Below are 144,179 nucleotides of genomic sequence, written 5' to 3' on the forward strand. Positions count from 1 at the left end.
ACTCTGCAACAGCCATGTAACAAGCAGGATTTTCTACAGAGGCACCAGAGGATGAACTGGGGCATTTTAATGGTAATTAAAACCAAATAAAAATAAAAAAACAAAAGGAGGAAAAAAACCAACTATACAATGAAAGCAGAACTAATCACAGCCCATACAAGAAGAGCTGCAGTAAAGAAAAAACAGACTGTCACTATATTTAGGAAGAATTATGTACAAATAAGGAAATACAGTGAAGTATAAACAAGTGTGGCCAAGCAGTAGATTTCCAATTTCAAAGCAAAATGTTGCTGCACCAAAAGTTTTTACTGCAAATTACAGAAGTGCAAACCAAATCCGGTTCTCCCTGTGATCTGTGGCTGGAATGGATTTGGAAAAGAAAGATGCCTGCCACAGGACTTCCATGCAATTTTTTCCTTCTTTTGTAGAATGAAGCATCAGAAAAGCTACTGAGTTAAGTCCATGTAAGCTTGTCAAATAACTGCAACAGAGGAAGACAAGGGGGCTGCTGCTCCAAGTAAAGCTGTTGCCATAAGGGTGAGTAGCCTTAAAGGATTTCTCTACGAAGCATGGTGGTGGCTTGGTCTAGTTCAGAGGAGGGGCTTCCAGGAGAGCTTTGACTATCAAGCTGGGATGGAGGAGTACCAGAAAGCTCTAGATTGCATATAGAAGGACAGCATAGGAGGCAAATATCAGGGTCCCCACGCGCAGCAGGATTGCTTCCTAGGCATTTGTTCAGGGCAGGAGAGCAGCAGCGATACTGGAGTGCCCCGAAGAGCCCAGTCCCTCGCTCCAGCACGGCTGGCCAGGCTGACCGGGGAGGGGGGCAGAAACTCTTGTTCTTCCCCTTTTCCCACAGTGACTGACCACGAGACATCAAGGTCTTCTATAAAAACCAATAGATCCCCAGGCTTCCAGCATCAGGTTCACCAGATGGGCAAGTTGAAAGGAATACTTTCATTCTGTATTGGTAACAGCTGGTATTTGCTAAGACTTAAGACATGGCAGGGGAAGAAAGTATGCAAAAATATTGCACTTGGCAGGACAAAAAGAGAAAGACGTTGGCAAAAAAGAGGCTGGATACTTGTGTAGTAGGGCTCTCTGGAGCAGATCCCCATTTCAGAGTCTCTCTTGCTAACTACCTGCTAGCTTCTCAGTTACTTCATCAGTTCTATTGGCCTTTGCAGGACACAAAGGGGTAGTCAGGAAAAAGATGGAAGTAATAACAGAGGTGGAGACAATGTTAATAAATGGCGGGGGGCAGGCAGGGCTCAGTGCATTAGTGCATTGACTGCGTGGAAGGGAGCTCAACAGCCGGCTCCAGAACTGAGCCATCATTTCCACTTTTGATCAAAATCCATGAGCAACTTGTAAAACACTTTGGGGGGGGGGTGGGGGTGAGGAACTAAAAATCATGCTGCTTTCTAGTTGCAAAGCCAAAAAGAAAGTTCTACTTGAAGAAAGGCTCTAATGTAGAAGCTGCAACAGGTCTCTTAGTTTAGAAAATTAAATGCCATAATAGAAAACTGGATTCTTTCTTCTATCTCTGCTTGGAAATGCTGAACAAATCACATAACCAAGATTTTCTAAGGTGATCAGAATCTGTTTCATCCTTATTTCCTAGGCTTTTACCTCCGGGCCTGATTTGCTGAACAGCTGGATCCTTATATCCCAAATTGTGAAGGGCTAAATAATAATTGAAAAAAATATCTCAGGTTCCCAGCTCATCAGACTGGATCCACAGCAGTGATGGAGAGACCCTTTTTGTGCTTCTGTCTCCCCACTGTCAGAGCAGCGGAACACCACTGCCCTGCCTCCCTGCAGCACCACAAAGCAGTGCTCTGCGCTTGCGGATCATTCCGGATACACCAGTGGGTAATGCTGCCGAGCCCATGAGAACACCAATCTACAGAGCACAGGTGGAACAGCTTGCAGTCAGTAAGGGCAGGGTTTATACCACAAACAAGAAGGAAAATGTAAAACCCTCAAGAATGGAGCAGAGCTCAGGGCACGAGGCAGGAGCCCCATCACAAGCACGCAACAGCAAAGACTGTCTCAAAGCCAGCTTCAGAGGAACAAGAATTGCGCATGGACAACCTTAATTCTGGTATTTCCTAGTTCCGTGAGTGCCTGACAGCAAATTTAACAATGATTTAAAAAAAAAAAAGCAACAAGAACAGTACAAAGGAAACCACCAAAGTTTAATCTAGCAGTTTATTTACAGGGAAAGCCATGCCTGTGAGAAAGTTACGGGATGATGGAGAGAGGAAGGCTGGCCTGCTGCTAGAGCACGGGGTAGTGAGTCGGAGAGAAAACCCTGGCTTAGGCACAAGTTTCTGCGTCGCCTCAGATGGTTCATTTCCTACGCTGCAAAGTAGGAATAATGATATTTCATAGGTATTTGTGACAAGGATTAATTGTTTACTTCCTGGCACATGAGATCTGGCAAGGAAGCGTGCCACTAAAAAAAAAAACACCAAAAAAACCACCAGCCAAAATGTAAATAAATATTAATCATCACGTCACAAACAACACTACAATTTGTCCTACACTTCCCATTTTCCCCATCTTCCTAGTGCTTAATGGAAATTCTATGACCATTAAAATGCAACACAGTACATTAAATATGAAGCTGAAACAAGTACCTCAAGGAAGACATCTGCCCAGCGCTAATGTTAATAACCAGGTAGAATTTACTATGCTACCAAAATAATTATTAAGATTTCATCTGTGCTTTTACCTTAACATCAGCTGCTCATGTGAAAATTGGATCATTACATTAAACTCCTCTTGGGAAAAGGCTGTTTCCCAAACACCAGCTTGTCTTTTCTAATGATTTTGTTAAGCACACCCAGGTGAGAGCAGGGTTCGGTGCTGCTGGGAGGCAGGAGAGAAGCAGCCCTTTCCTGCTTGAGCCATATATGCCTCCTACTGGCTAAACCATTTGACTTCTCATTTGTGTTGACAAAGCAAATTCAGTTGAATAACATGTCAATTTATGTCATCTGGAGGGAAAAAAAATGAAAAAGAAAACAAGACAAAGTGGTTTTTCCACTTTGTAAACCAAATCTTTTTCATTTGAAGTAATAGGTGGTTCCTTTACTTTCAGGGAAAACCTCATTTTAAATGGAAATATGACATTTTGGTTCAGGTTGGAAAGGTGCAAATCGAATTTGGCTGGAGTTTTTTTACTGCTTTTGTATTTGACCAAGCTGATAATACTTCATTTTGGTTTGACCCCCCAAATGTCTTTTTTTGTCTCCCAGAGTGTACCTTTGAACCAAAAGATCAGTAATTCTGAGCTCCAGTTTTACCAAGATTTCAGTCTCTTTTCCAGTCTGTTCTCAGCCCAGGGACTGAGGTTTTTCCACAGTATTTTTCTAGCCTTGTGTACTTTCACACCTAATGCTTGATCAAACCCCCTTGTTTAAAGTCTAATCCAAACATAGTATCCCTTGATCCTATCCACTCTTATTTTCCTTTCCTAAAGGAAACAAAACAAAAAAACCAAACAAAAAACCTCACCACCAAAAAAAAAACCAACCCAAACCAACAACAAAAAAACCACACACAAACCCCAACAACTTATTTTATAGCAGAGTTTGCCTCTCTGGAAATCTAATCCTGGTACCTCTCGAGATATAATAGAACTTTTATTACAATGAAAATAAAACAGTAAGACTTTGGTCATTAAAATACTCAAAACCAAAGTGAGTATTTCTGCCCTCTAAATGGACCAGAGATGCCGGAGGTGGCCCCCCAACACTGTAGCAGAAGAGACCCCACATCTACCTGCTCTGCACTGTTTCCCACGTGAAGCTGGTGCTGCAGCATCCTAACACCTACCCTTCCCAGCCAACAGCACGTTCAAACCCTTGCCTAGCCGATGGACACTGGCGCATCCAAGCCGATGGCTTAACAGGCTGACATTTCAGATGAGGGTTTCTGACCTTCTGCACCCCAGATAGAAGTCGATTGCGACACGAGCTATTAATGATCGCATTAATGGACATGAAAACCTCCTCCAAATGGCCTGCAGGTTCTCTCTACAAGCCTGCTTTCCTTTCCAAGGCTGGCAGGGCTGTTAAACAAAACTCTTCTGGGTCTGTAAGCACCTGCAGGCCCCCCTTTAATTCTTTGCACAAACCAACTAAATAACTAACTAATACCAGCACATGCAGAGAAGAGAAAAACTTAAATTTCCTCTTATTGAGCTACATTTTTGGACATATACACCATATTTCTTTGAAACTTTTTTTCAGCACCCAAACACATCCCCTCTGTCATGGCCTGGATGCTAAATAGGAATTTACTATACACATTAATAACAGATTAACCTGTCCAAACCAGCAAGCAGAGATCCACACAGTGGTTGAGATGGTCCCAGCTTAAACTAAACAGCCTCAGGATCGCAGCCCACCATATTTATAGAAAGTACCTCTATTTTCCTGGCCTTCACAGCTTCCCCTTACACATAAAAATCCAGACATCAGCAGTTACCTTGCAGAGAGCAGACGTGAAACATAGAGTAGGTGAGCCCCTTCCAGGGCTTGTAATGAGGATCAGGAGTAGGAAGCCCAGGGAAGGTTGCACAGCTGATGATGGGCAAGAACAACTGCCAAGCAGAGCCTGAACTGGGTTTGCTGTTGCATTAAATAGGCTTGTTTGGGAAGTGCCAAATAAGAGCTAATGAGCTCAGATTGCTCCTGCAGGATGGCAGGTGGGCATGGCTAATTGATTAGTGCTTAGCCCGGCTGAGGGAGGTCCAGCCTGGAGGGGCAACCACCTATTTTAACAGGGCAGAGCAGGCTGAGCTAGGCAGGAAACTTATGTGATAGAACGCAGAAATGAAATTATTCATTAAAAGTTCTTGTTAAGCTGTGAAAGATAAAATAATTTTCTGCTAAAAAGAAATTCATGTTGGCAGGGTGAGATAATAAAAATTTTATTTTCTCGTTTATTTTAAGACAAGCCCAGGCTTCAGGTGGATTCCTCCTCTTTTCCTTCCCATGACAAATGCAGTCACTCACACACCTTCCCTCAAACAGCAAGTCTGTGCTCTTTGTTATCAACCATGCTCGGCAAGCAGCTGTGCAGAAGGGATTCGAGGGGAAAAGGTGACAACTGCAGCCTGCAAGGGGTTTTTTTTGTTGTTATTGTTGGGGGGGGGGCGGTTAACCTGAACAACTTAGTCAACTACGCTTATCAAATTGAGCTAAATCAGAATGAGAAATGGAAATAAAACACTATAATTGCCTTCCCACCCCAGTGTACGTCCCCCTGAAGCTGGACCTGCCCTAGGAAAGAACCTGGGCTGAGCAGTGGGGTAGGCTGCTGTCTTTGAGACACCACCCCCCCCCAGTTGGAGGATTAAACAGTTTAGTGTAAATCTGACAGCACAACTTGTATCTTTCTGCACCCTAAGGCTCACTGGAAATCTTGTTGCTACCCAGACAGTGCTTATTTATTTCCCTTGTAACAAAACACGCAGTCATTGTTGGTGCTTAATCTCCCCAAAGCCTGCTGCTGTACGGGCACCGCGGTGGAGCATCGCTTAGCCTGCCTTCAGCCTCACAGTGCACTTGAACAGATGTGGCAATGACTGCTGGAGCTCCCGGTTTTCTTGCTGCAACGTCTTGAAGTCATCCTCAGGTCTGGAATGAGACATCGTAAAAATTACCTCGTGAGGTTCCTGTCTGTCTTTAATGACTCTGTGCAAAACAGCCTCCATTTACCTGCTGGTTTGTTTCTTCTTCCGCCCTTGCATCCCCAGCTTGTGCTCTGGAACATGCTGGGTACTTTCTTTCCCACAAACCCTCATAGGAAGAGGAGATTTGCAGACCAAACTCTTTCCTTTGTGGAATTTTCTGTGTCTTTTTCTGCCCAGATTTTTGGGTAAGGGGAAGCAATTAACTGGCAATTGTTAGGTCTGTACACAGAGTATGCAAGGGGTTAACAGCCAGCTGACTTTCTCCTTGCTGGGTTAGCTCTAAAAGGTTAACAAGAACAAAATGCAGTGCACATATCTTTATTTTCACTAATGCCACCTGCAAAAGCACAAAATGCACAGAAGTCCAGATATATTCAGTGAGACAGTGGCTTAGGAAAAAGGTTTTGGTCTGGGGTTTTGTTTGGGGGTTTTTGTTGGTGTGTGTTGTCGTCGTCCCGCCCCCCCCCCCCCCCCCCCCCCCCGAAATTACAATTTTAATGTTTTTTCTGCTTTTGGCTGAACATGAAAAAGCCAATGGTTCACCTCAAGAAATAGTCAGATTTCTGCTAAGAAGTAGGACTGTGATGCTCATTTTACACTCTTGTTTTCAGAAGTTATTCTTGTGGTTCTAAGTGAGAGAGAGGGACGGCAGTTTTAGACCCCCACCAATGAACCTGCAGGCACACTGTGGTTCGGTTTGATAGAGTGGCTATCATAAACAAGTTCTTCATGTGCACAACCAAGACTTATAATCCCAACATGCTCTGGAACATGCTCAACCTTATTTTACTGCTTTATTCTTCCTAGCTACATAATAATACTTAGAAGGAAATAGTGGCACCATTTAGCTAAATGCTTCAAGTGCCAGCCGACGGTGTCCATCCATCCTGCTGAAATTGAGTTCCGTAATGACAAAAGAGAGCAGGAGGCTCTGCCCAAAAAAATGGCACCAGCAGGAAAAACATCAGCACTTTGTGCCAGAAGGGAAGGAAGGGATGACCCAGAGGCAGTCTCCTATAGCAGGGAAAGTCTCCAGCATCCTCTGTGGAAATGATCTAAAGCTTTGCCAGAAAGCAGCTTGACACTTGCCAACCCAAGAAACGTGCTGTGAAATCTGCGTGGGATCCTCCTTCCCGCCCTGTTCAGATTTAGTAGGTTAGTTCCAGATTTATTACTTTTTAGTGCAACTTTAACATTTTTTCTACCATGTAACAATTTGTTTCAAAAATAGTTGGTGTTATGCAAAACAGATGACTGTTCTGAGAAAAACATGTTTCGGCAAGAATCTTAGTGCAGCCCCTAGTATCCTGCTTACAGATTTTGGAGTGGAAAAAAATATTTTGCAATTTGTCACATGTATCCACCTTCTGGCCTTTTTTTTCTTTTTTTGTTGTCTTTCTCAATCACCTCAATCACTAGGAAGGATTCCTTGGGTCAGCTGGCTGGAGGACTTTAAAAGCAAAGCAGCCTTCTGTCCATCCCAGGCAACAGGTCACAACATCAGAGTAAAGGGCTGCAGCGCGGTGAGGTTATGCCCAGGAAACGGAAATCAACTGAACAAGCAGAATGAGAATGTGCGTAAACTAGAAAATGCAACAACGGTTTTTGCAGGAAAAAAAACCAAAACCAAGACCTCAAGCAGTTCTGCTTGGGAGACACATGCTTATAGGGGAAGTGAGATAATCTGGAAATACGGAGCGGGCTTTGGAGAAGTATGTCTTGACTTACCCAAGTTGCAAGTATGGACTGTGTAACATAAAGAACTTCAAAGTAGCACAACAGGGGAGACTGTTTTGCTTAGTCCAGAGACTTCCCCACCCCCACCCCCCCCCCCCCAAAGTCAAGGGAAGGTTCAGCCTTGAGGGGTCTCTATAGAGACGTATCAACGGTGCTTGCAGGAAATTTTTGTCCCCCTCATTTGCTGACAAAGGACCTGTAGTTCAAGAGGTTGCACCTCCTGTGAGTGCACTGTGACTGGCCTGTATCGCAGTTTCCCAAGTTGACAGAAAAATGACGAGGCAGGAGAGGAAACTGAGGCCTCACATAGAAGGTAGTCAACATGAAGACAACAAAAAAGCTGCAGAACTCCAAAGAATTCACATTAAAAGACAACTGCGACCTTCCTGTTCTTCCCGAGGTCAAAAAAAGCTTCAACTCCACCCTCCTCTCTGCATTAGTGACTTCTTCCAGACATCCTGGCAAATAATTTTTTGTGGAGAAAGACTAAGAAAGAGAGAGAGAGCCTCCTCCAAGCTCTGCTTCTTGCTCCCCTACCGACTGGTCACCAGGCACAGGAGCGTGGCTCAATGCTGGTAAAGGTATGGCTGGAAGTTTGTGCCTCTCTTGAAACCAGCCCAGCAGCACTTCCCAGATCTTCCCAAAGCAGAGCCCCAGGAGACACCGCAGCCCAGATTGTCAACAAAAGGGAAAAGGGAAGAGGGGCAAAAATAAGCACAAAGATCCAGCCACGGTGAGACTGCCAGCAATGCACCGTGTTCCACAGGGATACACAAAAGAGAAGATTAATCACACCTCCTCCTGCCCTTGCTGGATGATACAACAGAGAGAGAGAGAAAAAACAACAGGAAAAGTGTTTTCGTCACCCAGAAGGTCTTTGTTGAATTTTTTTTCCATCTTTGTAAAACGTTACATCATAAAATAAAGACAATAGCAGCAAAACTGATCAAGATGGTACAAGCACATTCTGCTCTGTACCCTGGTAATGACATTTATGAAATTGTCCCTTTTCTGAAAATGCCTTTCTAAAGCACCATAAAATCTTACAGAGAGAGAGAAAGAGGGACAGAGACAAGAGAGTAGATAGAACATCCTTGCAAGTGGATTTACTGATTGCTTATACTACAATTTGAAGTTTATAGGAAAAACAGTAGATCAGCATCACACCAAAATGCTTCCCCAAATTTTAAGAAAGTTCTTTTTCAAACACAAGGCTGAAAATTACTAACAGTGGTTTTTTTCAGCCCCATCCACAAAGTCCAGATCAAACGCTATTAGAACTTGGAAAAACTTCAGTCTAAAACTCCATTGAAACACTGGCCTGGATAAATTGAAATTGCTGGGAAGCTGTGATATGGATACAAATCCTGCCTTTTTCTAATTATAACTCCTACATGGCTCCAGGATCTGAGAAGCTGCTAAATGGCAGGCTGAAAGCTGGTACGTTTGGCTCACATCTCACAACAGGCACCGTAAGTTTTCCTTTTTAAGCACCCAGCTCTCACAAGGGGGAAAAAAAAAAAAAGCGTGTGGGTGGAATGGATTTGGGAGACTGAAGTATTCTCGCTCACATGCCAGATATCACTTGCCTGTGATTTGCTATCAAGGCAAGGAAAGCACATCCCATTTGCCTCTGAAGACCACCTGCTAGAGAAAAGCCCTCCGCCAGCAGCAGCCCTGGCATTCCCTGGCCAGCAGCCTCAGCCCAGAGGCGATACCCAGAAATAAGGGAGCGCGGAACCCCCCTCTACCTGCACGGAGGAGGGGGACATCGCCACTGACTCCGTCTGCAAGACCCGATGGCATGTACCACGGGAAGGCTGGGCTCATGCCCCTGTTTGCACGGGGTGCCTTTTTCCAACTGGTTCCTGAGAACTTCCCAGTTCTGTGGCTAAGAGCTGCCTCCAGAGTGACCTTCCCATCCCAGCATGGTGCAACTCACAGCGTACGTGCTGGCTGCGGCAGGACACCCCCTAATTAGCTTTCCCAACTGCTTCCTCAATGTTTTATTTCAACAGCATGTGTCAACAGAGTCTCACATCATGTTGCACCGGTAGGACGAAAAAACGTATGGTCCAGCTCAGCAATCGTATTAAGGACAGAAACTGCTGCTGGTGGTAGAAGAGGTGGGGACTGGGGACCTCAGGAAGAATTAGGAAACCTAATGGAATTTTTAGATCTGGATGTTTCTGCTGACATATTTTGGGCAACTAGTTTCATACGTTAATCTACAAGCCTTTAGTTGAGTTTCATAGATTTGTGTTGATTTGCTTTGTGTTTTCATTGATATTTAATTGTCCAGGGAACTGTTTCTGAAGCTGGGCTTATTTGTATTAAGTATTGATATACTGCCATCCCGTGAAGTATAAATAGTGCTGAAGAGATGAGTTAAACCAGCAGGTCTTTGCTCTAAAAATAACAGGCTAGCTCCACTTTACTGCACCGACATGATGGGGACAAGGTTTGGCCTTAGATTAGATAAAATACAGTTCAGAACAAATAAATGTACAGGAGGAACCAAAGCGGTTTCCAGTCACCTTCCAAATTCACATCTGGTTAAGTAGAGGACTTCTAGGTTAGTATGTGACATAACATAAAACTTGGTCTTTGCCTGTTATTTCTTTTTAGTGGATGATGGGAAAAGCGAGGCTAGCGAACATCATGCAACCTGACAACACAAATAAGCCCCTGAGAAGACTAAAGCTGGCAAACAAACAGCCCATGTACAGCATAAACACAAATTCTTCAGAAAAATGCAGGGGGTTTAAGGACAGGGGCTTTAAACCCTGAACTCACAGGCATACTTTCCTTTATTTTGGGTTAGAGAATTTTGCAGAAAGTCTCTGGCATAGCCCATTAATGGCTTTGGAAGAAGCAGGCTTATACTAGAGACATCATAAAGCCAGCCAGCAGAAGCTTAGATGATTATAATTTCACAGCAACAACCAAAATCAGATTTCATGAATATAAATCACTGGGTTTCTTTATTTATTATTATTTCTAATAACATTTATTAGAAATAATGTTCCCTATTAAAGAATAATGAAATTCACAGACTGCTACATGGATGAAGTTGCAAATCTTTTTAAAACCACTCATGCAAAATCTGCACAAGTTCAGTGATGGTTAATGGGTCAGGAGGATCCCCCAAGGAGCACACCAGAATTCTCCTGCACAAGACAGCAGAAAGTGGGACTGCAGAGCTGAAAGCTGTAGGAAAACAGAAGCTGAGTCTTCCTCATTGTGTGAGGGCTACGGCTACAGAAAATCCACGTTTCCTTTGTTGTTTCAGGTCCCAATTCCCACGTCAAGTCATGTTGTGCTCAGGGCAGGATCTGAGAGTTAAAGGCAGTAAGGCTCTCTTTTGTCTGACTTTATTTTCAGGCTGCTGTGAAGGCGTAATTTAGAGCCAGGGGTTTGGGATATGGTTCCGACTAACTTTTGCTAAAACTTTTGATAACGGTGGAACAGTCTCACTAGAAATAGCATCACAAGTTTTTTGTAAGTATTATTGAATGCCAAAGGATAAGAACTTTAGCCATAAACTTGATGTTTGAAATTAGATTCTTCCCCAAGCTGTTGCACACAGCTAAAACCAAGGGATGACCTTTACAAGGGGAGAAGAAATTTAGGACATTAAAATGCCATTTTAGCTGTCAGACATTTCTGTCTGGCCCCCTATGCAATACATTTGTGCTTCCCATTTATAATAAAACCTAGGTATATTGAGATATTTAATAGGCAATCACGTAGGAGAAGATATTTACTCCAGCAGCAGACTGGCAGCTTTCTCAGCAAGCTTCACAGACACAGAAATGGAGAGGAATGAAAGAGAGCATTTTGCATTCATGTAAAAGGTCATCAAATGCTCTGCTCAATATCTCGCTGGGAGTTTATTCAGCATCACCCTTTGTCCCTGAAACTGTCATATCCCAAACCAGGTGCTGCTGAAGACACAGCTGATAAAATGTCAGCCAGGGGCTTCTGCATGGCGTGGCAAGGCAGAACCTAGAGAGACATGCACGCCCTCAGCTAGAATCTGGGCAGGGGACAGACAGAACCCAGAAAGTGTAGAGATTTAAAATACGCCAAGATTTCATCCTCATTCTACTCCATCAGAGCAAACAGTTCTGAATTTGACCACCAAATTTTGCACCCTCAGTCATTTTGTCCATGTTGACCTGTTTTCTGTCATTTGCCCACTGTCCAGCTCCCTGCTTACCCAGACAAGCCCTTCATCAGCAGAAACTCTCTGTCTGAGCCTTAAATTTCTTATGTCTAAGCCTTATATTTCACATCCAGGAAACACATCTCCCGTATCCTTACAGCTGCCTGTGCGGGACCTTCCCATTAGAGGCAAGCATTTCTCATGGGAAGAACTCAGCGTGAGACGCCTTCATGTGCCTGATCCTCTGCACAAGCAAGGCGCAGGACAGTGGATCCAGGCAGTACCTTAATTCCCAGGACACAAATTGCATGCCTGAGCACTTCTGAACCCTTTGGGGAATGCAAATGAGAATCTAAATTGTAGCTTTTGCTCCTGTCTTCCCCCCAGGCCAGAGTAAAACCCCAGATCTGAACAGCACAAACCCTTAGTACACCCAGTTATGCTCCCTCAATCCCGGCACCACAGAATTAGCGTGACATGATCCACTGTATTTCTGAGGCTTCAGAAGATTTGCTTCCATGTGGCACTCGAGCCTGAACTTCACCCCAGGCCTGCCCAAAGCCAAGAGCAATGGCAGGGCTGGCGGCCCGAGGCATGAACAGAGCTGCTGGTGCCTGCCTGTGGCCCGAGGAGGGGATCTGAGGGTGGCCACAAGCTGCCACCTGCGCCACCGCCGAGCCGAGCACAGGACTGTGTGGCACAAAGGCTCCAGGAGCCACGGCAGCTCTCAGGGCAGCTGAAGGGTGCCTGGGGACTGGGCTGGCTACCCTGCCTCCAGTGAGCCAGCCCGCAGTCCTGCACATTCAGGAGGTCGTTGGCGAACTAAGCAGAATTCAATTTCTGTTGGAACTTATTGAGTTAAAGCAATTCCAAATGACCTGTAATTTTTCAAACATTGTTTTTTCCATCCTTAATTTTCAGACAGATAACGAAATTAGGAAGAAGATACGATATTTCAAGTGAAGTGAACCAGCAGACAGAGCACACTAAGAACTTCTTTCCTTCTCTGTGCTGGTGGAATTTGGCTCACTCCTGCAAATCCTGCAGAGTCAGTTAGATATGCAAAATGCACACACTCAAAATTTGCACCTGCATTGCCATGCACAGCCATGGCAATCACATATTCTAGTGGCCAGTTAGATTTTGAGTTGGCTCATTGTGCATAAATCTCAGCAACTAGCGCAGAAGATGAAGCATGTGGGTTTGCCTATGCAGACATGGGCATGCAATTCCCAGAGCCTGTATAACCTGCACGTGTCTCTACGGCAGACTAGCTTGTAAGACTCTGTGTGTTTCTGCCATCTACATCCATGCTTACTTTACCTATAAAGCCTACAGTTTGAATTACTGGAATATTTAGGATTTTGTGAAAGCGCAGGGAAAGCATCGCTGGTGCAATGATGTGTATCTCATTTCCAGCATGCAAAACCTTCTATCTGCAATGGCAACCACAGTAGCCTACAGGCTGAGGCTACAAAGACTTAGTGTGTTTTGCAATTCCCGTTAATTATTTTGCAGCCTTTTCTTTGAATATTTACTGTGATGTCTAGGGACACTTGTATTTCTTATATCCACATGCCCAGACACCACAAAAGCTTTTTAAAAAATGCCCACAGTTTGGTTACGTTTCACTTTAGAAATGCAGAGAGCTCATGTTTAGATTTTATCAAGAAACGAGATAGCAAATGTCAAACAAAGATAGTACCTGAAAGGAAATAAAACAAATAATTCAAAATACTTGTTTAAAAAGTTACAAAATATGACAGCATTAATGGCACTTAAAGCTATAAGCACTTAAAAGATTACCACCATATTTTTCTCAACTTCTTTTCCTAAATTTTTCTCTTTGTTTTTCTGACATTATGACTGCAGCTTATGTCTAAATCCAAACCCAGCAAAAGGGGCAGAGAGCCCTGAGATTCTATGGTTGCCCTGGCGCTCATTTGAATAGCGTATATGCTCTTCTGTCTATTTTTAAAAATTCAGATTAGCTACAGAGAACAGCAGTTTGCTGACATGCAAAAGCTATAGCTTTCCTTCTGTCTTCATAGTCTTACAGCATTAAAATTGAAGGGGTTTTTTTCAGTGGTAGAAAGTGTGAATGACAAATTCTTATTAAAAAAAACAGATGGCCCACTGTTGTATACAGCTAGCCAAATAGTTTTAGAAATTAACGTTTCTCTTCTTTTAAACAACATAGCACGAGATGTTGCATTTTCTTCATATGCACCTTCTTGCTGTGACTTTACATTGAACATTTCCTACATGAGAAAAAATTCCATGGTTTTCCTCTTTTTCTTTGTGTGTGTGTGTGTCAGTCACTGGTTAAGATAAATACCCACAGAGGTTTTTTTCTTTTTTTTTTTTCTTTTTTTTTTTTAATGAAAAGAGCAATCCGACCCTTAAATATGTCTCTGTTGATTTTTCAAACCAGCATCCAGCTGCTGGCTGTGTCCATGGACATTCTTTTGGAGTTTAGAAAGGTAATGCATCTGGATTCAAAAATGGAAAAACAAAAAACCCAAACCAAAACAAAAAAAGAAACCCTAGCTTGGATCACGTGCCAAAACGTAAACTAAGCCTTAATGAAAGTTTCTAGTTCACTCCAATCGTTTCTCCTCTTTTTAATCACCAGGGGAAGGCTTTCTGGGTGCATACTCCATTACAAAGATACACTCTTTTTCATCCCTTTCAACAGCTCTTCTTACATAGCTGCCCTTTGTCTGATATGCCATGGTAGGAGCGCTCGGGTGATATTGTCGTGGTTCAATCTCCTCCTTTCGGTCTTGCCCTGGTAATCTTATACAGGCTGAAATTTCCATGTGCGTCGCTGTCTGTTGCCATTCTGCAGTGCTGTGTTCCTGATTTGTTTTGGCAGAGCAAGCTGGAGTCTGTATGGCACAGTGAAATATTCTTCGATGCTATATAATTCAGACTGAATAAGGAGTCTGTATAAGGCACGTGTCTCAATATATATATGTATATAAAAACACTAACATTGTTAATTCAAGTCAAGCATCTTTTACATTTAATTTCTGTCTTCAAGTAACGCTTTGTTTTCATGTTCCCTTTCTTTGGTTTCGTTGGGGATCCCTCCGTTCTCCAGGTCTGAATGCTGCTGGATGCAGTTGGTCAGGACCGCGGTGCTAGAAGAGTTCTCGGAATTACACATCTTCTCTGTCTCCTCTTCCTTTTTCTCTTCATCCAAGGAGTAGTTTCGGAAGGTCTCGTAAATTTTCCGCACATCCTCAGGGATGGTTTTTTTGAGGTCTTTGTTTTTCCTTTTGGTCATCTTGGCAGACGATCCAAACTTGTTGATGATGTTGTCCTCGGACGCCCCCTGCCCGTGCTTGTTGAGCTGATCTGACCCTTTAAGGCGCAAGTTGTTGGGCCTGTTGTTGATGCTTTCCTGAGATGAGGCCTTGAAGCGCCCCGTTTCCAAGGCAGTGAAGACAGAGCGCTTCTCTGGGGAGAGCATGTCCAAGGAGTGGGCTCGCTGGTCCAGGCCCAGGCGCCTGCGCTCCATGCTCCGGATGGTGGCTGCCCGCTGAAGCTTGTCATGGATCTCCACGCTCAGCCGCCTCCGTGTCTCCCTGAACTCTGCCGTCACGTTCGCTTTCCACTCAGCCGCGTGGGCTTTTATTTCACCAACCTTTGTGACAGCAAGAAAGAGAAATTAATTCAAAAGGCAAAAAGAAAAAGCAAAATGAAGCAACAAGTCTTTCCCACAGAACAGCAGGGCAAGCACGTTCTCCTCTGGCACAAGAGACTGATCCCAGCTCCAGTGCATCCATTTGGACCCAAACTTCAGTAGCCAAGTGGGCAAGCTCTAAACACACCAGCTAGTGACCAGCTAATGGCTTATAAGGCATATAACTTGTCTGCCCATCTCACATTTTGCCACCCCACACATTTTCTAGCTGTGTTATATGATGGGAGGTGTTCATGCTAATCCCTCTTTGGTTAAGAACAAAATCCTGACTTAAAACGTCAGCGGTAGGTGGTCAAGAGTGGGCAAAATTAATCACAGGTAGTTATACCAATATGCTTCAGAACAGGACAACAACGAGTGTATCAATGGAGTATTTTCGCATATTGCTGATGGATGGAGCTGTTCAGTCCCACTGAAGGTTCTGGTCAGTGCCGCAAAGCAATTAACACTGGAAATACCTGTTAGATAAATTCAGGTGGACTTCTGACTGGTCCGGTCTAGGGTTCATTCTCAGGGACAAATGGAGCTGCCTTTAATGGAGGTTCCCACTGCATAACTGTCCAAACACCACCCTCTTACTAAGAGTTTTCAACACATAATCTGTGTGGGCACCATGAGCATGTCATTAAATGTCTCCCTGCTTTGCTCTGGTTTACTCCTTTGCACCTGAGAGCAGAATAATGGCTGAGAACAAAGCACCTGCATGGCTGCTGCATTTTTGAACTGAGAAAAGAGAAGACAAATGATCAAGCAACATCTCAGTCAACACAGACCTTTTCCCAAGTTCAGCTAAAGGAGAACAGGTTCAGGAGTAGGAGGTCTGCAGGAGCCCAGCAAGGTCAACTGTTTACTTGGGCTGCTGCAGCCAGAATGCAAGTTCCTGCAACCAGAGATCCATAAGTCATCTTCTGTTTCTCAGGCCAGATGGGCAGGTGTCCCTTTAGCACTGTATTACCTGTGGCAGCAGGCATCTCACATCCACCGTGAGAGCTCAGATTCCCACCGGTAGGTGCCTGCTGATGCTCACCCTGACAGCCAAGCTCCCTGTGAAGCCCCCTGTTATTAATGGAGATGCCCAGGGGACGCGCCAGACCTCAGGGACCACAGGTGCCTTCACGAAGGAGAAACAGCACTATTCCTCTGCCAGACTTTGCCTATGCCTGCTTTTTGGCTAACCCTGCCAGGCTGCCTTTGCTAGCAATGCAGGAGGAGATTGCCTTAAAAATGGAAATTATATCATTAACTACCTCCACAATAGGCTTCAGCTCTACAGTCATGGCAATTGCCTTCTATTTTCCACCCTTATTTGAGTGAGGCATTAGCAACAGTGTCTTTGAATCACAGAAAGCATGGTCTGAGTGAATTTAATTATGCTCTTCCTGATACTGACTACTCAGTTTCTTCAGTTTTTAATAATATGGTACTCAGTAAGGGGCCTGAATCTAAACCTTTGCTCAGAACCATATTCCCTGGCACAGGGAAAGGTGGGAAAACTCAATATAAAACCCTGGTTTAAAGGCAGATTCTTGTTTCATGATGAAGAGTGCCAACTAATGTCTTCAAAACCCACGCATTTCTAATTTTTAAGGAGAGAACACTGACATTTTTATCACAATTTTGTAGCTAGTTTCAGAGTGAAGCCTGGCCTCTCTTATTCTGTAATTGCAATCCTACTGATGTGTGCTGTGTATTTGGCAGTACTGGTAGAGGTGTAGCAACCTAGGTTGCTTCAGTTGCTCTTTTTCCTCGCTTTGTGAAGGAGTTAAAGATCAGAACTACCTAGATACTGAAGGCAGCCAGCGGAGTCAGCCATGGGGAATACTGAGCATTGGTCATGCAAAGAAGCATCCTTCTTTAGACGAGCAGGAATCAGGCACTTAGAGCTCCCTTATAAAATCAGAAACCACTGAGACATTACTAGTCATACCTCTTCTTTTGTCTTCTTGGACAGGACTCTTAACCAGTCTCCAATCATGCTCAGGACAGCCGCAAAATAGGCGAGGCCAACAAGGATCCAGAACCACACCAAGGGTTTGTACCACTCCCGGTAATGGATGTCAGCATTTCCTCCTGAAATAAGCAGATGCTTATGCTTAGGAATCATGAGATGCCACAATTATGAGAAAATATCTGCAATTCTGAGGAATTCCTGAAATTATTTCTCAACTCTTGCCAACACCACTGTATTTCTAATAATAGATGAGAGGCCAGTCAGATGGGAGGAACACAAGCTGTTCTTAATTTAAGACTCTTCAAAATTACCTATTATCCTGCTGCTATGTGACCTGCCAAAGCAGCTAGTAAACACTTTTCTTTATATTGCTCACACTCTGAAGAAAGTCTGAAATTTCTGTTTTGATAGTACTTGCAACAGCATGAACACTCTTCCAAGAAAATGGTTTAATACAACTGGTCTTCCTTATCCCAAACTGCCTGCAGCTTGGTAGTTGAGAAACTTTACAGTTTAACACTCTCAGATTATATAGTTTCCAGATTTTTTTTTTCTTTTCTGGCATTTAGCTACAGGATTGAGAGTCCTACACACAGGACAAAGAAAAGTGGCTTTGTCTTCCCCTCCAGACCAGGATATCTGACAGGATCCAGCCATGCATCAGCCCTGATAATAAGGATATACTGTCTGCTTGTGTATCAGTTATAGGGATGCATTCTCTGGCCAGTAAGTTGAGAGGAGATATGTATCAAATGAAGCAATAAATATCCTATATGGTCTTCATACAAGTCTCAGGGTGACCTGGTAAAACAATTGTGCAAGACATTTGGCAAAGCTCATGGGCTATGAAGAGCCTAAAATAAGCGCAGTGGCAGCCAGGCTGCTGCCTACCACGTAGTAGAATAAACTTTCCCAAAAGAAAGCAACCACAACATCACTTTTGAGACTCCCAGTCCCATCACAAGGCAAGAAGGAGAGCCAGTGTGAGGCAAGCAGAACTCTGAGCTGCAGGGAGTGAGTGGCAAAGGGTCTGCACAGCCCCATAGCCCCAGCCCGCAGTGCAGGTGACCACCACCTCGGTGGTACCGGTGTGACCCGCTGCCCAAAGAGCCAGCCCGCCAGGGGACTCAGGCAGAGGACTGCCTATGTCCCACTCTTCAGCCTTGGTTAGGCAAGAGCTAGACACCAACTTGTACCTCTGCATGACTGCAGAGAGAGTTTAGGATTTTTCCCCCGGTGACATCACCAGACAACACAGTTCGGCATTTCCCCCTGAGCTTTTTGAAACCTGAGACATTCCTACGACTCTAATTTTACCCAGACTCAGTCTGAGTGTATGTACACTGTTTGAAATTCCCCCTGGAAGGTCAGACATGGAGAACTGGCAGGGACCCAAATATCAGTTTTGATGTTACTCCCTCCCCACAGACCACATGAATCACTCTCTTTTTTCCAGTCTTTAAGGGTGTGAAACAATGGGAGGTGGGGGCTGCTGTTGCTATGGTACAACGAGGCTCTTCTGATCATACGTGTCCCTGAGGATGCTCGCTATGAAACAGATTGTCTAGGTCTATCTTACGGAGTAATCAGGCGACTGAGAAAGCATGAGACCACTTTTTTCCAGCCTATCAGATATTCTGTTTTTTTCAGGCTCCATCCACAATTGTATCTCCAACAGCAGTACAGAAACTTGCCCGGTTTGCCAGGAGCTGGGACACGTTCTAGGTGGAATAAATCAGCATAGCTCCATTGATGCTGTTTTACCCAATACGATGTAGTATTTCTGATTTGATATTGAAGGGACGGAGCTATTGAGAGATTGAAGTGACAAAAAAACTGTTTCAAAACCGGCAATAAAACCCAAATCTCCTGGTGATCACCTGCCTTAAACTCTTATCATGAGATAGCCTCTGAAGTTTTCCCATTCAGGGTCTTCCATTTGATTTTTGAAAAATCCTGGTTGTTAGTAGCCACCCAGCTGTGGATTATATTCTCCTAATCATGTTGAATATAGAACAATTTAACTTACTATTCAGAGCATTCTTATTATTATATTACTGAAGAAAACAATACCAAGTGTGATATGCTTAAGAAAAATATTGTGAATTATTTTTATTTCACATTGTGATACCACAAAGTCAGTGTATCAGCGAGCTTCTCTTCACATTTAAGTGGTTAAAATGGACCAAGCTCATACAAGCACTTCTGTACCTGAATGCTGATAAAACACTTCTTTTTCTTACCTGCGGCTTTCTTTGTTCACTGCCTTTTTTTCTCAATAATTCATGTCGTCTATACCACCATATCATAAAAAGGGAGGATGAGATTCCTCTCTACAAAAAGATGTGTCTGCAGCTCTTCAGCAAAGAAAACTTTATATATCCTGTAGCTTCATTTGATGCTTTTAACTCATTCGTATTTCACTGATTTATAGTAAGTAACAAAACAGTAGCAAAGCATGGCTGTTTGTAACACAGGCATCTTAATGCCTTTAATTGGGAACACTAACAGGAGTGAGGAGTAGAGGTCATGTACTAATGGGGAAAAAATCCACTTATTTTAACCACCTTTTCGTTAGCAAAGCAGTTGGGGGAGGGGGAGAGGGGGGGAATAAAATCTCATCTTGCCAGCCAACAATCTTGACTCCCTCTTTGGAAATTGATAATGATGGATATTTATAGTTCCTGCTAGTACTGTATTAATCTTGGAGAGTATCCTCCTAGCACTGAGATGCGCACCCCAAGCAGCCCTTCTTTTCCTTCCTACATGAGTTTTCGTTAACAGGGCAACTGCAACGTCAACATTTCTGCTGAGGTTAGAGAATAAAATGCAGTTTCTGAAATGCTGCAGCTGCTGTAGTAGCAGCCCATTGCTGCATCCCAGCAGAGATTTCTCCAGCCCCATGGCTCAGCCCTACTTTGTAAAAGCCTCATCTATTCATCATTTTGGCTACATGCTTCTGCAGGCAGCCTCAGACCGAGCCCTAATGGACTAATACATATGTCAAGTTCAATGGGAAAGTCGTTTGACTTGTGCATAATTCATTGCACGATAAAGGATAATCAGGACTTCCCAGGCTCCCGGTAGCCACGCTGCTGAAAGCCGGCAATCTGCAGGTGGCAAGGCACCCGGTTCTTAAATCACCCTGGTGTCCCACTGCCCAGTAACCCCAACCAAAACACCTGGCATCATGTTACAGGGATACAATCCGTTGTGAAAAGCCTCCTCTCTACACCAGCAAACAAGCTGTAAGAGCCAAAGCCCTGGCGCACAGCACGCAGGCTCCAAGCTGCTCACCTGCTACAAAGTCACCGAAGCCAACAGTAGTCAGAGTGACAACCACAAAGTAGATGGACTCCAAGGCTGTCCAGCCCTCGATGTGCTTGAAGATAACTGCAGGAATGGTCACAAAGACAATGCAGCCTGCCAGGATGAAGAGGATGGTAGAGATCACCCGGATCTTTGTTTGACTCACTTGCTTTTTCTAGAAAAAGAAAATAACAAAAGAAAAAAAATAATTTTTGAGTGGATTGCTGGGACTGTATACCTTGTGAACGGTAGGCTGATGGTGCTGGCATCACCTGGTGTGTCTCTTTCTGCCTTTTGTGAGTTTATTAGGTGGAACGCAACCAACCCTCCCTGTCAGTGAGAGCCCTTCCCGGCTCACAGGGAACATCTATGTCTGGCCCCACAAAATTGTGATTCCCATTGTCCATCCACTAGGCAGCTACTAACCTTCCAGAAACACAGCCTGGAAAAGCAGTCCTGAGCTTCAGAAAGGCTCCAGTACACTCCAGCTCAGGTTCAACATGTAAGAAAAAGTGCACACCCCCATACATGTACACATACACCCACATCGCCTCACCAGCTCCAAGCGTTCAACAAGTAAGACCAAGACTAAAATCAAAATAAACTCTTTTTTCCTCTAAAAATACCCCTGAGATTTTATGTAGAAATAATTCATGCTGCGGGTTTTCTAGACTCAGGTTTTCCAGCTTGCATTCACAAATATGAAGATTAAATGTCCTTTACAAAAATAGATAGCTGTATTATCAGTTTGCTCCAGAAATAAAAGATTTATGTCAAATACCAAACAACCTGAGATAAAATTACCTACGTAAATCCACACTGGAGGGCTCCTGAACAAAGAGGATGCGTATTACTGGCTGCTATAAACTGAACACAAATATAAGCAGTGTAATTGCAACATTTTACACTCCTAGCTCATATAAAACCTCAATCTATTTAATATAAACTTAGATTTATCCAGTAGTATTGATGTCAGCCTGGATTAATACAACGGACTCTGGCAGATTTATTTCAGGTTTTCTCTGACATAAATAAACTCCAGATTCAATAGAGTTTCACAAGAAACCTGGAAGAAGAAATTTCCAGTCCTTATGCAGGAAAAGGAGTGCGGAGGTCACTGTCAGTCACGTATTTTCAAATTTAGTTTTCCAAATCAAGCATCTCTGTTGACCCAGAAATGAGATCTCATTTCAGATTGGGATGTTGCCTGGGAAGGAAATCAGGTCTCAGGAGCCGTCTTTGCACCATACAGAAGGGATATTGCCTGAGCTGGGGTTATCCACCAGCCTGCGAGCAGTACTGCTGCTGCAGCTGCTGCAGGAGCATTTCTTTCAGAGGTGCCATGCCAGACCCTCATTAGACACCCATCCGAGCTGGGGTGCTCTGCAATTAGAACCCAGGCAGCAGCATAAATATGCCATGTTTCCTGAATACTTCTAGTTCTGAAACTGTTTGAGATGATCCCTACACTTGATATTTTGTTTGTTTGTTTGTTTTGCGTGCACTTATTATTTTCTGTGTCTGGCTGAAAAGAAATAGTTAAATAGTAATATAATGCCATTAATCAAACTGAAGGCACAGGAAACACTAAGTACCAAGGAGAAAAACAACACAAGAATATAAAACCTGACTTCTTGTTTCTCGAGATTCATTCTGAGCGATTTGCTAAAACACTAAAGGATGATGTAGTTTCTTCAAGAGGCACGGTCACCCTTCACAACAGCAGGGTTTCAGACTTACTCTGTGTGTGGTGAAGGGAAAGCAACGGACCTCGTGGACGTTACGTGGTGTCCGAGATTGGCACACTTGCTTTTTGTCATGGAGGATGAGGCTCTAACCACGATGTCATTTAGTTAATAGTTTGGCCAAGGTGACTTGTTCACTCCTACCCAATGCTTCAGTTTCCTGATATGTAAAACGGAACGGCAGGCACCTTGCTACAGGGGAAGGTGCCATATAGTACTGGGAATCCTTGGGCAAAAAAATACTTCAAAGCTGCCAAGCACTAAGCACTACTAGTAAAGCAAAGTTATGCAGAGTCATCCTTCCTACAGTCCCCATACAGCAATATTAAAATGCATTTCTATATGTGTCAGGATTGTCTTGTCTCGTGGCAGAAACAAGAGTGGAAAGCATGGCCTGCAGATCCGTACCAAATGGTCAGGGCATCCGCTTATTTAGGAGCGATACATTCGGGTTGTTGGTTTTTTTGGAGATGACAGGATCTGCAGAAAAGCCTGACTCATGGTTACTGTGCACCTCGGTCACTCGCACTAAAGCAGAGCAGCTGAGGGTCTGTTTTCTTCTCGCTCTTCCAGCGGTACAAAGGAAGGCAGCAAGCTACGGTGAGTCAGGGACAGCATTTTCAGGGCTACTGAAAAGAGCACAAAAGGAAGACTCAGAAGCAAAATTACTTAATGGACAATAGCACATGGAATTCAGGGTACCAGTGACAAGGAGGGTCTTTTCACAGTTAGATGTGCCTTCAGAGAATGTTCACAGTACAGGATAATTGCCATAGATCCAAAAAATGCCAAGGCATAAACGTCATTAGTCATGGAATATGTACACTGTAGTAATTACGCATCACAAAAAGGTTGGTTTGCGTTAGGTTTTTTTGCAGATGGAGTTGGCCTTGCTATTTAACTACAAAGAACATTATTTTCTGCTGCCCAGGTTCTCAGGAATAAGGAAATGCAGGCTTTACATTCCAGTTTTGGCACAGTTGTATCAAGATGAGAGTAAATTAACCTGACCCACTGCAGTATTACACTGTACCAAGTCATTATTAAAAGAAAAGAGAGAGAGAGAGAGATAGCACTATATATATACATATATATATAAACTCCTAAAGGTTGAGAAATCTGAAAAAGTTCATACAAACTCCTCTTTTAAATAGTATTTGCACTCTGGAGCCAAACACTGGCAAACAGCTGAGCAACTCCAGCTAGGCTAGCACATTCCCTGAGCCCATGTGAGTTTGTGACATAAATATAGGATTTTCTATAGGCGTCAAAATGAAACAGTAAGAAAGGCCTTTCTCCAGGAAAAGTAGTTAATCTCATAGCAGTTTAAGTAAAATGAAAACACTTGTAAGAGAGATGTTTTCTACTCTTTTCTTTTTTTAGTTTGTTTTGTGTTTCTTTTTTAGTTTTGTTTTAACAACAAGTTCTCTCCACATTGATGAAGCAGGTAACTTCTAAGACATTCATCAAATATAAATAAATCAGTGCTTTCTAATGAGAGAGACTTCAATTTAAATCAGCCTACAGCTGATCTGGAAAAGATTAAAGAAGGACTCTTAAGAAGAAACGAACAGAGCTTTCTGTGATATAACCACCTATGAGGGGTCATTCCCAGCTACTAATGAAGGTGCTGGTTTTACTCTTAAGGTGGCCAGGTGCTACAAAGGCAACATCACTGACATCATCTTAACCATATTTATTCAAACAACCCACTGCCAACCTGGGCTAGTGCTGAGAGGAGTGAGGACAGACGTTCCCATGAAAACACCCTTATCAGTGGAATTTTGTTCTTCTGCATCTTTTCCTTGCTTTTTCCTTATTTTCTGTTACATACACGGGGGTCTTCTTGGTTTTGGTCTTATCCAATAATTTCCGGAGTTAAAAGAAATCCTGTATTTTTTTCTTCCCTCCCCCTGGTCCTACAGATCAAAGCTGATGAACCAGATTATTTTACAGCTCTTGCCCTGTTCAGGTGAATTAACTCAGGTGCAATTTTTCTGACCTGACTGTTGACAGCGAAAGGACCAAACAAGGTTCTTAAGTTCCCAAGCTGAGATCACAGGGATGACACATATTCCTTCAAAAAGGGAGTAGGAGACATTAAGCATGGGATCAAAAGATGCTACAGCCATTTATCAGATTAGACTAAATGCTAAATATGTGAAACATACATATTCCCATGAATACCATATTTCAAATATGCTTATTCCACAGTTTTATAGTGGCACCTCCCGTTTCACTGAAACTCCCCCAATATACAGTACTACTCAACCACAAATAGCACTGGAACATTAGCTGCTTCACAGTGAGCTCAGATGGTTCTTCCACCTTCCAAACATTTTCTGTTCTGAATTCCTGACAAATATCCCCAAGAATCACACAAGTTATTTACCTTTTTGGCTAGATGACCAGTGCCATATTTTTAGTACTAGTGTAATGTGCCTGCATGGAACATGCTGTCCTCATCCTTCTACAAGGCTCTGCAGTTTGGAGCACTCCTCCAAAGAAAACACGTTTTTTCAACATTTCTTTTGTCCCCTTAACCTACTCTTAACTTTATGCCCTCTCCCATGCTGCCAACTATTCTTGGAACAGATTGTCTTTGCCCATGTGCTCATTAAACAGCTTGTTGTCTAAATCACTTTCTCCAGATCAAAATATTTTAACAAGGGGAAAGCCAGTCTCAAAGCATAAAACAGAGTATCACACACATAGGTTGTTGCGGTTTTTTTTTCCCTCAGCCACAAACATTAGGTATGTTGTTAGTCAAAACATTTTTGCTAGACTAGTGTAGACAGTGCAGATATTCACAGGTTCACAGTGCTTGCCTTCCAGCTCAGTCAGATGCAGGGCAGCCCTGGTCCAGAGGCTGGCACGTACCTCAGCGAAGCGCGATGCCCATCTCAGCAGGCTGTATGGAAAGGCTGGCACAGCCCTGGGCTCACAGAGCTCCTTGGCGGTTGCATCGACCTCACTGCTGCCTATACCTGTCACTATGGGTTTCTTTCTAGCTTGTCCTAGCTCCTTCACATTCAAAATGAGGCTGAAAGTAAATGTATTTTAAATATCACTGACTTAGAGATAATATCTAAGAATAATATAATAATCTTTTGTTCTTCTGTGTTCTCTGAACACAGCCAATTCCAGCTGGCTCCAATGGACCCACTGCAGGACACTGCTGAACTCCTCAGACAAGGTGGTAGCACCTCTGGGAAAGTGTATTTGAGAAAAGGCAGAAATGCTGGACAGGCAGAGGAGGAGGACGAGGACAAGGAGGGAATAGAGGAGGGAATAAGGAAACAACAAGGACAAGGCAGTGGGAGGTGCTCCATGGCAGAGCAGGTACTGCCCTGGAGGGCCCACAGCCCATGGAGGACCAGTGAAGGACCAGAGGAAAAGGGCTGAGAGACAGAGAGCAGCAGAGAGAAATCCCATAGGAAAAGGGCTGAGAGACAGAGAGCAGCAGAGAGAAACCCATGTGTCCTGAGCCCAGCCCCTCGCTGCTGGCTGCTGACTGAGGGACTGGGTGCCACCTGCGGTGATAAGTGGGGGGAGGAGAGGTGTCTGGCGCGAAGTGAGCCTGGAAAAGGGGGAGAGGAAGGCATTTGGAATGTTTGTCTTTTTACTTCCAAACACCCAACCAATTAAATATTTATCCTAGTTGAAAATAAATAAATTAATTCCACACAGTCAACTCTGTTTTGCCCATGACAGTATTCGCCAAGTGATCTCACTGTCTTTATTTTGAACCGTGAGTTTTCACTTTTGTTCTTCTATTTCCCCCCTCACCCCACCATGGGAGGGGAGCAAGCAAGCAGCTCTGTGGTGTTTGCCAGCCCAGGCCTAGGCACCCATCAATGGAGAAGGCAACACCCCTTGAAAGCATAGCCGCAGAATTCTACACAATATATTTTAAAATATATACATTTCAGACCCCTCCATGGGTTAAGGACAGTGGTTTGAACCATTCCACTAGAGATGGGCTTCCCCTACTGTCTAACCAGCTGTCTTGGCACCTCAGTGCTATTTTAATTCTCATGTTTTATAAAGAACCCTGCTACTGCTGCACAAAAAAATGCAAAATCCATCCCCTATTTCTTACCAGTAATAAGTACTGTAGGGGAGACAGATATAAAAAGCTGTAAGTGCTCACACTTGTTACTAAGCTTGGGAGAGACAATCCTGAATACACACACGGCACAGGTCAGAGGAAAGCGGATATTTTTTTACATTGCTATTTTTCCCTATAAAACCACACTTCTGCGGGGTGTTTGTCTAGACCCAGATGGAATATGCAGCAAGATTCTCACAGAGGAGCAGCTTTCTCTAATGTTATTTTTTTAAAATCTCTAGGCACGGATCTTGCTGCAGTCATAATGTGAATACTGAGACTGTGTTATAAAAATACAGAAACACTGGCTCGGATATATTCCAGGCTTCACATACCCCTTTCCAATCTTCTTCTCTCTAGGAAGCACATGTAGGGCTTTCTGATATGCACCAACTAATTTTTCAATTTGATTATTATGCTACTGAAGAAACACAAATAACAATAATGAGCCCCAACCTCTGTTCTAGCTGAGCTGTAGCCAGCCCAAGAAAAACTAAATGTTGAATAAGAAGGATCCCTATAGATAGATACATAGAGAGGTAGATACATAGATGCTTTTCTCAGACATCGGAGCAGACAAAGGGCAACAGAGGTTCGTGGCATAGACTGAAGCAGTTTCAAAGGATGCTCACAGAGGCTGAATTTGGAATGTATCGCTCCTTCCTTCCTTCTAGTCCCTTCTGAGTTACACCTATATTCGCCTCTCTCAGGGAGTGCAAGAATGGCTTAATAATCATTGTTCCACCTCATTTCCCTGTACCTGAATGGGTTTTACCTTGCCATTGCTGGTAACACTGATTTTGGTCAGTGTTGAGTCAATGCTTTCATCCTGTTCCTCAGCGCAGTTCAGGGGGAAAAAATAAAATGGGATTATGATAGTGCAAAGAAGAGTGCCACACAGCAGCAAGGCTAGATTTATGAGTATATGCTCAGCACCTAATTAAGAAAGGTACTGAGACAGAGAAAGACAATCAGTGTAGCTACATAAATGGGAGATTTAGCTATCCATTGCATGACATGGCCACTTTCAAAGACTTAGCAAGGAAAAGAAAACTGAAATTCATGTTAGAAATATCTCCTCTTAAAAGCCCCAAAAGAGCCAAAAAAAAGAATGTTGAATTTCTCTACTCTTCTATTTTTTGTACTGTTATTGTTTTGTTCCTCTACAGCAGAATAAAGCATCCCAATTCCTTCATACTACTGAGTTTTCACAACAATTCCCTAGTGATTAGGAATTTAACATCATCAGCATCCGTAGGCTAGAGCGGATATTTTGTTGGACTAACTGAAAGGTTAAGCACCAACCTTTTGAAACAGGGATCTTCAGGCTGGACTGGTTGTACCTGTTTCTAGACTGCAGGTCTCAGTTTCTGCTTAGTTTGGAATAATGGCCAAGCAGCCTTCCCTTGCCCTTCTTGGATACAAGAGCATAAATCATTCTCTGCAAGAAATTCTTGCAGAAGCCTCCAAAGCATATTTTGTATTTACCATGAGATTTCTTACAGGTATTAACAGTAAAAAGATGACAATATTGCAGTCTTTCTAGAGGAAAACGCTATTTGTGAATAGCCAAGAAACCAGTGTTCTCTGGGTAACTAGACCACAGCGAGTGGGTTTTACTCTAGGTGGGATACAAATCCCAGAAGAGTAGATGGAAAGTAAAAGGAGGAAGGTAGAGCATCTTCCCCTGGGCAAAAGCATGGGAAGAGTGGAAAATGTCTCACCACCTAGAAGCATCTCTCCATGCCCAACTCTCCCACTGCTCCCGCCCAGCCTTCTCCAACATTTTGCAGGAGCTGCCACTTCTTTTTTGCAAAGGGAAAAGGGGGCCAAGGATCCCCTCAAAGGGAAGGTCTGGCACAGGGTGAAGGGTGCATCAAATACTTCGTCTCATGGCTCAGCTCTTATTGCCACAATGACACCTGTACGTGCCGAGGGAAAACATGAACATGTAAATCTGTTAGAGTGGTTAAACACAATAGCTTAACGTCCTAAAAGATGAGGTTAAATGCATAAAGCAACATAACATGTTCAGGACTAATTCTCCACCTCCATCCACCCACCACCACTAAATTTGTCACCTCCATCCCACCTGTTCATAACCTTGAAGCAGCATCTCTGAAGTGCGAAAACAGCACATCCTTATGCCTGGAATGAGGCAGCACGTTCAGGTATCCTCATTAATAATTCCTATCTGTTGCCCTTTCACGCTCCATCACCCCCATCACACTAAGTCTCTGATGCTTCCTCCAAGTTGCCACAGGAGTTTGGAGGATATTCTGAAGGACACGACTAGAATGGCTCTATGTATTTGTTGAGGGGGGTGGGAATCAACAATCACTGTATTATTAGCGGCTAGATATTACATAGTGAACTGTTGCAGTTGCATCTGTCTTGCGTTTCCTTTACTCCTATGTTGCAATCTTGGGGTTAGGGTTTTCTTTAGGCTATAAATCACACTTTCCAGAGGTGGCAACACCTGCTCAAGACCCTGGCACATAGGATTTGGTATTTAAACACTGCACTGTCAGGAACACAGAGAAGTTTCCCCAGCAATATGACCAAAACTTAAAGCAATAACAAAAGGAGGCTATTCACCATTCGTGCTTAGGAAGGAGTTTAACTTTCAGGCTGATGGTTGAAAAGTTGACGGTGTTTTGCCATTAATCAGCAGCTTCCATTGAAGTATCTTATCTTTTAAGCTTCATACAGAGTATCCAAGACACCCTAGCTTGCTCAGTAAATCTTAGTCATGCTTTTAGCTTCTGTTGTCTTGTGTTGCATGAGAAATAATTGCTTGAGACTCACGGTGGGTTATTTCCAGTGCACTTTGCTGCAATTAAAAGTTATCTGACTATACTAATTTCAGCAGGAAGCGGGCAGGTATAGTTTAACACTTTAGAATAGTGGCTCCCAACATTTCAAACCATAAAGATGGACTGTTTTAGCTCAGTTCCTTAACAAGAAATTGGGGTTACAAGCCGTGCATGGAAATGTAACTCTTTGCCATTGCTATACTGAGATCATTCTGAATACTAACCTGGTTTCCCAGCTAAACGAGAAGTGGCAAGATTGGGCTTTGATGTCAAGAAAGAAAGCGCTCGTCTTTTCACCATAGAAAACACAAAAGAAATGGATAGCTGAAACAATAGCTGGCAAACAGACAGAGATCATATTCTAGAGATAATCCCTGAGTACATAAAAATAGCCTGAGTACATAAAAAGTAAACAGTGGAAGAAAACTCCTTCTGAAAACTTACTTCATCTTACTCTATTGCTTTCATGTTCTTCAAGGATGATAATCATCATCCGTAGATCGATCTCATCACAGAAGGGTTGAAACACTTCTACTCAGGGTCAGTTGCCAAATACTCTCTTACCTTGCACTTAAATCAGTTTTTAGGCCACTAATTGCCTACTACCCTGTCTTGATTTATTAATTAATTCTGTGTAACATTCAATCAGGTGCTAAAATATTAGGCACGCTACAAGAAAGCTAAAGCAGATGAAGAAAACGCTTCTGTTTTGGTTTTTTTTTTAAGATACAGAGGATATTGGGTTAATAATACCACAGTAGCTGCAGTATATTCACAATCAGAAAGAAATGTAATGAAAATCATTTCCCAATGAAAAATACGATAACATTTTACTGTAATACAGACAGATAACTGAAGAGTGGTGGCTTAGCCCCAGCTGCTGGCTCCCTCCCCTCCCTGTGGTGGGATGGGGAGGAGAAGTGAATATACGTAAAACTGTCAGTTGAGATAAGAACAGTTTAATAACTGAAATAAATAACCAAATAACAATAATAATAACAAAAACCCAATAATAGTAATGACAACGATAACATGATAGTTGTAACGAAGAGGAGAGGGAGAGAGGAATAAATCCAAGGGGAGAAAAAAACACACAACAAAAAACCCCAAGTGATGCTCAGTGCAGTTGCTCATCCCCAGCTGACTGATGCCCAGCCAGTCCCCTAGCAGCGATCAGCCCCCTCCAGCCAACTGCCCCCAGTTTCTATACTGGGCATGATGCTCTATGGTATGGAGTGTCCCCCTGGCCAGTTGGGGTCAGCTGCCCTGGCCATGCTCCCACCCGGCTCCTTGTGCCCCCCTCACAGAGCAGGGGGAACTGAAAGCCCTTGACTGAGGGTGAGCCCGCTCAGCAACAGCTAAACCATCAGGTGCTGTCAGCATCGTTCTCATACCAAACCCAAAACACAGCCCTGTACCAGCTACTAGCAAGAAAATTAACTCTATCCCAGCTGAAACCAGGGCAACAGTGATAAATAGCATCTTTGTATCAATCATGGATTCCCAACTAGTTTTTATACAATGTTCTGGTTTTAAGAGCCGTAAAATCTCATGAGCGTTGCAGTTCAGTGACAAGAGTATGACCCCAGTAAGAAGAATTATTGAAGGTTTGGACCTCTAATAATTTTAACATGAAGAAAAAAGTAATGAAAAGATATTAAAAGGCTTCACACAAGCAGGCAACACAGTACAAGTTTCCTCTGAAGAATCCTGTGGCCACCAGGTCCACTGCGCAGTGCCTGACAGCCCTGGACAGAGGTGTCCAGTACTACCAGCGTAAATTATTTTGGGGGATGACTTCAGTGTGTATTGGGTTTCAGGTTTGGTGCACTGGATCTGACTTGAGATTTCCAGATAACACTATACTCTAGATTTAAGCTAGTTTTAAAACCTGGTTTTAGGATAGACTTTCCTTCTCCATCTATACTATCACCTTTTTAGCGAGACTGATTTGATTCTAAAATTGGAGCAATTATTATCTCTTCCTGGTGTTGAAATGTTTTCCCTTCTTAGAGCTGCTTCCTTCTCTTTCTAGCAGTCCCAGGAATGCCCTTTCAACTACCGCCATGCTCAGCCACCACCTGGGGCTCTCTTTGGAGGTAGATTCACTTCAAACCCTTCACGATCCTCTCTCTGAAGGATGCTCAGGCTGCTGCTATGCTTCTCGCCAGCCCTTACAGGCCTAACAGACATTGTTGATAAAACATGCTTAAAAGACCTTTCAGAAACATCGAGATCTGAACTTAAACTGTTCAGGTTAATATTAACCCTTAAATTATATGCCCATTTGCAAGAGGCTGTTGACTTGCAGGATTAGAGAAAGATATGCTCCATAGCCAGCCCACGTAAGCTTTAGACTATAAACTTGGCAACAAAAAACAGTGGATAAGAACAAATCAGCAAAAGGTTTGCTGCACTTAGGTCACTTCCCCTGAAGCCCATTAGCTGTAAGCATTGCTAACTGAATTAAATACCCAGTTAGAGGAAATAAAATGCCAAAAGCTGGGATCCATAGATTTTGGGATGAATATTTTAATAGTAGCTTACTATCTCAGCACTGTGCAGAAAAGATGCTTTCCTGCAGCTCAGTATAATGGAGGGAAAAGTGATCCAGAGAGTAAAACCAACATCAAGACCATACCACAAGGCAGTGGTTGAACCTAAATACAATTCTGAGACAAGTTTGCCTCAGGTGGATGAAGAGTCACTGCATTTAGCAAAGTCATAGCCTGCACCATTAGTTGTTTAGGTCACCCATAGGATTATCATTTGCCTATTGGCACGGAGCATGAGGACTACTACAGGTGATCATCAAAAGCAAAAAAAACTTCCTGCTATCTTCCCATCACCGTAATTAAAGCACCGATTAGAAACATAAAAAGAGATGTGGCCTGCAGTATCTCAAGGAGAAAAGTATTTCAGAGACAGGCATTGTAAATTTACCACTCCTGCCTTTCATCCTCCAGCTGAACTTTGTAAGAGCCTACAGTCGCACTTGTGCCATTGCTGGCCATGCTACAGGGCAGCGTCCAGATGGCCCTGGGTCTGGACTGCTTTACATCCAAGAAAAACAATTAGAACAACTCTTGTTAAGAAGAGCATTGAAGGAGTCTAGCCAGGAAGGAGCAGAGAGAGGAATACGTTCGTAGAGTACAGAGAGACTAGGAATCCTCTTTGTAACAGACGTCACTGATGAACTAGAGGAAAATGCATCCAGAGTTTTCCAACCTGGAGCACACATCTTGTACAACCAAGTCCTCGATTTCAGGAGTGCTCAGCATTTTGACTTAAACAGTTGTCAGGCAGTAGTTTTTGAAAGGTTTGAAATGTGCTTCCTCACCACACCCCATCATGTTCTGCATAGTAAAACTCCTTTTCAAGAGGATGGAGGGAGGACTGCACCCCTCAGAAGTGGTTCACAGCCCACTCCAGCGTGGTGGGACATACCCTCCCTGAACTCCCATATGCTTAACAAGTCATTGTGCTGAAGTCTTACATCCCTGAGGAGAGCACATCAGCCTGACATTGCTAGAGACAAATTGTTCCAAAGAATCCAACATCTCAGCACTAACTGTGTTTTTAGACAGTTACTTATGCTCTAAATAAAGTTTAATGAGGAAGGCAAACTGAAATAAAAAGAGGCAGAACATTTGCTGACTGGTGTGTCTGTGCTCAGCTCCTGGACACGGCTCTCCCAAGCTGCTCGTTCTGCCACACTTTTTGTATAGAGCCTACACAGCTCCTGCAATTTTGCTTTCTTACAGTACCTGCATTTCTTAATTTCACTTTTATCATCAGCTAATTTACAAAAGCATGTCTTCGGATTTAAAGAGAGGAAATGAAAATGGTATTAAACTACTCCCCAGATTCATAAGGCACTGTGGACATATTGCTGGCAAGCACTAGAGTGTATCTAGGTTTTTTATTATTCTTATGTTGTAAAGTCCATTTTTAGCCAAATATGCTTTATGAGTATTATGAAGGATAACATTGCCTGCAGATCTCTTCTGCTAGTATTTGGCTATGCATGTATCCATAACCTTAGTGTTAACTAACGGCAAAATTCAGATCTGGATCTAGGTTTTGGTTAAATTGCCCATAAATTTCAGGACACTCAGGTTTGAAATGTACTTTCAGGTGCATACCCACCTGAAATAGTCACAGAAGTACCTACACATGTAAAGAAATCCTTTGCTCAGGAAAACCTTGCTCATGAAACCATGACTTTCAGATGGACCTTTAAGGCGTTACAGGCAAAAGAGCAGATAGTGAGCTGGGACAGTTTACACCCATTTGTTCTGGGTTGGTAAGTCAGTGCTCTAAAACACCTCTTTTTATCTGTACAAGCTCTCACCACACAGGTTATTTTTATCCTGAGCAAGTTATTCTGCTGCATGGGGAGCAAAACAGAAGCTGCTTCAAAGAGCCAAATTCCCAACTAGTGAGAGAGGCACAGAATCGAGGGAATCAAATGAAAAATGTTTCAAGTCAGCATATTGTGTGCTCTGCATGCTGCTTTCCTAGGCTACATCGCCTGTGGTCTTTCTGTAACAAGGTGATCTTGTCTAGGAGGAAAGCATTTCCATCATTTCTTCCTCAACGTGTTCCTGCAGGTAACTTCCCAAGTTTATAAGAAATGTTACTTTTGCTAGTGAAGGGGAATTCTGGGAATTATGAGGGAATTTCCTCTGCCATAGAATCATTTAGGCTGGAAAAGATCTTTAGGATCATCGAGTCCAACTGTAAACCCAGCACTGCTAAGCCCAACACTAAGCCATGTCTTCTTAGCCCTCCTTTTGTTGCTAATGTATTATAAAAACATCTTGTCTTTTATGGCAGCAGCCAGATTAAGTTCTAGCTGGGCTTTGGCTTATCTAATTTTCTTCCTGCATAGCCTTACGGCATCCTTGTAGTCCTCCTGAATGAATGGCTGTTTGCCCCTACTTTCCCATTCTTCTAGCAGCATCTTCACATCAGCTCCACTTAATTTCCATCACCCCTAACCATTTCTTCCAAATTCATACAGCCGTATTTTGTCTTCAGTTTCTACCTGGCTTCTCCCCTCCAAAACTTTCTGCTTCACCATCAACCTGCCATTTGCTACTGTTGCATCCTTTTCTCTCCCTATATATTTTCCTGTTCATTTAAAAACACTGTTTACAAATCAGCCTTTTTACAGAGTCTCAGTACACCAAGGCCCTGGCTGGCTTCTATGGTATCCAAATGCTAATAACAAATAACAGAATGTAATTAGATCTACTGTCCTGCTACAACAATAAGAAATTCTTACTAGATCATGGAAATGTACGATTCCTTTCTGGTGACTGATTTTTATATTTCTCAGCCATTTTGTTTGGGTGGAAATGACCCAGAAAATCATCAGGCTAAGCTGTGAACACTGAAATTTCAGCTCATAAAACTCATATCATTTTGGAATAATACCATGGATGTGCCCCAGCAAGTTGAATTTCACACTCCATCCTGACAGCTCTGCCCAGGGACAGGATGCCAGCAGATAGGAGATCGATCATTGCACTGGACCGTCCCACTGTGGAAGTTCTTGAATAGATTAAAAAAAAAAATCCTTATAGAAAATCACAATGAATAACACTATATTAAAAAGAAAAGATTGGGTGTTAATATCCTCAGCGGGGATAAAATGCAGCTGATGTAATAACACACTGATGCAGGCTAGTAATGAAATGCAATAAAATGAAATAAAAAGATTGTTTGATTTTGGGTATATTTTGATTAGATGTCAGGAGGTGGAGAGGAAGCTTTTCCATCAAATTAATCTGCTCAGAAATGCAGGCATCAGGCCATATATTCAGAACTACGAGTAGGATCTTACTAGCCAACGTATCACTTAGGTTATAATACATTTATCTATTTATTAACCATGTCCCACATTTTGAATTCAGTAACAACATTGCAAATCCTGAATTATTTCACTGGTTTGCCTAAGCAGTGATCTGGATTCATATTTCTGGTTTGGGGAACTCTCTCATCTGAAGGTTTGATCCAGCTGCCAAAGAATGAGCAGCATCAATGCCAATTTGGGGCTGGCAGAGAGCGCAGGGTGGGTGCTGCCTGGCAGTAAGCAGAGGGGGTCCCTGGCCTATGGCATTGCTCTAGGAGAAGGAGAAGTAAAGGTGGGACTTCAAGGAAACCTCAAACAACTTCTCTGAACAGCAAACCTTGCTGAGAACTCGCTCACCAGTCCTGCACTGGTGTCGGGTATAATGCTACAGGTTGGATGGGAGCCAAGGGAGGGAAGCGGGGGAAAGGGAGCAAGGGGAGAGGTAACAGAGCAAATGGACGGACAGAGGGGAGACCAAGACAGACAACTGTATTTTTAAGTGTTCTCCTTTGCACAGCTACTCTCTTGTACAAAGTTGTTTTCCCAGGACATGTTTCCCTCCTTTTCAGATCAGAATTTGTAAAGACCATTCCTGTCACTTGCACAGTAACAAAAGAGATCTGAGAAGCCAAAATTCTCAAAAAAGAAGTTGAATTTTGAAAAGAAAATGTAGCTAGGGTAGATCTGATGTATTCAGAAAGACAAACAACGAAGTTTAGAAAAGGTAAAGCTTTGGCAGTTTCTAAAAGAAAGCTTTCCAGCAGCTCAGCGGGACTTCGCTTACTGCTGCCCCAGCCCCATCTTCCAGCTAAGAACTACTTTTCTAGGACTGTTCCAAGGTTAAGGCAGTGCCTACTGCTGTCTTTCAGAAAAAGAAAAAACGATGTATATCATTTTCATAATACTTGTATGTCCCTTACATCTAAAACACACCATTTCCAATGGGCAAACAGGTTCTTCAAGTTGAAAACCCAAAAGCGAGGTAGCAGATGTGCCTGTGCAGAGAAGCCCCTGGTTTGGTGAGGTGTGAGCTGTGCAGAGGCGCCGTGTTTCTGCACATCGCGTATTTGCTTGAGCCACGAGCGTCGGGGGTGCAGCCTCGCCACCATCCACGTCTCCGGCTGCTCACTCACATCCCTGTATTGCAATTCACACCCTACCAGCTGTGCTGCCAGACCTGGCCCCCGCCTCACGCTGCAAGCCAGAGGAGTGAGAGCAGTAACCAAGCCCAGGATCCACTTGTAGTGGCTTCACTTCAGAAGCCAGAAAATCCTGGAGCGCTCCCAGAAGCACGTTGTGCCTAGGCTGAATGCCCACATGCATCTGTACTGACCAGCAAGATGAGGGAAGATCTGTCAGGTTATGCTCATCCCATCTCCTTCTAGTGAGAATCTAAACCCTCGTTACAAGGTTTGAAAAAAAGACTATCTGAATTTAGCCTATATTTAACTCACAATAATGACAGCTGCTGCATTCTGTAGCCGTGTACGCCGCCTGTGAAGTGCTTTCCTTTCTATCTTTAGGCGCTTGCAGCCTCTGTGTGTGCAGAGCAAACCAGAACAGGGTTTGTTCTGCCATTTATTACAGAAACATTCCCATAAGATCCCTCACACATGTAAGGTAACAATACTTTTATGGGTTTAGGTCACCTTCAAATGCATATTTCATTTCTGCAATGTCTGGAAAGCTTTTCCAGATGAAAATTATTTATAAGAATTACTAACTTTTTAAATTAGATTTTGAGTCTGTACATGGTTGTCTCACATGAGCTGGGAAAATGGGTCCATCACTGAGCCCAGATACTGAATGACCAGTGCATATAGTGGATCTGGTGACCGTGTACGTACCCATTCTCTGGGAACCACCCCTGCACGCACGTGAGAACAGACTAGTAACCAGGTTCTGTTCCCGGATATTGAAGATGGGACATATGGGAAGAATCGGTAGCTGAGTAGGTAGGGTTTGCACGGGGATGCTTTGGTTTACATCTTGACCTGATTGATGTTTATTTACTTGTACTAAACACAATTACTCCAGTAGGACAGATGGCATAGCCCAGCCAACACGTGGTGATGGGGATACCTTCCCGTATCCTAGGCAGCATCGCTCTGCCAGCGCCTCCCTTTCCTAAAATGAAAAGTTCCTGGGCTTGCAAAGCATTATTTTGCAATGAAATACTTCCAGCCTTACTAGTCACAAATGAAGAGTTGTTTTCCTGGTTATCTACACAGCAAAACAGCAGCAACATTTTGGATTACAAAATAAGCAGTGGCGTGTGTCCCGCCTTTCTGCTGAAATATTCTGTCAATACTGTGGGGGTAGTGTGTATTTGCTAAGAGCAGATCTCTTTGCCCCTTCATGGAGTCCAAATTGTTCTTAAATTTCCCACAGAGTGCGTGGGCTGATCGCTGCAATAGCTAAACGTGGCATTCTTAAGCTCTAATTTGTGCTGTTAATTAATGTAAGTTTGGTGGGGCTCCGCACAGGTCATGTCAGCGGCAGCAGAAGGGCACTAGCACAACTCCTGTGGGAGGAATCTTCCTTTCATCTTTCCAGCTATGCTGGGGGACGCCAGGGGCAAGCGATCCCTCGTGTGGCATGGGGTCCATGTGCACAGTCACACTGTTGGACAGAGCAAGAGACCTGTTAGGGAAACGCGTTGGGTGAAAAGATTGCTGTGCCGACAGAGAAACCTGCCTCTCCTTGCCACCTGCCAGCGTATGCGTACTACCTCTTGCCTGGCCTCAAAAAGCACCCTAACCACAACGCCAGGTCAAGCTGCCTTCAAATTCCATCCACCCGTACACATGACCATAACTGCAAGGATGTCAGGAACCCTCGGCTGCCCTGACACCAGCCCCGTAACATCCCTACGGGTGAAGGGGATGAACAGAAGCAGCGTGTTGAGGCACATGCACGTGGAAGGCGGATATATTATAAAGCCCAGGGTACACGCAAAGTTTCTTCCCATTCCCTTCCCCAAGGTACAAGCTGGACTGTCCCAAAGTGCCCGTGAGGACCCGCTAGAAGGCAAATAATACAGGTAGCTAGTGAATACCATCTTAGAGACACAGCTAGAAGGCTGGGGGGGTGGGAGCAGACCTAGAACTGATTTTAATTTCTGTTAATTTCTTTTCAAAACAGGATAATTAGAACTGCACGTGATATTCATGGTGCAAGCACACCATGGGTTTGTTCGGTTTCGATTCCTTTGCTGACACTCTTTTTCTCCCTTTTTAACTGCTCCTAAGTTTCATGGTGTTATTTTCAGATAACCATCAATAGCAATCCCAGGTCCCTTTTGGAGTAGTGAAATTTGATGCTATCTCTGTATATTAGGATTTCTTTCCTCAAACTTAAGAAATACACATTATTTTGTATCACCAACACCAGATTCCATTTATCATCTTATCATCCTTTTGCAGCTTTCATTTTAGCTACCCTGAAACACCTGGAGACATAATTTGCAGACAATGCCACCTGCATATCCATCTTCTTGTCTGAACCATTCCAGGCCGTCTCTGTTAAAATAGTAAAATCCCACTGAGAACTCCAGTAGAATCACACCAACAATGCTACTATCTATTCCTAATCTCCATTTACCCTTTAAATACATACTGGCATGTGAAACCTGCTCTCTTACCACATCACAGCTTCATCTCCGTATAGCCTTTGATGAGAAAACTTGTCAAAAGCTTTCTGAAAATCCGTTCTATCCCTAGATCATTGATACACACTCAGTGACCCCCCAGCCAGCACCAAAACATTTGAGAGTCACACTACGCAACATGGTATTACACTTCTCAGTATCTTTTTAGCCTGTTTGCTCTTCTGAGTTTCCTCCTAACCTAAACCTAATTTTTATGTCCTCTCTTTAAAGGCTGTAGCAGATTGCTTTACACCCACAAACATGTTGAATTTGAGTTTGTTACGGAGACAGTTATAAAGCAAGAAATAAGAGTTACACATCAAACCAGATTTAGTTCACTGCTCAGGATTACATCAAGAGCTGTTACTCCACTTGTAGGTTCATCAGATTAGGCTCCAGAAATATTTCTGGAGCCTAACAATGTAAACACAATGTGGTAATAAATTACATCATTACTAAAATTATAATGATTATTATATTCTGCATTAGCTAACAATATGAAGTATATATGTATAATTACTAATGATCATATATAATACATCAAATGTTATGTAATAATCATTTAAAGTGAAACCACTGATATTAAGACTACTTACTAAGATGCACATAAATTGCAAACTGTATCAGGAATATTTCAAATAGCTGAACCTCACTACTAGGAACATTGAAGGAAATTATGTGTAAACCCCCTCCACCAAATCACAAAAGAACTGATATAATGTATTTATGAGAATCAAAAAGCATACATCTTGGCTAAACAAGGGGACCACAGATGTCTAAATTGCTTTGGAAGCTGACAAGATACCAAGAAGGAAAAGAAATAGTTCAGATGGTTATAAACAACAAGCAAGTGCTTTAACTCAAGAAAAGGAGGAGCACTCCGAGTGTACCAAAAGAACTCCCATTACGGTGCCGAAGGGCTATATTCAGTACGAAACCTTAGTATCAGCATTCATTGGTGGAATCATAAAATACTTCAAATAGAGCATGCATTATTTTATTCATAAATTATCATGCTGACGGTTTAACAGTCTTGTCTACATCACCTAAAAAAACAATACTACCGCTGACAATCAAGAATTTCTGACTCTCAATTCATATCATGACTTCAGGACTGTAGTTTTTCTTGGGGCAAGAAGTAGGTTGGAAGGTGAAGCAGGTATAAAAGCTAACTGAAAAGAAACGAGGATCTTATCTACTTCTGGTTTTGCAAGCCCAACATGAGCCCCCTTTCAATAACATTTCATTTCATGAAGAGTGTGGGCCATTTTCAAGTGCTCCCAGTCAGGCACATACACGCTTACTCTCCATAATCACCAGTCACCTTTTTCCACATTTATCCTGAGAGATACTCTTATGGCTAGTCTGGGGACACTTCACAGTAATTTAATCAAAAGGGAAATTGCTCATATGCCAGTCTAATACTTAATTACTTCCTTTCAAAACAGTTACAAGTAATTCGCTCTCATCTGTCGGAATGTTTTAGAAAAAGATGCCTATTAAAACTAAAGAGCTTGGACAGCTTTTCACCCACTCCGTCCCTGGAAAGACTTACCTCCAGTTATGCCGCCTCCAAGGGAAGCATCACACAGGTCACTTCTAGAAGTTCTGCTTCAAAGAGAGAATCCCTGAAGTGAACCATTGGCAAATTAGCAAAACAGCATTTGCCAGGTCTGCAGCACTGCTTGCAGAAGAACTGCTTACAGTGATACGGACTCAAAAATAGAGGGTACTGGCAACATGGAGGGAAATTACATATGAGAAAGTCTATACAGAAACCTAGTGTAGGGTGTATCCACAGGAGACAGGGCAAGCAAATACCATGAAGACGATCCCAGGCAGTGGCATTATGCCAGTTCTTTCAGTTGCAGATTTACTCCAGCACATCTGCCCTCTCGCAGCGAAAGCCTATCGCTCGTCCGTCTCTCTTCCCGAGTTCACATTCACTCCAGTAACCCTGCTGTCCAAGTCTTTCAGGTTTTGTCAGTAATACTGGACAAATACAGGACCTACTCTGCATCCCTGTTCCTCCAGAAGTCACACTCCTTCCCTCTGTTTTCAATGAGTGGACATACATGTCCAAACAACCTGTGAGTTTTTTGAAGACTGTTTTACAACCAGTCCTTGTAAAGAACCTAGCTCAGGAGACACGCTCCCCAGAGACAGCCTCAGGAAGGAAATTCAAAGCCTGATTGATAACCCCTGCAACACCATTTAGAGAAATCTATTCCTTTGCGCTGACTACAGAGGCCTCTAAGGACATTCAGCATCATCTCAACTAGACATGTAAATATTTCATGGTGCCCAACATGTAAAAAGGACTGCAAGCAATAGCAACAGAATTAAAAGCATGTTATACAACACAAGCAAAAAAACTGACAGTGAACTTACTCGGAAAACCTTTTCCACCCTTGCGATACCCTTCCCGAAGATGGTTCCAAGTTGGTCTCCAATCCCAGCCAGCAAGAAGCCAAACAGTGGAATCCCAAAAATGGCATACAAGATGCAGAAAACCTTGCCTCCAACAGTGCTTGGGGCAATGTTCCCGTACCCTGAGGAGAAAAACCATTGTCAGGCTCTCAGAACTTACACATGGCTTTTCAGGAAAACTAATGGGTTTAGAAAAACTACTGTTCCTGCCACATGCAATTCCTGTTCACAGGCTTTCCATGGCACAACGTCATTTCCCACATAAACTATCCCCTGTGATTCAGTTCTTCTTGTACCCTCCATTACCCACAGTTTCTATAGATTCAGGTCCTGTCTAAAGTTGCTTGGTTAATTAATTTAGCTTGACTTACAAAGGCACAAGAACCCCTCTTTGCCAGCCTAGCGCCTGCATGCTGCTGCTCCTCTTGGGCCGTGCCAATGACCTCTTGATGGGATTCACCTGACCAGGCTCGTTTGCAGTGGTAAGCTCAGAATTTCCTCACCCCCTCATCACACTGACTCATTACACTGCAGCCTCCAAACCGTACCCACACCACGCAATTCCGCTCCTGAACTCTTTATTTAGTTTCCCTTTCAGGCTGGCAATAAAAAGCCTAACATTTGTCTTCTGTGAGGTTTATAAATAGCTTTTATCAGGGAAGTTTTTTAAGCCTTCCCTCTGAAGATCCTACTCCATTTATATTTACAAATCTTTATTGATGCTGTAATAAAGCTGCATGCATGCCTGCCTGTCATCCTCTGCTAAGGTAACCTGGGGCTGTTGAAAAGATGACAGATCCTGATCAAGACATAATTATCCAGCTGCATATCCTGAGCAAAAACTCTCATGGCCCAAGCACATTTGGGTTTGATTCCCAGCCTTGTGACTCCAGGTAAAATACTGGAAACATCTGATACTGGGAGAAAGACAGCTCTCCACCTGTCCTATGCAGTAAAGTACATGTAGTCACCACAGTTTGTTCAGGCACTTTCCTTCCCTCCACCACCCGTGTGAGTTTAACCTTAGGAATGTACATAGAGCATTCTGACCCCAGTAGCCACGGTATTTCTGTTAAAATGTTAATGTTAAAGAGAAATAATAGCAATTGTGGCAGTCATATTTGCACCCTTTTCTTTAGGATCAGGTACCTTTATTGAAATGTTATAGACATTTGTATTCTGGCTATACATAATTGTTTGAATATTAAAAATGACCACACAATCACAAGTCACTGACGAAATAAAGTGGAAACGCAGATCATCCAGAGGGATGGAGATCTAAGAGAGTGTCTGCTTCACCTACAGCAATTCCTCCTGGTCCTTGGGAATTAAGGCTGGGCTCCCAGGTCCTGATCCTGTTAGGTATGTGACACTGGCACTGGATATACCTCCTGCCATGGGATGGTGAAAGGACTAGGCTGACACACAGTGCTGCCTCCCCCACAACCCACAGTCCTTTCCATGGCCGCATCCATCATCCCAGAGCTCTCCAAGAAAATCCAGGCTCCACAGGACTGCGGACTGAGGTTGACCAGGTAGCCTGCTGAGTGTCTGCCTAAGAGGAGCCCTAACAGGGCTCTGGTGGATAAAATAAAATCATTTTCATGCCCAGACAAAATACGTAGACTTTACGCAGCCTATAAAAATCTCACTCATGGAGAATTTAAAGCAAATATGGGCAAAAATCCAAGCTCTTTTCAAAAAGTTATTTAAATAGCAGATGTCAATGAATATGCCTACATAAACCATGCCTACATAGTGGCATTTATTTTAATGAGTAGTTTAAAAGCTTGTCACTTGGGCCTATTGAGTAAACAAATATTAAGGGAGGGTTTTTCTTACATTTGATTCAGAAATGTTTTCTTTCTCGCCACCCACTGGTTTTATGCTACCGTTAAAAATACGTGGTAATGTAGCTTAGTACGTAGGGGAGCACAGGGAGGAGCATGCCCTATGCAACTGCTTTTTCACCCTCACCAGCAACAAAGAGGCACAGCCAAAGGCACAGCCTCTGCTCTTCGAGATGATCGCCACAGCAAGTCTTGTAACTGCCACAGGCTTTGTGGTGTGGTGTTACCTGCACCTAGAACTTGCAGAATTCAGTCAGATCCTCACACTTTAAGGAAGGTTATGTGACTGTCAGACTATTTGTCTATACAGCCACCAGTGTGTGCATCACAGCTGTGATACGGAGAAGCACTTCATCCAATATTTAAAGCAGAAGAATACTTAAAGGCAACACAAATAAAAAGCAATGCTTCCCCAGTGATTTCCAAATAATCAGAGCTCTTGACCTCTAACCATGACAGCATTGAAATCAAGCTTAAAATCACAAAATCACTGTATGATTATCAGCAGATAAACTTTATCATCAATACTGTGAGTTTCTAATTTTCTTTCCTTCAGACCACCTTCTGAAATCCCAGCTGCCTGGACAGTCTTCAAGAGAGGAACTGGCTCACAGAGGAGGAGAGGATAAAAACCTTAGCATATCTGAGGCCAGCATTCACAGATTGAGAGACTAAGCATATTAGACACAGTGTATAGGGGGGACAGATGATAAGGGCCTGAATAATGAACTTACTAAAATTATTGGTTCAAAAAAAGTAAATGGAGCAGTTCAGTATACCCTTCATCTAATGCAGAGAAATGTGTCAATATTTCAAGGCCAGAAATTCCAGAATGAAAAAAAAAAAAAAAAAAAAGAATTTTTTTACACAATGTACAATTCATGGAATTCTTTCCAATTATTAGTATGAAGGTGAGGAAGGATTTTAAACAGGATGTGATACTTACATAAATACATTTCCAGCTATACAGAGTAGGGTATGAGAAGAATTGCTTCTATCAAAATTCAGAGCATAAGCCAAAATTAATTGATATACTTAGGAAGAAGGTTACCCTTACGGCTAAATACATCTGTAATATTAAAATCCAAATTCCCAACAACCATAGGATAGTTATTTCATTGGGTACTGGCTTTCAATCTTTTTCATGAAAACTAAGGCCACCTGCAACTACATCCAGAACAGGGTTAGAAAGCCTTAGCTACATCAGCGCTACCTGTTTTCACTTCAGCTTTGCTATTCTACCCTAAATGTGTAAACAGCTCCTGATATTTACGCAGAGGCGCAATGCCCTTGCCACATACCACCAGCACGCCTTCCAAGAACTGAGAGCAATACAGTTCAGCCACCTGATTTCTTTGTGATCTGCCTTCCTCAAATGTATTTCATGAGCCAGGTCTCAGTGTGACTATGCATTTTGAAAGATAAACAATAAACATACCTATAGTTGTGATGACTGTTCCAGCAAAGAAAAAGGCACTTCCAAGGTCCCAGTGACTGCTGTTGTTAGAGGAATTTCCTATGGGACTGACTCCTGCATTATCAGCATCAATAGCATGCTGCAAAGAAAGAGGCAACAGATCAGCCTTATGCATGCCTTACCATATCCTATGCAAGTCGGTATAGGCTCCAAGGGGAAATTTCTAGGACCGTGGGAACAGCTGAGATTTAAACTTATTAATACCTGCTCAAAGTATGGTAGCGTCCTCTGCACACAAAAGCTGAACATACGACGGACCTGAATAGTTGTTAAGGTGGAAGAAAGGTACAAGGTGTAGGCAAATGACAAAAGATACAAAGCAACTGAGTAGAGGAGCAACACCACAAAGAGATCCATAAATATCGTCCTTGTAGCAATAACCGCCACAGGAAAACATTCCCCCGTGGGAACAGCTGATGTTAGAAGCAGCAAGAAGAGTGGTAAATACAAATCCTGTTTGTGAAGTCAACTGGAGCTAGTCAGCCAAGGATTTTAGTTCCTAGACAATTAATAATTGATTGTTATTTATATTTTATGCTAACTAAAGAAAAAATAGGAGATATATAGATATATATATATATCCCATTTGAAATGAACAAATAGGATAGCTATGGGAACATCATGGAAGGAACAATTTTGTGATCGGCTAGGACTTCCAGTTGCCACACTGGATGTGATCAGCATGTCCACAAATAAAGCTCCACAAACAAAGTACAGAGACTCCCAGCTAGTGCTTGAATGACCTAAGCACAGAGCAGAAGCTGGGTAGCTATGCTGCTTCCTGGTCACTGTCCTACATCCCACACAGCACCACATCAAGCCAGGCAGGCACACCAGCCTGCTGAGCATTTGCTTTGGGATTTCTAGAAATGCACCATATTGTGTCGTGGCGACATACACATTTGGCTTTCATTGCAGCTTCACAGTCCAAAGGAAGATAGAGCTAAATACAGCAACCCCCAAAGTACAGGAATAAATCTCTCACCGGCATCTGGCACATTCAGCCCAATTGCTCTAAGTTCACTTTTGAGATGCCCTTTGGTACATATTCTCTAGGTGCTTGTAGATCATATCATGCAATCCATTGCCTCTCAGAGAGAAATGCAGACCTCGCTCAGCAACAGCAGCTAAACCGACTGCCTTTCAAAGCAAACTGGTCCTTCCCGAATGTTCCCAGCTGTGACTCAGTTCCATAAAATCAGTGCAAAGGAACCAAGCTTCTCTCTCTCTGCCTCTTACCATTTCCAGCTCTTTGCCTTTCTCCCTGCCGTGGTGCCGGCAACCCAGAACCACACAGCCACTCGCTCGCTTCTCCTTGCCCCGAGGGATGGGGAGGAGAATCGGAAAGGAATGCAAAACTTGAGGGTTGAGATAAGAACTATTTAATAGGTAAAGCAAAAGCTACACATTCAAGCAACGCAAAGCAAGGAATTTATTCACTATGGTCCATGGCAGGAGGTGCTCAGCCACCCCCAGCACAGCAGGGCTCCAGCACATATAACAGTTACTCGGGAAGACAAACGCCACAATGCCAAATGTCCCCCCCTTCCTTCTTCTTCCCCCAGTTTCTATACCAACCATGACATCCCATGGTATGGAATACCCCTTTGGCCCGTTCAGGTCACCTGTCCTGGCCGTGTCCCCTCACAGTGTCCCATGCCCCCCCAGCCCTCTGGCTGGCAGGGCCCAAGGAACCGAAAAGTCTTTAATTAGTATAAACATCACCCAGCAGCAACCGAAACCAGGAGTGTGCTGTCAGCACTGTTCTCACAGCAAACCCAAACCACAGCACCGCACCGGCTACTAAGGAAATTAACTCTTACCTCAGCCAACACTGGGACCTTCTGTCCTGTTCCAGCCTCACTCCATGTTGCTGTCATCATGCTACTGCCAGACCTTCCCCTTCTCTCTCACGCTGCTCCTCCCCCTCAACATTGCCACCAGCCGTTAGCCTGGGCTATCCCAGTGAACTGGTTCCTGGGCTCAAGAGGGGAGGCAGAGGCTGCCTCACGCACCCTCTCTTAGACTTTGTTCAACACAGGATTCCCAACTATCAGTGCAAGTTTGACTTTGCTTATTCCATTTCTTTAACCACTTCTCTTTTCCCTCTGACTTATGATCTATGAATTTTCACTGTAATTTTTTTATTTCACCTTTTCTACGCAGTCCATGTGCAAGCCAGTTAACTGTTCCATTTTACTGTTGCCCCATCTCATCTGTTCACATCTATGATTTCTCTCTTCATCTCTATAACCTCTTATCCTCTTGTGCTTTTAGCACCAACTTTTAAATGCATCCATTTAACACCTCTTCTATCCCTAGCTTTCATGATACACTTTTTTCCTTATTCACCTCTTCTCTGTGATGGCTCATTTATCACAATTTTTTCTTTTCTTCCCTTTCCATTTTGCACTTCTCCTACTCATTTTTTTGCCTGTATTTTCAAGGGACTTCATCATTACAAACGTTCTTCTACCACATTTTTTCCCTTGAGTTCATTTCAGCTAATCTGCTCCCCGGTTTTTAGTTACTCATCGCATTGCCCCAGAAAAAGGGAAAAGCTGGGCAAGAACAGAGGCCAGGTATACCTGCGATCAGGACGAGACAGCCGTTGTTAACAGTAGACAGCCGTTGTTAACAGTAGAACTGCCACGTGTCAAGCTAAGCTGGCTGCGAAATGAGAGCCTGAGCAAGCTCCAGGCTGGCGCAGTTGCACTCCACGTGGGCAGACAGCCAGGGTTCCTCAGCCCCTCTCCGTACCTCAAGGAACGGGGATATAGAGAAAGGAAGTGTTTAGGACCAAACGATTTGAAAGGGCTTCTGCACCAGTTGCTGGCACATTGCAGGTGGTGTGAAAGCAGAGACCCTTGGTTTGTTTACCCAGAAGAGCATAAATCAGCATAACAGACAGGTCGTCTGTTTAAATAGGCCATGACACACGGTCAGCTACCCCGCATGCTACTTCTGCCAAGGAATGCTGTTTGCCTTCCCCCTGAGTGTGTGAATGTCAGCGAGCTAATTACAACACTTTAATCACATTTGAGCTTACACAGTTTAGCAAGCCTGTTAGGGCCAAGCACTAACCCCTGAAGTGAAGGAGCATCCCGTTGCCTTAGGTAGCTTTGAGCTTCTCGGGCTCCACTCTCATCCAGAACATATTCATTTTTAAATTAAAGCTTGACTGACATCATTCATTTATAAATACCCAGCTATCCCAGTGCCATCTCTTAATACACAGTATTTTGCATACAGCAGTGCAGGACAGACAGGGAGCAGCAAGCGAACGGCCCTGCAGTCAGCAGCACTCAAACGTGCAATTGCAGGCCACGCGATAAGTAAAGGGTGCCTTACTACCACCGCCACAATCCACCTACATGGAAGCATCCTGCAAGATGGAGACTGACACAAAACTCAAACAAAGACACTATCACTGGCAAGACTCTCCCAGCTCACATAGACCATGACATCTTAGACATGAGTTTCCCAACCTGTGGAACTCCAGGTAGACCTAAAGAGCTGCATCCTCATGTTATCTTGGAGTAGGGAAAGAACCAATTTCCAGAGTGCTAACTGCTCTGTTGGCAAACCTTCCACATTTAAGATGTTTTAAACTAGTAGTTTCAGGTATTTTTATAGCTGAAGTATCATCAAAAGTAACAAGACACCAAAGTACCCAGGACCATTTCACACTTACTTGATTCCTCATCCCTTCTTCCTTCTCAAGAGGAGTTACACGCACAGTGCACAACATTTTTCCAATATTTTAAATGAATTTTAAGAGCGTTCTTCTTTAATGACTAGTAATTAATCTATGGTAATTTATCTTTTGAAATGCCACCCGTTCAGGGAAGGCAGTAACCTGGAATACCTCAAAGGGCTGAAATTGTCCTAAAGCCATCAGGCCGGTGGGGTGTAAGCAGTCCTCACCGTGCCCGGGTACTCACACATCTCATCCTCCTCGGCGAGTGAGTGAGTATATGGCAGCCATCACTAATGTGTTAGGAACCTTGATCTTTAATTAAGACAATTATATCAAGAAAAAGTCTAGAGTTATGCCCGCAGGCAATGAGATAGTGGGGACTTAGTGCAGCCAGCGAGGTGACAGGAACCAAACACACTATTTCTGGTGCCTTTGCGAAGAAAGGCTTTAATCTGGTTCACTTGTTCATGTTTCTTTAATTTTTCCAGTGACATCCTAACCATGAAAAAGACAAATCTTTTCCAAGGATAAGCATAATACCCTTCTTGAATGCTGAGCTACTCAAAGGATGTACTCTATGTGTAACCAAGGATAGGAATTTGATAAGAAAAGAAAATTCTTGTCATCTTTTTTCTAGTTCCATTAATTCCTTTCCACAGATCATGCTAATCCAATAATGATTATCTCCCTCTACAACTCTTTTCCAAGCAGATTTCTATCAAGCATACAAAAAGTTGTTTCAATAGCCTTTCATGCTCTGATGTTTCTCTATTAGAATTATGAGGATGCTTCTAATTAGCAGGCAGCTTTTAAAGGACTAATTCCTTAATAACTTTTCTCTATACTGCCTACCTCCCTACTTATTCTCACCACCCTTCATACAGTGATTAAGGCATCCTCATTATAAATTCCCTTTTACTCACTTTTCCACAACAGCATTTTTGAAGGATCAGAGCCAGCAATTTTTGTTCAGATATAATGAAAAGTAATAAGCTTTGAAAGCCCATCCTTTAAATATGTCTGCCTATCCTATAAAGGTCTTTAGGTGGCAATCAGCCAAACAGTGATCTGCCTGCACTCAGAGTGATTTGATTGCCATGCATGCACTGTGTCTGAGGGCAGACCTACAGCATCCAACAAGGGACATGCACAGAGATCTAAGTCCATACGGCTTAGCTCCCTGCAAACTTCTTAGCTAAGTTCTGGAAGCAACACAGCTACAGGACAGCTGCAGACTTCTGCAGCATCCTAGGCTCAGTCTGACTCTGATACAACTGGAGTATCTCTGAAGTTACAAAGTAGGGTGCCTGCACCAACTTTGGCAAGACCCAAGAGATCTGAATTCTTTATTCATCTCCTTTCAGGGAGAATAAAGCAACATAAGGAACAGGGGCAGAAGGGAAGTTGGGACAGATAGAAGACAGCCTCCAGAGGCACAGGAAGAAGGTTCAATAATCAGATATTTACCACCATTTTTCATCACAGTTCAAACAGCCTTCTCCTGTCTTCAGCAACAGGCACGTCTTCCCCATAGTTAACTCAAAATACTTTTTTTTTTTTCCTGCTCTGTCTAGAGCTTTCTCCTAGCGCATGAAAGCCATTCAAGTTCTCTTCATTTTACAATGAAACACCCTGAAAAGACAAGCTGGCTCATGACAGAACTGAACCTGTCAAGCAGCTGAAAACTGAAATATCTTTACAGGATGTTCCCCGAATGGTTTAACGCCAGCCGGCAACTGGGACCACATGGGCACTGCTCATTGCCCCTGCCCCCAGCGGTATGGGGAAAAGGTAAAACTCATGGGTTGAGATAACAACAATTAAATAATTGAAATACAATAAAACAATAATAATAATAATAGTAATAACAACACCACCAATAATTGAAAAGGAGAGAGAGGGAGAGAGGGGAATAAAACCCAAAAGGAAAAAAAAACAAGTGATGCTCAGTGCAGTTGCTCACCTGTCACTGACTTGATGCCCAGCCAGTCCCCCAGCAGTGATTGGCCACCCCCAGCCGGCCACCCCCAGTTTATATACTGGGTGTGACGTTCTGTGGTATGGAATGTCCCCCTGGCCAGTTGGGGTCAGCTGTGCTGGCCATTGCCCCCTCCTGGCTTCCTGTGCTCCTGCCCACTGGCAGACATGGGAAACTTGAAAAGTCCTGGATTTAGAGTGAGCACTACTTAGCAACAGCTAAATCATCAGTGTGCTATCAACATTATTCTCACATTAAATCCAAAACACAGCACTGCACCAGCTACTAGGAAGAAAATTAATTCTGTCCCAGCCCAAACCAGGACATCCCTTTCTTGCTTTACCTTCAGGGCAGAAGTGGTTCAGCACACTAATCAAAAGTGCCTATCCAAAATATGAACTCTTACTAACATAATTAGCCAGCAAAGCCTGACTAGCTTATTTCCAGCTCTGCTTCCTTTTCAGCTTACAGGCTAACTCTAATGAGTTGCTGTAGTCATTAGTGGACATGAATAATACGACTCTAGTTCCCAGGTGGATGATTTTTATTTTTTACCATCATCAGTCATGTTCCTAAATTAAACCCTGAAGGAAAAGGAAGAAGAAAGCAGCCCACCAATAACCTAAGTAACTTTTTACAGTAGCAAGCCACTCTATCTTTGCATCATCATGCAGGGCTCACTACAAAATTTTTTACTCATACACAGTGCACAGGCTACATAAGATATGAACACCCCTATCAGGTCCATAGGAATTGCTTTGCCAAAACACATTGATGGTCTTCCTGCCTGCCTCTCCTAATGACAGACGACATCTGGTCTTTCTGAGTGGCATAACCTCCCCATTATACACTCTAAGTGTGCATTATTACAAAGGCAAGATGACTTCTTTTTGACCCCAGCTACTAATAAGCTTATGCTATGACACAAAAGAACAAAGAAAATTTTTTTGGAATATGCTGGCATGTGTGTCCACCAACGTTATTTTTCTTTTCAATTATATGTCCAGTCACTTGAGTCCTGCTGCCTTCTGCTATTTGTTCAAATGGGTACAAATACAGTTAAATGTACTTGAAGCACCTGAAGTTTCATTGTCTTTTGGCATATTCTAGATTTCACTTCCCTCTAACTGAAAAATCAAAAGCGTCAAGACAGAGCACACGATTTTGTCATTTTCTTACTCTGGTATTCACTCATGTGCCAAATTGTAGATCATATAAGGCACTAACGAACTTGCTTGGCTGCAACAAATGTCTTCAGAAATAGAAATGGGCTTTAAAAATGTACAGTTAAGAACTTCTCCTTCAGGTGACTTTGGACAATATAGACTGCACTGTGAAATACTTGCTATTGTTAAGAAAAAGTTATCTGTCATTGTGTTAGTATTACACAGACCTGAACCAAAACCCAAGAGACAAATACAAATTTTAAATACGTTGAATCTTCCTAGGGATTTGCACTTTCATCACTGTATTACTTCTGTAGTCTCTGAATGACCTTCACAGTCTGGACTCAGCAATTCACATTTTTGCTGCCAGTGCTAACATTTGCAATGGGTTATCAGAGATCAAGTTGGAAAGGATGTCTCATCCACACCAGATTTTAACAGCTTCTTCATACAGTGCCATACATCTTCCTTATAGTTTGTCCAAAGGCAAATTGTTTGAAAGATTCAAATTTAGGCAAAGGGATAATTTTTTTTCTATTATTAGCCTTGCGAAGACCATTTCCTCTTCTCCTTAAAAGATTGTTCCAGAGCCACTCCCCAGTAAAAGGATACAAGCTAGTTCTACAGTCTTTCTTTTGTATTTTTAACCTGTTCTCCAAAGCACAGAGATGGATCAACACAGTCCTTCTGGAGAGTATGATCTGTGTTCATCTAAAGGCTTTCAGGTGGGCAAAAGGCATCAATGAGAACCAGCTCCCTCAGCAGCAGCCAGTGCTGACTGCGCCCAGCGCAGCAGCCAGGACCCACGGAGGCTGCCACATCTGTCTGAAACCATAGCTGCAAAGGCAGATGCAGCATTTGGTGCAATGCAGAAATGCATCTCGCCAGCCAGGGAGATGTCACTTTTGCGATCATCGACATGAAGGCATGAAAGCACAGCATTAACCCCCTGACATTATCTTCAAGCAGCGGCTCACTGTTCTGCTGTGCAAGCTGGTTACAATCAGTTTTCTCTTACCAGCACACCCGACTGCATCCCTGGAGCCAGCCTCACCCCTAGCCATAGAGAAGAATCCAAAGGAACTTGTAATTTATTGACAAATCTGCTTCAATATTTCACATCAGTTGGCCTTAAGACATTCACATGCTAAGCTGCTAAACCCACTTAATTTACCTTGGCAAAATGATTTCCAGTTACCCAGTGTAATGCCTGAGGACATACTGAAATCTCCCGAGAGGATAAGATCTGTTCAGAATATCTGCCTTCTAATGACAGAGTGTGCCTGGGTTTTATGTTAGTGTCACCGCTTTTGAGGTGAAAGAAGGAAAAATACCATGTGAAGTAAAGAATTAGAACTGGTACATAGGTGAGGCTAGAGAATAAGGGCTATGCAGAAATCTGTAGCAGTCAGTATGCAGGAGGCTGCCACCCTGAAGAGATGCTTTGCTTGTTGCACTTATTAAGCTTTCTGCTAGAAAAGAACGCGTTTTGCATATCTTTTAATACTGGCATTCCCGTGAAGGGAATACAGACTTCTTGCTTTTAGTATTTTTTTTTAAATCCTTTAATCAGCCAGCACACATTATACCTAAGGAGCTGAGAGAAACACGGAGCTCTACAACACTGCCACCAGAAACACACCTGAACCAAAACCCTGGAGCAGAACGTCCCCTGTCAACCAGGCACGTTCACCTGCCCTTTGCAGCCAGCTGAAGAACATGGTCCAAGCCAGCCCTGATCCAAAAGCTGTATCTGAAGCTGTTAGTTAACATGAAGCTGTTAGTTAAAAGTTAAAGCTAGCTGTTAAAAGTTAAACTTTGGAATATATTCCTTAGGTATCTCACATTTCTTACCCAATCTCTGCTGTCTCCAGGCTAACTGACAGGTTTCTCCATGAGATCCTAGAAGATATGCTACTGAAGTCTTGTAAGATCCGTAATACTGCCCTTGTTTCAAGTTTTATCCTGTGAAAGATAACTCTACCCTTGATAGGCCTTTCTTGCATGTTACTCCATTTTCCACTTATCCCTGTGTACTTGATATTTATTTCCTTCAAAGCTGATTCTAAAGCTTTGCATGCTAGAGCAGACAAAAAAAAAATCTGTTGTTCTTCAATGCCAATTATTTTCTATTTTAAACTTGTACTTCATCATCATTCATTTACCTAAAATTTGCAATAGTAAACCTGTAAATTAATATGCCAACAAGTTCAGAATTCTTGGCTAAGCATCTATTTCAGAATTGCCACCTATCATTTTCTGTTTGCTCTCCTGGTTGCTGTGTTTAATTTTGGAGGAAGAATTATGAATTTAATATCGTTTAAAAATTTACAGAGATGATGGACAAATGTCCCGCGAATGTGTCACCTCTCACAAAAATTTCTTCCAGATATGAAGTTCTGGTATTCTTTGGACACATTTTTTCCTTATTCTAGTGAATACATTTAACCTTTCTTTAGAACATTTTAGAGACATGGTTTCTCTTTCCTGGACTTTGAAATGGCTGGGAAATGCTGCCCACTGTGAGGGCTCTGGGAGGCAGTTTGTTCCCCACCGACCCAGCAGACCAACGAGCAGCCAAGCTGCCTAGCCCACATCCCAAGAAGCACTGTCTTCTCCACCGTGGCATACCTGAATCAGCGTCTCCAGCTCCAGCTGGGTGACACAAACGTGCTCCCGAAGAAAGTCAGCTTTCTCTAGCGCGATCGTGTTCTTCTGCCTGCTCTCGAAGGGCTGCTCCAGGGCGCGGAAGACGAGTCCTCCTGTCACCAGGTAAACTACCACCACGACGAAGATGGCCACCACTGTTTTCCACTTCATGACTGTCTGCAGGCCTTGAGAAGGGGCTTCCATGGTAGCAACAACAGTGGCTCGGGAGCAAACGGAGAGCCGTGGAGCTGGGTAATGCCCGTTAGTTTTGGGCTCGGGTTCACAGGCTGGCACTGGTGGGGGAACAGCCACTGAAACACAAGTAAAAAAAATCTTATTCAAAATCACATCCCTGAGGCCGTGACCTTGACCTTCCCATACAACTTTCCTAAGTACCATTTTCAAGACTCTCACATAAAACCATGTTATTCATAAGATGGGATTCTTCTCATCTGGAAGGCTCCATGTTGTGGTTTGTCCACCCAAACACAACCCACCTCAAGGGTTTGCTTCACCCATTCTCTCTAGAACTGGACAGGCCGGTTGCATACGGCAAAAATTTCAGAAGGATGCAGAAAACCATTTATCTAATAAGAACATGAAATTTTAGACTTGTTAGGATATCAGTTACACAAGGTGGTGTTTGGTGAGGGACCCTCACAGTGATTTATGTCCTTAAATCATAATACTAATAGTATTGCTAGTGCTGGGAAATTGATCAGTGATCACTGCCTGGCCTAGTATTGACAGAAACAGAAAACGCTTTGCAAAGCACAGTGCCGTTTGGCTTACCAGCATAACCAGGCCTGTATTATTTACAAGGATTCACAAAACCATCCCTTCTGAAAATGTTCTGAAAGCCCAAAAGCTTCCCAAATTTTAGCACAAATTGTTCCTCAGCCAAAGCATACTTAGATAACTGAGGTCAAAATCGCTCATGCACCAGGCACGACGATGGACACCCCAGCTCAAGACACCGATGCCATAATAACCTGCGTGGCCTCGGCAGCACATCACAGCTAACGAGCAATGACTTCCGGCCAAACTTATTAGCCCAACCACTGTGTCAAGCTACCAAGGCATCCAAAGCAAAGCTGGCTCGCCTCCAAGTCATTCAGGTGTCTTGACATCGTACTTCCTCACTCTCCATTGCCAGTGTTAGCAATGGCAGGGCGAGGCCAAGTTCCTTGGCATCCTCTGGTATAATGGTACCACATGCAGGCTTTAAAGATGCTGGATTCATTTTAAACCAAATCCCCGCTGTAATCTTAGCACAGTGCAGTTGTCACTGGCCTGTAATTTCTTTGAAACTGGATTAATTTATTTCATATCAGACCGAAATCAGATTACAGTTAAAATACAGTCACTTTAGTTGCATTCTCTGAACTTATTCCCAAAGTGTCTTCGCTGTTTTGCTCAGAAATTAAAGCAGAAGGATTTACATCTCATCAGAGTGGCACTATAAACTGATCCGATACAATTTGAACGTACAACACGATTACACCTTGAGTTTGAAGTGGGCTACAGCTCTTTCCCAATAGAAATCATTTTATGATACTGAATAATCAAATAACTCAGCTGTTTACTACAGTCACATTTTCCTAGAAGTGATGCATCTCTGAAGCATTGCATTGAGGACAGTTTCCAGCTGACTTGCTAACCAATAAACTAAGAAAGCTATAGTTGCTTTACACTGAGAGTTAATATTTCTTTTCATATGTGACAGATATTAAATAGATTAGAAAGGATCTAGGATCAGAAGAAAAGCCTCTGTGGTTGATCCCCTTTGTGTGTATCTCACTTTTGCAATACCCCGTGGCACAGCTGCTCAGTTTGACCACCAAAAGGTCGTTATGGTTTCTAACACTTACCAGCCAGGTGGGGCGACATCAAGCTTAATGGGATAATTTCTCTTACCTCCGCATATATTTCATGCAAGTTCTAAGAACTCAGAGTGACAATAAGGAGAAGAGTGACAGTGTTAGAAAGAAGTCACATTTTTTTGTAAAAAGAACAATAGTTTTGTTCTCTAAACCTTCTGAAAGGAAACAATTATTCTAATAGGCACAGTGAGCTTCAGCAGGAAATATCAGGAAAGCATTCAGAAGAAACATCACACAGGGAGGCTGTGTGAAGCAGTTAGAGCCACCCCTCCTCTATAGGCAAATATCTTAAATCTGAGTCACATCGTCTCCTTATGAACTAAAGAGATTTGAGTATTCCCAGAAGTGGCTCAGCTGATTTAAGTCAGTGTAACAGAACTTCCATGGATTCCATGGAATTCAATCAATTTATATTTGTTAAAGCCCATAACTACTGTGTACATTGTGAATCAACACCAAATCTGCAAGCCTGAGGGCTGGCTTTGCACTCTTGAGATTATTCAGCAAAACAGCCTGATGATGGGAGGCTCACATGGTAAGAAGAGCAGGATGCATGTGACACAAACGGCGTGCTGCAGTGATCTGAAAGTCTCTCAGTGGAGGGAGAAGCCTGACTTTGATACCCCACAAACGATAAGTCAAGAGGAAGGAAGTCAAGAGCTGGTAGAGTTAAAACAGCTTTTGTGAGTTTTCTGTTCCTCCCTGCTAGTATAAATGTTGTTTCTTATTCAAATCATATTTCTGGCAAAGTGTTAATGACAGCTTTACAGTAAAATCATGGCCCGTTTGACTCTGTCTTCAAAGGAAAATGTGTTGTACTGATTTAAAAACAAGATGGGAAGTTCAGGGTGGGGAACGTAAAATGTTCCTATAAATATTGTGCCACTTACACAGCTCAATGGATTACTGTGCTTGGCTTGCTTATCTCTAAAATAAAAGACAGCTCTTTTTCTAAGAACTGTGTTAAAGTCTTTCATTTTCTATTAGTGATAGCTGCCCTAAGTGTATGCAGAAATGTTGATCCAGTTTTACGTGGTATAAATTAATACAGAGGAAGAGCCTATTAAAGCAGCTAGCTGAGTGACTGATGTTAACAGACCACCTTCTCACCAGGCTGGCGCAGCAGGCACAGCTGCAGCCAGCCCCCTGGAGATGTTTCAGGGTAGACTTTAAGCAGCAGTTAGGTATTGGAAAACCAGTGCAGGTACTCTGCCTAGCAGCTATCTCACTCTTTACAACAAGAGCAGGGCTAGTGACTAAAATAATAAAACGATAAAATAATGCTCACTTTTCCAACATGAGTGTCCTACAAGAATCCATGTCTGTACAATTTTTGAGCAAACATATGAACATAAAAGCTATATAAACTTCCAGAAATTCAACAAGTAGTTTTACTAAAATCGAAGGATGGACCACAGTGGCAAATCAACAGTGTACAGAACTATACAAACACTTTAAGAAAATAAAGCACTACATAAATTTTGCATCTTCAGAGATAGTTTAGACTATTATTTAGGACCAATGTAGAGCAAAAGAGCAAAGGATATGTTTACAATAAATGCAGAACAATCCCTGCTTTATTCATAGTCCATGGTTTTTCAAAACAAGCTGCTGCCAGAACAGGCTTTTCCCAGAACAGAACCTCATCAATGTGTGTTTCTTAAATCATATTGAAAAAGGCTTAATCTGCTTCACTGAAAGCAGCCCATGAATCTCCATTCACACGCACACACTAGATGAGTAGGCAGGTAACCTCAAAGGAACAGGTGCCCTCCAAGGAGCACACCAGCCCTTCAACACTGGCCTTACCCCAGTGGGAGGATGCCAGTGGGGCAAGACAGGTGAGCTCCTGTTTGTTTGGATAAGCTTCAACATCAGGCAACTGACGAGATCAACGCTACAAGTCAAATTAAGATGTTAGGATCTGTATAGTTGTTTGCCTCCAAGAGTACTACCACTCTACCTGCATTTGATACACTGATGTAACAACACAGCCAGGCCTCCTGCTGACACGTGAGGAGCTGAAACACCCGAGATCTCTAATACTGATGAGAATTAAGCAATCAAAGCTCCCACTGACTGACCGTCAAGAAGACTGGGACAAAGCTTAACCCAACTTCAGCAGCTGGGCTCGATGACCCTTGTACGTTCCTTCCAGCTGAAATATTCTAAAGCAAAATGCTATATCATAAAATGTTGGGACTATTGAAACAATGTGCCATAAGACATTGCTTCAGGTTAAAAAATGGCCTTTAATACTGCAGGTATGCTTTCCTTTGGGAGACTGACGTTTCTAAGAACAGGTTAGACTCATTTCTGCCAGGAATATTTAGGTACAGTTGGCCCTGCTTGCTTTACAGCAGCAAGGTGAGCTAGATAACCTGTTATGATGCTATGAAAACAGTTCTAATTTACAGGGGAAATCTCCAAACAGAGAGGTTCAAAGTACAACCACCCCAGAAGGACAGCTTCAAGTGAGAGCCAAAAGGCTGCAAGGATGTTCAACCAGCTTTTTCCCATGAAAACATTAAGCACGTCTTTGCTCCACTGACCTACATCCTGGCACCTATCTTACCCAATACACCAAGAATAGCAGATACCAAAGAAACCTGGTTTTAGAAGAGAGTTTCTCAACTGGTTTAAACCAAATAAATTTTTTTAAAATTAAGATACCTACCTCTGTGGTATTGCTGTCACAAGTTTTATCTGAGAAAAAAAATGTAAATCAGGTTTAACGGAGCATCTTACTTAGTACTTTATCTTCTTCCATGTTCCTGTGTTACTTGAGCACACAGGAATGTATATACATTCTAATGAGAGTAGAAGAGAGTACCCTGACACATCTGATGCAAGTGTTGCTTTCACAGGATTCAGCACAGAACTGGACGGAGACGATACATACTAATGCATTCATAAACCCAGCAGCTGGCTTTAAGTTTAATATGTGAGTTGATCAAAAATGAAAGTGGACATTTCATCTCCCATTGTAGTGGGTCCACCCAAGGAAGGCAACAAGGTACTTTCAGTTCAAGTCAAAAGGTTCTGTGATGTGCATCTGAAGGTAGGCACTAGTATGATTCCCCAAAACCTCATAGTATGATGCGAGGATTTTTAAAGAAAAGAAATCATGCTTTCTTCAAGTATTTTCATAGTCAAGCATGCAAAATTTCCCATGGAGTCTTCCTTATGTTTGTCTGAAAACTCAAAAGTTTTGTTCACATTACAATCTCATCACGCAGCCCAGTTTCCCTGAGAAAATTCACGAGCAGATCGTGCTCCCTACAGCTTCCACAAGGTCCTGCGTGGGGTAACCAGCACTTTATATCCTTCCTATAGCGCTACTTAACAAGCCGGCGTTCCTTCCCGCAGTAATTTAGAAACATGGTATTTTGTCACATGTATGAAGAACAGAGACCTGGAGCTCCACAGCTCGGAAACGTCCGTGAGGTGCTAGCCAAGTCCACTACAGCTCCCCTGAACTGGCCACTATGAGCAGGTGGATCTACCTTCTTTAAGATGGATTATAGAGGACTGGGGGATGAAAGGACTCCACTGGCCATAATAGTTTTAGCATCCCAGCAGGAGCCTCATTTATTTCATTTTCACTGGACAGAGTACACTAGTTGTTTGGGTTCCTTCCCCCTACTCCTCTTCTGAAACAGCCACACACCAGAGTTACCATCCAAAGGGCTTCCTGACTGAACGCGTGGAGAGGCAGCAAAATGGGCAGCCCATGGTGGACAGCATACGCTCCTGCACTCATAGACAATGTCGGTTCTGGCTCAGGTCCAGACAGAAGCTCCTGCAGCACACGCGTATCTAGCATTCCCTTCCAATCCCACAACCTTCCCGCAGCCATCGCAGGTACTGGCTGCTTGGGGTAAGAGAGCAGGGCTGTGCCTGGGAGTCAGAGCAAGGAGAAGAGGTTTGTTAGAGGAGGAATGGAGACGATGAGCGCATCAAGCTACCAGCCATACGAACAGCTCGTAAACACGTCACAAACAGAAAATCCATGCGGGTGTATGGATGAGGGACTTCGCACGTCCATCAGGAAATGGGTGGCTGCTATACACATGATGGAAGTAATGAAATGTGGAAGTTTCTGTCCACGCATAGCCAAAAAGTCATTAAGCCATTAAAATTTTGCATTATGAGGACATGGCTTATCATTTCCACCACCTGCTCTGCTTGCTATTCCAGCCCCCTCCCCACCCCCAATCTCCATCTCTGTCTGTTGTGGGGTTTTTTAACAGGTTTTGCAAAGCAGAAAGCATCCGTTTAACCAGCACAATGAACGCTGGAATTTCGCACACTGGGCACTCAAAAATCTGACACTGGTTTAGAAAATCTGGGGTTTAGAGCAAAACTCCCAGTAGATGACTGTGTCTGCCTTTGTGTTTGTGCAGCATCTTTGCATGATGCGGGCTAATTAACAGGTGACATTTCAGCTGTGATCAAGAAATGGGAGACCAAATCCTGCCCGCAGGCTATGATTACATGCGGGGCAGAACACTAGTATCCCTGTGGCTGTTGCTCTGGAGTGAGGCATAATGAGGAACACTGCTGTCTGGGTAGCACGGGATCCATACAGCCATGGATCAAGAAAACTGCTCTCAGCCCTGACATGTTTTACGCCAGTTTGGCCCTGGTCCCTCTGCGTATCCCCAGGGCGTTCCACCACCCGGTTGGAGCAGTGAAAGGTATTGCAGGGCTGCCGCACCACAGGGGTTCACCGTCTGTCCAGAATTCTGCTGCAAAGTGCTGTCGAAGCGAGGAGGAGTACTATTACATTTACTGCTCGCCAAAGCAAAGCCTGACATTATTTGTTTGGAAAATGCACAGAGTGCCCCCGAGCATATAGCTTTCCACCGCAGCAATACCCCGCTGGTTAAATCTAACGTCGTTTTCTCTGAAGTGGATTCTCTAATGCGGTATTAGCGCTGCTGACTTCAGCAACATCCCAGCCGCCCACTGCAAATGCAGTCAGCAGCAGCAAGGCATTCAACAAAAGTACGGAGAGACAGGTAAAGGCAGAAAGGGCAACATATATTAAATCAAAAAGATCGAATGTGCTGTTAGAAAGTCGCGCTGATGGCTCCCCATCGCCCCTTTCCCGGAGAAAGAAGCATCATCTTAGGTTACAAAACTGCATGAGGAATAAAGTCACCGTTGGCTTCCTATACCAGGATAACGCGACTAAAATATAAACAAAATAGTGAAATGAAAGTTCATATATTAAGCTCTCTCTGTTGGTGGGGAGAGAAATATCAGTAATACATACCAGAGGGAGATATGGCTAACCATTGCTTTGTCATCCCCAGCAGCAGCTTTGGGGGAAATGTCATATCAAAAGTCTTCTGCAACTTTTTGTATCATTTGTCATAAAGTCCCAGCTAGTGCTCGAAATTATGATTCTCGGTAAAATTCCAAAAAATCTACATAATTCTGCTTCATCAGTTATAATTGAAACATACTAATTAATAGCTCTTGGAATACCCCAACTGCTTAATTGATTTGGAATGCAGTTACAGGAAAACAAAAACACACCGCTGTTTTATAATGTGGCTTTTGTTCTTCTTCATTAGAAAATGATAGTTTAGGCAAAAATAAAAAATCTTAAACAGCCTAAATGAGAACATCGTAAGAATTAAGAAATTATTGTGGTCAGAGTTAAGGTCTCTCTTTCTGTAGAAAGAGCTTCCCAGCTGTGACAGCGTTCACAGAGTGGTGATACTGGTGCACCAGAGATCAGAAAAACTAAAGGAAATGTGAGCCTCGCCCCTGCTCCTGGAGAGCTGCTTTAGTGGCAGGCAACAAACTCGTCGGAATGAATCTTGCTTTCCACTGAAGGGCACTGTCACTCCTGTTTGATCCAAAGAACAAGTCCTGTGGGAATCTTCTCCAATTTCTACTGCCTGTCCTACCAGAGTATTGCTGCTTCCATTGAGCTGGGCAGCAAGCACGTGACCGAAACCCAGTACCTGGCTGGCTGGTCACCACAACAGAGTATTTGGTTCAGGTGGCAAGGTGTTGGTAGCAGGGGTGGCCACAGTGGTGGTCTCTGTGGAAGAAGGGACCCACCACAGGACACAGTTGGGCCCATCCCCCAAGCTGGCAGCACCTCTGTGCAATCAGGGTTAAAAAAGGGAACAATACCGTGCAGGCAGTAAGGAATAAGGAAAAAAAAAAGTGTGGGGAAACAATCCTGAAGACACCAAGGTCAGTTAAGGAGAAGGAGGTGCTCCAGGAGCTGTAGGAAGTATTCTCCTGCAGCCCGTGTGAGTTTTGGAAGAGGACACGGCGGAGCAGGTATTCCCCTGCAGCCCACGGATAGGACCACACCAGACAGACACCCACACTGCAGCACGCGGAAGGCTCCAGACCAGAGCAGGCTGATGTTTCCTTAAGGAAGCTCCCAAGCTGGAGCAAGGGAGAAGTGTGAGGAGCAAGGTGCAGCCCTAGAGGAGCTATTACGAACTCACCACAATCCTCCATTCCCCATCCTCCTCTGCACCACATGGCGTGGGGAGGAGGAAGAGGAGTCGAGAATGAAGGAGTGAAGTTGGGCTTGGGAAAAAAATAAAGGAGGGAAAAGGTATTTTAACCTTTGTCCTTTTTTCTCACCATCCAAATCTATTTTAATTGTCAATAAATTAGGTTCATTTTCCCCAAGCCGAGTCTGGTTTGCCTGTGATGGTAATTGCTAAGTGATCCCCCTGTCTTTATCTCGACCCACAAACTTTTCCATCTCATTTCCTCCCCTCTTGTGGTCGAAGGAGTGAGAGAGCGGCTGGGTGGGCACACGGCAGCCAGCCAAGGTCAACCTACCACAGACAGTTTGCACAGGGGCCATAAAGGTGAGGACACAACTCAGACTGTATTGCTCAGCGCTGTTTTTCCTCTGAGTCTCACCAGTCACAAAGTGCTTGTGGATTTGGATGAAACAGTCTATCACAATCACGCCCTAAGAATATCAATGTATAGATCAGGACTTAAACTACAGTGATGAACATGAGTTAGCTACAGAGAGGGCAAGCAGCCTTGCAACAGTAATGCCTTTTTGTCGCTCTCAGCTGGAGTTGGATCAATATGGAACAAAAACATTCAATTGTCTTGTTGAGTGGATTTGATTTTTTCATTTTTTATCATCTTGTATTCTCATTTTCCCTTCCCACATATAAACATTTTATTTCACTCGTTTTCTATATACATTTAAGAAAATGGATGTTGGCAACATATATTTTCACATAAAGCTAAACGTCAAATTCATTAAATATTTCATGCTGGCATGAAGTACATACACTCCTAACCAATGAAGGAAAAGTAGCAATATAGTCTGATATCTCTGACTGACAATTTTTAAAAATATAAGAAAATCACAGTCTGCTTGCAGATGTTAAATGGATAAAAAATGGGTGCTGGGTAAACATGACCGGTTGGATTACTTATTAATCTAGCTGCGATTAGTTTAACAAGTGTGCAAAAGATTAAGAAGTCTATGCAATTACCATTCCCCTGAGCTATGTCATGTCCCTTTTCTTTGTTTTCAAGGGATTTTGTCAGGCTGTTGAAAGACCCTTTGGTATTCTATCATTTCACTTTAGCCATTCTGAACCTAGTCTCCCTAAAGAAATAGAAAAGAAGTATGTACAAGCTAATTTAATTTTAGCCAAGAAAGCATAGCGAGGAAAAGAGAAGGGTCTGTATACTTTTGTTATGCCATTTTTCTGAAAGGTGCTGCCGTTCCTAATTGGAAATTCTTTAAAGCCCAGAAGAACAGCAGGTCAAGCATCCATCTCACAAGGAGCTTTGAAAGCAGGGAAAGGAAAGACTCACAATGGCTGCTTAGGAAAATAAAAAGTCTGCGAGACTAAAACCTCAGTGCCCTCAACCATATGAAAAAAACAGAAAATTTCACTATGCTAACAAATCCAATCCTAAATCAGTTTTTGTATATGTCCTTATTAATAGTCACATATTGTAATTATTTATTTCACAGACAATAAACTCTTCAGAACAAGGGCCCTGACAACAGCAGTGTTTAGAAGAGGAGTGTCACTGCCTTGAATATATTACAAACAGCAATAATTACCATATATCACTCTCTTTCAAACCATCCCATTGTGGTGTCTTTCAAACCATTCTGGAAAAAGTCTGATACTGGACAACAATGATTTTCCTTCATCTTTCACGTGAGGAACTCAAAAGTATTTTTAGGCTCCTTCTTGCAGGCTGATCCAGCTTTCATTAAGATTTGCACAGAAACCAGGTTCACCCAAGAAACACTGGGTCACCCTGTTAGCCCAGCGCTGAGCTGCTGCCTCTGGGCTTGGCCACTTGGCAGGATACGCTTGGTTCAAAACACCACTGTACCGCATCGGCTCGAGCTCACAACTGCCCTGGGCTGGCCCAGCTCAGGCAGCAGCACTCAACTCGCTGAATACAGCTGCGCAGGTACAGCCTAGACAGAACAGAAATTGCTTAACCAAGGTCACACGACAAACACCACCGCTGGACTAGAAATCCACTCTCCCGCTGCCAGACTCATGTGTTTTAAGACCTATCCCAAAAGAACCACTCCTGTCTGGGACATTTGCATTTTATTCCTATTTTTTTTTCCCCAAAAAAATATTCATTTTATTCCAAAACACTATGTTTTGGCTTCTGCATCACCTTTCCTATGACTGCATATAGTTAGCAACCAGTGAAGATGAAGAGATGTTTTTCTTTCTTCAGGCTAATAGAAAAAGGAAGCAAACTGGGAATGGCACAGAGAAGGCTGCTCGATTCAACATCTTTCTCCACTTACCACCAAAATACTGAATGGTGACTAAATACTGACGCGCTTCATTGTAACTGGGTGTTAAGAGCACAGGACCACAGAAGGAGAGAATGATTTAGCAAACTAGGGGAGGCAAACACTAGCTCTGCATTTAAAGAATATTGGAAATGCCAGTCTCATCCTTCAATCAGTTTTGACAGATCTCTTTTCTTGGTTTGAACCACAGTAAATCAAACTCCACCACGTATTCCAGCGCCATTTGTTCATGACACAAAATGATCATCAATGCAGTCACCTTTTCTGCAACCCACTTTGGTTTTCACCGCAACTTTCCAAAGTATCACCTTAATATAAATGAAAATGCTGTTTGGACCAAGTGTAAAAATGTGACCTGTAGTCTCACAAATGAAAACAAGACACTGACTAACTGAGGAGGGTGATGAACTCTTCCCTGGATCCCTTAAGAGTAGGACAAGAAATAACTGATTAATCTGTACCAAGGAGGCAGGGATTTATCTGTTAGGAAAAAGCCTAGCTACAAGGATAGCTAAGCATGGGAGTAGCCATTAAGATATTTGAGATCTCCTTCATTGGAAGTATCTAAGAACAGGGAATAAAATCATCTGCCAGAAACCATTTAGGTCATTGTTTTCACTCTGTGCCCTGCATACCCCTATGGACCCAAGAAAAAAAGCTATCAGTGAAGGGTAACAAAGGAAAACAGCCTAATGTAGGCTTGTATTTGTCACCCAGGATCTGTAAACAAACTGGCGAAATGCTAAGAGTATAAAAAAAAAAAAAAAAATTCAAAATCATTCATCTTGATATTCTAGTCCTGACTCACGGCAGGAAAATGCTCTTGAAATCCTTTCCCTCCCCTTCTGTGTAAGGCAGTCAAACACATCTCAGCATTCCTCTTTGCTTCAGTTGTGCCAAGTCTGTAATAATCTTCCATGATTATCTAAATATCTCAGAGCGTTTCACAAACAAGAGAGAAACCCCTGTGACACTGAGGAACAACAATACTGTACGTGTTCACAGTTTGTCTCGTGTAAACACTGCCACAGAGATGTTAGCAAATTCATTAAATTCAAGAGTAATTACAAAAGTTGATTAAAACAAGGTCTTTGGCATATCTGCATCAAGCAGGTACAACGATTTGTCATCGATGGATCAGCAAATTTTCAAGTTTTTTTAGGGGACAGGCTCTTTTCGACTATACATGACAAAATGCTGGTCTGCCGGTCACAAGATTAACAGCCAGCCATCAGACTCCTTTCTTTTGTTGGATATAAAGGGAAAATATGATACCCGTGTGTAAGCTGCTCTTGCTGATTATTTACAAGAACTTCCAGATCCCGACCCAGGCTCTCCGCTGTCAGCGCCTGCCCACGAACCCACAATGGGCTGCCCAAGCGTCACCCGCCTGCAAACCCAGCTGAGAGCTCCTGCCTCCCAGGGACACGCAAACGGCACGGGGAACAGGCAGCCCAAGGCTGGCCTGCGCAGGTACCAGCCAGAACTTAGCCACTGACATTAAAAAAATCTCTGCAAAAGTCACGGTCATGGGATGCTGGGATTCTTTCCCCTCCCTCCTCCCTCTCCCAGGCACTGCACTGTTCTAAGGCATACGTGACAGCTCACTGGCCCAAAGAATGGATGTGCCAAGGCAGGACGTGAACTCCAGGAACAGCTGAAAGCATCTTCAATTTTTTTCTTTCTGGTTTGGCTCTGGGACAGCAGTCCTCAGGGGGTTCCTAGCTAACACTTATTGGCATTAACATGAAGATTCACAGCTACTGACACCATTTGTAGCACTACTTACAGGGCTGCCAAGTCCAGACGAATACTTGAGGGAGATTTGTCTTGTGCTGGAGTGAGATTGCACACTGCTGGAGGGCAGTTCGAATTTTGTTTCCCTTGCTTTGCTTTCTCTCTCGCCTGACCTCTTTTCCACCCTGCTCTCCTCCAAATCCATCCATCTGCTCTTGTCCCTCACTGCTCCCCAGCCGTGCTGGCAGCGTGGGAGACAGCATACCCGTAACTCCCTGCCCAGTCCCTCTGCTCAGCACCCAGCTGCCCCCCCCACACTTCTGACACCGGAGCAAGGAGCCGAGCACCCTCACGTGTGACAGGGCTCACCAATGAACTTAGGGTGCCAAAAAATGGAAAATCAAGAAAAGCATTACGAAGAGGAGCAGGAAGAGTTGAGGGGAGATCAGAAGTGACTGACAAGTTTCAAGGCAGGAGCCCTCCTGCGCCAGGACTGGCGACTGCATGTGCTCCAGCACACCCACTGGCAGCAGTGCTGCCATCGGCTTTATGGAGCTATTTATAGAGAAACCGAATACAGAGGAACCCAAGAAAAATTCTCACCTTTCCCTTTCTGAAATGAGACTAAAAACAATAAATCACTGCTAAAACCTGTTTCCCCAGCATTAGATCAGCATTTCTTGCTCTTGTGAAAATTGGGAGTTTTAGTCCATCCATGTCTCTGCTCTGCCAAGAGCCGAACAGGAAGCAAGTGGCTTTGGCTCCAGATCTATGGGTACAGAGAAGACTCTGGGAAAAAAAGAGTTCCTGTCAGGAGAGGTGAACAAACCGCCGGTTTTCCTGCTTAGCTAACTGTATTGGGGCTGGCTGAGCCCCACCGCAGCCCTCCCAGCGCTGGGCTGTGTACCAGTGGCCAGGGAGGTGCTGGTACCACACCAGCATGTTGGCTGTGGCCGGGCAGCGCTTGCATAGCACCGCGGCTGCCCCTCCGACCTTCCTCATCACCGGCAGGTGGGGGGGGGGCAAGCTCTTGGGAGGGGACAGCTGGCTCAAAGTGACCATAGGGATATCCCCTACCCTGGGGCATCTGCTCAGCAATGCAAGCTAAGAGAAAAGAGGAGGAGCGGGAGCGACAGAGTGGCTTTTGTGGGCAGCTGGCATCCAGCCAAGCCCACCCCACCACAGCAATATATAGAAAAACTGCTTTCTTGTCAGTATGTCACGAGCCTCAGGTACAGGCACCAAGGAATACATAGCTGCTCTCTGGTTCCCCGCAGGAGTCACCCTTCAGTGACCAACAGACTGGTTGAAGCAGCGATGCTTCTGCTTATCCATAATCTTCCTTATAAAGACCAATACAAAAACTTCCATTGCACCATGACATGCCATTGGATGAAATTAGTTGATTACTTTTTCTCACTAGGACATGTCCCAGCATTCCAATAAAATTTAGGAAGTCTGAATCTCCCACCACAGGAGTTCAAGGTGTTCTGCTTCAAAATGCTGACAGGATGACATAGGGTCAGGGATTTAACTGGTGCCCTTCTTGTAGAGCAGCTGGATGGGCATCTTCCCAATATCCTATCTCATGGATTCAAAAAAGAAATTCAGCCAATGGTCTCATGGCCAGACCAGCCAGTGAAGGAAACCCAAGTCCTGCATCTTAGCATAGGAAGGCCTGTGTACAAAGGGAAGAATATTCTTATTGACAGAAACCTAGTGCTAAGACGAGCAAGTGGAGGAGACAACAAAGCAAAGATTCAGAGAATTATTTCGGTTGGAAAAGACCTTTAAGATCATCCAACCATAAACCTAACAAGCCCACCACTGTTTAGCGGTCCCTAAGTGCCACATCCACACATTAAATACCTCCAGGGATGGTGACTCCACCACTTCCCTGGGCAGCCTGGCCCAGTGCCCTCCCTAGCAGGAAGCCATCAAGTCTCCATTTGAGATGTGGTTGCTGCTGGCTGGCTCCCAGGGGTACAGCCTGACAGGGAGCGAAGGAATCTCTTGACCACCTTGGTCACGCAAAGGTGACTTTAGCAGCACCACTGGCTATAGCACAGCCTGGAACCGTGAGAGGCCGATACATCGCTCAGCTGGGGCTGTACGACATCTCCTGCAGGACTCGCTCAGGTTAACAGCCAAGGAACAGATCTTTCACATATGGCTAAGGTCAGAAAAACACATGCAATATAACCTCTAACACCAGAATAAGAATAGTGTCAGCACTGATTGTTCCACTTCAAAGATCTCTTAGGGTGTCCTCACAGATCTACCTGCACATTACTGACCATACCCAAAGAGCTCTTACCAATGCTCCACTGTAAAAACAAGTAAGAATTTCTGCACCAGTTTAATGGTGTCTTCCCCAGTCCAGCTAATGCTTGGAATCTACAGAAAAATACCTTGAATTCAAGCAAATCTCATTAATGATCCACCATTTCAATTAAGTGATAATTTCTCAAATTTTCTGGGCAACACCAATAAAAGTGGATCTTTCATCACATGGTAATGGTCAGAAATCCTGAAGCACATCATTCAGGCTATTTTTTACTTTACTGGAGCTATACTATTTGCATACCCTGAGGATGAGGTCTATTTAGAGGTCTTAAGTTCCTATACACAGTAACAGTCTTAATTAAGTGAACAACAGCTTTTTGATACTATAAACACCTATTCTGCAACAGGACAAAGAATACATATAACAAAGGTAGCTGTTACAAGACGATTCTGTGCAGAAAAGATCTTTCACAAGGAAGAGGAAGTTGCTGTTTGAAATACACTTGTTGGGCATAGCCACCTTGATTTTCTCTTACTCTAAATTCTTTATAATATACGCATTTTTCTTTTACCCTTTTGGTGTTTAAGTTGCACCAGTAAAGCTGCCACAGTCAGCATGATTTACCTGTCCAGTCTGCATGTAAGACAGTTACTGGCAAGTGAGTGGGAGTCAGGGAGTGCTCAGGTGAGCAAAAGGAATGAGGTTAAAGCGCCTTCAGACCCAGGGTGCTGCTCACGGCAGTGTATGACAGAACAGGTGAGCAGCATCACTGGAGGCTGGTTGGGCACCAGAGCTCCAGGTCCATGCCAGGCTGATCCTGGCTGCACAACGCTGGCTCAGAGTTTGCTACAGAGTCTGTAATTTAGGGTGTCTCACATGATAAGAAGTCTGGGACGACAACAACTGAATTGCATAAGACTTTTCTTATCTCCTTCTCAGCTTCTGTTCAGATAATACGGTAGAAATACAGTTGTAATTTGAACTGTGATAAAACTTTACAGCTGCACAAGGATGGCATCTGCTGATATGGCATGGCTTCTAGCATCTCGCAGTACTTCACCGTGTCGCCGTTCTGCATCGCTGACAGGCAGCTACATGCCTTTACAGGTCAGACTTAAGAAAGAGACAGCTGTGGCCTTCTAATCAGTTTGGCCCCAATTAAGCTTCTCCTAAGCACAAGCATGCCTGCACAGTGTGCAGCAGGTGGGCATGAACTCATTCTCCTGTGCTCAAAGCTGTTGAAAACAAATGAAATCGCTGTTGAAAACAAATGAAATCGCTGTTAATGCCAAGTTCAAAGCAGTATTTTATAGCTTTCAGCAGAGCTGCACTAATCATGACAGTGTAACTTCTTGCAACCCCAAAGCATGCACCAACCGAGAATGAATCCACTATGAAAAATCATGTGTACCTGTCCCAAATACTCCTAGTGAGAAACTACTCTAAGCCATTTGAGCTGAAGTTCAAAACATGAGCAGGAACAACCCTTGTCTCCTCTCTTTCCTTTGCTGTAACTGGGAATGCATCCCATTCGATCCGATACAAATGTGGCCACATTGGTCACTGCAACCTGGAGGGGGATTCCGCTGACCCAAACCAGACATCTACTGGGAGTTCTCCAGGCTGCACGAACTGTATTTGACTACATCTCTCCTAACTATGACAGGTCCTCAGAAACTTAGAATCCCTCTGCATTTCAGATAGCTACCTATATTTAGGTGTTTTACTCTCCAAGTCACGCTCAAATGGTGTAATTCAGTTGCCCATCCATATAATTTAGTACCAAGTGAGAGGTCCTAGGATATCCTAATTGGCCTTAAGCTGCTGCTCCAGAAGGGCAGAGGTCTCCTTTAGGACCATAATCATATACAGCAGCCTATGCAAATGTCTCTGCTGCCTTACAGTCCCTTAAATGGCAGCAGATGCCTATTTTTAGAAAACTGAATCAACAAATAATGTCTGGTAGCAACAACAAATGCAGGTCGTGAGATTACACATCAGTATATCATTGTAAGCCAGTAATAAACTCTGCTTCTGGTGAAGGCAAATTAGTATGGTGGCTGCAGCATCATGCAGAGGTGGCTCCGGTGGTGTTGCTGTAGCCGTCATGATTGCTGCTACCCAGGACCTCTCTGCATGATCCTCTCTTGTGAAATCCAAACTTAGCACTCTTAACATTTAAGGGGTGAGGGGTCTGAGTTAACCTAAAAGAATGTCTTGGAGATGTGTGACCTGCTTCCTTCATTTCAGCTGGGAGTTTCTGCAGTACTGTTTCTTTCATATTTCTTTCATTATTCAGGTTGACTAACATAGTAGCTAGTGACTGCCTTTTGTTTCTTTAAAATCAAAAGTTGAAATTTGAGAGGATAAAAGCCCTGGACAGGCTGTCAGTATGTATTTGCTGTTTTCAAATCATCCCAGTACTACTATATTACAATATCGGGTAAGAGAGGAATAATCCAAGCACCCTTTAACAGCATATCACTGAATCTTAAGAATCTCAGTCACAAGTTTAAGGTCCCAAATTCCAAAATCCTCATCCAGTAAAGTCAGTAACACGTTGTTTTTTTCTTCCTAGGGAAGAAAAGATGAGTCAGTCCTGCTGAGATATGAACATATGGTTCTAACAAATCTAGGTACTCAAATTCTGATGCTTAAAGCACTGTGATGATCCTGTAGGACAGTGATACTAAAATAACTTGTATCGCTTTGTCAGAAGATGTCAACTTTTGTTATCCCCTACTAGTTAAACAGACTATTGTTTTCAGCAAACAACGGTCACACAGTCACAGTAACCCATGGGTTATCAGAGAACTGATGTCGTTTAAGGATCGATTGAATGTGACTCTTCGGGGGCAGGATTGAGGAACAACCAGAAGAAACATGTTTCTCCAATGAAGGAGTAGCCAAATGAACAGATCATCATCTAGTAAAGGTACTTAATGAGATTAAAACATTTCGTATTATGTCCATAGGATTATTTATACTGTGCTTTAGTTTTGGTCACAGAGGAGGCACCCCGATACGTGCCTGAGGAGCCAATAAAGAATATAAAGATACTTCATTTTTGTTTAAATATGCCATAGACTATGTGCTCACTTCTAAAAGGTAGAAAGAACATCACGTGTTTGAAAACAGTGAATTCTAGTTGGAGGCAGCCAAACCTGCCTTCGTGTCCCCCCATTTTCTCTGCATTCTCTTCATTCTGCCTTTTCTGCATCTCTGGCAGCAGATCGGATCCTGTCATACTTTGAGTCCATTCTCTTGTAACCTACAGTACCTAAGGTGCTTTCCTTTGTCCCTCCTCAATAGGTCTTTATTTCTTTTCAAATGTCCTCTAAAATTTCAAATAACAAACTCAAGCGCAATGCTGGACCTAATGATGTAAAAAAACCTGAACCCCCAACTGAACCAGACTTTGTAGCTGATCACTGCCTCTATTCAGGACTCTAGATCCTAAGTGCAACAAGTTTCGATCCCTTTCATATATATTATATGTCATGCATCTCATCACAACTCCAGCGTTCAGTAGGATGTTCCATTTTAAAAACAGGAAAATAAAGCCAGGTTTGTGTACTCTCTTACATCTTTGCCCTCTTTACAGGCTTTGATAATGGATGCTGTTACATTGCTGGCTTTCATTTCCACTTCCAACACCGAGATATTCCCACACTGAAATTCCCGCTCTAACCTCAGAATCTTACCAGTGATCTCCTATGCTCGTATTTTGAAACATCTGAGTAACACATAATAATACATGCATTTGGGACACTTTGCCGATAATAAGATTTGTTATAGCAAAATAACTGTATTAGCAATTAAAGACAAAGATGAAGTCTGAATTCTGGTCTCAGCATTCCCAGACCAAGGAAATATTCCCTGAATTCTGTGGTTCATTAACATGGTAAGACATTCCATAGTTCACTTTTGAAATACCATTTTGTTTAAATCACCTGAATTAATACTTGATTATAACTATGAAAAGCAGCCCAGAAAGTATGTTGGGAGAATAATAACGGTCCGTGGACTAAAGAAGGATTGGTACCATCACCCTGAAGTGCAGGGGTGTATGGTATGTGCTGGGCTCACCTGTTGATTGATCCCGTCGGGGTAACCAGGAGAACGGCACGACGTGTTATTTATGGAAGTCAGTGGGTTCACCTTAGAGCACATCTCCCGTCATAGTTAAAATGTTTTTAATATACACGCTCGACAGACAAACAACAGAAGTATTAACCAATGTCTCAGGAACTCGAATAAGAGGAACCTCTGCCTGACAAAGGCCAAGTCCCAGGATGTTTTCAATTTCTTACAGAAAACAAAAAGCAGAATTATTCCAATTAAAAAGGTATTAAAAAAGGTAGTATTTAGCCTCTTGCTGAATGTCAATTCTTTTACATAAAAATCCTATAAAAAAACAGACAACTGTTCAGCATTTATATTCTCTGCTTTGGCTTTTGTTATTACACTGAGACTATTACAAAATAAAGGTTGGGCACCCCCACCATGCTGAATTCTCTAATACTCTACCTGTTGAGCACTACCGGGTTTGTTACCCCCTTCTTCCCTTGACCTCCTCATTGTTCCCTCCCCATTTCACTCCGGTACGTACCCTATTTACAACACATCTAGGGCCCCTGTGCTCCCAGTGATTCCAGCATCTCTTTGATTTTAACTCAGTAAAGCCTGCGGGGACAACACAGTTCTGATACTTTTAAAATGAAGAATCTCGTGTTGCTTGCACTGAAGTGAGCGATAAAATTCCTAGCCCTGGATTAAATCAAAAGAGTAAAAATTAAACTCTATCACCATATATATGCGCTCTTCTGTCGGAAGCTGATAAAGTCCACATGCTAGCTACGTAAATCCACATAAATGCCAAAAGCTGAACCAAAGCCTACCCAATTACAACTGATATCATATATTTTTCTTTCAAAAGCAAACACCATCACTTCAAGTAGCATCAGTTTTCAAGAGCTGCCCAAGGGACTTTTCAGTCCAAAAAACTATTAATGGATTACTCTTGTACATAAGTGGCAAAAAATAGCATTGGTATTCTTCAGTGAAATAATAATTCTGTCTCAACCTCTCCCACTGCTGACAATTCTGCTGCTCTCCGTGTCTTTGACTTACAGCTTCATATTGCTTTTGATTCTTTTCACTCCCTTTTTCCCACAGTACAGATGACATCTTAATGATACCCTGCTCTTCATCTTTTTACCTTGACTAGAGTTCCACCTTTCCCCACTGTTACTAAGAGAGCTGCTGTCCAGCCTTTCACTTTCTTGTTACTAATTTTACTTTTTTGGAATCCTTAGTTTTTCCATTTCCAGGGCAGCCTAATGATGAAAATAACAGCTTTTTTCTTTCTTCCTCTCCTGCTAGGTCGGTCATATCTTCCTATCTCTTACCACATTAAGGTCCACAGTGTTCATCTGCCTCCCCTGCAGGCTACCTATAGCCTTTAGCAAAGTTCTAATTTCTTCATCCTCTTTCATTTCTGTCCCAGACTCTGCAAAATTTCCACCTTACTGTATTTGGCACTATTGTGCCTACACCACGCACTGCCAGGAGCGTCCTCCCATTCATCCAGTTTCTAGTCTCCTTCAAATCTTTCTTGAAAATCAACCCCTTACAGTTGTTCTTATTAGGCACAGCAGAGTCCTGCTCTGTCAGACGGGTCAGTAGCCAACACAGCTGTGTGACACCAGTAGCATGTGGTCAGTGCCCTGCTGACCATGGATCACTTGCTGGGATCAGAGATATTTTTTTTTTTTTTTTTTAACACACTATAGCTTTGCATAGAAGACTCCTTACACTGAGCTACTAAGAGCTGACTTACTAGTGCAGAAAGAGAATGCCTTGCTCACAGTTGCACTCCACTTCTTGTCATACATGATCTTGAGAACAGAGGGCAGAGAAGAACACCCTCGTTCTACTCATCTGTGCTGTTAGCAAGTTTGCCTCCTGTATTGGTGTGTTAAAATGAAAGGGCAGAAAGAGCAGGAACAGCAGCAGTTTGTAACACTGCAGGCAGCGTCAGTTTAATTGATACGGAGCAGTTTACACCAAAGAATTTTCCAACAAACACTCGTCAAGGGATGATCCAACGCCGGTACCTGCGGGAAGGCATTTGAGACTCAGCTCAATGTCCCACATAGAGGTGTCCAGTCCTGCCTGAGGTGTCTCGGGTGAAGTGAGAAATCCCATGGCAGGTGACACAGGACCTATGGAAGACTTGAGCCCCTCGGGAGCTGCGGCTGGGGAATAGCAAAGGTCTCTAGCTGCCTCTAATGGGAAACTCAATTGAGCCTTCAGTGTCTGTGAAGGAGCACGAGTAATCCTAGTTTCCTCTGGTTGTCAAGTGCAGAGATAACCTTATTTCTTAATTGATGTGATCTGTGTGTGATGACAGGCTGTTTTGCTCCCTCCTAATTGTTTTAGCATTTGATTGCAATACATACGCTCTTCTTTCGATAGCAGATCTTAGATTGCTCTAAACAAGTTAATTATATTTCACAACACCCTTGTGCATTAGGGAAGTATTAATATTCCTGTTTTGCAGTCAAGGAAAAAGGGAGGAGTAGAACGTGTGAGTGGCTTACTGAAGGTTAAACAGTAAGTCAGTGGCAAAATCTGAAGAGAAACTCCAGACTCAACCACAGCTTGAATTCCCCACAGACCACTAACTCCCATGCTAAATGTAAGGAAGATAATATATGCATGATTTCAGGATTGCACAGAAAGCCATCCTACACAATCTATATCATTGTGAAAAGACACAAGAAGTTGTATTAAACCTTCAGAGTTTCAAAAGGCCAGTGTGAAGATAAATATCTACCTGGAAATTCAAAAGGCTTTGACAATCCACATCACTGCAATGACAGATTAAAAAAAAAAAAAAATGCAGGCAGAAAGGATGGGACAAAACTGAATTCCATTTTCTGCCTACTAAGACCATCACCAAGATAGGCATCCATCCTTTGGAAAAGACATCTCACCATCACCCTGCAAGACACTCATGCTTGGGGGTAATTTCTGAGCATGTTTGAAACAGCCTCTATCTACACTTCTTTTCTGCAAAGAAACAGCAATTTTAAGCAGATAATCAGTAGGGGGAAAAAACTGACATTGCTGTAACATCCAGATGTCTCAGTCAGGATGAGGACACACTGTGTTTTAGGTACTATATAAAAATATATGTGCAAAGACATTATAAGCCAATTAAGCATGGACAACAGGTGGGTGTAACAGACAGACAGCAGGAGAAATGCAGCAAAGAGGAGAGATGGGAACAACAATTATAAAAATTGTGTATCTTCATATGCTGCCATAAAGCCAATCTTATATTCTGAAAAGTATAGATGGGAAGTTGTATGAGGTAGGAAACTAAAAATCTGTTCTTTCACTAATTTCAGTTATTATTGCTTTACCTGAATTGCACCAAATGGGAGAAGCAAAAGTTGGTGATAGGCAGATCAAATGTTTGATAATTGTGTACATCCAGGCTGATTCCACCGATGACACAAATGGCAGGCTTGGTTTTCCAAATGTAAGGCCAGGTAGTGCGAGGTTCCACACCCCTGCTTGATGTGTCCAGCCCTCCCAAAAACTTTCTTGAGGTTTGGGTTTTTACTTATTTCTTACCCCATTTACTCACTGTATGTGAATAGTATGGTTTTTAATCAATATACAGGAGATTCTAGGACGTATTTTACACTGGATTGTTAGGGACAAGTCCCAGTGACTTTTCAGATGGAGTTTGATCTGTTTGTTAATGGGACTATATAGTCTGATTGCCTGGGACAATAGGGAGCTTCACTGGAGGAATCCAGACCCTATATACTTCCAGGTTGATGAAATACTTCATCTAGAAAAAATCGTTTATCTAGAAAACGCACTCAGCATTTGCAGGGAAACGCAGATACACTCTACACCCATGACAAGCAAAGGTACCTCACAAGAGGATAAAAGCACAGTTCGGCCTCCATGCCCTATTTGTTCCACTGTTAACGGCTGAGAAATTAGTCTCCCATCAGCTGCCTGTCAGGCACCATCCCTCCCGTCAGCCCCATCCTTTTAAACCTCTTCTCTCCACAAAGCCTTTCTATGGTATATTGATCTTTGCTGATGTGAACTGAGAATACCAGTTCTATGCCAGCTGAAAGCTACCAGCAGACTCTAATCTATTTATCTATGTAAATATTTATCGTTCAGTCAGCATTATGGAGCTGGAGCATTAATTCCTTGCAATGACTATCATTCTGACCCGGGTTCAAACCAGCCACATCACCAGTCCCAAGCCAGCCGTATCTCCCCAGCAAGGGCCCTGGCTTTTAGAAATGTACATAGCTCCTAGAAAATATTGCCTGGAATAATCAGATCTCAACAATCTTTGAGATACCATAAGCTCTCACTTACATCATTGGACTGCTAGTTTGCTTGCCAGGAATATCAGTTGATATATTTCAGGCACTGTTAGCACAAGTTAGCACAATTCCTACTAGACAAAACTGTGGAAACTGCATGTTCTCCGTCTGACGACCAGAACAGGGCACAATCATAAAATACACACTGAAATGAGCTTCGTATTTGAGCGTGAACATTAACCGGACATGAGCTCTGCTTTTAATACTTCAGCCTCTTGGTATCCCTGCATCATCAGCTTTCTACACGTTTATCTTTGTATCTGAGGAAAGCTACTTCAGTTCTTAACTCCAAGGATATCGCATGGGATGCAAAACATAGCATCGTCCTTCACATGTACATGCAAAGAACAGACTACATATGTGATGGTAAATCAAATTCATGTTAGGGCTCTAAGTAATTTTGTGAATATCTTTGCTCATATTTGTATTTATATAAACATATTTTTGCTTCAAAAGGAATGGAACTCTGATCTACCCTGGCTTCTACCCATGCCACTAATTCTTTAGTGGGACTGTGCAAGTACAATGTCATTGCACTGCTCCTCTGTTGGTTACAGGATTGGCCCTTAGACAACTTCTCCTTACCGATTAGCCTTTTGCCATTCCACCAAATTTCATTTCCTGAGTCCCTTAGAGAATCAGAAATTGACATTTTTTTGCTTCCTCCTTGGCTATACATAGCATCCTTGCTGCCTGGCTAACAAAGTCAATACACTGAGGGGAAATAACTGGTAGGATTCTGCAGCCCTTTGCAGGGGTTCAGCTTGGCAGAGAGGAAACCTGCTGGGTTTGGGGCCTTTTAACTGTTACAGTACTCTACAGTTTTGGACACATTAGTAAATTCTGACCACCCACCTGTTGGATCCATATGCTTTAAAGCCAATTGCCAAGCAAAGGAGCTACATACAGAATGCCATCAGTACAGCCCCCTGTGTGCCTTGTCAGGCCATGGGAGGAAAGGGCTTTTTGCATTCAAAGGCATTTTGCCATACATAAAATGAATGAAAATGAAACTACAGCAAGCATACATTCAGAAAAGCACCTGGGAAAAGCGAATTTTCACCGCACAGAATCTGGACCCTAGGATAAGGAAAACATCATTGTTAAAATAATTAAATCTCTGCTAGAGCTACTATCCATGTGTTCCTTGTGAAGCTGAGGGCGGAGGAGGCCGATGTGTTGATTTCAGCCTTCACCTAATTAAAGATGTAGTAAGGCTTAAACTAAAGCTTAATTGCGTATACTATTCAAACAGCACATCAGATCTGCTCAGCAGAAAGATGTCTGTTCTGCGGCATTCCTCCTACACCAGGAGAAACTGTTTCTAACATTTCATTTTGTAGACACCGGGGCATGGGGGATGACAGACAAATTGCCCACTAAAGCCAAACCTGCGGAATAAAGATGAATAATCAAAGCCCGTGCTATCACTTCATGCTTCCTGCAGGCACTGCTGTACAGCGGCTGCCTGCCAGCAGTTCTGCTGCAAACCTGAGCATATGGCTTCGAGTTGCTTTGCTCCTGCACTGATGCACAGAAATATGACACACCAGTATACAAATTACCAGCAGCGTTTTTTTCAGCCACCACTTCTGTAGGTTGTACATGAACCTCCTTCCCATGCCAGGGAAGGAGAGTATTTCATTATGGTCTATTTTAAAACACTGCTTGGATCGTTTCATTGAAAACCACTGCACTGGCATAAACCTCCATCCACCATCACACCCACTCCCCAAGACAGACTCCAGCCCTAACGGTAGAGTTAATCAAACTATCTACTTGGGCTGATCAATTGTTAACAGGACAGAGTAAAGAGTCTAAAGGTCCCTTTGGGCTCCGTTATTTAATGTGTCTTTATACCATCCACACTACGGGTTATATTGCAGCAGCGCTTTGCTCCAGTTGCTTGCCAACAAACATTTGCCACCGAGGAGCCCTGAGCAAGCAGTCACATCTGTGTCCACTCCTGTGCCACCCGTTTAGCAGAGACAATGATCACCAGAAACAACAAAGGAGCCACAGATAAAACAAACAATGCTGGGAGCCAGAGACCACTGCCATCCCAGGCAAGTTTGCTACGAAAATACTCAAGAAAAAAGGAGGGGAGGGGAGAGAGATATCAAATCTAGAACTATAAAACTTGCACCTAGAAGAGGTTCCGCCTGTGCACCCACCCCACCCCGCATCGCACTGCCAGGACTGAGCAAGAACGGCTGAGCGGTGCACATGGGAAGCAGACAAGCATCCAACGTCTCCTCCCATTTGGAGTCAAATAGTCTCCTACGAGTCACTAGGCACAAAGAATAATAATAATTGTTATTATTATAGTAATGATAGTAATAGAGAATCACCAACCTTGAGGATCCCAGTTCACCTGTTTTCTTGGAGTCTCGATTGGAAATTTCATCGCTTCCTTTTTGCACAGGGAGGAGAAAGAATTGAATAAATTCCCAACCTTCCTGTCTCAATGCTGCAGTCAAACAAATTAATTTCAAATTATAGGGAGCCTGCGCTGTTTGACTGAGGGGAACTGGTGGTTGCCAAGGAAAGAAATACACAAATAAATCAAAGAAGGTGGGGAGGGGCGGGGAAGGGGTTTGTACCGGCAAGGAGAGGAGGGGTGCAGGCACCCCAGCAGGGAGGGGGGAAAAGGGATGGAGTGAGGAGCGGGGAGGGTCCGGGGGGAGCGGGGAGGGGGGCAGGCTGAGGTGGGCAGCAAGCCCAGGGTGCCCTGGCTCCTGGGGGTCTCCGGCAGCTCTGGCTCGCCCAGGCCACCTGCAGGTGCCGGGGTCCCTCCCCGCCGCAGCGCCCACCCCAGGGGGCCCCCGGCTGGCGAGCCCGCAGGCTCGGAGGGCTGGTGGGGGGGTGGTCAGCCAGCAGCCAGCCCCCCCCCCAGCCCCAGGGACACCTCCCACCCGCGCACACTCTCTGGCCTCAGCCACCCCTCAGAACGAGCCCACCTGGGTTCAGTCCCCAGGCTCGGGGCGGGGGGCAGTCAGCCGTGGGGGGCGAGCCGCAGCGGCATGGCTGGGCCGGGGGGGCGGCTGAATGCAGCAGCAGCCTGGCTCGCCCAGGAGAGGAGCAGCAGCAGCAAGAGGAGGAGGAGGAGGAGGAGGAGGGAGCCACCCTATAGCTTTGGAGGGAATCCACGGAGCCCCTCTCTGCCCTGCCTGGAAAAGGGGGTGGGGAGAGGCGGCGAGTCCCTTTGTGAGAGGCGGTGGCGGGGTGCCCGCGGGGGCTGGTACTTACTGGGGATGCTTCCCGGGGGGGGGGGGGGGGGGGCGGTGCGGGCTGCTTTGGCGGAGTTTGCAGCCGGAGACACGCTCGGCTGAGCTATGGGCAGCAGCAGCGGCAGCACATGGCAGGAGTAAGCAGCATCCATCCGGAGCCTCTGCAGCGCCGGGGGAGGGGACGGGCAGGGGGCGGCCCGAGCCCCCGCAGGGCCGGGGTGGGGGGCAGCGCCAGCACCCCGAGGGCCGGGGACCCCCCGCTCCCCGTTCGGGCCCTGCGGACGCGGCCAGCCACCCGGCACCGAGGCAAGGGCCGGCGCGGCGGAGCCGAACGGGGAGGGCCAGGCTGGGGCGGCGGGGCTGAAGGGCTGGGAGGGAACCTGGGGGCCTCGCGAAGCCCCCCGGGGCGGGGGGGGGCTTTGGGGAAATGGAGGACCCTTGGGTTCACCTTGTGCAATTCCCAGACACCCGCTGCTTGCCAAGTCTGCATTCTCCCTCCCCTCCCTCCCGCTCCAGGCTTTCCCTCGAACCCAGCGCAGGCTGGGAACAGCAGAAAGGTCCCCAGTTCCGGGGACAATAAAGCCCCAGTTCCCCTCCCTCAGCCAGGGTAACGAAACCCCAGCCCCCCGGGGCCCGAAGGGCTGTGCCGGGTTAACCCTGTCCTGCCTCCTCCCTTCCCCGGTGGCAACCAACTCCCGGGTGAGGAGCATTCCCTCGCCGGCCGTGGTTTGGGGAGAGAGCTGCAAATTCGCAGGGGTCACGGGTCAGAGACCGAGATCAGGATCAGTCCCGAGGTCCGTAGCCTGGACCTCCTGAATTTTCAGGAAACATGGTTGCACTCTAAACCTGGCACCTGGGATGACTTGTCCCCTGCTTTTTGCTCTGTACTTCTTTTTGCTCAACTGCCCACTCCATCTTGCTCTCCTATCTGTTGCTCAGCTGGGAGCTAACCTTGTAAGACAAAAGGGAGAAATCTCTGCTGGCAAAAGGGAAGGAGGAAAAAAAAAAAAAACCAACAGTGTGAAATGTGTGGCTCTCCTCAGGAAACTCACTGTGGAGGCTGGCACGCTCTTTTCATATCCACATTCAGAAGCTAAATAAATCCATGCATCCATGCCTGTCCCCCAGTCTTTGTTCAACCCAAAAGAGGATGGGGAACCAGTATCTGTGAATCCACACCTTCAGCTGGTGGTGCTGTGCAAGCTCCTGCAAAGCAGTGTGTGTCCTTGGAAGAAACTCGGTGGAAGTAATGCAGCAAGTTTTCCTGGGGGGAGGTGGTGGGTGCCTCTCCTTTCCCTAATCCCAGCACCCCTGCGGCTCCTGTTTTGTGCTGTACAGGAGGAGGCGGGAGAGGCTGCTCTGAGGGAGGACATGGTGAGAATGATAATGAGCCTGCTTAGACTTGGAGTTGAGATCATTGCAATGATGATGTCGGGAGCACAAGGTATTTCCTTTACAAGCAACCCATGATGCATTCTGAACAGGCCCTGGGATTCCTGTTGACATTACTTCTGCACATTGAAAGAAAACAAAAGTGAGGGCCGGCTGTGTTAATTGTGCTGTGTGATCACTTGAATCATGGTTGGGAAATCTCTAATGGTTCCAATAATCAAAAAGGCTTCAAAGGTGGCTTCTGAGCCCCCAGTTAGCAAACATGTTTCAATAAAGAACTAATAATGTATTCATACACACAGAGATATATAACAAATATATGCATGTATATAACTTTTCCTCAGCATTCGAAACAGTTTCCAGTTTACTGGCATCTTCCTTGTATATTACTAGGGAAAATAACATATAGACATATATTACTCAGTTGTGTTACCCTAACCCAAGCACTACTTGGTCTTTGTGGCATAACTATCAGCAGTTAACTGATGAGGTGGGTGTTGTGCCACAGACATCTGTCCACAGAGAACTTGCCTAAGATCACTAAACTCCAACAGGCCACTGAAAGGCCAGCAGCATTAAATTCCTGCTAACGTACACAGGAGGTCTATAGTCTAGGGGTGAAATCTTCAGGTAATTCATTACCAGAAACACATCCCAGTTCTTTCTGTCTAAAGAAGAAGAGTTTTCAGGTGGCCATATGAATCCTTTATTATTAAACTGACCTTAAAGATACATCTCATATTTGTTTGACTTACAGTAACATTAAGCTGATAATAATGACACAATACCATATTCCTGTTTCTTGTATCCTCTTAATGTTCCCACGTTCCCACAGTGTCTGTAAGCTTTACATAAACATTTGCTCTAGCTATATGGTTTAAAAACTTTGTGGCAGATCAATTGTGATCTGTCAGGTACATAAACACATGACATCATGTAATTGTTTTGCAATTCCTTACCACGTTACGATCATGGAAATCTTGCTCAATTATTTTGATGCCTCAGACCTGCAGTTTTATCTAGTGGGTCAATTTATTCCCAAAGTAACTCATTTAAAATCAATGGGGTTACTCCAGAGATGGATTTGGCACAACGAGTGCATCTTTCACTGACAGCACAGCTGTTGCATGGAAACATAATTATTATCTTATGCAAATAAAAGGCCTTTCACCCCTCAGTGATGTCGAATTCTCATGATAGGGAGAACTGGTGCCTTGAAGCTATAGTGTTTCAAGCTGTTACTCTGTCAACTTTTATAAGCTAAGTGGATTCAGTGATGTTTAATATTTAAATGAAAGAAAGACCACCAAGAAAAGAAACCTAAATATAGCATGATCAATCTATTTTACTACCTGCATAATAATTTTCAGGACTCAACTTTATATCAGTAGTTTATCAAACTGGTCTGCCTAAATTCTTCCTTTTCATTTAAGGCTCATTGTTCAGACTTCATGTCCTCAGAGCTGATGTTAGTTGAAAATCTGTGCCTTACAGGACTGGGCCTGTGACAGTCACAACACGGTAGACAAGAGACTTTCTATTACAAGCAATCTCACTGAAAGAAAAATTAAAATGCTAAGTGCCCTTTTACTGTTTATTAGGAATACGGTATGAGTGATTTAGAAGCTGTTCTGATGTAACTCAGAGAAAGCCCTATCAGAACAGATGCATAAGTAGCTTTTACACCTACTTAAATCCAGGGAGCAGGAATGAAAAATGCATTGATAGTAGATAGAAATCATCTTTAACTTGTATGTTCCATTTCTTGGATGCGTGGAAGAGATGAGATGTGGTTAGATGGAAATCCAGACAGCCTTTGTGTCATCACTTGGCAATATGATCGTTTCTGTATATAACTATTCAGTTTATGGTTAACTATATGGTTATTTGAAATCTGGTATTTCTGATTGTGAAGATTATTCTTCGTTCAGTTTATTGCCACAGGAGTGCTGTTACTTACACTCAGACCAAGAGAGCCAGAGAATAACCCCAGTGAAGTGCATCCTGCTCTTTATATGCCATTGACCTATCCTTTAGTAATATGAATTTGGATAGGATCCAGTGCAGAATCCTTTCATAACTTCTTTATTCTCTAGGAATCCTTCTGTCTAGGAGGATGTTTAAAGTCTTTTCTCTAGGATAACCTGAAGACCTTCTTTTCAGATGGTTTTCAGAAGCTTTAGTGTAGTTAGGAATCAAGAAATTAACTAAGCATCAGGCCTACTCTGTACTGTGCAAGGAAAAGGAACCTACCGTTTTCATTGCCTTCTACGGCATGTGGTTTCTTTACCACTTTTTAAGTCATAGCATGCAGTGCTGTGTCTTCATTCATTCAGGGATGAATCCACAGAATGCAAATTTACTTATTGTCAGAAATGGTTTCAATGAAATCAGTGAGTTTACCTGAGGCAACTACACCTCAGCAATAACCTTTGCCAGGATGGCATCTTCTCAGATCTGACCCGTTTGAGCTACCACAGCCTGTCTGCAGGGTCCTGTGGCCAGTGACGCTAAACAGAACACACTATGGATCCTGCCTCTCCTGTCCTAATGTGAGAGGACCCGCTTTAAGTATCCACCGCTTTAAATATCACTTTAAGACCCGCTTTAAGTATCCACCCTCTAAACACCAGAAGAGGAGAGGGAGTTACCTGGTTCACAGTTTGTAATCATCTTCTTCATCCTGAGTTCTTTCCTAGTAACCGTTCCTCATTAGCCAGGCTCTGTCTTTCAGGCACCTGTTGTATCAGCCCCTTTGTACAGCCAGCAAGGACTACAGTGGAGTAGTTACCTCACTTTTTTATTCTATCTGCAAAAGTACATGCATATTATTAGTGTAATAGTATATTGTAGCTGGGGGAGGGGGGGTGTGTCAGCAAAAGACCTGCCATGTAAAAAAGTATTAACTCAAGCTGCACAGTATTGAGTCTCTGTCTGAACCCACTTACATCTGGTTCACATCAGTTTGATTTGACTTCAGTACAATTACTCCTGAATCATAGTCATGGGAGAATTACAATCTGACTCTCAGTTTTTCCAGGATGTCCCTGAAGAATTCTCATAAGATCAAAAGCTGATATCTGACAAAAATAGCAAGCGTGATTAATAAAAACAAGCCACCACATTCATTTTATAGCAGCACTGTTCTCTTCGCTCACATTTTTTTTTTAAGATTTCTTGCTAGATAGACACACGACGCTTTGCCTTAGCAGGTTGATATCTTTCCTCTATATTAAACAGGAAATTTGGGGGGTAGCTGTGGCGTTCGCACGGGTAGCGGAGGCAGGAGGCAGGGCCGGTGCCGAGGGGAGGCCGGGCTGCGCACCGCGTTCAGCACCCTGGGCAGCGTTCAGCACCCTGGAGAGGGGCCGGGACCCCGCCGGGTGGCGGGGACGGGGCGGCGGGGGAGCGCGGGGCTGAGCTCCCCGGGGTGCCAGGCCGGCCTGCCGGGCACTGCCGGGGCCGTGCAGCGAGAATGCAGGCTGCGGAAGCACGCAGCAGAAAAACAGCGCATAAGCTATCCAGAGAGGGAAAACGAGGGGCAGTGGATGCAAGGCAGTCAGCATCAGGGACCTGCTGACAGATGTATGGGCAGTCATGCTAGTGACAAGGTAAAGAGGGAACAGGAAAACCCCAAAGCCTGTGATACAAATGAAGGACTAGAGAATAGACAGTGTCACATCCCACCAAGAAGGCAGGAGGAATAACTCAGATTCACCAGTTCTCTTGGTTGGAATAGCGTGTACACAACATTTGAGGTCCATAGGCAAATAAAGTCAGGTAAATAGTTGGGCAGAAGAAATGCTTATCATTTGCCATGGCTATAAAGTTGCATTACTTACTAGAAAAAGGCAAGAGAAGAAGAGAAGGCGGGGGAGCGGTTTGTGGAGGGAGAGATCACCAGTCCTAAGTCCAGCATCAGGCCTACCAGCATGGGGTACTTCTCGTAGGAGCGCTCATCCACAAGTCCCTTCTTCCTTTATTCCTATCCCCAAAATGGCACTGGCCTTCCTCTTTTATTCTTACCCTCCAATGTGGACCACCTCGTACTTCAATCAGCCTCACTTGCCATGTAAATAAGCACACATGTGCCTTACAGGCGGCAGGGGGACAAGTCTGGTCTTGAACCGAGTTGGTGGTCGTGATCTCTCCCTGCATATTTACCTTTCCCCCAGCTGTCGCAAAGATCTGCTGATGCTCCTGGGGCCATTATTCACCCTTCGGCAGGCTGCTCCCTCTTACCAGTCTTTAGCTTCTCTTCAGGGTTATACAAAGTAAACGTTCACTTGATTTTATGAGTGTCTGAGATATTCCTCAAGTGTTTGAGACCTTACTTGGACAGGCTCAGAGGATCTCCACCCCCTATTCCCTAAACGAATTTCATCTCCTGCTGTTGCTCGCCCCCTTCTGAGCTTTCCTTGGTGTTGGAGTGTTTGTTTTTCCAGTTGATCTCCTACACCACCCCGTGGCTCAAACACTCCAAGATCGTCTTCGACTGTTGTGATCTGTACATAGCGGACAGAAGGAGAAAAGCAGGATAGAAGGAGAGTGATCACACATCCAACTATTGCAAGGCCTATCATAAGTGATAAAAATGCGCATAATATACTAAGGGCAATGTTTACAAGCCATTTTCCCCACCTGGTGAGTCTGAGAGATTCCAGCAGGGAGGTGGTAATCCATGACCTGGGGCCAAGTCCATCAAACCAATCTGCTGGCTGTGTTGCTTGGAACATTTCTCCGGTCTTATCAGTGACTTCGTCTTTGCATATGCTTCTTCTGCAGAGGTGAAGGCATTATGGATACAGCATTCCCCTTCTGTTAAATTTAACATTCCACATATCCCATGTTCTTTCAGCGGTAATGTACCTAAAGGTAATATATTTTGCAAAGTCATCTTAGACATCTGTTGAACCTGTCAATTAATTTCTCCAAAAGCATATCACATATACACCAATCTGCGTCCCAATGCATGTTATATTCATGTTCAAAATAACCACTTTCAGAGGGGGAATCCCACCACGGTACTATGGGACAAGGCACAGTATAAGGGTGATCAGAGGGCGGATCCTGTACCTGAAGCAGCTCGCGTGTCCCTTCCTCTGTCTGGCGGGCATGGCAGTAGGGGTCCAACTGTGCATATTGCTTTCTCACCATCTCTTGCTGTGCCACCCCCACAGGAGGAGATGTTCCAGCTAAACTTGAAGGGTCCTCTTAAAATGGTCATTTGTTGCTGTATGATTTTCTTCTCCCAAATCAAGTAATGTTTCCCGGCATCTTTAAAACTGCACAAGTGAAATCCTATGGGAAAAGTCGGGCCTCGTATGTTGCCACATATGTATACATGGTCCATGAATCGCAAAACCCCATATGACACGGAGTGGATTGGGTGGCTGTATTGGCCCTAAAGCCTGATACACCGCAGCCTCCAAAATTAGCAACTTCAAGGCTTCCTCATGAATGGGGGTCCAGTCCCAGGTGGCTCTTTTGTGTGTCAGATTACATAAAGCATGAGCTATGATGGAAAACTCTGGAATGTGTTTGTTCCAAAATACCAGCAGGCCTAGGGCATGTTGAAACTCCTTTTTATTTCCAGGCATTTTTACTTGTTCAAGGGCAGTTAAGGTCTCCAGGGGCATACATACTGTTCCTCCCCACCACCAAATGCCCAGGCAATGCCCCAGAAGAGGGAAGCTGTACCTTTTCTGCTTGGTCTTGGAGCTCTAAATTTTCCAAATGATCAATTATTTCAGTTTGGGTTTGTCCTACTACTGTGGCATCAGGGCCACCAATCAATATATCATCCATGTGTTGCTATACCTTCACCCCCTCAGCAGGGGAAACTCGGGTAAGCTCTTGTGCCAACACACAGTGAGAAAGGGTTGGAGAGTGGCGGTATCCCTGGGGGAGACTTGGAAAAGTAAATTGCACACCCTCCCGGGGAAAGGCAAAGCAATCTGTCTGCTCTCTGTAAAGGAACCATAAAAAAACATACCTTTTATGTCAAATGTTGCCAAAATCTGATGGGCTTGCTCCTGTGTGGTCACAACCAATTCAGCTATGTTAGGCACTGCAGCTGTCAAAGGGCTGTGCTGGCATTTAAGCATCGATAGTCAATCGTCAGTCGCCATTTTCCATTGGGTTTATGGACCGGCCACACTGGGGAGTTGTAAGGTGAATGAGTTGTGATAATTATCCCTTGTTCCCACAGCTCAGCTGTTACAGGAGTGACTGACTCCCTCTTGAGCCCCTAAGGGAAGAGGGCAGGTTTTGACATTTACAGCCTTTGAAGGGGGCAGCTCTGGTGCAGGTTGGAGCAGTCATACCAAGGTAGCCAGGTGGCCGAACACCCACCCTTTGCCCCCCGAGTCCACCCAAGCGCACCCTTTAAGCAAATCATGCCCCAGAATATTCATTGGCAACCAGTTTTCCATACAACAACCATATTCTCCAGGCAACCAGAGCTTAACATGAGCCGTCAGTTGGGGCCGGGAGTTGCCAAACACGTTCGTGACCCAAATTGGCTTTTTATCTGTGACTACTCCATTGTGATGAGCAACATCTGTTCGGTGCTGACATTTGAGTGCCCCTGTCAACTAAGAAAGTAACTGAGGCTTTAAGGGGGCCCAGAGGAAAGGCAGTAAGTAAATCCCCTTTAACACTTTCCGTGAGCCTCCTTAAGTGAACCCACTGGCCATCCCCAGCTCACTTACTGCGGACTGCACTACGCATTTCCCATTCTCAAGTCAATCAAATCCGCACACACACACACCCCGCCCCGAGCAGTAGGTGCCTTAGGAGTAATTTCCATCATATCAGATCAAGAGTCCACCCTCATGATTCACTCTCGCAGTGTGCCTTCCCCTGTCCCTCCACACACCGATTTTTCTAGGGCCACGTTAAGCATTCCATTTGTGAAATCTCAGAGATTTCCCTTCTCAATTCCTTCAGCCCACAATAACTTTCGCTTAGCCCCCAGAGCCCACTGGGGGTGGGGTGGTCAATCTTCCCGTTGCTCCACTCTCCGTACAGCAGTTTGTCATTTTATAGCCCCCACAATGAGACCCGCTCTCCTACCATAATTTATCAGCTCCTGAGATACCTCCCCACAAGTCATGGCCCCTCCTTGGTCCCACCTGCCACCCTTGGGGCTAGCACATCCCTTCAGCAGTCCTGAAGCTGTACCACGTACAGCCTCAGCAGATCAGGGGAGTCATTTTATCAGGGTTTGCATTTAACATTGAGGAAAGTTGTTGGGGAACTAGGCACCTGTTGTGCATCAGCTGGAGGCAGGCAGCCTTTCGTAAACTCCTGGTTAAATCATTTATACTGGGGGAGTTCAACATACACCAGGTCTCCTTTCCAAGGGGTCTAAGCCTCCTGCCCAATGCACAGCCCGCTGGGTTAGCGACCGTGGATCTCTTTGATCACGACTAGTTAAAAATACACCAGATCCCAAATACCATTGTGCTTCATCTTCTGAGAGCAGGACTTATCTCCACCTGTTAACAAAACTCTCCATACACATGCTGTCTCTGTCTCCTGAGCTAGCCTGCTCTCTCTCTCCTGAATCTGTGATAACTCACCCACCACCGAGCATGGTACTGTTCGGGTGCCAACTTGTGGAGCTGTCCCCACTTGGCCATTATCATAGTTTTGGTTTTAACTAGGCATCTCATTGTCACCTCTCTACCCCTGGAATAAAAAGATGCTCTACTATCCTCTAACTCTTTGGTTGGATATAGAGGTTTTAAGTCAGGCACTTGCTTTTTGGTTAGTTCTGCCAAACTCAAAAACCCCTGTTCATGACCCAGCTCCAAGTCAAAATCTGCTGGTAATCAGACACACCCCCACTCCCCCACACACACACACACTCATTTTCCTCCAATTCAAACCTTAAGATTTCCTCTTGGTCCAGCGCATCCGAAAGAGCCGCTGAGTGGTGTTACACTCCGCAGTTAGTTGGCTCTGCAGGGTTTCTATTTGTTCTTGCCAGGATTCAACAGTTTCATCATTTCATCAGGTGCCTCTCCTGAGCTGCCACTAGTGCTGCTCCCAGTAACAGCACACACCATGGCTATTCCTTTTCCTTATCACACCTTTTCTTCTCTTTCCTAACTTGTAATTCTTAAATGAGGCCAATTATCATGAGCCAGGTCATTCCCAGCCAGGAGATGCACGCATTATGCTCCTTCAGTTTTTCCCTAACGGTGGAGCAGCCAAGCACTGGCATTTCCCGGGCAGCCATGGCTCGCCACTGCTCAGATCTCTCCTGGCTCATCAATGAGATCGCTCCCTGGCTCTCCCTGCCTGCTTTCACGAGGTGGAGAGATGGTGCCCCTGCTACAGACCTTCCAACACAGGGGAATCCCATCCACCACGCCAACTTAAATGTCATGTCCCAGAAGGAAGGAGGAGTAAAAGAGGAGTGACTCAGATTCGCTGATTCTCCTGGTTGGAATAGGGTGTACACAACACTTGAGGTCCACAGGCAAACAAAGGCTTTTATTCCATAGTTAGGCTCATTGGTAAGCAACTGGGCAGCAAGCGCTTATCACTTGCGACGTGTATGAAGTTTTACACCTTGCATTACGAGAGAGAGAAAGAGAACACCAGTCCTAGGTCAGGCATCAGGCCTGCCAGCATGGGGTACTTCTCGTAGGAGCGCTCATCCACAAGTCCCTTCTTCCTTTATTCCTATCCCCAAAATGGCACTGGCCTTCCTCTTATTCTTATCCTCCAATGTGGACCACCTCGTACTTCAATCAGCCTCACTTGCCATGTAAATAAGCACACATGTGCCTTACAGGCGGCAGGGGGACAAGTCCTTCTGGTCTTGAACAGAGTTGGTGGTCACGATCTCTCCCTGCACATTTACCTTCCCCCCAGTTGTCACAGAGATCTGCTGATGCTGATGCTCCTGGGGCCATTACTCACCCTTCGGCAGGCTGCTCCCTCTTACCAGTCTTTAGCTCCTCTTCCAGGTCATACGAAGTAAATGTTCACTTGATCTTGTGAGTGTTTGAGATATTCCTCAAGTGTTTGAGACCTTACTTGGACAGGCTCAGAGGATCTCCACCCCCTATTCCCTAAACGAATTTCATCTGCTGTTGTTCGCCCCCTTCTGAGCTTTCCTTGGTGTCAAGGTTATTTTTCCAGCTGGTCCCCTACAGATGGCCTTGACATGAGAAGGGTATGGGTAAATGGGTGGGATACAGACTCTAGCTTGAAGGCAGAATGGGGGATAAATGAATGGAAGTGTTTAATGCACTACAGAAATATATTAATATTAAATCACACATGCACATACAGGAGTCGTTCAAGGAGTAGTATAAAATTGCACCACTTGAGTTGATCGAGGAAAACAGAGCCAAATAACATAGTTTTATGTATACACTTGTTGTTCTAACACTTTTTGTTTAACGCCTCCAGGTGTAAGAAATACACTTACAAAGTTTTGTACTTAGAACAAGCAGGGATCTTGGACAAGACTTCAGTTTATTTTCCCTGTTGCTGCATAGCCTATTTCCTTCTTAATCTGCAGGACTAGAACTAATTCAGCTACATGGAAGAATGCTTATCCTGTACTGTGACCTTACTCCCCGCAGCCACGACAGCAGACTGGGCAGGGGCCATACACACCGAGGATGTTAATGCTGCTCTCAGCAGCACTGTCTTACCACCCATTTTACTAAAAGCTTCCATCATTTCTTAGAATCAAGCATGCCTCTAACTGCAGCTGTTCCTTTCAGTGTTTTTCAATGCCATATATCATCTCAGCAGCCTGCTAAAGGTGGGGATTAACGCAGCTATAGAATAGTTACAGGAGGGAGGAGCAGCCTGCACGGACACCGTTCACTGTGACCAGCCCTCCTACGGCTCTCAGTCCTGCCGACTTCTTTTCTACTCTGAACAGCAGGGGAAGAAAGAAGCTTTACTGAGCATTGAAAAGGCTGGCTACAACTATTGCATTAATCATCACTTTCACAGTACTTAGAAGAGCTTTACTACTTTCTAAATTAGGTAACATATTTCTCACATGGCTCATGTAGTAAGAAGCTGTTCCTAAAATGTGAAAGCAGTGCTATTTAGTATGGAGCTGTGAAATAAGGAATGAGATGAGGCTTCCTATTCGGTTTCACTCCCAGCACTCTCCTGCATCTTCCCTCAGCTTTGCAGCCCAGGACATGCCACACACACAGATGTAGAACTTTTTACAACCAGTAGTTTAGCCATTGCTCAAACAGCTAACACACTGAAATGCCTGGGTCTCTGTGTCTGCACACCACCACACACCTGGATCTCTCAGGGAAAAATGACTTTGAAATAGGATGGTATTTCAAGCAAAATCAAATCAATAAATTATTATTCTGTTGCAGGAAAAGCGGAGGCTATGTTCTGACTGTAAATTAGGAATCATTAATATTAATTATAGGAACAGTGTGCCAGGCACTGTAATAACAATCAAGAAAACAGCTCATGACTGTACGTCTTAATATACTAGCACGGAAAAAACTATTCCTGCATTTCTGAAGATGAGCAGCCTAACAGTAGGTGCATCCCAGTTTGAGTTTCTACACAAATTGTACATGCACACATGTATAGTCATGAAAAAGAAATAAATACACAAACCCCTGAGTGGAACCTAGTGGATTTGGTAAAAAAGAAAGCAATGAAAAGCCTAGGTTCATCCTAGTATATAAGGTCACCTTCCATGACGACTACCATTCTCCATTTCATTAACTGTTTCATAGTATTTTCTGGGAGAAGATGTAGTGGAATTGCAACAGTTTAGATGCAACATGGCAAGAGACTGCAGTGTTATTCACACGTGGCGTACTCTCAGCGAAGTGAGAAGCTCACTGTGAAACAACCCATAGGCAGTGGCTTCTCAGTTAACAGATCTGCTACAGCCTACAGACCAACAGGTGAGATGCATTTCACTCTGCTACCCATGAAAAGAAATATGTCACCGTATATAATTACGGTAAGGTTCTGGAGTATATGTATTCTGGGAATATAACGGCAATAAAGGGGTTACGCGAGTTGGGAACTGTACTAAGAGAACATACCTTTCTGCTGAGGAACAGAAAAACGTAATGTACGTTAACTTCCTAAGGTAACGGTTGCAGGTTGTCTACAGGCAGCCTCCTTTATAAATTTACATTTTGAGAGCACACATTCTTTCAGCCTTTTACGGAGTAATTCAGGAATGCATCCCTACAGCTCTAAAACAGCTGCAGTTACTTCTGCATGTAGTACACAGAAAAGCCTTGAGATCTTCTGTTTGAAAGGAACAATATAAATCACTATATATTTTTTCATATATAGTTTTTCATTTTTTTACATCTTTACATTGTATTGATCTATAAAAGATCCCATTTAGTAGTTCTACTCTGCTTCCTTACTATACAAAACAATGCGACGCAGGTCATCTCTAGGTCCCAGAGACGTAACGTGGTTGTTGAACAGCCAGGGATAGGAGAGCCAGGGAATGAAGTCCTGCACACCCAGATCTCTTTCTCACCTGCTTCTCACACTAGCAGCCAGGTCTGCACGCACACACATAGGAAGTAACATTAGTGTTCCTTATTGCTTTGTAACAGCTTAGAATCACTGGGGAGGCTCTGGGAGGCATCCTGAGGTCTGCGCAGAGGTCACTCCGTTGTGAGCGAGAGTAGCACCATGACTGTAATGCCTGTGCACAGGAGCAGAATCTGCTGCAGGGAGTTCCTGGGAAAGAAACAGCAAAATTAGGAGGAGCCCCAGACCAATCCCAACAGGCAGCAGTGTAGAGGCTCACACATGGTTTGTTCTCTGCCCTTCCAAATCTACCACAAGGAGAACACAACAGCGGTATGAAGTCACTAACACAGCTAAGACGACTCCTTCCCAGCACCCCAAGCAAAGAAGTTGTCTATCATCTGGCATGTTATTTGTTTCCACTCAGCTGCAAGGCCCAACCTCAGGTTTCAAACTCAATGTAAAGCTGACTCAGTCACGCAGCTACCCCGGCGTCTCCTGTCCCTTCTCTCACCAGGGACCAGCACCTCTGCAGCACGTTCACAGATACTTTTGGGATCTCATCCAGCTAACAACTACAGTTACAAAAATAGAAGAAAAAAAAAAACCCGCTTAATTTTGCTATTCTTTTAGCACCATCTCAGGTTTATGCTGGACTGAAGTAGCCACGTACCCAGCGCCTCTGCATACTTTGCCAGCACAAGAGGTGACCAACCCAAAAGCCAGCTCCCAACTGGTCACTAACATTTCTCCACCAGAAGTTCCTGCCTCTCAGATATAACTGTGGAGCTGGTTTTTGAGCGCTTAACCGTTACCATCAAAATGAACTAGGTGAGCCAAGGCTTCTTATTTAAACTATTGATGTCACTTGTCTCATTACAACTGAAATTGGAGGGAATGTTCAGGGGCAGCTCTGCCAGCCAGGTCTGAGAGGGCCTTTACTGTGGTACAGCTGGATTTGGACCTGCTACAGCCTTAATCAGGCTGCAAGAAACTAGAATAACACAGCTGAGGGGAGGCCAAATAGACCAGAATACATATACCAGTGTATACGATGACCGAGATGGGAGAGATGACTGAGGTGGGATGCAATAACAGACTATGAAATGCAGAATGATACAGAAAATAAAACTATTATTTTCTACTCAGACAGCAACACAGCAACAGTTAATCAAAATTAATAAGCAAGAGGCTAAAAAACAAATAGTAAGAAGCATCATTTCACACGGTGCAGTCAAACTATGCAAACTAGCTGCCAAAGGGAGATGGCAGAAGCCCAAGTAATGGACAGGGTCAACAAAAGATGAGAGAAGGATGTGAAGGAAGGTTCACGTGTAGTTATCAGACACACACAACCCTCACCCTGGTTCAGACAGCCCCTAGACCAGTAATGGCCCCTAGACCAGTATCCACCAGAAGCTGACAAGACAGCCTGGGGAGCGAGTCACCCCATGGGCCACGTTTCTGAGCAACCTGTTCCTGCTGGTCACGCCACACGCTGCGCCAGCCCAACCTCTGTGACTGACCCAGCTGAAGGTTCTTCTGTTTCACGGGGTCTTTCTCATCCCCCCAACGCAACAGCTAACGCAGCAGCCCACCTAGGTTCCAGCCTTGCCCACGGGATCTGGAAAGCTGGCACTCTCGTCCTTCCAGAACGGGCAGGGGGAAGGGCTCTATCCCTGCTCCCTGGCAGTAAGAATTGCTGCAGAACTTACCAAGGATTCTTTTCCTCCAGGAGATCAGGCACAACATTTACCAAGGCAATATACAGAAATCCTCCAGAAGTGAAAGGGAGGATCCAGGCTACTGTTTCCCCTGCACAAACACAAAAAGCTTTTCTTATTACCGAGACAAAGCCACGGGAGAGAACAGAGAAGGGAAAGAAGATATGCACACAAGAACAATAACCCCCTCCCCTATTCCGACGGGGGTCCCAGGAAGCCTTACCTGCTCCTTTTGGTGATTGAGCACATATTGCAAAGCAGGCTCCTAGAATCCCCCCCAGAGCTGTGGAAAGCTGCATCTTGGCCGCACTCCAGCGGTCAAAGCCAGCCCGAAGTAGGATTGCAAAGTCTCCAACCTAAGAAAACCAAGAGCTGACAGTTAATGAACATGAACGTTCCCAGTCACAAAGGCTTTCCATAACAAGACCAGTGCTTCAAGACTCTTTCTAGCTTTCCATGTTGTCAGACTCCCGGAGGGAGCAGCTTCTAAAGGGACAGGAAAATGTTAATCGGACCCAGCCCTCCTCTTAGCAGATGAAGCTGTAATCCCTCAGGATGGCAGGATACAAAGCCCTCTCACCTCATGTGGGATTTCGTGCAGGAGAATGGCCATTGTGGTTAGGAAACCAACCTGCAGTGGAAGAGAGAAGGCGATTAGGAACCAGTCCTCCAGCTCTGAGAGACAAGACTTCCATCAGCGTGTCAAGGCCCCTTTCTCCCAGTTAAAACTTGTTACTCAAGAGTTTAGAACTATTCAACAAAAGTGTAGATGAGCTAACCCTCCCCCTAACACTGTACAAATGATTAACATGTCCCAAGTTTGAAGAAGCTCTGAATCAGAGTCAGGAGAGGGTTGCCTTTGACTGTAGTCTCCATTTTCTCAGAAGCTTCCCAAGAACAGGAAGGAACTCCTCACATCTTTGGCTTTTTTTGCACGTGGCATCATCCTTAAGAGCAGGGCTCTCCATTTCAGTGCACAGCTGGTGACAGAAACCGTACCTTTCTGCTAACCAGGAAGCTGGCTGCTACTGCCAGGCCGTGCGTGAAGTTATCAATGGTGTTGGCCAGCAGATTGAGGTATCCGCTAATCTGCAAAGAGAAGGAAGAGCCCCTGATAAAGGAGGAGCTCTAACAAGATAAAAGAAAACACACAGCTTAGACACAGGTTACTAAGGAGTCACAACCAGATGGGAAAGGTCAGGACATGGCACTTCTGGTAAAGATCTTAAACTATGTCAGTGCTCAGCTACAAATTAAAATGTTCAGTTTTAGAGTAAAGTAAGTTTTAGGGTAGACACGTATTGCCCGAGGTTAGGATAATAGCCTTACCCAAGTGACAAAGAGCTCTAGAAACACAAAAAGAGAAAAGGAAAAAGAGGAAAGCCAAAATGCAAGAATATATCTGATTCTAAATCAAACCAATTTTAGGTAACACTGACTAATTTACACAGGTGACTGGCTTCAAACATGACCTGACCTTGTTTCCCAGCCATGTACTTCAATATCCAACTGTTAAATATCTCCTCTTCAAAAGCTGGCAAAAACAACGCAACAAAACAAATGTTGCTGAAATCGCTTTTTATAACTAAAAAAATCTTCAAGCATTGTACTAAAAGTGCTTGTGTGTTTGCTTTCCCTTAAAGAATAAAAAGAGAAGATAGTAACAACAGTCACCAAAAACCCACCCACTAGAAGGTTATACAGCACGCATACGCCTTTGCACATAAACACACTTCTTAAAATTATAAGCATAAAGCAGCTTCCTTCCTCACAAGTCCATCTCCACATAACACTTCCCTAATTATGCTAACCACGGTCATTTCCAGACAAATTCTAAGTATTTGACCAAAAGCAATTTATGAGGGTACCACTCCAGCTCTTTTGCTCACAGGTTTTTTGGTTTGGGTTTGTTGGGGTTTTTCCATCATATTTAACCAACTACTGCATGTGAGTCCTGAGATACTGCACTGCAGTGTAAATTATTATCAAACCAGGTGTTAGCCAATACATCAGGCTGTCTCTGAGTTGGCATACATTAACTCCAGATATTGGGCAGCATCCAGTGAGCGGAGAGGCTGTCTATAAAGTGTGAGGTATTAACCCTTCACTCACCATAGCATCAGATGCCAAAGTTCAGCTGGAAAAACACAAGCGCTGATGGGTTTCATGACCCCTTTTTGGTTTTCTGCTCTTCCCTGTTCCTATCAAACTCCACTTGGGGCATCTCTCCTTTCTTCCTGCCATCTGTAAGCCACAGCTCAGGTGGGGCTTTCTGTCAAGCCTCTCTCTCTCCTACTGCACAATTTCAGGACATCTTTATGGGCTCTAAACTTTCTAAATTGCATTAGTGATTAAAAACGAAAATAAAGAATTAAGCAAAGCCTAACTACAGATCATGTCTAAGTAATAATCTGGGTAACATGTCTACAATGAATGCAGAAGTTCCCTGCATGGTGCTGTAAGGGGAACACAAAGGGATGCGCACCGGCAGACCCACAAACGCAGCAGTTTTACTTCTCATTCCTCATCTTCAGCCAAATATGACTGTCTAAAATTTCTCCTTTTCATGTTGGGATTTTATGTGATTGTCTTTTCCCCACAGGCTAGTAATAATTATTCACTGAAGTTTTACACAAAAATGCTTTCCCATGCCACCATATAGGGAAAAAATAGACTTCATGATTAAAACATTAGGAGGGTTTTTTTTTTGTTGGTGGCTTGGGCAAAAGCTGTCACTGAAAGAAGGAAAACCTTGGAGTGCGCAGAAATAAATTGGGTTGGTTTGACAGTTATGAGCCTCTGACATTCACATTCTGTGAATTCCTAATAGGATGTTCTCATTGCTCATAAAGAGCACAGCCAGATGAAGTGTTTATGTTCATGCTTCAGAATTAATGTCACTGTGCAATGAAACATACTTCTACAAAGCAGCAAGGACCCCATGTGCCACAGGGGAAAATAAAAAAAAAAAGAATAAGCAAGGCAAAAGTACTCTACAATGTTTCTACTTGTTGAGGGAATAAAGGCTGCAATGCAGGAGAGAACCACGTTCAGGTGCAAAGGAAGCCTCCCACCTGCAGTTTTCAAGCTAGGACAAATTATTACAGCAGCAGCCAAAGAGTAAAGTTCTAATATATATGTACAAAGGACGACTGATTACAGCTTACTAATTAAGCCCTGAAGGGTGGCTTTGTTTATTGAAATAGTATCTTTTCCTTTTTGTTTTCTGGGAAAAAAAAAAAGGGGGTTACTGAGTGAACAGGGGAACCAAAGCAGACTGGCTCGCTATGGCTTTCTCTTTCTTTTGTGAGCACCTACTTCGCTTGCTTGCAGCGGTGCCGTTTCCCTGCACACCCCTTCCCCACCCGACAGCCCCCTCCCCAGCAGGCACAGCCCCCTCCCCAGCAGGCACGGGCAGCGAGACCACCCGCCGACCTGCCAGCCAGGCGGATGCCAAGCAGCATCTAAGTTCTGCCCGAGTTTTTCAACAAGGCATTAGTTTGCATTCCTCCTCCGCCACCATGCTGATTTTTATGGAACTTGCAGAAATGTGACTACCCTCAAGACGTCTACCCTCTCTTAACTCCAGTAAAATTAATTATGGGTTCAAAAATTACTGAAAATGAAGGATGAAGGGCAGAACAGGTGGACAGGCAAATGGAATGACTGCTTATGTTGCTGCTGAAGGAAACAGGCTAACAACACAGGAATATCTTGGTAGCTTTGGTAATTTCCCCCCTACCAGAAAGACTATAAAAATATGCTCGTAAGGTAGAAAGTTACAACTACACCCATTAACTCAGTAATTTCTATTTCATACATATTGACAACACCCTTACTACAAGACTGAACAGACGTGTTAGGATTTTAAAGCTAGAAGGGCTCTTCATGGTTGTCTAGACCTTCTACAGAATGCAACTGAAAGAATCTCCTTCCATTTCTGCACAAAGCCTACTGTTTCTTAACCTACAGTGCACTTTGTAGAGAGCAGCTTAAGCCACAGCTTAAAGCCCACAAGTGACGAAGACTCTGGTATGTCTAAGGCAAGTCGATCCACTGGCAAGTTACCCTCCGTTACAGAGTTGTCTTTGATTTCTACTCTGCTACCGTTTAGTACAGCTTTAACTATTCAGATTTGGTCACGCCTCTTGCCTGGCTATTTGTGTACTCTAAGTCACCCCTGATCCATCACATCTACAGAGCTAAAGACCAAAGAAAACCACTTCTTATGTACTGCAAACCTAAAATAATTCTTTCAGCTCTTTTCTGAGCCCTTTACAAATGATCAGTAGTATTTGGGGTATTGTGAATAACACTACTGGAAAGAGTCAGCCAGCCATGCCATTACTGCTATACAGAAAGAGGAACACCTGCCTCTTCTCTTACACACTATTTCCTACTCACCCACCCGCCTGCCTGCAGCATCGTGATGGAAGAATGTGTTCAAACAATTTCCTGCTGTGACTCTCATCCTTTTTCCAAGGCACTGACTTCCAAAAAACTGTCCCTATCTAGTACATATAATCTGCATTCTTTCTTCATCTATTCCTTATTAATTGCACTTATCAAAACATGTTAAAAATTCAGCTCTTTTGATCAAGTTACTCAGTTCAGCTGGTATCACTGACCTCATGTAGTCACGATGTGCCATTTAAGTAACATAGTAGTATCTGGAAGTGTGAAGATATACTGGTTTTATAAATAATCACTCAGAAAAATCATAAACCGCCAGTGAACAGAATTGAGGGGAGCTGCATTAACCCAGTCCTTGCTGATAACATAGAATACCTGATTTTTAAGACAGCTAATATTAGCAAAGCTGTTTTCATACAGTACTAGTTTTATCTGAATGTGGAGAAAGTTATGTTGTATATACATCTGTCAGTGTCGTTACCTTTACCAAACAATCATGACCAAATAAAAGGCAGGGAAAAAATGTCTGGATGATGAGAATTTATCTTCCTTAAGATCACATCAACTAGCACTAATTACATTATTATTTTCTACATTAGGATCAGACCCTGTGCAATGGCGTCCCCCATCAGCGTTACATTTCTAATTGAAATCAGTGGTAGACTAACCATTCCGTAAGTCCGCAGTTCATTGTATAAACCTTTCTGAAATAATGGCACAATGTTTCATAACCCAGTAATATTGGTTTCTTCACCACTATCACCTCTAGAAACATCACTGCAGCACCTTGCAGTTTGTGCAGTGTTCTGCACACATTACACGAGTGTGACGTACGAAAAATACCCAGTGACCTCAGCATATCTTTCACGTTGCGTGGTAAGAGCTATAAACTTACAGCCAAACAGATCTAAAACAGAAAGACTGAAGAGCCTCTGACTGACCACATAGCCACGTGTGGGCTAGTTCACGCAACCACACGTTCTGTTCATAGTTACTCTCCTACAATCTCGCACATTTCAAACTCAAATTACAGGTCCTCCTTCGCCAAAGTGGTCGTTTACTCTCTTGCTTGTAAAGTCCACCCAGACGAGGGTTTCCGCAGTGCAGAGACAAGAACACAAAACTGAAAGCAAAGCCAATTTAAAGGTTAGCCACTGCCCAGCGCCACAGCACTCCTTTCCCCTCCTCCACCTCCAGTCCTATGGGCTGGCTGATCTCCCTTACCCCAGCACTACAGGCTGCCTGCCTACACACCAAGCCGATTCAAGAAGTTAGGAGAGAAATGAACCTACGGGTGGAAAAAAAAAATTCTTTGCCTGTTTAGCTCCTTGAATAGGCTCACTGCAGGGTCAGATGAGGTCCAGTGCAAAGGAAGTGATGGGAAACACAGGTTTGGAGGCAGAAGTAGACAAGAAGCCCTTTCTGGCAGCAGATAAACTGCTCATTTGAGAAAAACCTAACTTCTAAGTTTTAGAGGGGACCGCTTCAACACTCAAAATACTTCCAAAAGGTGCCTTAAAAGGAAACGCACAGCTCACAGTTGGTACAAAGCAAGGAAACCCACAGCTCACACTTGGTACAAAACAGACACCAGAGAACAGAGAAATCACGGCACAACAATTTCAGCAAATGACAACATAATAACTGTAAGAGAAGTGTAACAAAATGTAAAAGTACTGTACTCTGGTCTCACAAGTCAGCCAAAACACACATCATCAGACTTAAGCCTTCACAATAGTGACTTTGCCTCTTTTGCATAAGCTGCAGTGCAGATTTTCTCCAAGTCTGCTGCGTCCTCCCTGCTGTGACCTGGGCAGACACTTTGACAGAGCAAGATTAAGCACAACTCACTCAGACACCGGGTTCCCCACTCAGGCACAGTTCTTTCCACAGACAACTCCTGACTGAATTTTAGATGTGTCCCGAAAACATAAGATGTGAAGGTCAGTTTGTGGGTCTCTTACCTTGATTCTGTTGTCTGTTGGACAAGAGTGGAGAGAAGAGCCATTACACTGAGTTGAATTTGTTCCTGCTTTTTGGGACTGGCCTGCCACCTTCCGCAGGGGATAGCCACTTCCATTGGGAATCTTTCCAGCTGGTGCTTTGGCATCACAGCCCTAAATTTGGGGAAAACAACTTGTTACTGCCTTTTTTGTCAGTGATGAATGAGCATGAATCATGGTCAGAAATCCAGTCCTCACCCTGAATCCTTTTGTCTTTACAAATCAGCAGCTTTGGTACACCAGTTTAATAACCAACTGCCAGAAACGAGACCAATTTCAGAGAGCATTCTGATATCTGCACTGTGAGGAACATGAACAAAGACTTCCCCAATCACCAAGAGAAGGAAAGTAGAAAGACAGAGGAGGAAATGGAGTCATGTGCCCTTGGCATGAGCCAGGTCCCACTGGAAAGACGTGGGACTGAGCCTGCCACTCCTGCTGGCAGCTGCTGCCCAGAGAAATACAACTCACCTGGGCAGGGGATGGGGGAACAAGGAGGCTTGCTCTCCCCAGTGCATCGGAATAACTAAGTCTAGAGAACTATTCAATAGCTGGGATTGTCAGCTTCCAAACAACAAAACGTTTATGTCTGACTTCATTCTCTCTGTAAATGAAAAGATTAAGTTCCTTTCAGACTTTAAAGTCTCACATTGAGTCGAAGTAACAGCTAATTGCTCTTAGGCAGTGCCTGAACTGCAGTTTCACCTCTCAAAAGCCATGGCACAGCAAGAACTGAAGGGTGTACAGGAGCTGCTGCCAGGAGCTGTGCAGATGTCCGAGGACCAGTTGCTCTCCTCTGCCTTGGGGAACCTACCTTCTGGTACCTGCCTGCATTGCCCCTTTGCAGCTGGGTGACTCCTCTGAACCAATGCTTACCATTCCCTGGCCAGCCATAAACCCCTTCGCAAAACCCCCACAAAGCTACCCAAAGACATGCCTGGTGCAGGTCGTACCCAGGAAGGGTGGGCAGTGAGGAACACCTTCCAGAGAAGGCTGCTCTTTGTCCTGGCTGAGGACTCAGAAGGGGAATGACTTATGACGGCTCAGCAGAACGTGCATCAGCAAGCTGCCATCCCTCCAAGCTTACCTGAGCAAAAGCCCCAGCTGCAGAGCGCTCCAGCGCCCAGTCCCCAGAAAAGGGGAGCTCTCTTCTACACATCAAGAACAAAAGCAGCTCAGAGGTGAGAAATCTCAGTTAACACCACAAACCCAAAGCCTGGAGATGAAACACCTTCTACAGCCGGTGTCAAAGAAGTGGCAAAAAGCTCCCAAAGGGCACTGACAAGCTACTCACAGCTCCAGGATCACTTGCTGAGCCTATCAGGTAGGGCAGATGAGGCATTTAGCACAGTGCTGCAAACACAACAGCACTCCCTCCCCTCTGGCTGCTAACTTACCACCCTGGGGCACTCCTCCTCTTTCTCCAGGAAGATCTTCTCTAGCACCAGGAAGGTCAGGAAACCAATGATCACCCAGAGGCCCAGAAGCTTCTGCTGCTGAAAGCTCTGCCCTTCTCCTAAGGGATGAAAGAATAATTGTCACGTCGCTATCAAGTGTTTCCCACATGTGAACCCACCCTGCTCCAGACAGTTTAACCAGCAGTTCCAAGAAAAAAAAAAAAAAAAAAGGCAAGAAACGAGACAATGGGGAAACCTCCTACAAGGAATATGGAGCAAACACATCTCAAGGCAAATTAGTTTAACTCGCTCATTCTTGATCTAACTGATATCCTCATTTCAGGGTACTCACAGAGCGAGGGCCCCCACTGTTTTTGCTTCAGTAGTGCAATCCAGCATATTTCCTGACAATACTGGGATTTTCCCTGAGCTCCAGAGGCAAGCAAGAGATTACATCAACAAAAATCCTGCAGCTGCATCTACTGAGCAGCAAGCCCTGACATGAAATCTGCCATTAGCAGAGCTACAGACTCACCTTCCCCCTTCTGCCACACCTGGGCAAGTTATTAAGCCCACAGCTATAAACTTTCTTTTCAATTACAGCCAAGCTTGTGAGATAATCATCCATTCAGCCTGGCTGCAGAAATGAAGATTGCATTGCAGCAGCAGAACAGAATGACTCTAATGGGGCTTACGCGGGTCAAGGAAACCTTTACGCTCCAGGACAGCCTGGCAGAAGCAAACAAGCTAGAGCAAGAAGGCAAGTCAGTTGGGAACCACTGTAGAAAGGAGGGGGGGGGGGGGGGGGGGGGGGGGGGCAGGGAAGGACAGCAGGTTTTGCTGGCAGTGCTAGAGTCGTGAGGAAGAAGAAAACCAAAGGCCCAGCAGATCTGAAATCCCAGGACATGGGTGCAAGGAAGCCTGGGAAACCCAGGGCATCCTTTTTGCTCCCTCACATTTTCAGCAGGGAAATGATTTCCTGGTTTCTCAACAGGTGGGATGCAGTAGCACTTGCCTCCTACGCTATCAGCTTGCTGAAGCAGAGAGATACATACAATCATTACAGATTTCAACAACCCTGGCTGTCAGAGGGGTGAGGGAGGTACCACAAACTCCATCCCGACTTTAGCTCACTGGCAAACACAGATTTCTCCCACCTGCATTTTCTTTTGCTCCCCATCCCCCTACCGCCACCTTGGTCACGGCTCTATGGACAATTTTCCATGACTTCTCCTCGAGCAAAGACTGAGAGGGCAAGACATTTGGCCTCCCACAAATCAATGTACCCAGCAGAAGGGCCCCAGTTAGTTCCAAGAAAGAGACTCAAGAGGTAACACTGTTATAGGGACAGATTCATAGACAAAATATGTCTGATGGGGCAGAACCCCCACCTGAGACGGTGCATACATCCATGTACCAGACCACAAACACATTCCTAACTTCCCACCAGGTTGAAGAAGCATTCCCTTTCCTTACAGAAAGGACAAAGGAAAATCAACAGAAATTTACAGGAGTCCAAGGCAAGACAGGAAAAGTTGATAGACAAAAAATCCACTGCAAGTTACTAAATGTAAAGAAACCATGGCCAACTCAGGAAGCCTCCAACCCCAAAATCTTTGGAGGACTGCAAGGAACAAAGATGAAGCATTACATGTGTTTTTATTGTTCTTACGTCCTTCCTTAGGCATTTGCTTTTACACATTCTTTGAAAGAGAATACCACCCTAGACCAGTTTTGGGGATGACCCAGCCTGGCTGGTCTTTTGTGTTTTCAAGACGGAACGGGCTCAAACCCTGTAGCAGCAGGGACAGCACAAACTGCTCCAGGCAGAGGGGCCTCCATACCTGTTGTTGCGCTGCATGTGTAGGCCCAGGCTTCGGGAAGCAGGTGCAGGAACACGTTCCCCAGCAGTCCACCAATTGCAAAACTCAGCAACTGCTTCAAACGGCGTGATCCAGCTTAAAAAAAAAAAAAAAAAAAAAAAACACAAAACCTGATCACAACTCAGTTGGGAGCCAAAACATCTCCAGCTGAGATTTTGCACAGAGAGATCTGAACTGGAAGCATCTGCAAAGCAAGCTTTCAAAGGAGAGAGCACAAAACAAATAGCCAGAGTGCAAAATAAAGCCCTTGCACCACTTGGCTGGGACAGGCGAGTGTGGGAGGGTCCTAGACCAAGGAGGATGCTAAACAAACAACATCCTTTGTACACGCTCCATGCAGGGCTTGCATTTGTCCGAAGGCTCCCTACCACATCAGCAGGTACAGCCTAAAGCACCAGAAATGGACTGGTTTAGAGGCCGGTATTTCCATGACAAGGCACAGCTCATCCCTGTGCCGTTCAGTCACAACCCAGGACTTCTGGCCTCAGAAGGGCCAACGCGGGTAGCAGGCTTACCTTCTGATCGCAGAGCGGCTCCCGTCTCAAATGGGATCACCAGCAAGGGGAAGACCCCACTCAGCCCCACCATGAGCGAACCGATGAGGGAACAGACCCAGGCATCCAGCCGCTCGCTGCTGAAAAGGCTTCCCCAGGACTCGGGCTCCTTCTCGCACAGAGGACCAGAGCTAGCAGCGACATGACTCCTCGGGAGCTGCTGAGCCTCACAGGCCACGATCAGAAACAAGGAAAGCGTCCCATCAAGCAGAAGCTTTTGTTTTGTCATCGCTAAGTGGTCTCAGCCAGGCTGGCCAACCTCTGAAAAGAGCAGGGAGAGCGGTTCTGAGAGTGTGCCCAAGAGCCCCTCCCACCACCGCGGGGGAAGGGCTTTGGGGACACCATCCCCTCCCTCAGCACCACAGCACAGGTATGTACCCCTCTAAGGAACACCTGAAACTCTCTCTGATTTCAACAGAGCACTAAAGGACAGAGAGGCTGTTTAGCATCGAGTGTATGAAACTGCACGAGACATCTTGTGAAAGAGCCTGGCTTTCAGCATCTCCCCTCAGGTGGGCTGGACAAGGACTCCGAGCACCCTTGTCCTTGCCCTTCACTGTCCCGAGGCTTCAGAGAAAAGTACTGACCAGAGATGCTTCCCAGGTAAGTCTTCTCTTCACCATGGAACAGCATCCATGTCACAAATCAGGATGCTAGACAGGCAACCAAACCATGAAATCATGAGTGGTGTAAGGATGGTGAATAGGGTAGATTGTTCACCAGTTCTAATGACAGAAGTGCTAATACAGCCATCACATGAAGCCCGAGAGGGTCAGCTTCCAAACAAACTGACGTGACTCTTCATCAGCAGGTAACCTGTGTGGCTGTACTCCTCCGAAAACAATCGAAAATTTGATATGGATTCAACAAAAGACAGGACAAGTACTACAAGGACAAACCTACTGACTGTTCACGGTCAGACAGCTCCCATCAGACTCAGGAAACCCACTTATGGGAAAGGAGCTGGAGGCTGGAAGAAGTTGGAAAATATATATACTTGTCCTATTTTTATTTTTTCCTAGAAGGATACTGGGTTAGATGGTCTCTTAGTCAAAATCAGCACCACCGTTACTAAGAACTCTTCAGTCACAAGAAAACCAGAGAGAAGCAGATGTGTTAGAAGAGGAAAAGAAAGAATTACGCTCTCGTTGGCAAACAGGAAAGGAAAGCAAATGATGCAAAGGCTGAAGTAATCCAGAAGAAAAAGTGAAATACGACAAGCAAAATTAATTTGGAAATGGGAGGAAAGAGCGGGTTAGAAAAGAACGGCTTAAGAAATGTTCACAGAGCAGCTGTAGATTGAAAGGGAATAGCAGCATTCCCCTGAAAGCACATAAGAAACCAGTCAAAGTCATCTCTGAAGCGTTAGGGACCATCTTTGAAAATTTACAGGAATACGGGAAGGCCACAGAAGGCTGGAGAAGCATCATGCTTCACCTACCTTGATAAAAAGGAAAAAAAAAGGTGGCAGAAGACTTAAGAAGTTACAGACCAGTAACTTCAATCCTCTGAAAGACTCTTGATCAAGTTAAATGATCAGTTTGTAGTGACCTATAAGATAAGAAAGTGATAAAGATAGCAAAGCATTAAGTAACAGCCAGACAGAAAGGAGCCTGAAATTACCAAAACAAAATTCTGGGTGTCAGAACCAATCTAAGGGCTCACTGCAGCTGGAAAGGACGCTGCTGCCCCTTGTCCCCCACCCCCCCATGAAGCACCCCCTCCCCATGCTTAAACCTGACTCCATGACTGAGCCGGGTCAGAACAAACTAGCAGGGAAAACAATTTTTTTTTAAAGGTTTGGCCCTTTTCCAATTTCAGTCCCTGAACTAAATCACTGCAGGAGGAAGGCCCAGCTGCAGTGAGCAATCAACGAAAATTAAAGGACAGGATCCCATGGCTCCCATGAAGGAGAGCACAGTGACCATGGAGATCAGGAGCAGGGGGATGCAAGAAGGAACTGATGAAGACACTGGCTGGGCAAGCTGTGCAAGAACCACTAAAACTTTCTGTAGCAAGGTAACATTTGATCAAGTGTAAACTCTACTGACCTATACAAAACCCATCACTTTTTTTTTTTCCTAAAAAAAAAACAAAACAAAAAAAACCTTCAACATAGCAAGTTCAAACCAGCTCAGGATTTTGTGGCATCTTATTGCAGGATTTTGATCTGGCTGCAGGAACCCTTGACCTACCTATAGCATACTATCAAACCAATTTCAGTAAAGATCAGTATGAAACAGTATACTACAGGGTAAAAGAAAAAAAAAAAAAAAAAAAAGGCACATGGACATGACAAAACAGTAACTCCAATGTGCCACAAAAAAAAAAGTATACGTGCGTTACATTGATTCAGAAATTAATTCCAAGCCAGCAGGCTTCTGTCACTATAAAGTAAACAACTGACAGCCTGGGACGTATTAGTAGCTCCGTTGTAGGTGCGACACAGCAGCAGTGATTCTACTCCACTCCACACAGATGAGACTTCAGCCAACAGACCGCACCCAGCCAACATACTCTTCTTCATAAAACAGATGCAAAAATCAGAGACATGGCCGGGGAAAGAAACAGAGACAGTGTAGAAAGCATGACCTGGAAAAAACGACTGAAGGGCCTGGGTGTGTATCATAAAAAGATAACCCTAGAGGGAACAGAACAGTCTGCGTATGTTGAAAGTCACAAGAAAAGGGGAAAGTGCTGAACTCTTCTTCCACGCTGTAGCATCAGCTCAAACGGTAAACAAGATTCAGCCTGGATATGAAAGAAACAAATTTACCACGGTGCCAAAGCAGGGGCAGCAGCAAGGGACACTCATCTCTCACAGCACTCCACGCACCAGCTCAACTCAGGCACTGAGCTGATGCTCTGGAGAGCCAGTAACAAGCGCGAGGAGAGCCTGATGGGGCAGAGATGCTGCCCCCAGCCCAGCTCCACCAGGTGAACGTGCCTGCAACGCTGCCAGACCTCCTGGCTCCCCCCACAGCTATGCAAACAGCCACCACAGCTATGGTACAACTGTGCCACAGAATCCCCCCAAATTTCTCCTTGAGAAGAAAAACAAACCAAACCACAAAACCACAAAAAAGACAGGAGCTCTTAAAGTGTCAGCGGTCCCCTAACTGACCAAATTCTTCTGTCCCAAGCACCCATGCAGGCTGAAGCCACCAGCCACACAGGCATCGGCACAGGTTGGTGACAGGACTCTTCAGGCAGGCGACACCAGCCGCAGCCCTCCCTCTGCTCGCTGGCTGCTGCACAACAACCTGCACTTACATAATTCCCTGCTTCAAAAAGACGGGCACCCCTTCCAACCCTAGAGGGCCTGACGGACATCCTCTCCTGTTATGACAAAATTAGACTAGAAAATGACTGAGGAACCGCTTCTTCGCAAAGAACGGAGAGGGGAAAGAAAAAAAAAAAAAAAAAGGGATTTATACAACCACCACATGCCTATGAAGAGGCAACACAGTGAAATAAAACAAGGTCTTAAAAAAAAAATTAGTAAGGTTAGTAAGGATGAGTTTGGTACAATGCTCTGGGTGATGCTGTTTGTGTTGAGAAAGGCATGTACTCTGAATAATTAGAAGGATAAGGTGGGTACCTGAAGGAGATAAGGAGAACATCAAGTCAGGAAATCACTGAACAAGAAAATTAAAAGGTCTATTCCACCTAGATCCCACCTATTACGAATGGAATGATTGGGTGTCAAAATCAAATGAATATGCATGTGAAGATGTGTAACCTCTCACAAAACCGTATAAATCACCTAACTTTTCACTGAAAACTTGGGAGCTAGCTTTCCGGCTGCAAATCAGCTAGCTCCCCAGCGTCACACGAAAAATATACTTTGCTGCTTAAAGACAAAATTCGTCTCCGAGCAGTTAACTCTGTGCCGGTTTGGCATCAACAGGCAGCAAAACGACTGCTCTCTGCAGCATCAGCAATGAGGGACGTGGCACAGACTGGCTCTTCTGCCACACGGGCATCACCGCTTCTGAGAATCAGTCTGGAAAGTAATCACTGCAACGAGCCCAGCAGGTCCGTTTCTTCCATCTCGCCCTCCACGCTCACAGCCACATCTGCCCTAAGGCACCCCAGAAAGGGCCCTCAGAATAAAGTGACAGAAATCCAGGAGAAAGCCAGTAGCAGACAGGGCAAAGGGCATGTTCCAGGGCTCTGAGAACAGGCTGCACACCCGGTTTCAGTCCTTCCAGCAGCAAGAGACAGCCCAGGTTCCTCCAAAAAAGGCACACTGGTGGACAATAACTGGGCAGAAAAACAATTCCCCTAACACACCAGTGTCCGTCAGCTTTCGGTGGCCCACAGGTCTGTCTCTTCTTGTTAATCCCACCAGGGAAAGCCACTGCATTTCGTTACAGCAGTGCTGCCTGAACATTACTACCTTGTGGCTCAAGAACATCCCCATACCTCACGCAACCAATGCCTGATGCTCATAAAACATCTACGAGGAACTCAGTGCATCACGCAGGACACACCTGAACCGATCTTTGTGCCCAGCTAATCACCTAGAGCATATTCCCAGCATTTGCTGCCTCTTGACATATCACAACCACTTGCTCAAAGAAATGCCCTTTTAATCTCTACAGCCCCTTTGCTTCTCTGTCTCGTTAGTACATGCTCCTCATGAGACACTGAGTTTACTTAATGTTTCTAAAGTCTGCAAATTCAAACCAGCTGCTCCTAAGAGAAATATTGAAGGGGAAGAAGCAGTCAAGATGTAGTCCTAGGGAAAAGAAAAAAAAAAAAAAGTGCTCAAGAGAGAAAATAGTACCTTGCGACTACAGCTGCAGATGAGTCTTTACCTACCCCTAATTTTAGACACCAGCATCTGTTTTAGGAACCCTGGAGAGGTCTTGAGAAAGTCCTAGAGAAAGCTAGAGAAAGCACCGCCAGGTTTCTCAGAGAAGTCTGTGGTCACTACGAGGCAGAAGCATAACCAGATTTAGAGAGAGCTGTTTTTCCCAGGAAGGGTACATGACCTATTTAAGAACATGCTGAGAGAGGAACAGGCAGCGCATCATTTACTCATCAGTTCTGACGATGAGGACACTTTGGGACCACAGCTCCCGGCCATGCGGCACCGTCACCACTGGCAGCACCCTCCAGAGCCCCGCTGTCCCGCGCAGGTCAGGGAGCCGAGCATTCAGGAGACAGGTCTGCCGGTCTGCTCAGCTCCTTCTGCCACGGCCTCAGGACCCTTCCCAGGCTCAGGAAGAACAAACAAGTGAGAATTTGCCATTAAGCCCCCCCTGAGCAGGGGCAGGGGGAGGCTGCCCACCGACCAGAAGAGCTCCTGCCCTCCGCCGGGGGAGCCCCCAGGCTACCTCGCTGGGCGCCTCAGTAGCAGGCAGTGCCCTGAGAAAACATGGACAAAACTTAAAATGCCAAGGGCAAAAAACGTATTGGAAAAGAAAAAAATAAAATATTGACACGACGAGGATTCCTGTAGCAACCCGCCTCCTCCCCTCCCAGACCACACAGCTTCATCACCCGTCGCAGCACAATTGCTCATGGCAATGACATTTCAGATGTGTTGGGGGAAAAAGAAAAAAAAAAAAAAAGAAAAGGCTTTTAAAAAAAAGTTGTTCTCCCTGGAAGCCAGCTGCCTGGTCTTACAGTTGCAAAAGAGTACTGCATGGAATGGAAAAAAGTTATTTTCCAGAGAGGAAGCGTATTTCCAGCCAGAAAATCTCCACGAGCCACCTCCCTCCATTAGCCCCGTGCGAGCGCCGAGTTCTGCGGGAAGCCCTGGCCCGGGCAGGGCACAGAAGGTCCCCGACACCCCGGCCCCTCCCCTGTCCCCCCGTGCCCCCCCTTCGGGCACGCGCTGCCCGGCGGGCCCCGACCCCGGCGCTCCCCGCTCCGCAGGGGGAGGGGCGGCTCCGCGCAGCGCGGGGGGGGGGGGGGGGGCGCAGCCCCCGGCGGAGCCCGGGCATCACCGGAGCTGCCGGGGGGGCGGTCACAGCCCTGACCCGCTGCACGCTGCCGCCGTTGGGCAGCCCGTGACCGCCCCCCCGTCCCAGCCGGGAGGGAGAGGCCGGTGTGCGGCGCGGGCAATGGCGCACCCCCCCGGGCTACCAGCCCACTCGCCGCGGCAGCCCCCCCCAGCCCCCCCCGGCCCCCCCGGCCATTTTCCCATTGTTTCTGCCACCGCGGCGGCCGGCGGGACGGCCCGGGCAATGCTGAGCGAAGCAAACGCAGATCTGCGGAGCCGGGGGGCGAGGGGGTGACGACCCCCCTTCGCGCACCCCCCGGGCCGGTAGAGCCCCCGGGCCGGTTCCCGGGGGGGGACACAGGGAGCGGGGCAGCCCCCGCCGCCCAGACCCTCCCGCAGCACCGTCCCGCCGGCGGAACCGCTTCCGAAACTCTCGGTGCCGCGTCCCGCCGGGCCGGGCTCCCAGCCCCGGGCACGGCCCCCCGCTAACCGGGGCCGCGCCGCGGGCAGCCGGGACCCGGCACCACCGGCCCGAACCCGCCCCGCGGCCGGCCCGAACCCGCCCCCCCGCTCCAGCGGCTCCCGAGCCGCGGCAGCCCAGCGACCCCCGCCCGCGGACCACCGTTACCGTGCCCCGGGCCGCCGCTGCCATCCAGCCGCCGCTCGGCGCGGGCCTGCCCCGCCCGCGGCCCCTCGGCTCCGCCTCCCCCGGCCGGCCACGTCGGTCCCGGCCTCCCCGGCCCAGCGTCGCCGCCCCGGCGGGGACCCGCCGCCGCACGCGCTTCCGGCCGCCGCCGCGGGGGGGCGGGCACCGGCCCCGCTTCCTGCTGCCCCCCCCCAGCGCCGGGCCGCCCCCCGCCAGCACCGGCCCCGGCCCCGCTGCGGGCAGCCTCGGGGTGCTCGTCCCGCCCAGCGGACACAGGGCAGCGGGGGGCGTCTCAGGTGTCCCCCGCACCCGGGCAGCGGGGCGCAGGACGCGTGCGGTGGGACCGCTCTGCGACGTGCTCGCGGGGGTTTTTACTTTTTTTTTTTTTTTTTTTTTTAAACCCCTCTGCCTGATTGGACCATAAGTTTTTCGGGCTGCGGATGCGTAAAAACGAGCAGGGTGGAAACAAGTTTTTGAGCAGGATTCTGGAATGGTTGGAGCAGATGGCAGCGTGGCAGCCTCTGGCACTTGGCCTCCGCGTGTTTTTAAAAGATACCTTGACTTTTGCAGGTGCTTGCTGCCGCCTTATGGGTTCCTTCCAACCTGCGTGATGGTGCTTCGGAAGCCCAGAGCTCCGTGTCCTCACGGTGAGCTGTGAGGGCATCCACGCTAGCGCCACGGAGTCATTTAGGTTGGGAAAGACCTTTGAGATCACCAGGTCCAACCGTTAAATTCTTACGAATTTCTTCAGTGTTCTTACAGAGGTCTGCAGAAACTGCATATGCCTAAGCCGCTGGGTCAGCCAAGAACAAAGATTGACCTTTACAGGAGCCGAGCGGGCCGGGAGCTGTATGGTTTCCCATACAGACTCTCCACGCGTTCCCATGTACCTGCGAGTTCCATCTCTCACCATTTGCCCGAGACACAGAATTTGTTTCTCACTCCAGTTTTTCATAAGAATCCCACTCCCCAAGGAACAGCGCTGATGCTCTCGAGAGTCTGGCCCTGGCCTCGCTGCGTCACACCATCTTGCCCCGCAGCAGCAGTCAGGAATTAAGCAGCCACGGGCCCGCACTGCTTTACCTGTCCCTTTCTGCGTTCATCTAACAGGAACGCAACCCTGCGTTCAGCTGCAGGTGCACTTCAAGAAAAGTTGTATTTTTCTCACTTGCAAACAGAACGCTTATCTAGAAAGCTGAATTCTGAATTTTCAAAGAAAAAGTATTTTGTTCTCAAGTTGTACGGTTCTTGTGTTCCACAGACACCTTCCTATTGCCTGCCTGCCTATCCTCAGCCTTCCCAAGCCCTGCTCCAGTGGCACGGTCCCCTGTGCTGATGATCATATCTGTGATCATCACACTTAGACCAGGCACTCTGCGGGTAAACCAAGCACGCTGGGAATTTCGGACCTGCTGCAATCCATAGTGGTATCGTGGTCACACAGAAATGAGTGGCAGTTTGCTTTTGACCTCAGGGATGCAGGATTTCACTCCAAGCCTTGCAGGTTTTATGACATCCTGCTGTAAGCCAGCACAGGAGGAATTCTGGATGAAATGTGCACTCGTGTCATCAGGTGGCAGCTGCTAATACACCGTGCACCGAAGGAAGCTTTTTCACAGTTCATGGCTGCGGAGTGAATTTTTCAGTGACAGTCTAGTCCAAAATCTTCTATTTTGTATAGCAACTATATATGTGGTGCTATGTGTACATAGCAACTAGACAACTGGAGTGGGGATCTAGGATCTTCCCTGCCTCCTGCCTCCCCCAAGCCACAGAGCCCCTTCAACCCTGATTTCTCTGAAAATGACTTTGAGTTTTCTGTATTCTTTACTGAATTGTTTCCTCAGCCTGAGGAGAAAAAAAAAAAAAAGATCACTTTTAAAGGCAGACTTACAAAACCGGTCCATTATATCGCCACTGCTCTTTGACTTGTATCTGATGTTCTTGCCCCTCTCAACATCTTTATTTGCGTGTCTCCAGTGCTACCCTTGCTTACCATCTCTGTGATCCTCATGTCTTTCTCGCCCGTGTGGGGCAATAATGGAACTTAAGCAACTTTCCAGAAAAAAAAAGTAAATCCATTATAACTATTATCACTCGCTGGCACTGAGGGCAGAGGCCGTGGGGTACACCCGGTGCCAGCCCCCAGAGGCTGGCGTGTTGTGCTTCCACAAGAGCCAAGCCATACCAGTGGAGCTTGGCACATCTTTTGGGAAAATAATTTGTTTACTGAAAAAGTTAAGTCACTCAAAAATATTAGTCAATCTGCAAGCAGATTTTGAAAGCACTACTTTGAGGGTTTTATTGCTAGTAGTTTTAAAGTCCTGCTTTCTTGTCTGGGTCACCAGTCTGAACAAAGCGTTTGGAGCATCCAGGCTGGGAAAAAAAAATGGAATAAACGTAAAAGGAAAAACGGAAAATCAGTTACTCTCTCACGCTAATTGGGTCTGGAGGCCTCTGGGGTCTGTACCGCAGCTGCCCGGGAGCGGCTCACGGCAGGCTGGGGGCAGCGGCGGCCCCGCTAAGGCTGCGTTTCCGCGGCGGGGCCGCACGGCGGCGCTAGCGGCCCGCAAAACGGCAGTCCCGGGCCCGCACCGACTGCCCCTTCCCGCCGGGGCTCCGGCGCTGCGGCTGTCGGGGGGGAACTGCGCATCCCACCGGCGGCAGGACAGGGCAGGGCAGGGCAGGAGGAGGGACCCGGCAGGTTAGATCTGATGCTCACAGCTGCTGGGCACAAGCAGTTAAACCCAAGGGCCATGGAATCGAGGAGTCACTCAGGTTGGCAAAGACCTGTAAGATCGTCGAGTCCCACCGTTACCCCAGCAGTGCCCAGCCCACCCCTGACCAGTGTCCCCAAGTGCCACATCTGCGTGAGTGGCCTTTGCACAATACCCAGACACTGCGGGAGCTACAGGACCTTACACCAGAGCCTGGTAATGGCTGGGCTTGCCGTCGCGGTTCAGCTCAGCGCGGTACCTGGGCTTGGGCTGTGCTCAGGGTCAGGGAATGCGGCTGGTACAGACGTACCACTGGAGACCTCTCCCACTGGGGACCTCTCCCCACGAAGATGAGGTGATGTGCTGACAAGACAGGAACACCCCAAGCCCAGGGATGGTGCTAAACCTTCTTCTAGTCACTCCAGCGCTGCGGGACACTCGCCTTTAGCTGTCACAACCTCAGTGGGTCTAGGCCCTGGGTGTCCCATGAAAAGCCTGGCAAGGGTCGGCTTTGGGTGAAGGAGGGGACCTCCAGAGAGTTGGCTTCCTAGCCACCACGAGGGAGGGGTTTTCTATCCCTAGGGCAAACGTAGTTGGCCCAGCTGAATTTCCACATAAATCTTGGCTAATAAAGGGATCAGAGTTGCCTAGTAGTAAATTCCAATGCTTACTCACACCGAACAGTGCCCTCTGTCCCAGGAATGTTCTTAAACATATTTTTTCTTTTTGTACAGTCAGAAGCTCGCTTTTGAAAAAGGGCAGGACATGAATGGTGCCCTGAAAGTTCACTATTGCAAAGAGAAGGGTACCAGAGCCTCAGCAAAATCTCTGGAGAGGCATATAAAAACATCTCTGAGAGCGCCACGTGTAAGACAGACGCTAAGCATTGCGCAGATGTGGCACAGGCAAGGAGAGGAAACAGGACAGACCATGCGTGTGGATAGGGCAGGAATTTAAAGAGATCTTCCCAATAAAGGTGGGTCAGGCACTGCAAGAGATTTCAAGGTTGCTGTGGTATCTCTTGGAGATTTTCAGAAGTTCAGCTGGCCTTGACCTTGAGCAACCTGATCTAACGTGAAGCTCTGAGCAGGAGACCGGACTACGTGACCTCCAGAGGTCCACTTCCAACCTAACGTTTTCTGTGATCCTACAATTCAGGAAGGAAAAAGTAGCAAGGGCAACAAGCAAATCAAGAGGGAGAGAGCCCTCTAAGTCATGAAAGGAGCTGCCAGGCCCCAGCAGCAGGCAGTTTTGCCTGCTGTTTGGTGGGAGCCCAAGGCAGTAACACTGCTGCCTTGGAAGTCCTGCTCTGACTCATCCAGGGACACATTCTGCAAGCACAGCAGAAAAGGAGAAGTGACTGCTGAGCCCTGAATGGGGGGGAGGGGAGCTGAACCCCATGGAGAGCTCAAAACAGGGAATTTAGTCTTACTCATCATATTATTTTTATATTTGGTTTTTCAGATGTAAACCTCAGTGTTTCTGTCAGCATATTAACTCTGTGTGCACCACAAGTTGTCCAGCAGCCCTGGTGACTCCCTTCATGCTTACCTCCAAGCACAGATGGCAAAACTTCCAGCTGGGACATCAGCCTGACCCGCTGCGCTTTACCAGTGTGACCATGGCGTGTAAGGAATAAATGGACTGCCTGCTGAGTGCTATTTAATCTGGGCAGCTTTCAGTGTCAAGCTGAGAAAGAAGAAAAAAGGACAGGCCTGGTCTGGGAAAGATATAGCCAAAGAGCAGGTTAGGGCAGATGAGTGAAAACGTGGCAGATGAGCCACCAGGATTTACAGAAGTTAGGACTGAGATTCATCCTGAAAAGGTGCTCTACTTAGTCTTAAGAAATGTAAGCAAGAAAAGGAAGGGAAATCTAGATGACCGTGAAAAAACAAATTGCGCTGGAAGGCTAGCACAATCTAGACAATCTAAGCAGAAGGCCACATGAGTGTGTTCCTTTGCTGAGGTTTCAGACTTAAACAATGAAGCCACATATTTTCCTTGCCAAGCTGGTATCAGCGTGTGTTAGTGTGTTGATCACCCGATCTTTATCTAAATGTAGTTAATTGCTGGGTTCTGACCATAAAGAGGGGTTTCTTATGACCTTAAGTGCTCAGTACCCGATTTCTATAACCTAACACATCTTCTTTGTGTCTCCAGGGTACAGCCCAAACAATGGTTTCCTGCCCTTCAGGTGACAGAGGACGGCTGCGGTTCAGCATGGATGTTTCAGTATCGGGGCTGCAGGCATACAAACACACTATAACCAACATTCACACTTTCAATTCTCTGCACAGAGTGAGATCTACATCCCTCCCTAGTGAGGTCCCTGTTCTGAACGCTACTGCCAAGACTTACATGCTCAGCTACTGTGAGTAGTGAGACCTGTGCTGTCACTCACCCTGAGTGCCACAAGCTCCAGACTGTACAGTGTTACATATCCTGTAAGTAGCCATCACATGGCAGAGTTGTAGGATTAGTGTTTGCACTCTAAGGTGTGGTGTGCAGAAAGGGTTAAATATCAGGCTGCTGTAATGCAGGGGGTTTGTGGAGTGCAAAATGTATCTCCAAAGCAGTAATACCTTGACTCAGAACAATGCCCACCTCCAGCCAGCAGATGAGAGAATTAAATCCTCCAAGCTTCTTGAATGCAGGAGGATCCATTATTAGTATTCACCACACAATTCTAAGTCCAGGTATTACAGCCTAGTCCCATTTTCTCCTAATGAGGAGGCCACAACAGCGTAGACGTCAGTGGTCACAGTCTCCTTCCAGACTCTGAGGAATCTATGTGGTCTTCATTTGGGTAACATACAAAACTACTCAGTAGGTTGGTACAAAACGGTTCTGTAAGATGATCTAGGACAACATCTGCAATGTTTCAATCTGCCATGCCGCATTATGGAATACGTTCTAAAAGACGGAAGAAAACTATGAGTTCAGGGTTTTCCGTTTCTGTTTGTCTAAGGTGACAGAAGTTGTATAAAGCTGGCACTAAAAAAAATGCAATTGGATAGCAAAGTTCATCTGAGGTACTTCAAAGTAGGTGGGGGAAGCCCTTTTTTTCTGTCTTTTAGTTGGCAAGAATCCCAGGACTGGAGCAATAGTGGAAGCGTACAGACAACACTGAAACTCAGTGGCAGACATTATATGGAGGAGGATTCAGAACAAGAATAGCAAAGAGAATTGCCACTGAAGCTCAACTTCACTGTACCAGTAATCTGAGAAACCTGAAGTTTTGGTTAAACAGAACAATTCACACACAGCACCCAAGGTGAGCAATCCAGCACAAAGCAACCGTTTCCTGATGCTATGATCAGGGATGGAAAGGTGTGGGCAGAATTTAGCAGAGATGTCAAAGGAATGATGAGAAGAAGGAAACAAGCAGCCGGAGGGCAAGAAAGATTGTGTAAAGGCAAACTCAAGTAGTCTAAGGAGGAGAAAATTGGGATGCAGGCATCGTATCTCAAAGATGAGGTCTAGAAAACTGACCTTAGTGTAGTTGGATATGGACGGTATCAGATACAATAGTGACGAGAAAAGATAGCTGAGAAAGTGTGAGATACAGTACTGCCAAATTCCTTTTTTTTCATCCACAACTTCACACTCCCTGCATACTGAGAGATCCTGCAGAACCTCAGTTACTCTTTCTTTCAGAAGTTTTTGATCAGGCAGCTTGAAAAATTTGAAAACATAAACCTGACAAAACTGAAAAATCTGAACACACAAAAAAAGAGACCCCCAAATTAATATTGCAAGGATCTAAAAATGTTTTAACCAACCATGACATTGTTAGGTTCATCCTGTACTTCTGAGCTTCACCATCACCAGTTTTGCACTGTCAGATATGAGACACGCTCTGAACAGTGCACAACACCGTTTTTTCCAGCGCTGGCATTTACTTACACTGAGCAAATGCATCTGCTGGTCAGCAACACCAGTGGCTCCACACAGTTCACAGATCCTGAGTTTGAAAGCTTATCTACCACCCTCATTTCTTGCTGTTGCCACAGACCTCTTCTCAGCAGTCTGGGGCTTTGCTCCCTGAAGCTGGGCTTGTCCTGCACAGCTGCCCACCCCTGAAACACAGCTGAGGAGCCCAGGGGAAGTTGTACAAGATGCTTTTGTCGACACTCCTTCCCACACAGACCATCTCTCGTCTCCTTTGTTACTGTAAATGGACATCAGAGCTGCTGATCATGATACGGAGTCACAAAGTGTTATTTAGCTGTAGAAACAAGGCCCCCTCCCTCCGATGTTTCCTGCCTGTGTCAAAATGGAGTCACTGATTTTTGCCTTCGCTCCTCCTGCAGCGGCACTTCAGGTGAAGCAAGCTGAGTTCCCTCATTCGGGCTAGGATAAAACACATGTACAGACACAACCAAGATTAGATTCTGGCCTGCTAAAAGACAGCCTTGCTGAGCAGATGCGTCTGGACAGTTCACCATGAAAGCCATTTGGAACCGGTTTCTAAGAGATTTGCCTAACAGGTCAGAGCCCCAAGGGAATTTTTCAGATGATACACTGCACATTTGAAAAGTTGGCCTCCCACACAGAGGCTTATTTGCACTGCAAAAATATTTTGTTAGGGGTGCTTAGTTACAAGCAGGCTTTATTCCTAAGCCTGTAGATGGAGCGGACCAGGGGTTGCCTTTCAGCACTGTAACTGGATTCCTAACAACCAGAGCGCTGAGGAAGAAGTGGTGCGGTACCTGGAAAGGGATGCACGGGACAGAACGACTCAGAAATCATTAGATAACAGAAAGACACAAGAAGGACTCAGGGAAGAGAAGAAAGAGGCAGAGGGAGCCACGTTTGTAGTCAGGGAGACACTGATGCACAGAGACAAGAAGCTAGAGAGACATGAAATATTAAAATATACAGGGAACGAGGGTAAGTTATGTCAAAAGAGGAAGTCTGACAGACCTGGCAAACACAAAGAAATGAAGAGTTTATTATCAAGACATCCAAAAAAACTTTATAATGATCAAAATTTTCCGTATATAAATTCATAATAATTTTAAATTTTTATGTGCAGATAAATGCTTTTCATAGCCCAGTGAAATTTAACTTTCATACTTTAAACTAATAGATAGACTTCGTATAGATTTGCTAAAGTAGGCAGGGGAAATCTCCAGACTTTGAACAAATTTATCAGGAAAAGATACCTATAGATCTCTTGCAGAAATTAAATTTAAAACTGTGACATCAGTTAGAAAAATCTGGAAAATTCACAAATGAAAAGAACTCACTTCATTCACAAATGAGAAGAAAGCTGTAATTTCTTTCACTGGAATACCGTTCCTCTGCGGTTTTCTTCCAAATTCTTACTTTACAACCAGCTAACAAACAGCCAAAGCTGTACTCAAAAAGAAAATATGGAAAAGCAATAAGACTTCAGTTCTTCATTTCTGACAGTCTTCCCCACTATGACTCACCCTAAGATTATCAAAATACATAATAAATTCAAAATAACAAACTATCGAAAATTATGAATATGAGCTATGAAATACGTAGCCCAGGCAAATCATTGATGTTTCAACACATTACAAAATTGTTAGGGTGCTATTTTATTGTAGCAGTTAGTAACAACATTTGGATGAAATTATACATACGCAAGAAAAATCTTGTAACTTGACTTGAATCAATGCAACAAGTGATGACAGAACCTATGCGAGAAATTATTGGAGAGAAAGGAGGATAAATTAAAGACTAGTGGCTAGTGACTTACATTAACTGTGTGACTTAGGTCATGTGAAAATTTTCTTTTTTAACACAATGAATAATCTCCCTTGCTCAGTTCAACTACCATTGCTTGGCTCATAGCACACTAAGACACAGTACAAAATTAAAAAGACATAGTCATTACTAAGTAGTTCTTTAAAAACAGACTTCAAAACTCTGCATAAACTTCCCTGTCATGTGCTTGATGTTTCTCACAGTTTCAAACATATTCATACCAATTCTACTGAGAAAACATCCTGCTGTACCACCATTAGATGAAGGCTGTTAGAACTGCCCTATCATGTCATAGGCTGTTGAACTATTCTCCCTTGGAATTGCTAGTAATGCTTAGTAAAGACAATGCCACTTCTGGCACCACATTTCCATTATATGTAGGGCAGATTCAAGACCTAGTGGGTGATTTATGCCTCGTAACTAATAAATGGTGAGTGACAGGAGGAGGAAATCCTTCCTGTATGTCTTTTTCCCAGACCTGTAAGGATATTAAGCTTTGTAGCAGTTTCAGCTGACTTTGTGGTAGTAGCATTTAGTGCTCATATCACCTTTATTTATGTGGTTTTTCAATCAACAGATCTCAAAAACATTTTACTCCTCTTTAGACACCGTATTTTACTTCAAACAAGGCACCGAACATGTATTGCCCTGTGACTGACAGGGAAAGTAAAGGCATAGAGACTGCAAGTGGCCAGCTAAGGAGTCACGGAGCCAGAGAGTTAACCCAATATCCTAGATTACAAGCCAGACCCCAAACAGTGGATCATACTCTTGCTGTGTTAGAATTTGAAATTCCATTTTCTTTTATGAAATTTACCTTTCCACAAATGTAATTTGGAGGTCACAGGTAGTTAAAGTGCCATTTTTGCAAGTATTTGAGGATGGGAAGAGAACAAGTGTAGTAAGATGAGATTTCAAGAAAGAGTTTGTCAGGAAAAGAGCACGGGAATGTGGCTTTAATACAAAGGTAATGGCAAAGGAAAATTTTTGGTGCTTGGAGGGTGATATTATTGGAAGCAGCAGATTAGTCACCTTGCATGTTGGGGAGGAGTTATTTATAGCTCTTTGTTTTCCACATGGTTTGCTGTAGGACTTTGACAGAAAACACATGGTTTTCTATGTTTGGCAAGAAGGGGAAGATGATAAACTGGGCTTAAGAGCCAGACAAGACTTCAGAGCTCTTATTTTGCTAATGCAATTAGTAGCTTTCCAGCTGTGGGTCTTCAAAAAACTTCTGTTGAGTTTCTTCAGTAGTTTGTAATAGGATAAAACAAGGGGGTTTAATTTTGGATAGAATAATCTCAGATGCTGAATTGCCATGAAGTTTATGCAGTTACGTGTGAAACATTTACTTTGGTTTTTTTCCTCAGAATTAATTTGAAATTGGTTGGATTATCAGCAGGAAATCAGGATGACCCAAGTACAGACTCATCAAAAAACCTCCAAAATCTGAACTTGTGTTTATCAACCGTTTAATACTCTCCATTCCTCAGGGACTGAAGATAAGCAAATGGTCTGCAAAGCAAAACTACCATTTGAGGCTGGATGGGAGATGTGTATGTTGGACAAGAGGAATGTATAGTCTTGCCTGCTATTTATTTCCTCTTACATTTAAGAGTCACATCCATCACTCAACAAACTGGCTGTGAAATAGCTGTTTCTAGTCGTGGTATGCCTATGGTAGGGTGGGCTTTGTCAGGTACCTGGCTGAAGAACAACAAAGGAACAGTCATTATTTAGATAATACAGAGCAAAATGGTAGTTTGACAGGTCTTTCAATACACAGGATAGGCCTATTTCTGCTGGCAGGATGGACACAGGTTCAAATTAGAAAAAGGTGGAGCAGAGACTGATATCTGAAGAGGCTTTTTCCCAGAGAGGTTATTTAAGCAGCACAAAATCTTAAAGTCACCCCCATCTGTCATGAAGAAGGAGCTGCTTTCTCAAAGTCCTGCTAAAAGGGGGCTGGCCCTGCTAACAGGCTGAGGGAGATGGTCTCAATGCACTAATGGTTCTTTCCATCCAAATTTCCTGTGTGTGTCACAGCTGCTGGTCTGTGCAGCTGCCTCTGGTGGTTTTCTTTTTTGGTTTTTATGTGTGTGTGTGTTTTTTTTTTTTGCTTACCCCATCTCATGTTTATAAATGGCTTATCATTTAATGTTGCAGATCAGGGAGATGAAGAGTAAGAAACACTACTCTGATTTCTGCAACGTATTGATTGCAAAAACCCCAACAACCAAATATCTGTCCTGTTTGTTAGCAGTTAAGTAGTAAATACCAACACATTCTTACTCAGACTCTTGGGCTTTAGATGTTCCTTTTGGGTTGGAGTTTTTGGGGGTTTTGTTTTGGTTTTGTTGTTGTTGTTTTTCTCCAGGTACGTATGCTCAAGGATTTATCCCCTGCCAAAGGCTTTAGAAAGCCTGACTCCTTGTGAACTCCAGTAAGCACCACTCTTCTCCCTGTAGAGATGACTTACAGGAAATACATAAGAGAGTACAGTTTCCCTACTTATTCGGGGGGGTTCAACAAATTTCATATCAGATGCGAGGTGATGTGACCTTTTAGCGATGGAACCTTATGGGAGCTTCAACCAGCCTCTGGGTATAGTGAATATATCCCCCTGGGGCACGGCGGGGCACTGCTTTTAGTCATGGGTGCCTTCCGGCAGACTGAAGCAGGTGCTATCAGCCCCGATTCCTTCAGCTTTCTCTCATTTCATTCAGCAGCTGTCAGCCAAAATCACTTCTCGTCACCTAGAGGTGAAGGCAAATGCTTGAGACAAAAAGAAACGACTGATGAAAAGCCCATCCTGACTACTCCAAAGCTCACATGCCGTGGCAGGTAGTGGATTGGCACTGGTTCTGGAAGAGCATTGCTCTGTAATCGTTATTCCTCTTGCTGCCCACCCATCTTGTGTTCATCTCATCCTCTTTTTCCCTTTCCTTTCTTTGGGCAGATAGACCTCTGTTACTGAGTGTTACTTCAGTGTAAAATAACACTTGGTGCTTGTGGTGCGGGAAGGAAGCTGGCTGTGAGAGATAAAGGTTGAGGTTAAGAGCAGACCGACTGTTATGCTCCTGGGGCTTTGCTGCTCTTTGTATAACCTTGGTGTGGCTGAGTGATACAAATCAGCACTACCTTTTCTGATAAAATCCATCCACCAGAGGCAAACAGCAGCCATACCTCCACAGCTTTTTGTAGATAATTACAGCCCTGGCATTCCAAAGGGTCTGGATGGGTCAAAGGCTAGTTTTCCATTATATAAAGGAAAGAGGGCGACCAAGTTTTGTTGGGGCTCAGAAACTTGGGAAGGAAACTGAAGAAAAGAATATATCAGAGGACCTGCAAGAAACAAAAGTCTTCAGGGAAATTCCAAGATTGCCAAAGAAAAGAACAGTCACTGAGAATGTTTGTGCAAAACCACCATCTTCTTCTTCCTTCCCACAAGGACTACTGCAACTCACTTTGAAAGAGAAAGAAAGAATCAAGAGAGCAAGAAGCATTTCACCCAGTTGTCCCACTCTGCAAAGCCCCACTGCTTTACTTCACCCAAACCAGCAGGCAGGCAGAAATGCAAAATCATGCCATTTGTGACCTCCAGAAACAAAGCTCAATGTTTGCGTGGGTGGGGGAGAGATACATTCAAGCTTATCATCAACTGGAAAAAATGCAGAGCAGAAATGTTCTGGTTGTTTTAGCTCCCCCCTACCCCACCCCATGCAAGCCTTAATTATTTTTCTTCCCAGGAAATGCAAATCCTAAATGAAGCCCAGCTTCATTGCACATAATCATGGAGACCAAGATTGATGGTTTTGAAGGCTAGAGACTGAAACTAATGGTTCTGGAAGGCGCTGCACCAAAATAATTTTTTAACTCTTTAGTGTAAAACAATAATTAAGACAGAAAGCATTGAAAAACCAGAGATCTGAGCTGATCTCCACAAAGTAGTCCTTAACCTGTCTTAAACAGAATCATCTACCTGATCTTCTGAAGTTTTTTGCAGTAAAAGAGTTCTTACATTTTTGAGGGCTATAGAATAAGCAAGTATGGATTTACTAGGCAGGTCTATGGCAGCTGCAGTCTCTCCCTTTGCAATGTTCAGAGCAGAACAAACATAGTCCTTGGACAACCTTGTCCAACCATTTTGTCATCTGATTCAGACTCAAGCTGTCTGCTCCAAGGGAAGAAGTACTGTGAGCATCTGCATAACTGAAACCTGGGACGAGCATAATGTTAAATAAGGCTAAGCTGCTAAAAATTTTCACAAAGAAGGGGAACAAAAATCTGCTCTTTCTCTTAAGGTCAACTGTATTCTGAACATAGCTCTAGTTCTGTCACATAATCCTGGCATAAAGAAGTTACTTCCTCTAAGAAAATTTGGCAGAACCAGAATGGAATTGGCACACAGAGACCCTCTGTCCTTCAAAATATACAATTTACATGTTTTAGATACTGATTTTTATTAAAGCAAAGCTAAAGCATTTGCTTTAAGCAATAAAGCTAATGATGCTTTTTCCCTGAAGGTCTGATTACATCAAGAAAATCTGAAAGTATTTTTCTGCAGTGGTTTAGCTTCAGAAGTACTACTGATCCTATAAAATATTTCCTAGATCATATGCAGCTCTGAAGAGGATTAGCTTATTTATTGGTAAAATATCTAGTCATTTAAATGTTCCAACAACTGCAGTTGAAACCAAGAGAGCTCAGGACCTATGAAAATCAAATCTTAAGTGTGTAAGAGGAGAACAAACTGTTTCACTTTCACACTGCAGAAATCTGAATTTAAAGTGTAGAGTTTGAATTAAAATTATGCTTCAATTAATATAATAAAAAGTACATTCTGACCTAAGGTTGAATTGAGAAATTGATGAGCTAAAATATATGTTAGCCTCAAAGTGATGAAACTGTGTTTTGAGCTTTCAGCCTTCCTTTTATTTTTCTCTTCTTCCATTGCTCCAATTCTTTTTTGGTCTGTCAGTTTTGTCAGGTAATACAAACAACAAAGCAACAAAACAAGCAAATAAATCTGAACCATATTTCACAAAAATGAATTCTAAAGAGTTCCAGACTAGCAAAATTAGGTTACGAGGGGTTAAAAGAAGTTGTCAACTGCCGAAAATACAGTATAGATACAGAACAACCAGAGCGATTACCTTGCCAGTGAATTTAAGGGAACAAGTGAAGGCACAGAGTGAAGTGTGCAGAATAATTTTCAAATAAAAAAACCAAAACAGATGAAGTACGAAATGTGTGTTAGAGAATGCTACTGGAGAAATGATGCTTCCTCTTGCTCTCAGTGAAGGCCTATACAGCTACGCATTAATGGTCCTTACCTGAGGCCACCTATAACCTTGGTCACAACAGCTGACAGGAGAACCAGCGGAGCCAGCTCAGAGGCTGCCCAGTCAGAGTCATAGGCAGGGGGGATGCTAGCAGCTTAGAATTCTGAAAAAGTTCTCTCTGAAAAAATAGCAAGAAATAATTGATTGAAATATAATCAAACATAACTGACTTAGCCTCCTGTACGACAGATTTTGTTCTTCAAAACACTGATCTTGTCCACATTTTAAAGATTGTTTTCCATTTTCCACTCTGCACCCACATGATACAGTTTAATACAAGTTATACCTTTGTTCACAGTGTTTTTTCTAGCTTTAAGTGCAATTTTGTACCTACTTGACTTGCAAAGGGACATGTCAACTACAACCCATCAATGCTTTCTCCACTGAGAGGCACAGAAAAAGCCTTTCTGACTACAAGAATCTCTCAGCTTCCTAAGCACTTAGAAGTCACCAGTCCTGAACACTTTCTGAGTTCATTTGCATAAAATGCACCCCTTTCCTTCTATTTCTTGCCTCGCACATTAGATTATTTCCATACTGCATATTAGACCACTAATAAGGTACACATTTCAGAGAGCATGATCTAATAAGCACACAAAGTTAGAAAGGACTGAAACCTCTGGTTTCCCTGATCATCTACATTGGCTCTGTGTTTTAGTGCAATGAAAATTAATGATAATGTGTGATTTTTCCTCTCAGAACTTGAATTTTTATCTGCAGAAGTTAATACTACTCACTTTGGATAGCTCACAAGAGAAAAATCAGTCTCAATAAGTGTTAAGATAGAAACAGGTTGAGGTGAATCATCAGGTCTCTGGAAAAGATCTGGAAGCAAATTGTGAGTTGGAGTCAAAGTAGAGTAAAGTAAATGAGGAAGAACTGGTAGAATAGTTTGTTTCTGAATGTTTGGTTTCCAAGACAGATTTTTGCACTAGCAGGCATGATAAGGATCTCTTCCGTGCTCAGGACAGGCTGTTTTTCACATTTACATGGCCAGGAGATGGAGTCCGAGAAGTCCAATCTGAAGTACATGCACAGAATTCCCAAAGGTACAGAATTCAGTGCAGACCTCCAATGTAAGTGAGCTAGTGATTTTTTTGTGTGTGTGGATGCAGAGAGGTAAGACATATCTTGGAGTTTTAAGGATATGCTGATTTGTAAAAAAAAAAAAAAAACACCAAAAACCCCAAAAAAACAAAACTTCATTAAGCCCTCCATGGAAAATCTGTGACAAGCGTGTGAACTGGGACATTTTACTATAAACAAACAGGATCAGCCATATATTTTGCCTAGTTTGCCACCAAGAAAAAAAGATAAGTCTCACCAGAGAAACAACATGAACAGCACAGCATTATTCTGTCCAGTAAACTTCATGGTTTTATTAATGTTTTTAGAACTTTGAAAATAGTCAAGATACAGAATAACCAGCAGGAAGACAGAGATGTTAGATCAAAATGAAGAGAATATGAATGCCTTAATCTTGGAACTAGTCACGTTGCTAATATCTGTGCAGACTTGAAATGAAAATGTATTTAATGGCAGGAAAAAAACCACAGCTATGAGCTTTAGAAAAATTCCAAAGTGTGTGCTGTTAAGAGAGTTAACGTAATGAGGGGAGTTACAAGACAAACTGAAGTTGCCTGCTGAATGACTGTGCAAAACAGAAACAATCTGTATAGAATAAGTTATTTCAAAAGGAAGTATTATGAAGTTTTCACCTCAGATTAAGAGTTTTCAAAAGTAAGATGTGCTGAAAGTGTTATATACTCCATTCTAAAACAATCTGGATAACAGAAATCTGGACAGAAGACTCCCCATAGTAACAGTAGCAGCTAAAATATTCAATTTATTTTGGTAAAACTGCATTTCCACCCACCACAGAGTAAGATCAATTGAACTGTGACAGAGAAAGAAGCTTCTCAGGAGCTAGTCCTGAGAGACAAAGAAATAAAGCATTTATCCACTCTGCTGAATGAGTTATTTGTCTGTAATCCACATCCAGGCAAGATGGCTTAAAGATTCTATGTACAACTTTCCTGCTTTAGTAAAACTAAGACAAATTCCTAGGGGTATTTGTCTAATGTTCTGATGACATTGTTTTCAAGTCTACATTTAATCTCTGTGTAGGACTTTCAGCACTCTTGCAATATACCTCTTAATACTCTCCGTTTTCCAGTAACGCTGAAGACCGGATTTCAGGAATCCGACTGCTTTTCTCAGTTTGGCTGGATCTGTGGCAATGATTGACTTTTACTGGCTGAATCAGAAAAAGGAAAAGGGGGGGGGGGGGGAGAAAAAAAAGGAAAGCTAGGGAATTTGTTTTCACTCTAAATAATGTTTACAGTTTTCTTATGAAAATGGGAATCCCCCCAGATTTAATTATGAGCTGAATGAACATTTGTTTGAAACCAAAATTATATACTTTTCCATTTCAATTTTTTTTTAATTTTGAAACAAGAAGAAATTTCCTGCTTTCAAAAGCTTCAACTGTTGACAAAACAATTCAGAATATTTACAAGAATTTACAAATTGTTTGGTTTCTAGGACCAGATTCACAAATCTGGATTTATTGCACAAATGAAACATCTAGCAGAAAAAATAATGCCTAGATCTAGTCTCAGTAGCTGAGATCATCTTCCTTTCCTGATCCTCTCTTGCCTTCTTATTATTGCGCTTCTTTTGCAGCAGCTTCTCTAATTCTCAAATCCTGCTTTTTTAATTTAAAAATCCCTTGTAAAATTTTGCTTGCCCAGCGTATAAACTTGCATTTTCCCCTCTTTGATTTTGCAGAACAAATTTTCAAGACGATTGTAGTATCCAAACACCACAAAAAGCCTTCTCAAATGCCAAATATTTGTGAGTGTTATATCTCTTTTGTCTTTTTTGCTTGTTGTGGAACATCCTGTTCCCTTTCAGCCATTCCTAACTCTACTCCATGCCCCACAGCATCCCCAACGAATGGTGTTTCCTACTTAGACCAGTTTATCGTGCTTCTCCTTTTATATGCAGAAGGCACCTCTGTTCTCTGGAATGTTATTGTACGGTCCATTCTCTGTAACCATGAGAGTGAGGAATACTTTTTACTGTTTAATAAGAAAAACATCCACATCACAAGATATACATATAAATCTCCACCCTAAGAACACCCATTTCTTCCATGTTGCCAAGGAAATGAGTGCACAGTTAATCACGGATGAACCAAACACAGCCCTCTCCACCTTCTCTATTTCTGTCTTTCAGTCTGTCAGCCCTGTAGACAAGAAGCTTCTTACTGCATTTCTGTACACATTTTGGGGATGAAACAAAACAATTTCGAAAAAGTCTTCACATTCTGGGGAAGAGCATCCTACTGTAGGGGATTTAAGTTGCAGTAACTGAGAAACAGAGGACACGTTGGTGACAGAGTTAGGCTATGGGCCTGAGAAACCGAAGCCAGGAATTGCACAGGCACCCAAAGGTCAGCAGATTTCTCATCTCTTTCTCTGTGTACCCTGCAGTGTTCTGTTAACATTTTGCAATAGGTTCAGCAGCAAAGTTTTTGGGGTGGGTGTAAGAACGCACCGCTTCCTGTGGTGGCCGTTGTGCTTCCTGTTTTCTCAAGGCTGATGGAGACGAGCTGGCGGGGCTGCTGATTTTGAAACAGGGGCAGCTGCATGATTGTCTTGTGAGAGCTCAGAATGAATCACCATCCCATCCTTACAGAAAAATCCCGAATCTTTCCAGAGTTGGAACGCTGGTGGCATTGGGCTACCTGCTCATGCATTGAAAAGAGAGTGGGGAATGCCCAGAACACCAAACGGTGAAAAATCAAGAGTCAGACCACAGCGGATCATGAGATTAGTTCAAAAATCATACAAGTTATGGAAAAGATTTTTTTCTGTTCAACTAATTTCCATTTTTTGAGATACACCCCATTCTCTGCAATAGCAGCAAGAAATATTTTCTTTTTTAATATGAAAAACACAAAGTATCACGACACTTTTAATAAAACCACAAGTCAGTAGCAGCAGATGGACACTGAACTACATTTACACAGATTTTGACCAATAAATATTCAAAAAATTGGGGAGTTCAAGGATACACTAAATATAGTTTGCTGTTAAAAGAAAGTAACTTTTTGGTAAAAGACAGGAAAGGAAGGGAAAAAAATTGACAGAAAACAACAGTCCACTGATGTAGGATAAAAGATGCAGAACAAACCTATCCTGTTAGAAGGTTATCCAGTTATTATTACTAAGACTTTCATATCAATATGACACAATCTCCATACTAGTTTTCAAATAACTACAATATAACCAGGATTACAGAAGATGCTTCCCTGAGCAGGACACTCTCAAAACTAAAATTAATATTTGAAGCACTTGCTTGCAAGAACCAAAAAAATATGCAAAAACTCCCCAAAACACCAAACCCACAAACAAAAAAGCAGTTAAATTAATACTGTACTTTGAGCTCCAGACTCACATTGGCCCTGATTGTCTAGAAATTTGAGGCTGACACCTGTTAGCTAACATATGCTAATAAATATGCTTGAGAAATCTTGCATAGATAAGGTATGCCTTACCATGCCCTAAGCTCACTCAAATATTAGGCTCCCCTCTATGCTTTAAGTTACCCATGCTTACGCTTTAAGTTAGTTTTTTGGCAAACTAACATCATTTTTTATAAACCTGTTTCAGTTCAGATCCAAGCTCCACAGCCTGCTCCTGATAGTTTCACGACTAAAGCCTTAATTCATTGCTGTTGTCTTCAGTGCCGTGCCCAAAAGCAGCCCAGGTCTATATTGTCAAAATAAGACCTACACAAAATGAAAAGGAGACAGCGAGAAAATAAAAGCCTAGAAAATCTCTTTTAAGGCTGAAAGGAGCCGAGGTAAAAGGAAGGACTGGTGAGACCCTCCTGGGGCGATATGTGTGGTCACTCCTGACATTTGGAGCCAGCCCAGAGAGGAACAGAGACTACTATTTAAACCAAATAGCTGTTACTCCTTATCTTACTGTAAGTCTCATGCCTCAAAGTGATCGGATGTTCAACCCAACTGATTGTCAAATATTTATATTGTGCTGGATGCATTTAACACATGCTTTTGCAGTCTATTACATGTATGCTAACACCTCTGCTTTTAACCATCTATTTGAACCACATGCTACATTGTCTAAAATACTCCCAAATATTTGCACATCATTTTCCTTTTCCTGGACCTTCACACCCTCCTACCCTTGTCTGGTCCCCCATAATCTTAGGCTTATATAAATACTTTTTTTTATATAAATATTCAATATGGATGAATGTTCCTTTGCTTTCTGAATTTTTGTCATGGGCCTGCCTTGAGTTTTCACAGAGAAGTGAATATGAAAGAGCTTGAGTTCCTCTCCCCACATTGCATTTGTTTCACTTTCTCCTCTTTTCACTCACTGATTTAACCTGAAGTTCTCTGAGTTAAGTGCAGGGTTCCTGAATTCTTCCTGAGGATGAAGACATTAGTGCTACTGGAGGATGCAAGAAATGAGGACACACCATTAGATATCTTCCTGATCTGGTTCACTGGTTCTACCTTGGAGCATCCATTTCTTTACTCACCTTCTTTTCTGAAAATCTCATTGGACCTGCTTGGCGGTCTCTACACAGGGTTTTGCATATAAAACACATATGGAATAAGAAAGGACACATCCCAGTTTCCCTACCATACCACTGGGCAAAACTCTTCTGAGAGTCAGAATAAGTGCATTATAAAATAACTAACTTATTTTTCCTTCATGGCTTTAAAAACAGAATTTACTTCAATCCCCATACATCCTTGATGGTCTCGCACGCAGCTCAGTTTGCAGCAATACAGCGCTAGCATGGTTCTTGCGGAGCAATTCCTTATAACCTCAGCTGAGGCATTCACAAACCAGAGCTGCAGTGTGGAGGTGCAGACAGGTCTTGGAACTTGAAAGGAAATGCAATGCTAAAAGATGTGGAGGGTGGTAAGAAAGACAAAATCTAGAGATAAGTCATGTGTGGATTTATTAGTGTCCATCAGTTTGGATGACACGATGAATGATAACCTTCCCCACTTTCCTAACTTTCCCAAAATGTGCAACGGTGTTTTCTGGAACCGAACTAACTCAGAGAATCAAGTCCCATCACTTTGCAGTTACTAATGTACAACAACAGCTCCAAAACATGTGCATGAGGAAGCAGGCCTTCACAGATCTGTGTGACAAGCCTTCCCAGTCCTTTGGAACCACACACCATGAGTGACAGAGCCCATCCTGACCAGAACGGCAAGCTGCTGTCTGGAAACTGGCTACCCAAGACTGCTACAAGTCCGTGGCTAACCGTCAACTGTCAGACTGCTAGGTGGGGGGGGGGTGGGGGGGGGGTTGCAGTGTTGTTATGAAAGTTGTTTATCCACTGATTATCAGCAGCAAGAACGTACATGAAATAACAGAAAGAGCCTCTAAATTGTGTTATGGTAATAGATGATGCGCTGTGTCCATGGTTTGTGCTCCAGCAGATGCCTGTCAATAAGTTAACTCAAAAGAATCCTACTCCTCTCTTCTTCACGGTAAACAGAGACTAATCAACACCAACGTGGACAGCACTAGCAAAGTGTGGGATGTGGGGGTTCGAGGGAAATCATGCATACGCACTGTTGGGCAGGCTGGAACCTTACTCTTCCCATAGAGATAATCATCAGCGGAGTCCACTTGTCTGCAGCAGACTCTGCTTGTATGCAGCCCTGGCATTTCACATAACATTGGTGTTTCCACTTCAGATGGTCAAGTGGTTCAGGCATGAATACAAGCTTGAGCTTGTAGCTATCTGTCAGATAAATCTTGAGTCTGTTAGAAAGGAAAAGTTGCAGTGACAGAATTTCCCAGAATTTAACAAATTCATATCACTGCATAAAAGAACACATTTATGAGAAGTTGCAGGGGTGGGCTGGATGACAATTTAAAAAGTAGTTAGGAATTCAGGGCCCAATTCTAATTTACCAGGTAACCTCTTTTTTCTGCTCAGGACCAAGACCATGTGTGTATATCAAACCTACAACTTCTTTTTAATTTGGATAAAATTATACGGAATACAGAAGAAGAACAAGAGCTTCTGTTCTTATGTAAGAGGCCTGTAAAAACATACTACTACTTTTAAAAAGAAAAGTCCTTTTCTTCACCATGTTTTCACTTATGTTCTTCAGGCTCATTTCCCAATCAAACTGGGAGAACAAGCAGTATGGGCTCAATACTGTAATAAGAAACTAGCAAACAAAAAAAACCCAAAGCCTTTCTAGCCTAGGTGAAACCTCTTTGACTCCCTTCTGTGTACGAGCATAAGCATATGCTGGAGACAGATACAACCAAAGCCACAACAAAACATGAAAGAAGTAGCAAAGCTCAGCAACAAACTGCTCCGAGGTATGTTTTCTGATTGTTTTATGAACAGCTTTATATGTAATTTGAAGAAACTAGACCCAGGGGAAAAATGACTAAAGAAATACCTTGTGGAAATTCCTTGCATTTCCAGTCCAGTCAAACACAATTAACTTGCTCGCCTGAAATATATACACAAAATCTAGAGATAAGTCATGTACGGATTTACCAATATCCAAAGGAGGAGAGGCTCTGCTGTAAGAAAGAAAGAAAATTCTTCACCTGTGCAAGGCTGGTGAATGTAGATCATACTTGTGGTGCAAGTGTATGCGTGAAGGGCATTACAGCTTTTGTCCAAGAATTGGTAATGAAGACAATGTGTGCCTGTTATCCTTATACAACTGGAAGAAAAATACAGAAAAGTAGTACCTTGTCCTAGTAACCATATGTTCCACAACAAATCCCAACATCTCATTGGTAAGAGGCTTATAACAAATGTGAAGGAAGAAAGTGCACTGGGGATCCGTGCGCACAAAAATAGAAGAACCACAAACTGCAGAAGTACATAATCACTTTAAAACCACCAGAGATATTTCATTCTTATTGATTCCAAGTGGATTCCCTAATGACAACTTAGCAATTTCTGACTGCTAGGAAGACAACCACTGGAGTCCTCACTACAGAGATCCTGGAAGAGCTCTCCCACAAATCTAACATCTAATCTCTCAGTCAGGTCACAGAGTAACGTAATACAAATGCAATACATCTAAGACAGGCTGAGAAAACAGTTTTAGCCTCAGTGGAGTGTGCTAAAATGCTAAAAAAAAAGAGGAAGGTCCTGCTGGCTGAGAGCATTTGTGAGAAAATTGTCCTAAGATTGAGACAAATTCTCTGGGGGAGATTTTTTTTCAATGTGCGATAAACTGTCACAAAGCATGTCTGTCCTGAATAACGTATTCTTGTGCGGAGATCTTCAAAGTGCTGCCTGAAGGAGGTATATGACATGCAGAGGCACGGCGAGACCCGTGGCTCAGCTGAAGGTTCTTCTGTAGGAATAGCAGTTTGTCTGGAGGACCTTGAAGATGCTGCTGCACTCTGGCATGTGGATTATCCTCCCGTGGCCCACCAAACTAGTGTTATTCTGTGAAGAGAAGGCCCTCTTTGTCTAAGATGTGTGTTTAGCATTGTAACACCGGAATAAAGCTTAGGGAAAAATCCCTGAGAGATTGTAAACTCACTGACATTTAAGTTAGCAGCTATTCTAGTTACTCTTGTATGAGGCTTTACTGTGACAGGATCACCCTGTAAGGATGATCTGCCCAGAGAGCTTGTTTTTGGAAAACTTGCCTTTCCTGAAGTGATAGCAATGCTAAATAGCTTTTGATTAAAAGGCGGTAAATAAACAAACTATCACAGATTTGACAAAATTTGACTCAGCAGATCTTTGGGTTTCCAAAATTGAGGTTGTTCTCTATAGGAAAATAAAAGTGAATCACACTTAAGAAGAATATAATGTCTTTGAAATTTACAAAGACGACAGGCTAACATATTCAGTTTCAAAAGTGAAGTCTTGATTGTTTCAAGGATGTTAAGACTTGAAAAAAACATTGAAAATTGTTTACACTTAATTTTGTTGAAACAGCATGATAATGACTTCCCGATTCGGGTTACTTTTTATATTTCAGGCAAGCGCCTGTCATCAGTGATGTTCCCAACACCAAGTCAGATGTAGTCCTTTGGGGTCAAGGTGAAAAATTAGCCCTTGTTTCTTTGAAAGCACACCTAGACCATTTGGTGATGTCTGACCATGAAGGTGTTGAGGATCTGTTCACTATTATTGTCTCAGGAATCATGGTTTTGTGAGTAATTAAAATTGCTGCCTCCAGTTCTGATTTTTCTAAGAACTGATTGGATCAGAAGAATAAACAGAGAAATATTCAGGAAAATTTCCTTCCATGATAGCAGAAAGGCAGCTGGGAGTGATCCCAGGCTTGCGCACACTGCAAAAGACCTACATGTATTTGTTGGACGGGAAGGAAGCTACACAATGCCTCTCTCCAAGCCTACACACACTGGCCATAAAGAAAAGCCAGTCTCTTTTGACCTCACACAAAACAGGAATGGAAAGAAACGGGCAGTGTTCTCTGAAGAAGATTCTGAGGAGGAATACATATCCATTAGGCCATCCTTCCATCGCCAAGAGGTACCTTGTGAAAGGAAGAAATTTTAGCATTGTCTGTCTTGAAGGTTTAATGTTAATGTTTCAGCAAGAAAAAAAAAAGAAAAAAAAAAAAAACCACAACCAAAAAGCACTGCAGATCTCACTATCAACTCATAGCTGTTTGCTAAATATAAAGGTCTCGCACCAGAGCTGAAAACACCTTGGTGTATACTGGTATCTCAGGCACTACAAGCAAATGTGCTAATATGTTTGGTGCCAAAAATGTGAAAAATAAAGGGAAAGAAATCAGTATTATAAAGTCTGGGTGCTTAAACAACCCTTTGCAACTACAATCAGCATTCTAGCTGCCGGGAAGTCATGGGATTCACGTGTTCTGATACTGCCTTTTGCCTCCCACTTACAGAGGAGCGTTGGCTAGTGTTGTGACCCATACTGCAACAATATCGGCTGATTGCAGATTAAACGTTTCCTCAGTCTAACTGCAGGGATCACGCCCAATTCTTCTAGGGCATGCCAATGGCAGCCCTCACCCTACAAGTAGCACAGCTACTAAACCAGATTATGACATCTTTGTGTGGTTTTTTTTTGATTCTTTGTTTTCTGATTCAGAGCAATGAACAGGCAGAAAGACTCTGCCAGGTCCTTCTTTCAGGGAGCTAATTATCCAGTGTAATGCAAAATGCAGTTAACCTGCAGGTCCCCTAAGGTCTTTCCCTCTCCGATATTTTCTTCTTCCTGAAGTCTTCTGACCAGCTCTGCAAAAAGTTAATCCCATCTCAACTAAAATACACAGAAGCAAAGCTGTGATCCCAGAGTGACACAAAAAGCAGACTCTAATGCAACTAATTTTAGTCATCTACCTTTCTCACATTATTCCTCTGCTTTCTGGGTTTGAGCTTTCCAGTTACACTCTGCATCTTCCAGATATGCAGTGTCTCTTCCATCGCCTGGCATAGCACTGCATGGTAAGACCCGAGATGTAACCTCACAGGAGGCTTGCCTTCTGGCTAGAGAACCTCCGATCAGCTAGACTTCCTTCCCAAAGTGAATGTGGTCAGTCTGTGCTCCAGTCCCCAACAGAGCTCTTCAAGGGCACCTTCCCATAGCCCTAACACCCAGCACAAGCTAATACAGTCAATAATGCCTTAGATGATTTCCTGCTACTGGTGGTTTAGGGACGAGAAGCAGTCTTCCACTCCTCATAGGACAAGAAGAATAATCAAGTGAAATCCACAGCCTGAAGTGGATGGGGACAACATCAGGAAACAAATTTCCCAAGAACAGCTCAGCATGTCGTGCAAAAGGAGGAGTAAAATGGTAAAAGCTGTTCTAGTAAATTTCTATTTACTGGCATACTATTGAGCAATAGTTTTAGCAATATGGTGCATATTCATACTTACATACACAGATTCTCACATGTGTGCACAAAAACATAAAGAAGTCCCTTAGAATTGGGGTGTGATTTGCAGGTGGTGTTCAGAAAGGGGTAAATATTGTGGGGTGCTCAGCTTGTGAGGGTACCACAGTTCTTCACAGCACCCTCAACAGCAACTTAGAGCCAAATCTATTTAAAAACAGTAAAGGCAGAGAAGTGAAGTTGCCTTTGGTTGTGCTGTTTTTCTCTTTCCCGTTGCAGCTTCCTCTTTCTCTTCACCAGCTCAGCACTGCTGGCAGCTTTTTATAAACCACGATTCCTACTGCTGTCAGCTTGTTTGGAAACTAAATGGTGAGCTCAGTCCAGCAGCTACTGCTGTGGGTTTGTGTTTAATTGCAGACCGGATTTGCTTTAAATTCTGTACCCACCACCATAATTTTCATTTCAAAACACTCGAAGAGCTCTGCATATTCAAAAATATTCAGTACAAAGCAGAATTTTACACTGAATGTATACAGTTATGTAGCATAAACTAAAAGTGGAAATGCATTCCCATAAATAAATAGTGAAGACCTTCTGCATAACGCATATGGGAGTGATGGCCTCTGGAAGGTTAAACTGTGGCAGGGCAGTCAGCAACACTGGGTTGTTCTAGGCTGACAGTAATCTGCACTGAACATGCATAGTGGTATCATGACCAGAACAATAGCTGTGAGACAAAAAGCAGTATTGAGAAGATCTTCATTTGTAAAGGAATCTTCTACAATGCTTCAGACACCTTTAACACCAGAGACAAGGTGGACAGCTGAGCAGAGTGCTGTCCAGAAAGATTATGATTACATGAATGATTGCAAATAAAACAGTTAAAAAGCTTCACATAGCCATAGCATCAAGGAGAGATTGCTAGGAAAGTAGGCAGAAGCAACAACGGGGAGGAGCAGGAGCGGGACTGAGGAAACACTTGGTTGGGATAGTGAGATAAACAGCACCAGCACCCCTGAAGCTTTTGTCCTCTGCCTGGTGCTCCACAGGAAAACTTTGCCATTGGTTTGGTGGAGAAACTAACTTGGGACAGACACTTTATACTTCTCACCATAGCAGAAAACCTACAGCCAGTAACGGACTGGGGGATGATAGCAAGATCTTGGCTGAAGGTAAATGGTACTCAGAAGAAAAGTTATACAAAGAAAATAAAATCAGAGTTTCTTCTAGGTTAAAAAATAGAAGTTCTTCTAAGTTAAAAAAACTTTTTTTACTTGCAGATGTTTAAAATGCTTTCATGTAGGTGCAAACAAACATGCAATTTATATGGTCAGTTTAAGGCCACTGATAACAGGGTTACTTTTTGATATTTTTCTTAGAACCCTCAGAAATACTCCATGGACTTGCACAAGCCTACAAACCATGAGTTGAGAAGTCACTAAATCACATCTGGGAAGTAAAGGTCTAAACATAGCATTTTTACTAGTTAAATTTAATTTCTGTATTGCTGATTTAAATGAAAAAAAACCAACATCAGTAATAGCATGCTGCAACTGTAAATGTTAAATTTAGTCACTCTTTAAAATACACAATCCAGTACTTGAATTAAATTTGAAGTAAATAGTTACGGCTTTGTACATAGGTGAGGTCTGTGACTGAAGAGACAAAAAACTTGAGTAAGGTCAGGGGCACTGAAGTGGGAATGAGGTGAATGCAGAAGAGTTGCAGCTCCATTTATCAGCAGGGCACATTTTATCAGCAGCTTTCCTCATATTTGCCCATGCTATACGTAACCACATGTAGTATTCCTAATAGAACTGTGAGTATCTCAGCCCTTTGTGTTATCAGTCACAATGAGTTGCAATGGTTACAAGACCCCCCTCAACAGACAAAGCCATTGGGAAAGTCTGTCCCCTTCTCAGCTGGCAGGAATCCTGCAATCTGGGGACAGAGTCAGCTGAGTTATAAATACTCAGCCGTGGCTCTGTTTTGGTGTCTACTCCTCTGTCTCCTACCATCTCCTACTCAGAAAAGAACCATTTCCCTTTTCTTAATGACCACTGAAATCATTTAGGGAATTTCCAGCACACGGTAGACAGATTCTGATTCACTTTAACCCCAGAAAATGTTTAACTCCTTCTGGGAATTATTGTGAATTGATCCAGCCCTACAGAGTAGGATACCCCAAGTTCCTCTTTCCCTTTTTCCCTTTCAGCCATATACCAGCACTTAGCATGCAAAGCACCCTGCTCCTCTGCACCCCTCTGTCACTGCAGTGAAATCTTCTTAGTCACAAGAGCTTAGGCTCTCCACACTGTTAATTGGGTCAGATCTGTGGAGGTCTCTTCTCCTAAAATGGGAAGATAATTTCATTCTTCTTATTTTCTGAGATACATACATACCTCTTAGCTTATTCTCCTGTAACACTCCTTAAAATGTTTCACTGCTACCACTAATACAACACAGCCAAAACAAAACCTTTCTGGTTTCCTTCCCTTCTACCTCCTTCTTTTAGCAAAGTTACTCTTCTGACTCTCACTGTCACTTGGGTGTTCTCTCTGACACTACGACAACCTACATGAGCAGGCTTTATCAAGGATGTGCAGCTTCCTCTTGCAAGGACACCTGTAAGATCAACTTTTTTTTCACTTTCATTGCCTAAACTTTCACCCACCAATGGCCTGAACCATAGCAGTCTCCTTCTCTTAGGCCCTCCTCGATTCCCTTTTCCCTGTCTTAAGTGCAAGAGCGGATCAAAATACTGTTCAAACGCTCCCTTTTGTATTTCTCCTCCACTGTATTCTCTCAATTATCGCAACAAAAACAGATTTTTAAGTCCTTTTAAGAGCCTTCACACAACTGGTCCTCCTTAGTCTTTGTTAAATGTATAGTATAACACACTAATGTAATTGTTTGATGTTGATGTAAAACTTCTGGCACAACAAGAAGAGTTAAATACAGTTCAGTACAGTCAAATATTGGACTGTAGGTACAGAAAATTGCTTGCTTGTATGAAAAAAAGACTGAAAAATTAGAAGACAAATAACCACAGCTGCGAGAACAACAGGAGGGAGGAAATAAAGTATCAACCCCTATCTTGTTAGCAGAACAACTTTACAAAACATACAGTGCCAAAATACAGAGCAAAATGACTGCAACCAAATGAAAAAATCAGCAACTCCTTCAACGGGCCTGCGGTCTTTACATGGCTGATGTAGCACTTGTGAAAGCAGTCAGCAGACTGTGCTTCTAAAAACCTGAACAGCTTAAGATGGAGCTTCTTACCTCTAGACAATTTTTTTCTACCAGATTAGTGAAAGATGTCAGCTTTTTACCAGACCCTGCAGATTTCAAGGCATCTGAAAAAACCTACAGGCAAGAAAGCAAAACTGAAGACTAAAGAATGTAACTGCATGTGAATTACATAGTAAAGATGACCTTTACAGTTACAAAAGAATGAAACATAATTATATCAAACACAATTTTTCTTATCAGTAATTACTTCTGCAAGAAAAATTTTTCTATAGATAATATACTACATCATACGTACCTGTCTGTCCTAGTCATACACACAAAGCTGGGACATGAGGCTTGCACGCATGCTTCACCTCTTCTACAGCCAAATGTCTGGCTGTGAGGATGTGTGAAAAGCACTCGAGGACTTTGGGCTTTTAGGACTTCAGTTCCTCTGTTAATGCAAAATTCCAGACACAAAGTCGGTGGCCAAGAACAGGAAGCACAGTTGTAAACCCATGGGCTACCTAAAGACCTGGTTATTTGTGAAGAGCGTTTTTCTCTTTAGAATTTTGAGAGATTACTAAGAGATATAATCCTAAAAAGACGCAAGTCTGGAAAGCATTGTTTACATTAGGAGAGCAAGACTTCTGCCTAGACACAGCTGCACTCTCAAGAAAAAACTGCTGCCTAAATATCCACATCAAACTCCATACAGCAGAACTATTTCTGAGACAACTTGACAGTGGTAACTACAGACCCAGAAAAAGAAATCCTCTGTAATGGTGGGTGTAGATCAGCAATTCAGTTCAGATCATAAGTGCACTTCTAAAATTAATCTCCTGATCCTCCCTGCTTACTGTACTTTAATTTGCACTAGATAGCAGTTTTAAGGCACATAAACTGGATTCTTTTCAAATTGAAGATGTGGCTCAGGACTCCAGCTACAAACGGGAATTCAGTCCATAGCATCAGATTAGAGCCAGTCTGAACTGACAGCCCACAAAAGAAATACCAGGTGGTTGTTGAACCTTCATCAGCAACAGCTTTTTCCTCCACATATATGCTCTTAGTGAGCCAGATCTCAGATGCACCTAAACCTCACAGTCCAGTTTTGGCTATTAAAGTATCTGATTTTGTGGGGGGAACCTCAGTTGGATTATAGGTTCAAGGCACAACTGTATGAAGGGATGTCAGACAACACTGCTTGCGTCTTACTGCTGCTACTGACTGTACGTAGTGTGTAGGCTGTACGTAGACTTCAAGAGTAGATGGTATTATAGCACTCTTCCATGTTAATTGCTTGAAATGATGCTAAAGTTTTGAGAGATTGGATGACTATAAATGAGCAGGAATGTGCAAATTGAAAATCTGTTGCTCGCAGAATTCAGATTATTAAAAACTGACACCAAATCTTACAGATATTTGAGCACACCTTAAAGCCAAAACAGATTTTTTTCCAAATACAGTAAATAAAAAAATGTAGCTGAGATGGAAACAGATCTTGAAGCCATATAAATTGTCAAAGGGAGATTTTCTTCTTTGCTGAATTCTGCTTTATGGACAGTTTTACTAATAAAATGGGAAATGAAGTGCTTTTCATTTCTGTAAGTGATTGCATATCATAATGGTTCGGAAAAAAATCCACGAGTCTTTCTGGATTAGTACTGACTCAAATTATTCCTCCTTCTCCTCCCAAAGAAAATTATTATCTTCATTCTGGTATGGATTTAGTCTAGCCTATGCTTGAAAATCTTTGCCAATTTAGTGCAGTTAGTTAAGACTGTAATATTTTAATGACATTTTTATGACACTTTTATTCCCACTGGCAATTTAATGACATTTTTATTCCCACTGGCAAAAGTCCTTGTTCAGATGCCATTGCATAAAACTCAGGAACTCATGAAAACCGGACTGTCAAAAGCACTTTTTTGCCACTGAGAACTGCATCAACTGTAGGAGGGGATGCCCACGTAGTGAGAAAAAGACTTTCCTCAAATGTAGCTGTGGTAATAAACCTGTGGTTATCACAAGGGAACATCAGTGAGCTCCTGTCACAGTGGAAGGGAGAGCACATATTTCAGTGGAGTACATTCAGAGTGTTAAGGATGCTAAGGTGAAGCACTACACAAGGAAAAGTGGTAACAAATTCTTCTCAGCCAGTAACCCGCAGCAGCCAGTTTCTGGCTCCTACTCTCCTGTTATGGAAAAATGCAACAAAGATATTTCAACTCGTATCTTCAACTCAGTAGCAGTAACAAAGAGTTAAATGCAGAAGATTGTGTTCTAGAGCTCCAGACCTCATAGGGTGTCTTAAGAGAAGTGGGCAGCCCCCCCCCCAGCCCATGTTGTCTGAATGGATATTTGGCGTTAAAGGATGGTGTACAAGACCCACAAGCCATACTACCACTAGATAGAACAAATTCAATGGAAAACATGGCTCTGGGAAAATATGGAACATACAAGGGAATTCCTTGCTTAGAGGTCTTGTCTTACTCTTACAAGAAAACTCAGTAGCAGAATCTATATGAACACCTGTTTCTGATAAAAAGACTTCAGGATGAGTGATGTCGTATGTGGTTTTAGTAGGGGGAAAAATTATCTTTCAAGCACCAAACAAGGTTTGAGGTAACGGGACCTCTCTGTGATGTGGCTGTGAATTGAAACCCTTTTGCTATGGTAGCTTGTGGTTAGAAGTAGCTTGAAGAATAAATGAGTAGAGGTAGGGGAAGAACTGTTTCAAAAAAATGCACCCAGTGATGTGCTGCTTAGAGGGAAAATCTCTCAGATTAATATGAATGTTGAATGTTTTCAGAAATAATCTTTCAGAAACTTAATCTTTCAACTCAGCAGGTTTTTCTCTAGTCCTCACAATTCCTGTCATGGAGAAGGATCCCTACCCTACTTCAAAAGCCTTTCTGAAGGACAGATTACACTCTCTGAGTAGCAGTTCACATCCATAGGCCTCTGGAAACCAGTTCTGTACTATTGTTCAGTAACTTCATCTGTTTTCTGCATGTAAGTACCATCTGACCGGGTACTGCACGGATCCGGGCCAGAAGCATCACCTCTATCAGGCCTTCCTTCGGGAGTGAGGGTTCTGTGATCACACAGGATAGAACACCAGTGATACGTAACAGCAAGAAGCTAACCAAAGTTGAATATTGTTACTAGTGGTAATCTAGCATTCCCTGAGCGCAGCGGCGGGTGCAAGACATCTGTCCTTATTAGGTCATTTCCTGTGCTAAGAGACAGGGCAGAAATATCCTCCAGCGTATGAAATACAGTTGCATTCCACTTTAATAGAAGCCTCTCTGTGTAAAGCACTACGTTTTGAAACCTTCCAGTAGCTGCTTAAGGTATCTTTCAGTGTACAATGAATCAGCGTACCTTCTTTGTTCTGAAGAGCCTTTTAAACAGATGCACTATTTGCACAACTACTTTTATTGCCTGCTATCCAATTACCCACCTTAAGATTTGTATATGCTATTGTTCACTCCCTTCTCCTCTGTTTGCACTGAATTTTATCATCAGGACCGTACTGCACTTCTCTCCTTTCCCCCCAGGTGGTTCTGATCACTTCCAGGCTGGTATGCAAGGGGAGACTCCAGAACCATCTTAGAGACAAAAGCAAACTGTTCAGCAGCTTGCTTATTTCTAGGTTAAAATCAAGAGTTCATGGGATGAATAAGAAGGAAATGCCTACATATCAACTGATGTTGGTGAAATTCAGTTTGGGGCTTCAAGAGTTAATCCCCCATCATGTTCTTGATTTTATCCCATTGCTAATATGGTATGCTTGTTGAGTTCCTTAGGGTGGGGAATGAGAGGAACTTGTAAGTGGGCTCTGGTTTTACCAGTGTACGAGGGAGGAAGCCTGTAGTGGCTGAAATTCCCCCTCACACATAGACCCAGGTGAGTGGTGAACAGGCTACTTTCAAAAGCAGAACCTGTGGCACATGGGCATAGATTGAAGGGGAACAGCCAGACAAAGAAACTTCACTTTTCCAAGACATTAGTAACTGACTGCAAAGCAAGAAGCATTTTGCAGAATGAAAACATTCTCCCCTTGCAGCAAAGCCCCATCCTCTATATGCTGCCCCATGGCCAACTCACCCCTTCCACTGCCAGAACTTCAGTATGAAGGGCATTTGTCCAGTCCAGCCAAATGCAAGCAAAACAATGGGATAAAGAGAAGGGAGAACGCAAAACATCTACAAGAAATTTTGGCATCTGACTGTTTAGATGCAACTCCACAAATCTTGCACTCTACTCACTGTTAAAAGGCAGTCAGGATCTGAGAGAAGTCAAGTCATTACATGGGACATGTAACCATTTCTCTTTTTCCAAACCT

The 144,179-nt window shown here is 44.0% G+C and overlaps 2 protein-coding genes across 5 annotated transcripts; both read right to left on the minus strand.

The window, feature by feature from the left end:
• Window positions 1-14,643: 14,643 nt before the first annotated feature.
• KCNK10 (potassium two pore domain channel subfamily K member 10) lies at window positions 14,644-79,579 on the minus strand. The gene is made up of 7 exons (XM_037395452.1): window positions 79,528-79,579; window positions 54,001-54,329; window positions 44,487-44,604; window positions 41,160-41,320; window positions 20,576-20,762; window positions 17,255-17,397; window positions 14,644-15,267 (listed from the first exon to the last, which is right to left on the minus strand). The coding sequence occupies exons 1-7, from the start codon at window positions 79,577-79,579 to the stop codon at window positions 14,644-14,646; spliced, it is 1,614 nt and encodes a 537-aa protein (XP_037251349.1).
• Window positions 79,580-90,278: 10,699 nt separating this feature from the next.
• SLC39A13 (solute carrier family 39 member 13) lies at window positions 90,279-111,993 on the minus strand. 4 transcript variants are annotated; one of them, XM_037394945.1, is made up of 11 exons: window positions 111,876-111,937; window positions 110,338-110,518; window positions 105,253-105,552; window positions 104,699-104,812; window positions 102,855-102,973; window positions 101,419-101,571; window positions 96,041-96,169; window positions 95,622-95,672; window positions 95,265-95,397; window positions 95,033-95,132; window positions 90,279-93,527 (listed from the first exon to the last, which is right to left on the minus strand). In XM_037394945.1, the coding sequence occupies exons 3-11, from the start codon at window positions 105,518-105,520 to the stop codon at window positions 93,452-93,454; spliced, it is 1,143 nt and encodes a 380-aa protein (XP_037250842.1). In that variant the 5' UTR covers window positions 105,521-105,552; window positions 110,338-110,518; window positions 111,876-111,937; the 3' UTR covers window positions 90,279-93,451. The 4 variants fall into 4 exon arrangements, with proteins under 4 accessions (XP_037250842.1, XP_037250841.1, XP_037250844.1 ...); XM_037394944.1 differs by lacking the exon at window positions 110,338-110,518 and having other exon boundaries at window positions 111,876-111,993; XM_037394947.1 differs by lacking the exon at window positions 110,338-110,518 and having other exon boundaries at window positions 96,041-96,130; window positions 111,876-111,992.
• Between the last annotated feature and the right edge of the window lie 32,186 nt (window positions 111,994-144,179).

The sequence above is a fragment of the Falco rusticolus genome, chromosome 7, assembly GCF_015220075.1.
Source record: "Falco rusticolus isolate bFalRus1 chromosome 7, bFalRus1.pri, whole genome shotgun sequence".
In the NCBI taxonomy this organism is placed as follows: Eukaryota; Metazoa; Chordata; class Aves; order Falconiformes; family Falconidae; genus Falco; species Falco rusticolus.

What these genes read in the sequence shown, in the direction of transcription:
- KCNK10 (XM_037395452.1), bottom strand. Translation starts at nt 79,579, where the DNA reads ATGAAATTTCCAATCGAGACTCCAAGAAAACAGGTGAACTGGGATCCT. An exon ending in GGTGAACTGGGATCCTCAAG is followed by an intron (nt 54,330 to 79,527) that starts GTTGGTGATTCT and finishes CTTGTGTTTCAG; the next exon opens with TGGCTGTTCCCCCACCAGTG. An exon ending in AACAGTCATCACAACTATAG is followed by an intron (nt 41,321 to 44,486) that starts GTATGTTTATTG and finishes TTTTCTCCTCAG; the next exon opens with GGTACGGGAACATTGCCCCA.
- SLC39A13 (XM_037394944.1), bottom strand. Translation starts at nt 105,520, where the DNA reads ATGACAAAACAAAAGCTTCTGCTTGATGGGACGCTTTCCTTGTTTCTG. An exon ending in AGCCGCTCTGCGATCAGAAG is followed by an intron (nt 104,813 to 105,252) that starts GTAAGCCTGCTA and finishes TTTTTTTTTAAG; the next exon opens with CTGGATCACGCCGTTTGAAG. An exon ending in GCTTCCTGGTTAGCAGAAAG is followed by an intron (nt 95,673 to 96,040) that starts GTACGGTTTCTG and finishes CTTCCACTGCAG; the next exon opens with GTTGGTTTCCTAACCACAAT.